This window comes from Arachis ipaensis, chromosome B6 (genome assembly GCF_059453495.1).
Source record: "Arachis ipaensis isolate K30076 ecotype BB chromosome B6, ASM5945349v1, whole genome shotgun sequence".
NCBI classification, from domain to species: domain Eukaryota; kingdom Viridiplantae; phylum Streptophyta; class Magnoliopsida; order Fabales; family Fabaceae; genus Arachis; species Arachis ipaensis.
Window position 1 is genome coordinate 5,326,603 of NC_142441.1, and position 143,050 is coordinate 5,469,652.

The 143,050-nt window shown below is 33.9% G+C and overlaps 15 protein-coding genes and 1 pseudogene across 20 annotated transcripts; 9 read left to right on the forward strand and 7 right to left on the reverse strand.

The window, feature by feature from the left end:
• Nucleotides 1-937: 937 nt before the first annotated feature.
• Nucleotides 938-1,660, reverse strand: LOC107646293 (uncharacterized). Its single transcript, XM_016350484.1, has one exon. It carries the CDS (start codon nt 1,658-1,660, stop codon nt 938-940), a length of 723 nt encoding a protein of 240 aa, XP_016205970.1.
• A 2,572-nt stretch (nt 1,661-4,232) lies between these two features.
• Nucleotides 4,233-7,497, reverse strand: LOC107646294 (protein FAR1-RELATED SEQUENCE 5-like; annotated as a pseudogene).
• A 4,455-nt stretch (nt 7,498-11,952) lies between these two features.
• On the forward strand, nt 11,953-16,284 carry TFIIB (transcription factor IIB). Its single transcript, XM_088489507.1, has 7 exons — nt 11,953-12,712; nt 13,459-13,483; nt 14,127-14,256; nt 14,349-14,479; nt 14,660-14,748; nt 15,584-15,660; nt 15,889-16,284. Exons 1-7 carry the CDS (start codon nt 12,360-12,362, stop codon nt 16,020-16,022), a joined length of 939 nt encoding a protein of 312 aa, XP_088345633.1. The 5' UTR covers nt 11,953-12,359; the 3' UTR covers nt 16,023-16,284.
• Nucleotides 16,285-27,473: 11,189 nt separating this feature from the next.
• LOC148554460 (uncharacterized) lies at nt 27,474-29,186 on the forward strand. Its single transcript, XM_088491918.1, has one exon. It carries the CDS (start codon nt 27,474-27,476, stop codon nt 29,184-29,186), a length of 1,713 nt encoding a protein of 570 aa, XP_088348044.1.
• Nucleotides 29,187-45,270: 16,084 nt separating this feature from the next.
• On the forward strand, nt 45,271-47,051 carry LOC107645502 (zeatin O-glucosyltransferase). The gene has a single exon (XM_021103788.2). The coding sequence runs from the start codon at nt 45,427-45,429 to the stop codon at nt 46,903-46,905; it is 1,479 nt and encodes a 492-aa protein (XP_020959447.2). The 5' UTR covers nt 45,271-45,426; the 3' UTR covers nt 46,906-47,051.
• A 1,730-nt stretch (nt 47,052-48,781) lies between these two features.
• On the reverse strand, nt 48,782-54,877 carry LOC107645503 (tRNA-splicing endonuclease subunit). Of its 2 annotated transcripts, none has more exons than XM_016349547.3 (5): nt 54,738-54,877; nt 50,491-50,625; nt 50,273-50,404; nt 49,688-50,086; nt 48,782-49,207 (listed from the first exon to the last, which is right to left on the reverse strand). In XM_016349547.3, exons 2-5 carry the CDS (start codon nt 50,613-50,615, stop codon nt 49,069-49,071), a joined length of 795 nt encoding a protein of 264 aa, XP_016205033.1. In that variant the 5' UTR covers nt 50,616-50,625; nt 54,738-54,877; the 3' UTR covers nt 48,782-49,068. The 2 variants fall into 2 exon arrangements, with proteins under 2 accessions (XP_016205033.1, XP_016205032.1); XM_016349546.3 differs by lacking the exon at nt 54,738-54,877 and adding an exon at nt 52,593-52,732.
• Nucleotides 54,878-55,283: 406 nt separating this feature from the next.
• Nucleotides 55,284-57,653, forward strand: LOC107645504 (Mitochondrial glycoprotein family protein). The gene is made up of 3 exons (XM_016349548.3): nt 55,284-55,553; nt 55,638-55,969; nt 57,220-57,653. Exons 1-3 carry the CDS (start codon nt 55,284-55,286, stop codon nt 57,380-57,382), a joined length of 765 nt encoding a protein of 254 aa, XP_016205034.2. The 3' UTR covers nt 57,383-57,653.
• Nucleotides 57,654-61,018: 3,365 nt separating this feature from the next.
• On the forward strand, nt 61,019-72,143 carry ACA4 (autoinhibited Ca(2+)-ATPase). Its single transcript, XM_088489247.1, has 8 exons — nt 61,019-61,329; nt 67,239-67,293; nt 67,381-69,320; nt 69,403-69,561; nt 69,685-69,856; nt 69,944-70,242; nt 70,377-70,702; nt 71,562-72,143. Exons 1-7 carry the CDS (start codon nt 61,153-61,155, stop codon nt 70,683-70,685), a joined length of 3,111 nt encoding a protein of 1,036 aa, XP_088345373.1. The 5' UTR covers nt 61,019-61,152; the 3' UTR covers nt 70,686-70,702; nt 71,562-72,143.
• On the reverse strand, nt 71,251-74,646 carry LOC107645507 (UDP-URONIC ACID TRANSPORTER 1). The gene is made up of 5 exons (XM_088489249.1): nt 74,212-74,646; nt 73,551-74,027; nt 72,701-72,804; nt 72,237-72,465; nt 71,251-71,673 (listed from the first exon to the last, which is right to left on the reverse strand). The coding sequence occupies exons 1-5, from the start codon at nt 74,290-74,292 to the stop codon at nt 71,527-71,529; spliced, it is 1,038 nt and encodes a 345-aa protein (XP_088345375.1). The 5' UTR covers nt 74,293-74,646; the 3' UTR covers nt 71,251-71,526.
• Nucleotides 74,647-81,664: 7,018 nt separating this feature from the next.
• On the forward strand, nt 81,665-85,068 carry LOC148554461 (uncharacterized). Its single transcript, XM_088490329.1, has 6 exons — nt 81,665-83,610; nt 83,776-83,852; nt 83,933-84,084; nt 84,185-84,658; nt 84,713-84,768; nt 84,880-85,068. Exons 1-6 carry the CDS (start codon nt 82,135-82,137, stop codon nt 85,066-85,068), a joined length of 2,424 nt encoding a protein of 807 aa, XP_088346455.1. The 5' UTR covers nt 81,665-82,134.
• A 4,197-nt stretch (nt 85,069-89,265) lies between these two features.
• Nucleotides 89,266-93,752, forward strand: LOC107646295 (Rho termination factor). 3 transcript variants are annotated; one of them, XM_021103795.2, is made up of 7 exons: nt 89,266-89,529; nt 90,242-90,294; nt 90,457-90,525; nt 90,626-90,960; nt 91,422-91,673; nt 91,988-92,182; nt 92,311-93,752. In XM_021103795.2, the coding sequence occupies exons 2-7, from the start codon at nt 90,258-90,260 to the stop codon at nt 93,364-93,366; spliced, it is 1,944 nt and encodes a 647-aa protein (XP_020959454.2). In that variant the 5' UTR covers nt 89,266-89,529; nt 90,242-90,257; the 3' UTR covers nt 93,367-93,752. The 3 variants fall into 3 exon arrangements, with proteins under 3 accessions (XP_020959454.2, XP_088346429.1, XP_088346430.1); XM_088490303.1 differs by lacking the exon at nt 89,266-89,529 and adding an exon at nt 89,751-89,851; XM_088490304.1 differs by lacking the exon at nt 89,266-89,529 and adding an exon at nt 89,881-89,939.
• Nucleotides 93,753-94,490: 738 nt separating this feature from the next.
• Nucleotides 94,491-97,359, reverse strand: GPDHC1 (6-phosphogluconate dehydrogenase family protein). The gene is made up of 5 exons (XM_016349551.3): nt 96,068-97,359; nt 95,768-95,989; nt 95,293-95,540; nt 95,053-95,192; nt 94,491-94,810 (listed from the first exon to the last, which is right to left on the reverse strand). The coding sequence occupies exons 1-5, from the start codon at nt 96,741-96,743 to the stop codon at nt 94,687-94,689; spliced, it is 1,410 nt and encodes a 469-aa protein (XP_016205037.1). The 5' UTR covers nt 96,744-97,359; the 3' UTR covers nt 94,491-94,686.
• Nucleotides 97,360-98,272: 913 nt separating this feature from the next.
• On the forward strand, nt 98,273-98,810 carry LOC148554462 (uncharacterized). Its single transcript, XM_088489975.1, has 2 exons — nt 98,273-98,462; nt 98,536-98,810. Exons 1-2 carry the CDS (start codon nt 98,273-98,275, stop codon nt 98,808-98,810), a joined length of 465 nt encoding a protein of 154 aa, XP_088346101.1.
• A 4,345-nt stretch (nt 98,811-103,155) lies between these two features.
• Nucleotides 103,156-106,322, forward strand: SFGH (S-formylglutathione hydrolase). The gene is made up of 7 exons (XM_016349555.3): nt 103,156-103,387; nt 103,485-103,602; nt 103,988-104,035; nt 104,451-104,647; nt 105,506-105,604; nt 105,692-105,757; nt 105,883-106,322. Exons 1-7 carry the CDS (start codon nt 103,238-103,240, stop codon nt 106,063-106,065), a joined length of 861 nt encoding a protein of 286 aa, XP_016205041.1. The 5' UTR covers nt 103,156-103,237; the 3' UTR covers nt 106,066-106,322.
• A 95-nt stretch (nt 106,323-106,417) lies between these two features.
• Nucleotides 106,418-117,316, reverse strand: LOC107645509 (chromatin-remodeling ATPase INO80). Of its 3 annotated transcripts, none has more exons than XM_021103797.2 (23): nt 116,925-117,316; nt 116,562-116,649; nt 115,954-116,347; nt 115,427-115,853; nt 115,139-115,339; nt 114,913-115,023; nt 113,918-114,336; nt 113,639-113,747; nt 113,468-113,548; nt 113,216-113,388; nt 112,771-112,896; nt 112,381-112,542; nt 112,233-112,290; nt 111,361-111,591; nt 111,043-111,189; nt 110,011-110,559; nt 109,671-109,925; nt 109,458-109,565; nt 108,809-108,903; nt 108,543-108,699; nt 107,744-107,941; nt 107,425-107,583; nt 106,418-106,985 (listed from the first exon to the last, which is right to left on the reverse strand). In XM_021103797.2, exons 1-23 carry the CDS (start codon nt 116,982-116,984, stop codon nt 106,707-106,709), a joined length of 4,587 nt encoding a protein of 1,528 aa, XP_020959456.2. In that variant the 5' UTR covers nt 116,985-117,316; the 3' UTR covers nt 106,418-106,706. The 3 variants fall into 3 exon arrangements, with proteins under 3 accessions (XP_020959456.2, XP_088347890.1, XP_016205038.3); XM_088491764.1 differs by having other exon boundaries at nt 115,954-116,350; nt 116,562-116,624; nt 116,925-117,309; XM_016349552.3 differs by having other exon boundaries at nt 115,954-116,350; nt 116,925-117,298.
• Nucleotides 117,317-123,410: 6,094 nt separating this feature from the next.
• TPR15 (Heat shock protein DnaJ with tetratricopeptide repeat-containing protein) lies at nt 123,411-130,572 on the reverse strand. Its single transcript, XM_016327098.3, has 12 exons — nt 127,947-130,572; nt 127,603-127,839; nt 127,376-127,505; nt 127,080-127,232; nt 126,697-126,932; nt 126,522-126,591; nt 125,783-125,989; nt 125,384-125,616; nt 124,815-124,893; nt 124,548-124,688; nt 123,952-124,266; nt 123,411-123,866 (listed from the first exon to the last, which is right to left on the reverse strand). Exons 1-11 carry the CDS (start codon nt 130,343-130,345, stop codon nt 124,066-124,068), a joined length of 4,086 nt encoding a protein of 1,361 aa, XP_016182584.1. The 5' UTR covers nt 130,346-130,572; the 3' UTR covers nt 123,411-123,866; nt 123,952-124,065.
• Nucleotides 130,573-143,050: the final 12,478 nt, after the last annotated feature.

Sequence of the window (143,050 nt, forward strand, 5' to 3'; positions counted from 1 at the left end):
GCTGATGTTATGCGTGAAGTGAACATTAGACTAATTAATACAATAGAATATACGTTAAAAAGTAAACAACGGAAGACAGTGAAAAGTAAGACTGCTACAAAGCAGGTAACACATGGTGGTAGGTGCTGTTATAACTAAGGTTAAGAGGAGCCTACTTCCTAACCAGAGTTAAGTATAGGACGAAGATGGTAACGAAGATAAATAGGATACACGGGTAGGGATTTTGTTGCCGGCGCCTCTGGTTGGATCGGTTGGTTTGACGGACAGTTGAGTGGTTGTCCCCTCGTTCAATTTGACGTTGCTCCTGTATGCCTTCGTCGAAAGGGAGTAGTTGGTCAGGAATCGGTGATGGGTTGTGCCGAATGGATGTTGCATGAATATGATGCACTATAGGACCATTGTTGGTGAGCTGAGTCTGTAATCGTCTGGCAGATAAGAATTGTTCGAACGCCATACGAGCTTCATCGAAGGTTTTGTAAGACTTATGGAGGTTGCCGCTAAATTCGTTAACTTGGCTATGACAGGCCGGCCAGGAACTATAGATACCAGGGACCCTCCCTAGGAAAACAACATAGTATTTCTAGAGTTGTGTTGAGTATGTTTAAAATGGGATGTTGGTTTTGGTGGTTTTTAAAGGCAACGAGGGTGGCTCCTGTGATTTGAACAGGAAATTGAAATTGTGCAACTGTAATATTTCCAACGGTTGGAAATTTATCGAATGTGGGGCTCACATGTGTCGTTTTGCAAGGAGCATAAACTAGCCTAACTTTTGGTTTGATGAAGGACAGGGTTCCGGTTGAAATAAAATATTATTAAATAAAATATAAATTTCAATACTTAATTCTAACAAATGAAATATAAAACAAGTATGTAATTCAATTGTATCGACTCATTTATTTAACGTTTAATATACAGGTTGTAATTAAATTGTATTACCTCATGGGAGGTTGACGAAGACTTGCAGGTCGTAGTCTGCGCGACACTGGATGCAGGGGATATGAGCGGCCCCTCCGAAAGCATGGATGGAGTTTCGCTCTGCTGCACGTCTGCGATTGTCATACAGAAGAGGCATGTGGCCCCTGGTGGAGCACCTAGGTGAGGCACAGACGGTGTGTTGTTCTTCTATACGGGGCATTTGGACCTCACTTGGCCACGAGATTGTCAGAATTGAAAAGCACCTTGCCTTATAATCAGCGAGTGAACTTGCCGCATCAAGCTCGCGATACAGTTCCAGCCCTTTTTGTTTTTCGTCGTTGTCGTCCGTGCGAATCAGCAACGTCATGGTCAGTGCGTATTTGGCTGCTGCATGGCCTGTACTGTTTGCACTATTCAGCATCTGGAGGCCAACGTTTTCGTTACGTCTGATGAAGAGTTCCCGAAGTGCCTCCCGAAACAGAAGCTCTGGATGGCCAGCTACCATGCATCGATCAAAGAATCTCTTTGCCTCCGGGCTGAGGCACCACCACCACGACGTGGCATGCGGTGGTGGGATGGAAACACTCCGATGAACAATATCGGCCTCTCCCGCATCGCGTGCAGCCTTACAGGTCATTCTGAGACTGCACAGGTCGCGAATGGAGTCTGATGCAACTTTAATGGTTATTGCTACCCAGATGTCGTTGGGAATGAAAGCGATATTTGAAAAACAGTCGATTGTCATTTTCAGTTTGTTCCTGTTGGTTCCTATTTTGATGGGGATGGGGATACGTGTTTAAATTATAGGGTTTGGAGTGTGGCATAGGAGTGTAGCCTCCATATTTATAAGTCCACCGACCCTGTTGGAAACCTGAACTTGAGTGTAGCAGATACGTTCTCAGTAATGCATGCGTAATATTAAACGTTAGAGTAAGCTTAACTATATTATGGTGATGAAAATTGAAAACTGTATGGGGAATGGTATTAATTATTGGAAACGAATAGATGACCAAGAAGATTTTTCAACAATGTTCCCCTAGCACTCTCCTAATTAAATTTACTCTATTAATATTATTATAATACATTGTTTAGACGTTGTTAAACAAAAGTTGTTACTTAGCTATACTTTTCTAGACCTGTAGTAGTATACATTATTCCACGTGCAGTCAGAAGAATGTTAAAGGTTCGGGCAGATACTTAGCCGTTTAATATATGAATAGTTAATAGTTAATTTTTTATGTAATCTGCATAGTTTAGGGTAGTTTAATATCATGGATGTGAATTTTGTGTTTTTTAAATTTGTTTCGTGTATCACATAGAGGAAAGATAATGTGACGCGTTTAATGTGAAAATGAAAAAGCGTTGAACATATGGTGGAGGGTGGGAAAAATGGATAGGTGAGGTTAATGCATTTATTATCGAATTCAAAGCCCTGGGGAAGCGGTGTGACTGTCCAATGAGATAACTGTGTATACATAATTGGATTGGAGAATGTGATGAGGCATGTCGTATATAAATATAAATAAGTTTGATGTTTGAGATTACTTCGCTGAGGAATTTGTTAATAGTATTGAAGGTTGTTACATCCTTTTGTGACTGAATCGCTGTTCATTGGGTTGGAACAATGTCGAGCCCCAGCGTTGGTGATGGAAGTGGTTCTTCCGGAGGAACTCGCCCTGGCGCCCCTCTCCACGACGACGGTAGGCGGTTTCATATTATCTTTTTTCCCGGTTATCCTTTATGTTTACTCATTGTTATTGTTTTTTCTGGTTTGAAAGTCTAGAGGTTGTCCCCACGGTGAATCCTGACCAGTTTGTCATCATGGAGGACCTTGAGCAGATGTTGTGCAGGGCATGTGACGCCCTTAAGATAGAGCCTCCAGTGTTTGAGCCCCGCGATTGCGTATACGTCCAGGGCGACCGCTACTATGGGTTTGTGATGCATGTGGGGGGCCCACCGGACGGAGTCAACTTTGTGGCCTACGGCAGGTTCTCAGCCGACGAACGCCTGGCCAGGCAAGATGCCGCTTTATCATCCCTGCAAGTGGTTATTGGAGAGTCTGGGAAGGAGATCCTCGACTACAATTACTACGTGGCTCAGAGTTGCAGGAAACGTCTTCTGGAGTTGGAGCGGATATCTAGTCTGTCCGTCGACTCCCGTGTCGCTGAACTGGAGGCTGAGAACGCTCGGCTTAGGGAGCGGCTGGCTTCTTGGGACACCTTGCACGGCCGTGGATAATGTTTCTTTGGTCTTGGGCTGACGGTTTACTATTTCTGGGGTTGGGGGTTTGTTGGTTAGGGATCATGGTTGACGGTTTTAGGGTTTGTGGTGAAGGGTTTATTATGCATCTTTTTGGGTCGTGACTCTAACATTTATCTTCTTGTTACGTTATTATGTAATACTTACAATCTATTTCTTTATGCGTGGTTTACAAGGGTTGGCACAAAAAAAAATTTGAAAAATATCGTTACACACAACTTCGAATATGATATATTATTTTCATTGCATAAATAGTCATGAAGCTAGGCATTATTTTGTTCTAAATTACAGTGCATTGCATGCAATTGAAGTTAAATTTAAAGTCTTTCCACGTGTGGTTGAAAGTTTTTTGGAGATAGAAGTGTAACATTTAATACGGAGTAAATCGAAGAGCACACAAGTTTCTATCGTAACTGTGGTAGCCGAAAGGGTAGAAAGTGTTTGCTGGAAGGTTGTGAAAACGGATTATGGACATTAATGTATTGATTATGGAATTTAATTAAGCTCCTCGGGAACTGGTGTCATTAAGCAGTTCCAATTGGAATGGAGAGGGTGAGGACATGGTCGATGGGTCATGGTTCATGCGGTTTGGTGTTTGGTGTTTGGTGTTTGGCGTTTATGTAGTCAAAAGACAATAATTTTTCTATTAGTACTTTTCTAAAGTTAGTAATAGGGTTGCTAATAACAAGAAAATTGGTTTAAAAAACTTCTCCACCTGACAGTATTGTAAGAAAATTGGTTTAAGAAAAGCCCAGAAGGAAGTTTTGACTTTAATTTTATTACGACGAGGACTGCTTCTTCCTCATCGTCGTGACCATATCATATGCCTGCAAAACTAGTTACTTGTTAACATACAGCTCAATGGTAAACAAAAAAATAACACATCAAGAATGCCCTACGTGCATTAATTACTATGTTTATTTTCTTTACCCACAGCCTTATTTTCTGAATATTGGAGATAAAAAACATTGAGACACATAATAATGAAATAACTACTGCTGTTCCAGAACAGAATTAATTTAGTTAAAGGAATTAAATTGCATTAGTATTGAACCTTTTTATAGAGTTGATTTTATTGGTAACGTGTCATAGTAAATAGTCCATGCAGGAATAAGTAAGGTGGTAACCTTTGATCGCTTGCGTTTATTTATCCCAGCAGGTGATTTATCATTCCTCGCTGAAGGTTGTGCGCCTCCGTTGGGGCATCTAGTCCTCCAGTGCCCTAGCTTCCCGCATGTGCTACACTTTCTTTTGGTTTTCGGGGTAGACCCACATGCTTGACTCATCCGACCCGTGCCTTTTGTTCTAACACGAATCGGGTCCTTCACCCCGCAATCTTGTGCTGCTGTGATATCATCCGTTGATGGTCTTAGGCCGTACTTTATTTTAAGGAAGAGAGCATCACTCAGAAGCTTCTTTGAGTAAAGCTTGAAGTCTTCATCACTCATGCAAGCAACGCGCCCTAAACGCTTACATAGCTGGGAGAAAGCACCCAATCGTGTCCTATAGGTCACACTTCGGTCAGCAGTGTGTTGCTCAACACATTGGTTATGGACCTCCATTTTGGCTGCCTTAAACCACCTGCGCAGCACTAGGCTTTCAGGGATTTCCACTAAGTCAAGCCTAACACACACGGAAAGGATATGCACACAAGGAATACCAAACGACTCCATACGCATGCAGGTGCAAGTAAATCTGTTCGCGACAGGGTCCCTATAAACCTTCCAATTCATCTCAGGCCTTCGATACTTCTGGAGAGTGTATGCATGAGGGTTCTCAGTGTCGTTAAATTCACATATTCTAACACGAACACACCGTTTCAGGCTATCCCGGAATCTGAGAAACATTTCGCGGGTGAACATCGTCCACCCGGACTTTTCCAGCTCAACAAACTCTGTTTATAGCACAGGTGTTCCGTACCATGAATGAAAGTCTAGCTCGTCCTCGGTGTCACGCAGAAAATCCACACACCTTTGAAAATTTCTGACAAATTCTAACACCCCGTACCTGCTCTCGACAAACCTCCCTAGTTTGGCATGTAGTGACTCGCACCTAGAGGTAGTCCGTACTCCAGCAAAAAATCTACCGCGGATGTATGCGGTGGCCCAAGCGTGCTTTTTGGTGTACAAGTCCTTAACCCACTCAACCTCCCTAACACCGCACTCGTTGAGCATTGCCTCCCAATGCGCTTCGAACTCATCGATTTCCATATCTGCCAACATGCAGTGTCTAAACATTTGTGTGAATCTCGAGTCGCTTATGTTAGCAGTCGCGTTCCTCAGCAGATGCCAGGCACACAACCGATGATGTGCATCAGGAAATACAGACTGGATTGCTATCCGCATGGCTGGGTCGCCATCCGTGATGACCGATTGTGGTGCCTTACCTTGCATGCATTCCAGAAACTGGCGAAGAACCCAAATATATGACTCCTGTGATTCGCAGGAGACCATTGCTGTTCCAAATACGCATGTCTGGTTGTGGTGGTTTACTCCAGAAAAGACTACAACGGGTAGGTTGTACTTGTTGCGGCCATACGTAGCGTCGAATGCTAGCACATCGCCGAAAATCCCATAATCTTCCTGGCAACGACCGTCGCTCCAAAACAAGTTGCATAGGTGTTGCCCTGTCCCCAACTTGTAACGCCAAAACATTTTCCCATCCATGCGTGCCAGACCTTCCAAGTACCTAATAGCCGCACTTACATCTCCGCCTTGCAGACCTCTTTGTTTCCGTATCTCATTATACATATCTTGCTTTGTGAATGTTACCAGATTAAAACCCCCTAGTTGTGCTGCGAAAGACTCATAAATCTTAGGTATGCTAATCCCAATCTCCCTCATGCTTGTTAGCTGAGCAACTTCTACCTCAGATATCTTCCTGTGTGACAGCAGATAATCAATAAGCTTCCCATACGCAAGTTCGTGGTTATGCTCCTCGACAAAACGCGAGACATACCACCTCCCACTACCGTCTTTCCTCTTTATCCTCATCTCCGCCATGCATCCGCATCGGGTAACTACCTTATGCTCCCTTTTGCGATCAACCTTTTCCAACCATTTCTTCTCTCGAAATCCTTGCCTATTACAAACAAAAGTGTACCGCACGATCTCTCCGGCAGTGTTTCTAACAGTCTTGCCTCGCCGTGATGCAAAGCCCTTCAGTCGGCTGTAATTGTTATAGAAGCCGCCTGCCTCCTGAGGTGAAGAGAACTCCATTTCAAGAACATCTTCTGCTCGCAACCCATCCAAACCCAAGAAGCCGGGCAACATTGAAGCCCCCCTTCCTTCCCAATCGGATAACTCAGCATCTTCCTCCACTCTCGTATCAAACATTGTGTCCTGAAAAATTAAGACAAACATTTCGCTACCAACTTCATTATGTGGAATGAATTCTGTTTAAATATTGCATATCCATGCATATTAACGCTCTTGTCCATCAAAGCCTTTCATTTTAAATTAGTTTCAAAGTAAATTTTGCAAATGCAATGTTCATAGGTACTAACATGGTTATTAATTCAACCCTGAAAACTTGACCTGAAAAACTCCTTTTAGGATTATAAAATTAATATAATTATAACATTATCATGTTATAATTTAACATACAGTTTACCCAACCATCATAATGGTTGGCCACTACAACATCTTCATGCCAATCTATTTAATAAAGGATTTGTTTGTCGACGTTCATTGTCACAGATGCAAGTAGTGCATATTTCTTTCAATTTTGCAAACTTAACAAATACTACAGTCACGGCTAACTTAACAAAAAAACACCAATCTAGCATTTCTTCTACGCATCAGACTCATCACATCATAGTCACCACATAGAATATTAGTTCTCACAACATAACCCTCACACCTGCTAAGAGTACAACCAACTGCATGAACCATACCACCAATATGGTGTATCAGACCATTCCCATCCAATTAGATCCCACTAACACACTATATAAACAGAATGGCACGTATACCCATCGTACCTGTGGATTCGACATACCAGCATTGCCCTCCATCCAGTAATCCGCAAGAGGCTCATTCCACATATACGCATCCTTCCAAAACTTGCTACTTGATGCCATTATTACCTGAAAGACAAACATGTCAAACTGTAACAAACAATAAACTAGGGATTGTACAAACTTCTTTAGCACTTACGTAGATAAAAAAAACCCTTACTTTACCACCTCATCTACTATCCAACATGATTCCAACATCCTCACAGCCTCCACTTGCCAACTACAAACACAGACTTCCAAAAACACCACATGCATTACAACTACGACACAGAGAAGCAAACACATTCACCACTACCTCCTAACATTGCTACCAATACAGCTACAAACCAAGTTGTCACAAAATAAATACCGAAGGATTTTACACAAAAAAACGAATTGTATAAAGCATTTTTTGCAGCAGCGAATTCAGGGGTTTGTCACGAGATTAAGTAACAAACTCGGTTACCTCAACTTTTTTCACAACACAATTTATGCTCAATCACCTAATGAGGTCGACAATGCGGTTAAACCAACATTAACACATCGCAGAAATTTTCAACAAGATCATAAAATATTTATCAGAATTTTCAAGAACAACAACACCAGATTTCAGTAGTAAAAATTCCATTATTTCAGTGACAGGTTAAACTTTCAACAACAAAGTCACGATGGAGAAATTAAATTGAAAACAAAATGAAAATTGCCAGAATGAGTCTCAAAGGTGGACGGACTTACACATGGCGATGGGAACACCACGTGTACTCATATGCTTACCTAGAACTTCAACTCAAACCAACAAATTAAGGCCACTATCATTTTGGCCAACACATTTAATTATAATAACTTTCAACCACAAAAACATCATCCATTTCAGCTAACACATAACATTACTTCAACAACGATAAAAACATTCGGCAACAGATTCAATATAGGTAAATGAAATCAAAAAATAATTAAAAATAAATTAAAATGGCTAAGGGACGCTTACTTGCCCGGATGACTACCGACGGCGATGGTAGATGAGAAACTAAACTGATGGGATAAGCAAAGTGACAACAATGACCACCACCCCACGGACCGGTTGCTGGTTTTGTCTGCTGGAGCTTCCGGGAAAGCAATAGCAGGAAGGCAGCGACTGACCTTCAGAGCCTCACGCCCTACCACGACGAGCTGCACCCACCACCGGTGACGAACGACCTCCACTCCAAATAACTTTGTCCCCAGGTAAGACCTAACCAATCCGTAGACGCCGACACGAGTTGCATGCGAAATTGGAATCCACGGTGATTGAGGTTACGTAGCCTCACGTTGACAGTGTAAGCAAAAGCACAAAGCGAAGAAAGCAGATGAGGGGTAAGGCCAACCTCCAAAACACCACGGCTGGGTTCTCACCTACAGATTAGGGCACTGGTTGAGATTTGAAAACGACAACGTTTTCCATTAACAAGCAAAATTTTTTTGCCGTTTCCCCACCAGCCCTCCCTGCATCATTTCTTTGTTTTTTTTTTTTTTTTTTAGGTTCATATCCCTGCATCACTTCTAGAAGAGCCTTCATTGTTGTACCCTAACACCATCACCTAAACTAGCATTTTTTCAACAATGCGGCCACCGAATACCAAACCCAACTAAAATTTCAAACCTCCACACATTACTTGCATTTTCCTGTAATTAGGCCCAATGTCCACTGACCAAAAACAATAATATAAAGCCCAATGGCTACACATGTTACACCGGCTGGCTCACCTGATGTTTGGCTTAACTTTTACTCTCAAGCTTAACAGCTATCACTGTCCTTGTGGTCAGTTTTCATTTTATTGCAGGGACATTAAAGACATTACACAACCTACTACAAGACAAATTTTTTACTGATTACCTAACCGTACATGAATCACCAAAGATCCAAAAAAGTGGACTGGACCATTGAAAAAGTTTCCTAACTTATATCACTTTAGTGGAATAGGCCGGTTCGACCCGCTTTGTGATAGAATTTGACGGTGAAGAGTAAAATAGATTAACCTATTTTATCATTAAAGAACATAAGAATAAGAAAGAGGGAGAAATCTCACATAAAAGGAGAAATTTTATAGAAAAAAAGAAAAGCAAAAAGAGAAACTCTTATTAAACCTTCAACCATTAGACTTGAATATCATGAACAATTTAACTTTGCATTATTCAATAATTCCAATACATACCCACTTGAATAATATTACCAAGTTTGTATTCTTTGCTCGCGCAAGCATAAGTTATTAATTGCTATTTTGTTCGTTATTTAGGGCCCGTTTGGGAAACTTTAGAAGTAACTTTTTTTAATTTTTGACTTATGAAAAGTAGTAGTATTAATGTCGGGTGCAATTTTCAAAATCAAATTGCAACTTTTTAAGAAACTATTTTGGAGCTTATAGAGAAGTTAAAAAAAATGACTTCTCTCATAATACTTCTACTTTTTATTACATTTCTTTAAAATAAGCACTTTTAGAGTTAAAAATCCAAACATAAAATAACTTATTTATAAGTTACTTTTAACAGAATCATTTATTGTTTAAGTTATTTTATCAAAATGAGCTTAATTAAGTTAGTTAGCCAAATTATGCTTTAATTGTCAAATTGAAAGTTGGTCTTAATATGCCCATCAAAGCATCAACTTACTAAATTACTTACTAAATTATCATCCACTTTTTAGCACACTATTAATTTTCTTTGAACAAAATTGGCGTTTTTCGCTCTCGCACACACTTTATTTTTATTTTTTAGATTATGTCTCCTTTCTTGTACATATTTGCTTCATGATTCCTTGCATCCTCCACATATTGGTGCATTGACCTTGATGGATTCTATCATCTTGGAGTATTAATGTTGAATCTTATATATTTTCTCTAATAAAATCAAATTACCGTATATATTCTATAACTCAAAGTTTATTAGCTCGCGCGTGCGCACACATATTTTCAAAATTTTAAAATTATATGTTTACTTAAAATTTTATTTAAAGATTGGTATGATAAAAGAATTTAATTTTAATATATTGACAATAAAAATACTCAATTATTTAATTATATTTAATTTTTTTAAATAATTATTCATAAATAATATAGTCTCTACATACTTACCTAAAAGGTCGTAAATTCGAATCTTCTTATCTTTGATAAAAAAAAAATTTAATTTTATTAATATGACATTACATACAAAATGCATATTAAAATTATTTTATATTAATTGTGTATAAAATTATACTCAAATAAGCAAGAAAATAAATAATATCTAGCCGACATAACATTTTGAGAATATTTGAAGCTTATAGTATACTATTAAATTTTACCGTTCAATTACACAGTTTGGTAATTAAGTCCAATTAAATTGGTTCAAATTAAATAAAAACCACTTTCATCACACCAATGTATATCACATGTGTGTTTTAATAACACAACTTCTTCGTCTTCGTCTTCTTCTTTTTCTATTTCTCCGTTTTTTCCTCCTTCTCCTCTCCTCCTCCTTCTTCTTCTCATTCTCTTTTGTTATCGTAATCACCAACAACACCAACATTTTGCTAACAAAAACCAACATTTTGAATTGAATTTGAATTTATATAATGGACAATGTTCGGTTCATGTAGTATTATACAATGGTTTCGCTTTGATAATATTTTCGGTTTATTCTAGACGCAGGTGTTTCTGAATTCAAATTTATATAATGGACAAATGTTCGGTTCATTTGGTATTATAAAATGGTTTCGCTTTAATAATATTTTCGATTCATTTGCAGTCCAGGTGTGTTGTCGATAAATAATTTGTCCCAATGGTTGGAATAACTTTTAAGACAAATTGAAGGAATGGAATGAAATATAATAAAATTGAATAAAGTGATAATAAATAATTTCATTATTTTTTGCTAAAAAAGACTCAATCATTAACAAAAACACATCGAATTCATTTCTGGATCCAAATGAATCTCAATTAAACTAAGAAATAAACGAAATTACTTAAGGAATAAAAAATTTGGTCAATATTTATCAACATCATCAAGTGAACTTCAATTAACACACAAATGAACCAAAATAAATTAAGAAATGAACCGAAATTATTTAACGATGGCAGTAGAAAAAATCAAAACTAATAAAAATGTTCGTAAAATGTTGATATTATTGGTGATGACGATAACGAATCTGCATGTGCGAATTTGGAAGGAGGAGAAGGAGGAGAAGGAGAAAAAAATGAAAAAAGAGAAGGAGAAAGAAAAGTGTAATTTAAAAAATTGTTATAACAACTTGGTTAAAATTGATTAAGTATTTTGTTTCGACGTAGAATTTTTATTGTAAATTTTTCTATTAGTATTTGTTTGGAACAAATTTAATAATTTAATTAAAGTGAATAAATAATAAAGGAAAAGTATAGAGTACCAATAGATTATTTGTCAATTTATTATCAATAATAATTAATTATTATATTTTAAATATATGTATAAAAGGACACATCTAAAAAATACTTTTATAAAGATACTTCTATTAGACTCAATCATAAAAAAAATATTTTTATTAGACACATTTATAAAAATATTTTTATTAAACACAGTTATAAATAAAAATTGGTAAAAATTGACAGAAATGTAACGTAGCGGGATTGAATAATAAAAGTGTTGATTCCGAAACCTTCCATCCAAGCTAAGCTATCTCATCTCAGACCCATGTAAACCACATGACAATCCTAAACCAGCCAGTCATACGCATATACACACACGCAAAACATTTCAAATCCAAATATAAAAATTAAATTCTAAATAAGATAAATGATAAAATATTATTTTATTTATTTATCTCAATTCTCACCCCTTTTTTTCCCCAACCCGAACAAGACACTCATTCACCTTTTCTTCTATAAATACCAAACGCGCCCCCCTTTACTTCTATTGTTGCAAAACAATCTCCTCTTTGCTTTCTCTTCCTTTCGTTCTTCTTTTCCTTCCTCGAAACCAGAACTGCAAAATCCATAATCTTAAACACGAAAAATTGTAATAAAAAGAAGGAATAATCTCTCTCATCTCGAATCGAAACTCCAAATCAAAATCATACCGGAAAAACATTAAAGAGAATCATTAAAACCACCACCAACACCGAAAACCCTAGATCACAAAAAAGAGGGAGAAAGATATAAACGGTTTGTGAGAGAGAGAGAGAAAGAGAACCCTAAAGGACAACATGTCTGATGCGTTTTGCTCCGACTGCAAGCGGCAGACGGAGGTGGTTTTCGACCACTCCGCCGGCGACACCGTCTGCTCCGAGTGCGGTCTCGTTCTCGAGTCCCACTCCATTGACGAGACCTCGGAGTGGAGGACCTTTGCTAACGAGTCCGGGGATAACGATCCGGTTCGTGTCGGCGGGCCCACTAACCCGCTCCTTGCCGACGGTGGCCTTAGCACTGTCATCGCCAAGCCCAACGGCGCCAGCGGCGAGTTGTTCTCGTCTTCCCTTGGCCGCTGGCAGAACCGTGGCTCTAATCCTGATCGCGGTCTCATCCTCGCTTTCAAGACAATCGCCACTATGTCCGATAGGTATCGGTTTTGCGCGCTTGTTGTGTTTCCAATTGCGAATTTTGTTTTTATTCGTTGAAGAAATTATGTGAATTCGGAATTCTGCTTGATGATGATTCGCTTTGTTAGATCGGCATGTCCTTTTGTTAATTTGATTGTTTATTCGTTTGTTTTGAATTAGCGTTTCTTTTTATTTTTTTATTAAGTTGAAGGAAGAAAAATAATGTTTGATTGTGATTTATTTGCTTTGGGGTTTTCTTATGCGACTGTGTGTCTTGGTTGTGGTTGTAGTGATGGAACGGTTCTACGTGATTGGAAAGTTAGAATAAGAATAGAAAACTAAAGAAGGGGTTATGTGGATGGATTGATTTCTGGGTATTATGTAATGTCTGAGATGATCATGGTTGAGTGACTGAAAACATTCTGCTAGAACGTAGCACTGTCAATGCAATAATACAAGTGCTTGCAACTCTAGATGTTAACTCCAATCGTCCAAATCTAAAAGATAACCTTAGTGGTGTTTTAGTTTGGTTTGTTCTAAATTGACCAATCTTTTTTCAGTCGGAACTACTTCATTTAATTTTGTTTTCAGAATATCCCTTCCTTATTTGTCGAATCTAGGTGATATCAACTGAAACCGTTGCAGTTAAAATCTTAGAATTTTATTATTTGCATTATTTTGGTATATATGATGGATCAGTTACAAGCTTTCTCTTAAATGAGACAAGACAGTTGAGAAATTAACTGTTGTTGCTGATTGTGTTCAGGTTGGGACTCGTCGCAACCATCAAGGTATCTGATGCTCTCATACAGGATTAGCTTTCTTGTTCCTGCATTTTTTAATGAATGCCATACAAGTTGTGTGAAACTGGGTATTTAACACTTGTGGTTCACATCGAAGCTCTAATTCTACTATCTTCAACAAATCAATAATTATTTTTCATGTGTTGTAGCATTTGATAAATTCTGTTCTTGGCTAGTTGGGCTTCATTATTGTTTGGGTATGTTCCAAGACAGTAATTATAATGCTATGTTTGAATCATTTGACCTTAGAACTTGCTTCTTGAGGTTTGAGTAATTCATTATGTATGGCTCAGAAGTGCTTGGATCCCTGAAACTTCAATTTTTTGGAAATGGATAAATGCCTTTAAAACATTCCATGAGGTTCATATTGCTAGGAGATGACTATACTCGTTGTGCATGCTGTTTAAAACCATCCTTTGGCAATGAGTGGTAGCTAGGTGTATTGGTGGAAAAATTATGCCAAATTTGTCAGAAGAATACTGTGTTATTTGACGTGTCATTCCTTTTTACCATGATAGTCCTATTTAAATATTTATCTTTTGTTTGTCATGAACCTCAGGTTTCAAACTCTTCGTGTTAAGTTAATAAATATTTTAATCCTCTTATGTTGCATTTGGTTTTTTATTTTAAGGATCGAGCTAATGAGATATACAAGCGGGTTGAAGATCAGAAGTCTAGTAGAGGAAGAAATCAGGATGCATTATTGGCTGCTTGCCTCTACATTGCTTGTAGACAGGAGGACAAGCCACGCACTGTAAAGGGTACCACCTATGATTTTTTTAACATCTGGATGCTTCCTGATTTATCTTTCCCTATGTAAATGAGCTTCCCTGAACCTATGGATTTCAAATAGAAATTTGCTCTGTTGCCAATGGAGCGTCAAAGAAGGAAATTGGCCGAGCAAAAGAATACATAGTGAAACAACTGGGTTTGGAGAAAGGTCAATCTGTGGAGATGGGAACAATACATGCTGGTGACTTTATGGTGAGTTTTTTTTTTTTTTTTTTTGGTGGATGGGTGTGTGTGTGTGTGTGTGGTGTTTTTTTTTTTTTGTGGGGGGGGGGGGGGTATAGACATGAAACATGCTATTTTGATTGAGATATTAGCTTATTCACATAACTTTAATTGTTGTATAACTTATGTTATTTTCATCTAACTCTTCAGAGGCGATTTTGTTCTAATCTTGGTATGAATAATCAAGCTGTCAAAGCTGCTCAAGAAGCTGTTCAGAGATCAGAAGAGTTTGATATACGGTGAGTTCTTGTGTTTATCTGCTCACTGCTAAGGGTTGATTTTTCATCATTTCAGGTTTTTGTTTACTCTTCCATACTACTCTATGATTATGTTTTCATTGATAAGCATATGTGGAATAAATGTATATGGTGCTTATCCATGAAGTTTTATCCCTGAAACAAACACACCCTTGTTGTGAAATTTAGGTGGTAAAAGCAAAAACTGAACAGAACAAAATGAAGAATATCGGCTTAAAATTAGTTATTTATGAATATTTTAGACTGCAGTTTTGCTTTAGATTTAACCATGTCTTTTTAGAACAGAGTGAAAGGTGTGAATATGGGTCTGAAACATGCCATTTAACTTTGTGTGTGCTGTTTCTTTGTGAGAAGTGGATTGCATGGTGTGTTATGACAAGGGCCATGATATGAGGCATGTATAAGAGTGGAAACTGAGGAGGGGTGTGTGTGTGTGTGTGTGTACTACTAAGTGAAGACTCGATGTTGTACACAAGGATCTTCTTGAGGGTTGTATAGAATTAGCTTTCTATTTGAAGTCTCCTTATCAAAAAACAAGAGGTCTGAGTTCTGAGCATGTGAATGGACATTATTATGTGTGTCTTTGTTACATATGCATAACTAGTTCACTCATATTTCCGATGAACACTTTTAAATGACAAATGATTGCATTGTTGCTTGTATAAATCCATTCCTTATTTGTTAGGTTTCATTAACGTTCATGTGGAGTCTATTCCACTTCACCTTAATTGTTTCCAAAATTTCTTTTTGGCTATTCATAATCTTCAATTAGTTGCTAACTGTACTGTTACTATTAATCCTAATTACAATCTTCCAGGCGGAGTCCCATATCAATTGCTGCAGCAGTGATATACATCATAACTCAGCTGTCAGATGATAAAAAAGCTCTCAAAGGTTGGTGCACTACTTATATGATTAGATGAGAGATTTGAAGGCATAAATTGCAAACATATTGGCCTATTTGTTTGTATAAATTGTCTGTTGATCTGTTGATCTATATGGGGTTGGAACTTGGAACTAATTCGGATTTTTGAATTGGTTTCTTAAAAAAATATTCATATATATCATAGTTGCAGCTATTCCTTATTTCCTTTATTACACTTGTTATTTGTGTTGGTGCAGAAATATCATTAGCCACAGGAGTTGCAGAAGGAACCATTAGGAACTCGTACAAGGATCTTTACCCTCATGTTTCAAAAATAATACCAAACTGGTATGCAAAGGAGGAAGATTTGAAGAACCTTTGCAGCCCTTGAAATGTAGAACAGAAGAGAGCATAGCGGCCATATTTACAATTACATCTTAGATGCCATGGAGGAGCATTCTGTTTTGGATGTACTGGACTCTTTTATTTTATACTTTACTTTGCAAAGAAAGCGCCTTATCTTATTTTTTAACCACTCTACTTGCTATTAACTCTACCGTTCATTTTGGTTCACCCTCCCTATTTGATGATTAATTCCTGGGGAAGGAGGGGCCATAGATATAAAAAGTTGCTTGACCTTGAAAGAGTTCAAATTTCACGACTTTCTTCTTCTTAGCCCTTTTATTGAATTGGCTATTTGTATTTGTAGCTTTGTAGATTACTATGTAGGCAAAGTATTTGATGACTCTCTCAGAGTTCCATTCGATGGAGCTGCTTCAAGTATTTATAATATAGTCCAGTTCATTATGGTGTATTTGCTACCCAAATACTTCTAATACCAATTTAATAATCACACTCCAAAAACACCTAAAACAGCACTGCGCAAACAGCAACTCTGCACTTGCTTCTTCGGAGGATGCTACTGCTCTGTTCTAGGTTGAATGCTTCAATGGTATTGCTGCTTACTTGTTTATCTACTGAAAGAGAAGGAACCAGAAGCCTCCTATTGTCTCCTAACTCTGCTGCTGTGCTTATCCCAAGCGGGTATCCCATGCTACCGTCGTACTGGAGTTCGAGGTGGTAGCAGTGTTACAGTCCAGTTGAGGGAGAGCCAATTTTGGTGGCCGAGCCCCGCGATTATGTGAGAGCCCAGATTGTTCCCTTCGCGCGGTGCCCAGGAGAAGCCGCAACTAGGTTGGTTACAATGAGTGGAAGCATTATGTTTAACACCAAGGTTTATACCCAAAAGCCAAAATCAAGTCCTAATCGCATGTTATTGGCATAAAGAGTTCTAATTGCTTGATTTCATTAATTGTTATTAGTCTGAGTTACTCTGAGCTCTCCGTTTTGGATGTTGAGTTTGGGGTTAGTTAGAGAGTGGTTAAATTAGTTTTGAAGTGCTTGAGGTTGTTTCCCTACTCGTTACTCATAAGCAAATACAATAAAATGAGTTGGGGCTATATTGTAAATATTTTAGAGAATTCCATCAAATACTTTGCCAATTATGTAAGATTTCTTTGCGATTCTGTAAAAGTGGGTATCTGAGGGGATATTAAAAAATGTGACAAAACTGCAAAAGTTTTCTTGTGGGAATGGAGTGGGCTGGGAATGAGGATAAAGATCTTTCTACAGAGAACTGGTGGGGATTACATTCTTATTCAGTGGGACTTCTGTTTCGAAAATAATTTTATGTATATTAATTAAATTAATTTAACAGGAGATTTTATTTTTGTTGAATTATTATGTCTGTGAAATGAAGTCATGATAGTAGCAATAATTTGTCCGACAAGTCAAGGACTAATATATTGCGGATCTGAGCTTCATTTAAAAGTCTATCGCTGACCAATGAGTTGCTGCATATACAAAGCAGAAATTGCATTTCACATTTGTCGTTTTGTGAAAAGTTTAAAATTCTTACAAATTCAAATAAAACACTCTACAAGAAAGTCAAAATAATAAAGTTTGGACAGAAGATTAACTAGTAATAAATACGATTGATGTTACAAAATTTAAAAGATTAATTTAAAATAACAGATGAAAGTTGAGGGACAGTTTTAACAATTCACCCTATCAATTAATTTGCAATTTTTACAAAAAATATCATTTATTTAATAAAAAAAAAAAAAAAAAAGAGAAGAGTTGAGCAAGCATGGGCAATATTCATATTTTTGTTGCTCTCACAGAGTTGTTCAACAATTTGAATTTGTACACATCACATATAGTTTGTTACACGTGCCTGAAACAAAGTTGAGATTCCAGTGATGTTTCAAAGTTCAAACTTTGAACACTTGACAGACAAAGAAGTCGCTATGAAAAGTGCAAACCCCCAAAAGATGTGAGTGTGTTTTACTTTTGGTAAATAGATCAGAGGTAGCTGAAGCTAATAATATCACAAGATTCACGTGCTTAATGGAGTGTTTGGATGGATGGTTACTAACAAAATGACATGAAAACGAAAGCCAATTCTTTTATTTAATGTGCGTTTGTCTCTTTGATAGATAGAGTTCAGTTAGTAATGGAATGAAGGGTGTGAAAAAAAAGTAGTAGTGGGTGTTGGTTAAGTAATAATTAGACATACGTAGGTAAATGACACAGCCAAAAGAGAAGACCAAATGTAATTATCACTCAAAAGGCAGTAATAATAATAATATGAACATTAAGAATAGGTTTAATTACTTTGTTGGTCCGAGTCACAAAAAAAATTACTTTGTTGGTCCTTATAGTTTTGTGAAATTTTTAATTAGATTTGTATACTTTTTTTTCTTTTTAATTGGATCATTGCACTATTTTTTTTTTCAATTAGGTCATTTTTAGCAGTAATTACCTTAATTTTATAGGGATCTAACTAAAAAAAAATTGGTGTAAAAACCCAAATAAAAGAAAAAAAAAATGTAGGGACTCAATTAAAAAAAATTTGATACAAAGACTCAATTAAAAAAAAAATATAGAGACCTAATTAAAAATTTCGTGAAACTATAGAAACCAACAGAATAATTAAACCTTAAGAATAACATCAATGAATCATAAAACATCGCTTACTTATATTTCAGGAATTTGGTCTAAATAGTTTTACAATTATGTAATCAATTTTTTTTAGTTAATATCAACTAATTTATTTTGTTTATTTTAAATTATAAATATTCAACCTTAAATTCTAACTTATAAATCTGAATACTAAAATTGACTAATATTAATTAACTAAAAGTTAATTTTATATATATATATATATATATATTACAATATTTGTTAGTTTTGCAGGCTAACAACAAAATTCAATTTAAAAGTTTGTCATTAATTAATGAGTTATTGCAGTCTGCATGCAATAGGTGGGTTCGAATTCGATAGTTATTTAAGCAGACTAATGAGTTAACCATTATACCAACGCAACTTAATTTTGTTATATTCTTATTCCTTTTTTTTTTTTTGGTCAAGGTTATATTCTTATTCCTTAAATTTTAATTTCAGCTCCATTGGGCTGCCTTGATCCTTGTCCTCATAATCATGACCACAACTAAAGGGGAAAAAAAAAATCAAAAGCAAGTAATATTCACATAACTTTTTTCAGGAAGAAAACTAAGAACAACTATTACAAAAGAAGTCATTATTATCTAAAACTGAAAAAAGAAAAGAATCAAACAATCATCTTAAAAACACACTTCAATATGTCCATATTAATTATGCAACAAAAAAATAATCATATATAGGGGAGGAAGATATGTATGACATATATATGAAAATGATGTGGACGGATACCCTCAACGAAACAATCAACAAATTAAATTAAATTAAATTAAACTGAGATTAATATTATTTATATATATGATCTGTTTTGAAAGGTACCCTAAAATAAAAGCAAATTAATTATGCTTAAATAGTTGTGATTCCATATAGTATAATTTTTCTGACCAAAATTAGTTGCATCCGTCCATTTGAACATATAAATTTTCTGCACATTAGAACAACAAAGCAACAAACAAAAAGCCTGGAAGGATTTAAAATTTTTTTAAAGCAGTTTCTGATAAGATATAAACCACCATTTCATTTATATTAGATGATTTTGTCATAAAATATTCAATATAGCTGGAAGAAATTAAAGGGCACAGCTTAAAATGTATATTTAAAAGAACTGCAGAAATTTCAGTATCAAGTGAATAGGAATAAACTCACATTAGAAAAAATTGGCTTTTCAATTTGTTTCTTATCCTGCATAAATCACCATACCAATAATTACTTCTTTTTTTTCTTTTAATTTTTATTTTTCTAAAACCCTAATCTGTATGTATAAGTTGGGGTCACCAGTAGAACAATTAAAAAATTGTTTATAAGTCTTATTATTTGCTTGAATGTTAATATATGGTATAATTCTTTTTTTTATCGATTAATTACATTTATTATTTTATGAAAATGAAAATTTTGTAAGAATATTTTATTGAATGGTAATGCAATATATATATAAAAGACTTAATTATTATGATAGTTCTTATAATTTTATTAAATTTATAATTAGATTTTTATATTTTTTAATTAAATTTTTACACATTTTTATAATTTTGTAATTAAGCTCTTAATAGTGTAAGAAATATTAAAATTAATAAAATATTTTTTTAAAAATTAAAAGTATTCACAATTAAGAATCATATTAGATCTTTAATCACATATTTTTTATAAAAAATATTCAGTTAATTTTAATAAAAATCGAGTATAGATGTCTAATTAAAAAAAATTATAAAAATTTAATTATAAATTTAATAAAATTATAAAACGAACCGAATAATAAAATCTAAATATAAAGAGAGCTGAAAAACAAGTGGTTGATGAGGAGTATTATATATAGATACATAGCTCTAGCTAGCATTCCAAAACATAAAATCTACCTACAACATCACATAGGTGACTCTTGAGTCTTGATCTTTGGCACAGCACATCCATCTGTATCAAAATTATTAATTATTAAAATTAAAATAATAAATTATTTATTAGTAAAATAATAATAAATTATCAAGAAATACGGAAGATAGCGACGACAAATTGTTTGCGGTTTTTCTATCTATTATAATTTATTAAAATAGTTGCGATTAGCATTCAATCTATTCATTGTGACACAAAATACTTAGTTTACGACAATTCTGCTAGCGGTTGCTGAAAATCGGCGCAAAATGTCATCCTCGCACCCTTATGCGTTGTAGTTACTGTTTCGCTGGCAAGCTATTTAGCGATAGTTTAAAATCGCTGCAAATTGGCAATTAAACTGCCGCTATCTTTCGAATGTCCTGTAGTGTAGGTACAGGTTCATTTCTTATATCTTAGTCTATTTACCTAAGGTTTAGTTTGATAAAATACTTTTTAAAAATTATAATATTTATATTTGATAAATTAAATTAAAAATAATTTTTAATAAGTATAAATAATAAATTAATAAATATATATAATAAAATAATTTTTAAAATTTAAAAATATAATAATAGACATTAATATTATAATTAAATTTAAATATTAATTAACGTATGAAATGATATTAGATTTTTTAATTTTGATAAGTACAAATTATTTTTTAAAAAAAATTTATAGATACTTTTAAAAACTCTCCTAATTTTTAAAAATTATAAATATAAATACATAAATTTTTTAATTTACCAAATATAAAAAGAGGTATTTATATTTTTGAAAAGTACAAATAATTTTTCAAAAAGCTTTATTAAACGAAGACTAAATCTAACTCTCTGTGTTATTGTTCATTATGCTAGTTCACTATACTATATAATATTATAGATTATTAGATTAGGCCATTCAATTAGTTACTCCACTTTAATTAGTGGTTTAGATTCAGCTATCTTTACTGAAGGATCCAAAGTCAATAAGAAGAAATAATGGACATATAATTGAGAGAAAAGTATATATTTAATATTTCCAACATTTGTTTAAATTTTTTTAATTTCTGCACTAAAAAATTTAAAATGTTCAAATTTTGCTTCCAATTTGTTTTAATTTATCATTTAACTTAAATTATCAAAAGCTAACAGTTGATCAAAATAACAAAATTTTTCCAAATATCTATTTTTTTATATATTTATTCATTGTTGACTAGTTCATAGTCGTAAGTTCACATTAGTATTGATTATTGACAATTTTAATGAAAATATAATTTAAATTAAAATTAAACAATTTAAAAATACAAAAAAAACTAAAATATTTTGAATTTGAAAAACAAAATGAAAATTTTGAGTAAAATAGAAAATACAAAAATATTATGTACAAATATTGTTTCCCATAATTAAAAAAATAAAATGATCACATACAACAATTCAAGTCATTATGGATTAGTACATATTTATAATATAATTTTTTCCACCAGTCAAGAGGATTATTATATATCCATCCTTATGCTACTTGATGAAAAAAATATAAAGTCTATAGATCTGATGATCTGAGCAACCAAGGGATAAGAACATTTTCTATCATATCCATTATTCCACACCATAAACTGAAAATTGCAAGTGGAAATTAATTATATATATTATATCTTTCAAGTGATCAAAGTAAGTTTGTTACATGCATTCATAACTGTATATATAACTTGATGAAAAATTAATTAAAGGAAAAAAGAAGTGAAAAGAACAAAAATATTTGATAACAAAAAATATTAACCATAATAATTAGAACTTATTTTTTTAATATTTATTAATTATTATATTAATTAATAAATATTAAATACGATACATTTTAATTTTTTTTAATAATCTAATAATATATTTTAGGTTACATTTTTAAATATTTATAATAAAAAATAATAAATTCTAATTATATTGCTCAGCGCCATTAACATATGGGTCTTTAATTTTTTATAGTAGATAGTATCTACCTCCTTTTTAGCCCCACTACGTGCTGCCTTTAATTGGTTTATTTTATCACAGTTGCGTCGTGATTGTGCCATTATTGTTACAATATGCCAGCCATGGAATATATTAACCGTGAGGGGGAAAAAAAATTATTCTAAAAGACCGTTAAGAGGATTTAATTATTAAAAATAATTTTAATATTAAAATTATTAAAAAAGATTAAATTTTTTTATAATATTTAAAAAAAGAAATATATTTTTTTATAAAAAGATAAATATATTTTTAATTATTATTTATTTATTTTTTATAATTTTTATATTGATAAATTTTATTTTTCTTAAAATTTTAATAATTTTTATTAATTATTTATTTATTTTTATTTATATTTTTTTATTTTTGTGATCTTTACCCAACAGAAAAAGGATAAAAGATTAGAAAAGTAAAAATAAATAAATAAATAAATAAAATTTACTAAAATTTTAGAAAAAAATTGTTAATATAAAAATTATTAAAAAATTAAAAAATAATTAAAGATATATTTGTCTCTTTATAAAAAGATTTGGTCTTTTTTTTTAAATATTATAAATATTATAAAAAAATTTGATTTTTGTTAATAATTTTAATATTAAAGATCTTTTTTAATAATTAAATCTCCCTAATAGTCTTTTAAAGTAATTTTTTCTAAATTTAATTAACTAATTAATTCCAAATAAATATTCATACATATCTATATAGCGTTGAGAATCAAACAGCATATATTAAAGATTATAAAAAATAATTAAATATATATTTATCTCTTTATAAAAAAAATTTATTCTTCTTTTTAAATATTATAAAAAATTTAATCTTTTTTAATAATTTTGATATTAAAAATCTTTTTTAATAATTAAATCTTTCTAAGTTCTTTAGAATAATTTTCCCAAAAAAAAAAGGTATACATGTAAGAATTACAAATGATAATCTTTATCATTGTTGTTGTTTGCCCTTCTTTCTAACAAAGAATATTCCATCTAAGTTGATTTTTAAATGCTAAAGTAAGGTATTAAACTTTTTTTAATTAAACAAATTTTAATTTTTTAATTATTATATTTAATATTTAGAGTATTTTATATGTTATTCTTTTAACTTTAATAAAAACCTAATTTTTAAAAAGCGATTGTATTTTTTATTTTATCTAAAACACATTAATATTCATCTTTCATCTGTCACTCTCATTATTGTTATTATTGTCATCTGCATATATGAATATTAGAGTAATAATTTTTGTTAGTTTAATTTTAATATATTGACAATGTAAAAATATTTGCACAATCTCTAACTACATTTGTTCTTTTTTATTATTATTTACATAATTAATATAAAATATAAGAGTGAATACTACATTCGGCCTCTCTGACAATTATCTCGAAAGAACAACGAGGCTCAAAAAAAAAAACACACACACAACCTGACCCTTGATCTTTTTTTTTTAGGACTGATTAGCCCCTATCCCAAAAAAAACAACATTGACTTTTTTTGGCACAGGAGCTAATCAGTCCTATAAAAATAAATCTCAGGGGCCGAATTGGTATTTTTTTTTTGTCAAGGGTCTCATTGTCTTTTGAGGTAATTATTAGGGACTATTTTAGATTTTTCTCAAAATATAATTATTTTTATTGATATAACATTACGTAATTAAATATATATATATATATATATAACTATTTCCATATATATATATAACTATTTTATACTCATAGTTATCAAAATTAATTCTAATATTCATATATAATATATAATTAAGAGAATCAATTAAAATTTTCAATAATGATGTGCATATAAAATATATATATATATATATATGGGAATGTGTGATTCATTAGAGTGGGAGATATTTAAATCTATTCACTAAATAAAAAACTCAAGTTATAATATTAGAAAATGAAGATTTGTTTTGTGTGACCCATATATATATATATATATGTGTGTGTGTGTGTGTTGTGGACCTTAAGCTAAATGCCTATATGTATGCCCCCAATAATAATAAATGACATTTATGCAAGGACAAGAACTTGCCGACACAGTACATTATATTATTCATGTCCTTGACCAAAACTTTACTTTTAAGATAGTCCAAGGTCTAGAAAAATATACATACTTGTATACCAAAAATAATATACCCTACTTATATCAATTATGATTATCATTTATTTTTTATTTATTTTATCCCTTTTATTATTGAGAATTAGTGTTTAAACTTTAAACTAGTCACCAATTGTTAATATCATCAGAAACTATTTATTCTAATATTTACAATTTTGTTTTAAATATTCTAATATTTAGTTGTATTTAATTTTGTCTTTAATATTTTTTATTTGTGTTAAAATTACTCCGATACATTAAATTTATATAAAATGTTAGAAACAAAATAAAAAATGTTTAGAAATAGTTTTAGCTAGCACAAATAAAAAACGTTAAGAATAAAATTAAATAAAAAAAACATTAAAAATAAAATTAATTAAACATTAAAAATATTTTTAAAAAATCATAAATATTAAAAACAAAAAATATACTTCCCCCTATTTTATATATAACGTGTTTCTCACTCTTCCCCTGTTAATTAGGTGTGGCTGGAATCTAAATTATAAAATGTGATTCAACTCTTTAATTAGTGTACTATTAGTTTCTCATTTCAAAACTCTTAATTAGTTTATTTGTACGAACCTGGACCTCTCTAATTAAGCATGGCTCCTATCCTATATATGTTATAGGTTGAATTAACCCATGTGTGATAAAGAAAAAAATTTATAAGGATCTTATATTCTTATGTGGTTTTATGTGTTATACTTGAGTAATTAGCATGTGCTTTATTTTAAATTTTATACAATAAATAATAAATCTTTAATTTTAAATTATAAATTATAAATTATAAACCATAATTTAAGAAAAAAATTTAGAATTAAAAAATAAAAAATAACTAATATTGACTACCTAAAAATTAATTCTCTATATTTTTTTAATTTTAAATTATAAATTTTAAATTATAATTTTAAATATTAAATATTAAATTCTCAAAAAAGTGAGGATTAAACAAATAATTTTATAATAAAAAAATGTTAGTAAATATTGAATACTCAGTGATGAGTTTGGAAAACTCTAAATTAATATGTGTGATGACTAAACATTATTAAAATTAATTAATTGCAAAATTATTTAATCTGAATTTTTATTCAATACATTGATGATTATAATTTTGCTGCAGGTTTAATCATGGGCCGGAAACAAATGTATTGTGCTAAGCCCAATTTACACTCAGCCTTGGTTTTAATAACAAAAATAAATGTGGCTGTTTTAATGTTACTTGGGCCCAAATAATTTTCTGATCTAAGCCCAAGTGGGTTACATGCTTTCCACTTGCTTTATGCATGTTCCAAATTTTATCAGGAAAGCAAATGTTATTAATGGGCCAAGATCAAATATTGTTGCTACCAAGCCCAATGTTGATTCGAATCCATGAAGCAAATGAAATGCCTAAATGCTTCCAACGGATTCCACTTCATTATTTTGAAGGATTTCAAATTTAATTAATACATTGGAAACATAAAAAAAAGAGAGAAGATTGATTTGATGGCTATTATGACACTACACGCTACTCAACAAAGGGAAGTGGGAAACTTGAATTAACTTTTACATTCTCTCTCTTTGTTCATTGATTATTATTCAAACCCATTGAATATTTTCTCTTTCTTCTCTCTCACAACTCTTTCTCTCTTCAGTCTTTACTCAGAAAATATTGGCAGCCATGGAAGCAAAAGTAAGCTACCGAGATGAAGAGAAAGCAAGCCTAAAGACCATCACAATGATGGCAAGAAAACATACTAAAATAAAAATGAGCTGTGGCTAAGATATTCACCAAATGTGGTTAGATTTGGTGAGGTTATCTTGAGTCTTTCATGCTCAAAATAGAAGAAGAAGATTCGGCCAGCTGGAGGAGATTCTTGAAGCATGGCTTGTCTTCGATTCTGCTCAACCACCACAGGAAGTAGCTAGAGTGGCGAAGTGATGGTTGGAGGCAGAGATTGAAGCAGATGAAGTCATCATCATCATGAAGCATCAAGGGCCAGAATTCCATCTTGGAGAGCAAGCCAAGGATGGAGAGCTCGGATTGATGAAGGGTGATGATCAAGAAAGGACTAGAGGTAATTGCATGTTGGTTAATGCATGGTTATCTCTTCTCTCTCTATGTGGCCGAACCGGTTTTGTTGAAGGAAGAAGAAGTTGGTTCAGTTTTGGCTTCAATAAGTGGAGGCTCCCCTCTTCTATATTAAGGGTGGACAGCCACTGTTTGAAGCAAGGAGAAAAATTGAGAGTGCAAGGCACAGAGTTCTCAGAGCTACCTGAGCTAACAGTTTTCTCTTCTCCTTCAATGTATTCTGTTTAATATTTTTCTGTTTAATTTTGTCATGTCTTGAGTCTCATGGTAAAAGGCAAACAGTGAGGTTTGTAATGAAAAAGCCATAGAGCGGAAAAAGGCAGAGAGTGCAAAATTAAAAGAAAAAGCCATAGATGTCTTAGAGTTCCTTTGTACATCTGTGTTGTGTTTCATGATTCTGTGGGAATCCCCTTGTAAGTTGGGTTAGCACTTTACAAGTTGTAATCTGTTTGATTATAGTGAAATTCCATCATTGTTGTGATGGAGACTGGATGTAGGCTGCACTGCACTTAGCAGCCGAACCAGGATATATCTTGGTGTAATTTTCTTCCTCTCCTACTCCATTTCTGTTTTCTATTGCACAGGAGCAAAAACCGAAAATGTCTCGTGCCAAGTGACGAGACAAAATGAAAATGTCTCGTGGCTAGGGACGAGCTAAAAACAGAAAAGTCTCCTCTGAATCCAGCAAGTGTTAGCAAGCGAAAAAGTGGCTAAGATTCAACCCCCCCCCTTCTCTTAGCCACTGAAACCATCAATTGGTATCAGAGCTTGGTCTCAAAGAGATCAAGCTTTGCAGCTTGGAGTAAAGATCCTCATGGCAGAAAACAGTGGCGCAAATGTGGTGTCTTATAATCTAACTGAAGGACAATCAAGCAACAGACCCCCTCTTTTCAATGGGAAAAACTATACCTATTGGAAGGAGAGGATGAAGATATTCGTACAAGCAGTGGATTACAGACTTTGGAAGATTATCCTCGAAGGGCCTAAATTTCCAACTACCACAAGTGCAGAAGGAGTTGTTTCTATCAAACCAGAAGCAAGATGGACCGAGGAAGATAGGAAGAAGGTGGAGTTAAATGCCAAGGCAATAAATCTGCTCAATTGTGCTATCAGCTTTGAGGAGTACCGACGGGTATCAAGATGCACAACGGCAAAGGAAATCTGGGACAAATTGCAAATCACCCATGAAGGAACCACCATTGTCAAGAAGACTCGGGCAGATATGCTAAACAGAGAATATGAAACGTTTGCAATGAAGGAAGGAGAGTCCATTGATGAACTCTTTGAACGTTTCAATGCTATCATTGTTGGCTTAGATGCTCTGGGAATTACACATTCTGATTCTGTGCTAGTGAGAAGAGTGTTGAGATGTCTCACAAAAGAGTGGGAGACTAAAGCTTTAATTATTTCTGAGAGTAGTAGCCTAGACTCCATAACACTTGATGATTTGAGAGGAAATCTTCTTGCTTTTGAAAATACCTATTTGAAAAAAGATACAAAAAAGAAAGGAATTGCATTTTCTTCTGTGACTAACCCCCTGGATGATGAATCCAGTGATAACTCTTCTGAAAATGAGTTTGTTTTATTTGCAAAAAAATTCAGGAAAATGGCTAAGCTCAGAGGCAAAGGCAGCAGCACAAGGAAAGTGAAGAAAGACCTCAGCAAGGTAACTTGCTACAATTGCAAGGAAATGGGGCATTTCAAATCTGATTGTCCCAAGCTGAAGAAGGAGGAAAAGCCAAAAAGAGGAAAGAAGAAAGGACTGATGGCCACATGGGAAGACTTGGAGAATGATTCTGATGATGATGATGAAGAAACCGAGACCAAGTCACAAACATGTCTCATGGCAGACCACATAGATCAGGTAGTCTTTCATAACCCTAACACTGAAGATCTCCATCTTATGATAGACCACCTTTCTGAAAAAATAAGATGTTTTCTGCTGGAAAATCAAGAACTTGAACAGCAAATTACCATTCTTAAGGCCGAAAACAGTTTTCTAAAAGAAAAAGTGAGAGAGGCCGAAACTGCTTGTGATCTTGTTGAAGAAAATAAGCAGTTAAGAGCCCAAGTTAGGAGCTGTGAAAGTAACCATTGTGTTCTTGCATATGTGGACTGTTTTAAACAAAATGAAGAGTTGCTTAAAAAGGTTAAAAGACTTGAGGAAGACTTAGCCAAATTTACACAAAGTTCTGAAAGTTTAAATCACATCTTGGCTAGTCAAAAACCTCTTTATGATAAGGCTGGGTTGGGGTTTCATAAATCTGAAAATTCACATTTTGAAAATATTGCTTCATCTTCTAATGACATAAGATTTCAAGATCCCACCTACTTTAACAAAAAGGCAACTCCAAGATTTTGTAGACTATGCAATCGGAATGGACACTTTCCCATTCAATGCTTTTTCGGTGAAAGAATGGTTGGTAACAAGGTTTATAAAATTGTTTTTGATTACAATGGCTTAGGACATAGAAGATGGTTTAACGTAAAAGGATCCAAAAAGATTTGGATACCTAAGGTTACTTAAGCATTGTTTTGTAGGTGTGCCTAGCATCCCAAAGGAAAGAAAATGTGTGGTATATGGACAGCGGATGCTCTAGGCATATGACCGGAAAGGCAACCTTCTTCATAAAGCTTGATGACTATGATGGAGGACTTGTCACTTTCGGTGATGATGCAAAAGGAAAAATTGTGGCTGTTGGGAAAGTTGGTAAAAACTTTTCTTCTTGTATAAATGATGTTCTCCTTGTACATGGCTTGAAACATAATTTGCTTAGTGTTAGTCAACTTTGTGATTTGGGTTTTGAAGTTATCTTTAAGAAATCTGTTTGTTTAGTTGTGTGTGAAAAAACTGGGAATGTTCTTCTTGAAGCTAAAAGATGTAACAATGTGTATGGATTAACTCTTGAGGATTTAAAGGAACAAAATGTAACATGCTTCACATCTTTTGAATCTGAAAAATGGCTTTGGCATAGAAAGTTGGGACATGCTAGCATGTATCAAATTTCTAAGTTAGTCAAAAGAAATTTGGTTAGAGGAATCCCAAACATCAAGTTTGATAAGGATCTTACTTGTGACGCTTGTCAATTAGGCAAACAAGTAAAATCCTCTTTTAAATCAAAAGATGGAATCTCAACCAAAAGGCCATTGGAAATGTTACATATTGATCTTTTTGGTCCTACTAGAACTCAAAGCTTAGGAGGTAAACATTATGGTCTTGTGGTGGTAGATGATTATTCTAGATTTGGTTGGGTACTTTTCCTTGCTCATAAGAATGATGCTTTTCATGCTTTTTCCACCCTTTGTAAGAAAATTCAAAATGAAAAGGATTTGAAAATTGCCCATTTAAGAAGTGATCATGGAAGAGAATTTGAAAATCAAGATTTTGAAAAATTCTGTGATGACTTAGGGATTTCTCATAACTTTTCATGTCCTAGAACCCCCCAACAAAATGGGGTAGTTGAAAGAAGGAATAGAAGCCTTCAAGAAATGACTAGGGCTATGTTATGTGAGAGTGAAATTCCTAAATTCCTATGGGCTGAGGCTGTGAACACAGCATGTTATATTTTGAATAGAACAATCATTAGAAAAGGGTTAAAGAAAACACCTTATGAGTTATGGAAAGGAACCCCTCCAAATCTTAAGTACTTTCATATTTTTGGATGCAAATGCTTTGTGCTTAATAATAAAGAAAACCTTGGAAAATTTGATCCAAAATCATATGAAGGAATGTTTGTTGGATATTCCACCACAAGCAAGGCCTATAGAGTTTATCTCAAGGAGCATAGGACAATAGAGGAATCCATACATGTTACTTTTTGTGATTCTAACTTAGTTCCCAGTATTGTGAAGGATATTGATTCAGATTGTGAAGAGGCTGCAACAAGTAAAGAAAATCCCAAATCTGTACAAAATGAAGAATCTGTCAGCCCGGTTTTATCTCGTCAGATTGTAGGAGAAACTTCCAATTTATCTCCTGAGCAGACACGAGAAACTGAAACAGTGAGACCACCAGAAGTTCATCAAAGTTCAACACCTGGCCGAAAACCTAGAGAATGGAAGTCTATGAGGGGTTATCCTCATGACTTCATCATTGGTGATCCCTCTCATGGTGTAACAACAAGATCCTCCACCAAAAGGCAAACCGAACCTAGCAACTTAGCTCTCTTGTCACAAATGGAGCCCAACAATGTCAAACAAGCTCTTGAAGATCCATCATGGGTCAAAGCCATGCAAGAGGAGCTAGCTCAATTTGACAAGAATGAGGTTTGGACATTAGTACCTTATTCGGATGGTATGAAGGTAACGGGTACTAAGTGGGTCTTTAAAAATAAACTTGGTGAGGATGGACAAGTTGTTCGTAACAAGGCTAGATTAGTGGCCCAAGGTTACGATCAAGAAGAGGGTATAGATTTTGATGAGTCTTTTGCTCCGGTAGCTAGAATGGAAGCAATTCGGTTGCTTCTTGCCTATGCCGCCCATAAAGGTTTCAAAATGTTTCAAATGGATGTTAAGTGTGCTTTCCTTAATGGCTTTATTGATAGAGAAGTGTATGTGGCACAACCCCCCGGTTTTGAACATAAAGAGTTTCCAAATCATGTTCTTAAATTATCTAAGGCTCTTTATGGGCTTAGACAAGCTCCAAGAGCTTGGTATGAAAGGCTTAGTGCCTTCTTGTTGGAAAATCAATTTCAAAGGGGTACCACCGACACTACTTTATTTATTAAAGCATCTAATGATGACATACTTCTTGTTCAAGTTTATGTTGATGACATTGTATTTGGATCGGCCAACATTTCCTTGTGTGAAGAGTTTGGAAAACTCATGACTAGTGAGTTTGAAATGAGTTTAATGGGAGAGCTTACCTTCTTTCTTGGCCTCCAAATTAAACAAACTCCTAGTGGTACTTTTATTTACCAAGGAAAGTATGCAAAAGAACTTATCAAAAAGTTTGGCCTAGAAAATTCCAAAGCAATGAGTACACCAATGCATCCCAACACAAAACTTGAAAAGGATGATGATGGTCAAGATGTGGATGAAACAAGGTATAGAGGAATGATAGGTTCACTCATGTACCTTACCTCCTCTAGACCAGATATTGTTCAAAGTGTGGGTGTATGTTCAAGATTTCAATCTCACCCAAAAGAATCCCATCTTACGGCTGTTAAACGCATCATTAGATACATTAAGGGAACTTGTGATTATGGCTTGTGGTATCCTAAATCTGATGAATTTTGTGCAGTAGGGTTTTGTGATGCAGATTATGCGGGAGATAGAGTGGATAGAAGAAGCACGTCAGGCATGTGTTGCTTCCTTGGAAGCTCTCTCAACATGTGGTCAAGCAAGAAACAAGCCACAGTGGCTTTATCCACCGCTGAAGCAGAATATATTTCCGCATCTGCATGTTGCACTCAATTAATTTGGTTAAAAACACAATTGGAAGATTACAAATTAAAAATCAATAGTATACCCCTATTTTGTGATAATATGAGTGCAATAAATATTTCAAAAAATCCTGTTTTGCACTCAAGAACTAAGCACATTGAGATAAAATATCATTTTATTAGGGAGCATGTGCAAAAGGGTACTATTGATATTCAATTTGTAAAATCAGAAGACCAAATTGCTGATATTTTTACAAAACCCCTCTGTGAAGACAGATTCTGCACCTTGAGAAAAAGATTGGGAATGTTTGATTTAAGTTTTATTGAAAATTTGTGAATATTTGATTCTGTTCAGTTTTGTCTCGTAGGTTTGGACGAGATAAAAAAACGCAAGCTTGATGGAGGAGCTCTGTTCAGGGGGAGGCAACACAAATTTAAATTCTTCTGGGCCCCACCTAATAAATTCTGACCCCACCATGGCAGTTTAGTTAGTTATTCCTTCCTTGAAAAAATAAAATCACAAAATTTTTTAGATTGTCTTTTCAAATCTAGTTGGAAGATACATGTTGTCAAATCATATCTTCTCCTTCCAACTAAATCCCTTGATTCAAGGAAAAACTCCCTCTTTATCACTTTTTGAAACTCCCATTTGGATAATAACCGTGCCATTATGGTCATTAACCTCCCATCATCTCTCTCCAATCCTCATTTATTGCACCTCTAACCTCCTTCCATCCTCCTCTCATTCGGCCATCACCCCTCATTCATCCACCATGAAAAAGAAAACCGCTGTTAGGCGAAGTAGCCGAACCCCCATTCCAAAAAACCCACCTTTCTCATCACCTCCAACCCATACACATATCCATCTCCATTCTACCTCATCCTCTTCTCAGTCACCACCCTCCAAGAAAACCGAAACCATGCGCCGAAAGGTTATTGCTCAGAAAACCTCAGGGAGAGGCAAGACAGGGAAGAACAAGCAACCAAGTGTTGAAGAAGATGAAGAAACATCACATACTACTCCACCTCCATCACCACCAAAAAGAACTACCCCTCATACAAAAAGCTCCCAAAAGAAACAGAAAACCTTTGCTCTGCATGACACAAGCGAACCCCCCAATCTGGAATCTCTAGAGTTCAAAAACAAATTCCACAAAACTCATTCACATTTTGATCCTTCTCGCTTCCACTCATGTGCATTCTATGAATTTCACAAAGATGTTCTTCTGCAGCGCAATCTCTGCCCCTCTTACTTGGTGAACCTTCCAAATCTTGCCACCAAAGGAATGAACTTTTCGTCTCTGTTTGATGCTCTGAAATGGACTCCTCTGACTCACATTCAGAAATTGGTATACCCGGGGCTGGTCCGGGAATTTTATGCAAACATGCGCCTGATTGGTGGGTCAATCCACTCTTATGTCAAGCGTGTTTACATAACCCTCACTCCTCAAACCATTGGTGCTGCCCTTGGGTATGAAGATGAGGGACCAAAGGTTTATATGGTTGATAAATGGGATGATCAAGTGGGAGTTACTCAACAAACTGTAATGCAACACATCTGTGCCAACCTGTCCGGGCTTGATGGATTAATCCCAACTCACAAATCCCTCGGCCCAGAGAACTCTCTGTTACACCGTATCATCACTCATATCATCACTCCTCAAAGTGGTTCTCATCATAGAGTAACAGTTTCTGACTCTATCATCCTCTTTGCTCTTATTACTTCCACTCCAATTTCATTTGCTTATATTATGACACGTCATATGTGGGAAGCAGTAAGAAGCACAAAAAAGGCTAATCTTCCTTACGGCATGTTTCTTACATGTATATTTGAATATTTTAAGGTTGATTTGTCTAATGAATCTGTTGAGAACAAAGTGTCACAGATTAAAGGAGGAGGAGTTTCGAACAAGAAAAGCAAGAAATCTGTTGCCTCCGAACCCTCTCTAAGCGATTTGGAAAGCCACCCTGAACCCTCAAAGGTGTCGGCATCCATCAGGGAGACTCTCAGTGAATTCCGCAATATGTCCAAATTAATGCTTAAGTCAAGCAAGGCTGCCCGGAAACTGGCGTATGCAAATGAGAAAGCCTGGAGGAAGTGCTATGAAAGGGTCGGTTTCATGATTCAAACCTTTGATGATGAAATGGGAACAGGAGATTCTGAAGATGATTCTGGTTCTGAGTTCAATGTTTCTGATGATTAGTGACTATTCCTCTACTTTTATTTGATATTGGCAACAATAGGCTCAATCCTTCTTTTGTTTTTTGTAAAGGCATGACTTGATACTCCCTGCCGTATGATACTCTGAACAATTACTGCTTTGTTATAAATATTATGTATTGCTCATGTCTCTTGTTGCAGGTTTTTATGCCCCTTGATGCCAAAAGGGGGAGGAAATTTAGATTCCAAAATTGAAATTGGAATAAAACAGGGGCTGAAAAACAGGGGATAACAGGGGCTGAAAAACAGGGGATAAGGGTTGAAATTTTCAAATTGAAAATTCATGATTACCCTTATTCAAAGAAAGCATGTTTCTATTATATTTCCTGCTGTATGTACTGCATTTGGCATTTGGTTTACTATGATGTTTGATATATTGATGCCTGGCTGATGGTTCATCTTTGATAAACCTGTTGGTTTGAAAATTTACATTTGGCAGTTCCTTTAAGCTGTGTTATTTAACAACTGCCATGTTTTGATGTGCTAATATGTGTTTCAAAAATATTTTCCTTATTTTGAATGACATTGCTCTGATATCTGGACTGGAAAATATTTGGAAATTTTCTGAACAACACTGGTTTGTGTTCTGTTGATATGTGTATGTTTGAGCAGTAAATCAGTTTATGATATCAAAAGAGATTTGATTATCAATTAAAACTGCTCATAAATCAAGCATTTAGCATCTTAAAATGTGCTAAATAACATTGTCATTAGAAGCTTGATTAAAGTGTTACAGGTTAGTGCTTCCCTTGGTAACATAAGCATACATTAAGGGGGAGCAATGTGACATTTTGAAAGGGGGAGAAATTCAAATTCAAAGGGAGTACTCTTACTCAATTTTAAATTTCTTTCCATTTCAATTTTAATATTGTTTGTCATCAAGGGGGAGATTGATGAGTTTGGAAAACTCTAAATTAATATGTGTGATGACTAAACATTATTAAAATTAATTAATTGCAAAATTATTTAATCTGAATTTTTATTCAATACATTGATGATTATAATTTTGCTGCAGGTTTAATCATGGGCCGGAAACAAATGTATTGTGCTAAGCCCAATTTACACTCAGCCTTGGTTTTAATAACAAAAATAAATGTGGCTGTTTTAATGTTACTTGGGCCCAAATAATTTTCTGATCTAAGCCCAAGTGGGTTACATGCTTTCCACTTGCTTTATGCATGTTCCAAATTTTATCAGGAAAGCAAATGTTATTAATGGGCCAAGATCAAATATTGTTGCTACCAAGCCCAATGTTGATTCGAATCCATGAAGCAAATGAAATGCCTAAATGCTTCCAACGGATTCCACTTCATTATTTTGAAGGATTTCAAATTTAATTAATACATTGGAAACATAAGAAAAAGAGAGAAGATTGATTTGATGGCTATTATGACACTACACGCTACTCAACAAAGGGAAGTGGGAAACTTGAATTAACTTTTACATTCTCTCTCTTTGTTCATTGATTATTATTCAAACCCATTGAATATTTTCTCTTTCTTCTCTCTCACAACTCTTTCTCTCTTCGGTCTTTACTCAGAAAATATTGGCAGCCATGGAAGCAAAAGTAAGCTACCGAGATGAAGAGAAAGCAAGCCTAAAGACCATCACAATGATGGCAAGAAAACATACTAAAATAAAAATGAGCTGTGGCTAAGATATTCACCAAATGTGGTTAGATTTGGTGAGGTTATCTTGAGTCTTTCATGCTCAAAATAGAAGAAGAAGATTCGGCCAGCTGGAGGAGATTCTTGAAGCATGGCTTGTCTTCGATTCTGCTCAACCACCACAGGAAGTAGCTAGAGTGGCGAAGTGATGGTTGGAGGCAGAGATTGAAGCAGATGAAGTCATCATCATCATGAAGCATCAAGGGCCAGAATTCCATCTTGGAGAGCAAGCCAAGGATGGAGAGCTCGGATTGATGAAGGGTGATGATCAAGAAAGGACTAGAGGTAATTGCATGTTGGTTAATGCATGGTTATCTCTTCTCTCTCTATGTGGCCGAACCGGTTTTGTTGAAGGAAGAAGAAGTTGGTTCAGTTTTGGCTTCAATAAGTGGAGGCTCCCCTCTTCTATATTAAGGGTGGACAGCCACTGTTTGAAGCAAGGAGAAAAATTGAGAGTGCAAGGCACAGAGTTCTCAGAGCTACCTGAGCTAACAGTTTTCTCTTCTCCTTCAATGTATTCTGTTTAATATTTTTCTGTTTAATTTTGTCATGTCTTGAGTCTCATGGTAAAAGGCAAACAGTGAGGTTTGTAATGAAAAAGCCATAGAGCGGAAAAAGGCAGAGAGTGCAAAATTAAAAGAAAAAGCCATAGATGTCTTAGAGTTCCTTTGTACATCTGTGTTGTGTTTCATGATTCTGTGGGAATCCCCTTGTAAGTTGGGTTAGCACTTTACAAGTTGTAATCTGTTTGATTATAGTGAAATTCCATCATTGTTGTGATGGAGACTGGATGTAGGCTGCACTGCACTTAGCAGCCGAACCAGGATATATCTTGGTGTAATTTTCTTCCTCTCCTACTCCATTTCTGTTTTCTATTGCACAGGAGCAAAAACCGAAAATGTCTCGTGCCAAGTGACGAGACAAAATGAAAATGTCTCGTGGCTAGGGACGAGCTAAAAACAGAAAAGTCTCCTCTGAATCCAGCAAGTGTTAGCAAGCGAAAAAGTGGCTAAGATTCAACCCCCCCCCCTTCTCTTAGCCACTGAAACCACCACTCAGAAGTTAATTTTCCATAAGAATTGACATTAATCCCAAATTAAAGTTGAATTAAGTTATAATTGTTTAATTAGTGGGTGAGGCTGAAGGTTGCCAAAGTTTTGAAGGTCTTTCTAGAATTCTTAGCCATTAATTTGAATTTAAAGGAACTACTTGACATATTGACCAAAAAAAAAAAAAAAAAAGGAACTACTTGACATTGTTTCATCATGTGAATTTAGGAAATAGATTGTGTCCAGTTTTTTCAATATTTGAGAAAATATAGTGTGATCTCTCACTATTAATTTTATAAATGGGACCAAAATTAAATATAAAAAAGATAATAATAAAGAGTGAAAGATCACAATTAACACCATCTAATTTTTTTTCACTGAAAAAGATCCACTTCCGTAAATTTATTGTTTTTATTGACTAACAAGAACATTGGAAGTGTATTGTGCCAAAAACGAAAGTCAACTCAAAGTCCTTTTATTGTCGCCCACGTGACCTGCACGTGATACTCAAGTGGGCAAGTGTTGTCGAGCTTGTATATTTAGCAAATAAAAACAAAAATAAAACTGTGTATAAATAGTGATGGATTTTGAAAAGTTTGATATGGTGCAACAATAATAAAATGAAAACAGTTGAGCTAATAATTTAGTAGTTAAATTTTTTACGATAATCATCATAAAGAAGCAAAAAATAATTTGTCTAAATAGTCTAAATTTATTTTATTTAATATATATTTATTATAAGATACATAAAAAAAATAAAAAATAAAAAACTTTGACAATTTTTAATTAATATATTTTTTTGTTATCAAATATTTCTAAATTTTTTATATTTTATGTTATTTGAACCCACGGAGTTGTATATATGTTATAGTTGACATACATAAAAGAAAGTAAATTAAATTAGAAAACAGCTAATAATTATTTATCATATAATTAATTTAATTAATGTTGAGACAGACTAATATTATACATATCAATAATGAGTCAAATGATTGTAAATTTGTAACTAAGAAGTGCATGTTAATTTCTTCATATATAGATAATAGATTATTGTAAAATAAGCAATATTTGAAGATAATTATATATATGATGAGGATTATATTAATTAAAAATAAATAAAATATCGATGACTTGAATTAATTTAAAGTATATTCCTTTTCATCAGCCGTTATTCTGTAACCCCCTATCCATACATATCGACTTGAATCAATTTCTTTTCATTGCCGAATCTAGCTTTAGAAAACAATCAATTATTATTCAAAGCAAAATCGGATTAAAACTCTGACAAATATAATGAGAAATGACACTAATAATATAATATATATAAACCCACGACCACAGTGTCACATGAGAGCCACGTGGGCATGCCTTCATACACATTTGGCTCCAAATGCAATACCATCATATAACTTTTTGTGTCCCCTCTCTTAATCAATCAATTAACTAACTCTATCTGCTTTCAGAGATAAGGGTGGTATGCAAGAAATATTCTAATTTTTTTTATTTTGCTCAGTATATATTTTAAAATTTAATTTTAATATATAGTGAATATAAAAAAAAATTATATACATATATTTAATTGGTATAATTATTATACCAATAAAAATATTTACAATATCAATATAGTTCATAAAAATTAAGATTATATTTTAATATATCTAAATTTTTTTCTACTCCTAACTCTAATTTTAGTCATATGTATATTTTAAAGTTTAATTTTAATATATTATTAATATAAAAATTTATATACATATATTTAATTATATATTATTACACAAATAAAAATACTTATTCTTTGAATCCATTACGGAAATAATTATTTATAAAATTAATTTAATTGGATAATTTGTAAAAAAAAAATGTAATATCAATAGTACATAAAAATCAATATTATATTTTAATATATCAATTTATTTTTGAGATTTAGATTCCTTCACCTTAACATCATTTATGTAAAATCATTAAAAAAATTTATGAGTATAATTAAAAGATCGACTTCGGTTCTTAATTTTAACATACTTGTTGATAATCATTTTGATTTGTTGTTCATTATCCAAATGCATGTGATGATTTTTTATATTAGAGACTAAAATCACTATTGGTTTCTAATTATTAAACTCTATATGCTCAAAGAGAATAGAATAATAATTTGATTTTGTTCTCATTATTAAGACATAAACTAATAATAAGCAATCTAAAATCAGTCTTTTTATTATTTAAAGTTGTAACAAAACCACCATATATATATATAAATTAAATATAAAACAACTAATATAATTTTAGTTATATATATAATCAATAAAAATAGACTAATTTTTTTTCTAACATATACATCTACATTTAAATGTTCAAAAATACTATTTGATACGTATATATAGTTGATTGGCTATAGTCTTAGCTTGTTAAAAAGATCCTATATGAGAGTGGAATTTGGTGTGCATTTATCTATAAGCATGAAGTACTCAAATATGGATATAGAGATATAAAATTATGTTAATAGAGGAGATATGAATATAAATATTATATTAAACAATATTAATAAAAAATACAACTTATTTTTTTATTATTTTTATCAATTTTTTATTAGTATATTTTTTTCTTAAAATTTTTACATGAAAAAAATTATAGTAAATTAGACTTTTTCTTCATTAGTGAAAAAAAAAAAAACTTTACAGCACAAAGATAGTAGCATAAAATTTAGTCATGATTCAAGTCAATTAGAGCCTGAAAAGAAACCATATGATAAGCTATGCAAGCAATTTTATAGCATTGTTAAAGTAGTTGCTGTATTCGAAGAATTTATCGAGATCGTACATTGTATATTTGACTAAGTTTGAGTTATGTTCTTGGAACCAAAGGCTTTTACAATGAACAATATAGATAATGGACATTTAAATGAGATAGATGAAAATGCAAATAGTTTAAAGAGAGATCCACAATCCTCAACAAGTATCACAAAAAAATCGAACTAATAAGAAAAGACTTTAATTTTCCGTAAAAAAAAAAATTGTTAAACAAGGTAAGAAAAAGAAATTTTAAATTACTAATACCAAAAAATATACCAATAATATATATATATATATATATATATATATATATATATATATATATATATATATATATATATATAAATAAAGGGAATAGAAAAATTAGGTGTCTAATTCCTGTTTTTTCATCTTAATCCTATTAATAAAGAGTAACTGATATAATTTTTTATTTTAAAAAAGGTCAAAAAAAAATAAATTACCAATTAATTTTTTTTCATTCCTGTTGCAGTTATTTTTTTATTTTACGCATAACTTTCTATCATTTTGTCTTCTTTTTTATTTCATTCTCGATCTTCTTTCATGTCTTTATTTATTTTTATTAATTTTTTTATCTTTCTGTTTTCCATTTATTAGATTAATTAGGTATTACTTTAATCCTACAAAAAATTCCTTCATTTTTATGATAACTATAAAAAAAAAGTGGTTATAACCTCTTAACAATTTGTGGTAATACGAAAGATGTTTATTTACACTGAAGTAAGATACAATAAAAAAAATTGAAAGTAAATGGAGAATATATTTTTTGTATTCATATGATTTACATAAAAAATTAAGAATGAAGCATTTTTAAGAAGAAAAAAAAAGGTATACTTTAAAAGGGATGAAGACAAAGAAAAAAAAAAAAATCTTAATTTATATGATTTAGTACTCACTATGTACTCTCTGATATACTATACTCTAACTTAGAATTTGATCTCAACTTTTTGTAACTGATATGGTTGAATAATTTTTTAATAATATTCATTTTTGTAGGAGTGGATACATCATAGTTTGCAGGTACTGTGACTCGAAAATCCCTGTAACGAAGCTTGCCATTGTTCGGCTAACATATGCCAGAACAAAAACAGATTAAAAGCATCTTCTGCTACAATAATTTTACCCGTCAGAATAAGACATGGAAATGCAAAACACATCATTGCGGCAACAAATTATGTAGTTGCCGGAAGAATATTATATGGTGCAGTAATCGTTGTTCTTGCGGGGTAAACTGAACTGTGTGAACAGAGAGCAGAAGATGCTCTGAAATTCTTGTAGCCGCAAATCTTGATGTTGTTGACCATGCTCTTGAAGACAATATAGCTGAATGATAGAGAAGTTTGTTTTGATTAGAGGTTAAAGTTAGTAATAATACTTACCTTATAACCATAGTTAATTTATTTATCATATTGAATTAGGTTTTAGTAAGGTTAATTTTCTAATAGCTATAAATAATGGATAACAATATGTACTCTCAGTTACTCTGTGATTTTTTTTCAATTTTAGGTTTTGTATTTGTTTATACGACAAATTCACTTTGTCTGAATCTTCTTCTTTCACTTAATCTTATTTTCTTCAATAAAATTCAACCCAGATCACGATTTTATCACACACAATGCAAAAACATAAATCAAAATCAGAAAATGAAAGCGCGCCAAGAACTCAGAAAATGAATTTTTAATTTCATAACGAAGGCGTCGTGTACTATTTATACCTAATGTGTTTAATGAAATGCTCATATTTCTAAATATTTTGATGTGAATACGATAATTAATATAAATATGTATTATGTTAAGTAATTTAACAAAGTATGTTTTTTGTATTAAAATTTTTAAGTTTTATTTTGATTTAGTTTTGTTCTGTAAATTTTAAATTTGCATAAAAAGTATATTTAGCAGTTGATTTTTAAAAAGTTTAGAACTAATTTAATAATTTTATAAAGGATAATTTTTAATATAAACAATTGATTTTTAGTTGTCAATTATTATTATTAGATTGATTCTTAATTTTTTAAAAATTCAACTCCAAAGAGTATATTTAATGTAAATAAAAAAAAATTTAAGAATATTTTTAAAATTTTTTATAAATTTTAAAAATAAAAAAATATATTTTACCTTTTAATAAAAAGTATTAAATCATTTAACAATTTTATTTACGAAGATATTTTTATATGAGTAATTATCTTAAAAGTAATAATTTTAAAAAAATTTACAGTAAAAAAGCTAAGATTGAATAGAAAATATAAATAAACTATTTTAAATTTTTTATATATTAATTACGAAAAATAAAAAAGATATATTTTTAGTCTTTTATTTAAAAGAACGATTCAAGTAAGGCTAATTTGTAATTTCCCATTTGTTTATAGTCACAAAAAATTGAAAAAATACTTTAATCATTTGTGGAAGATAGGAAGACGATGATGCAAAATGATAAAGTAATTGAGAAAAAATATTTTATAGATGTTCTTCTCGGATTAGAGGATGTGATGAATGATCGAAAACTGAAGGATGAAGACATTGTTAATTTGTTGCTGGTGTTGTTAATAGCTGGTCAATCATACATCTTACAAAAAATCCACTTGCCTTCAACAAAGCCAAGGTAATTAGATAATCCAGCAAGCAATGTATAGAGATTAGAATAATTCTTAGAAGAATCAAATTGGATTAGCGGAGTATATATAAAACAAGTAGAGTTTGTTTAATATTATTATTAGAAAAATATATAGAATCAATTACAAATCAGTTAAGAATGGAATAACTTAATTAATTATAAATATAGTAATTAATTTTATTTATTTATGATTTAAAATATTGGTTATTAAATGTTTTACCACATTCAAATTAGGAGGAGATACGTTCAGTATCATTGCAACGTGAATCATGGAAACTAATTCAATTAGCTTCCGTCTCTTCACTCTCCTTCCCTCTCCAAATACCTAAAACATGATAAATCAGAAAACAGATTTAGAATCATCCAATTTACAAAAAAAAAAAAACATCCTAATACCTAGTATAAATACCATCCACATAGAAGTTTTGGATTCATCCAAAGGTATTTGACTGATCTTTTGCTGGAACCATCTTGGTTCTTAACATTATTATTGTTATTATTATTATTATTAAAATATTTTATTATCACATAATTGATTGTTATGTTTTTTTAGCCACTTTTAAAATTATCTTTCGAATTGAGCATTACCTCTAACCAACCAAACACAACCAATTTTAAATATAATATATTTTTATGGAATATAATGTGTTATATATGGGTGGTATGGGATGATGATATTGATTATGTATCATTATTCTTAAAAGTTGTAGGGATACATGATATATGTAGATACAGTGGGCAATGCCGACTAATAAAGGTGAGAAAGAAAATTGGGTAAGAGGAATTGAAGGAGATGGAGTTAGCACAATGACAATAGAATAGGGTATGATGGGTATCTAATTAATTAATATAGCGTTGGGAATGCACATGGGAGGTAGATCATGAACATGTGTAAAGGCAGCTTTCCATGTGGAGATCCATTGATCAATTTGTAATATTCCTACGTCAATGTGGGGTTAATTGCCACTTGAGGCATTATATTAACTTCACCATGACTCGGATACCATCCATATCTTACAACTTTTCACATAAAAGCTCTTCTACCTTAGACACACACAACAACAACGTTAACAACTCAAGATACACATGCTTTCCATCCTTGTTTTTTTTCTAATTTTAGAGCCACATTTTTTTCATTCGGGGTAAGTGTATCAATGTATTTGAGATACTATAGGTACGATTCTCCTCTTTTCTTTTTCTTTCTTCATTTTCCCTCTCGGAAGAAGCAACATACCCAACTCAAAGCAAAAAAAAAAAAAAAGATATTATAGTCATAAAGCAGAAATTCACACCTCATACCACATTAGTAGGGTGTTATATGTAATAACGATTCTTATTTTCATTTCATATATTTTTTTTTTCATTTTAATGTGTATACTACTTAAGAAACTCAAAATTAATAACTAATTACAATTTTTAATATCAAAATAACATTATTTAATATCTAATTTACAGTGTGAATATAGTTCATTATTTATTATATATGCTTAATATCATATCATATATATGAAAAAAATGATCTAACAGAAACTATACTAAATTGTCAAAAACTCAAAATAATAAATATGTTGATAAAAGAATATAAAATAGATCTATCATGCGATTATATACCATAGATAGTGAATTATCATTTAGTTTCCAAAGATTACCGAAGTAAATCCCATATTTCAAATACTGATAAGATAAAAAAAATAAAAATATTTGATCACAAAAAAAATAATTAGAACGTATTTTATTTAATATTTATTAATTTTAATAATAATTTATAAATAAATGTTAAATAAAATAAATTCGGACTATTTTTTTGTTTTCTTAGTATTATCAGGAACAAAAAAAAGAAAGAAAAAATTGTGTGCCTCATGTCATGTATGCTATTTTTTCCATTAATGGTAATAACTGCTATTTATACCGATTATCTTTGAGGGGTTGGCTACTAGACATGCAAGTTGGAGATTGATGGCCATGGCGGGTCTCTTTCTTAAATATTCACAAGATTTTCATCGCATTCCCATGCATGAATGTTTCTTCTATTCTATCAAATAATGCTAAATGTGAAACCTATGCAATACTTGGCCAATTTGCTTAAACTACTACTTACCAATATTTTGTTATCATAGAGAGAAAAAAAAGGTTTTGAGTAGTACATATTCCATGCATGGATTTTATGTGCGTTCTTCAAATCCTATTCACATTCATGAACCCAGGGATTCCATCATTTTCACGCACACACGTAAAGAAAATTGCGTTCACTTATTTATATTTCAAACTTTTTTATTTAGTTATTCTTTTATTTTTTTTTTATTTTACCTTACATTATTTAAAAGTTTTGGCACCTGAATAATACTATAACGAAAAGTAAAGTTTTGATAAAAAAAAATAAAAAATATTTTTTATTTTAATAAAAATTAAAGCTCACATTTTTTTAATATATATATAATTCTACTCTTAAAAAAAGTCTTACCCAAAATATTAGAAATCATATATCATTTCCAAAATAAAAAAAGAGATTAAAAATTTAGGTGTAATTAATTTTAAATAAATTTATAAATAAAAATCGTTAAATAATTTGATAAATTTAATTAAATTATTATTTAATTATTTTTAATTATCAATTTTACATATAATTAACTGTACTTACTTGAATTTTGAAAAAAAAAATAAAAAACACCGAGTGTTTTATTTTTCTCCCTACGAGACAAACCTAAGTTGCTTGCTTACGTGGAACACCATCTGAAACAACATTGGTAATTGACTTATTGTCACGTGTGACAACAGAGAACTGCACTTATTCATAAAGGTAAAAATATTCTTAGTATCTATCCCAACAAAAGTAGTAGTTATCCGGGTTTTTTTTTAATAAGAAATATATATTAAATCTTAAAACAAAAAAAAGTTATTATGGAAACTTGTGCACTTATTAAGATTCTTTGTTTTCATCTATAAATACCCAGAGAAATAGCACCCCAAATGTGACATAATATAATCAAACAAACACAATTACCTAACTTTCTTTTTCTCTCTCTCCCCCTCAAATGGCATCATCCAGCTGCCAAACATCACCAACTGCCACTAACTACAACTCCACCACAAAAGCCCACCACCAGGCCCAAAAGGCCCACCACCAACACGATGTCGTCGTGGTGGTGGTTCCATTCCCGGCCCAAGGGCACCTCAACCAACTCCTCCACCTCTCACGCATCATCCTCTCCTACAACATCCCGGTCCACTTCGTCGGAACTCCAATCCACAACCGCCAAGCCCTCACGCGCCTCCATGGATGGGAGTGGGACCCACGCTCCGTGCTCAACTTCCATGACTTCAAGGTCCCTCCTTTTCCCTCTCCTCCGCCTGATCCCAATGCACTCCGTCAAACCCATTCAAACTTCCCCTCCCACCTCCTCCCTTCATTCCAAACCGCCGCCATGCACCTCCGCGAACCAGTTCGATCTTTGTTGTCTTCCATCTCCTCCGTCGCCAGAAGAGTCGTCGTGATCCACGACTCCCTTATGGCCTCCGTCGTCCAAGACGCCGTACACTTATCGAACTGTGAAAGCTACACTTTCCACAGCGTCTCCGCCTTCACCATGTTCTTCTACTTCTGGAACGTTATGGGAACACCCATGCTTCAATCTTCCATAGCCTCTCACATACCTCAAGTTCCTTCTCTTGAAGGTTGCTTCACTACCCAGTTCGTTGATTTCATAAGTTCCCAATACGAGTTCCATAAGTTCAGCAGTGGAACCATTTACAACACTACCAGAGCCATTGAAGGTCCTTACATGGACCTCATAGAGCGTATGGTTAGTTACAAGACTCACTGGGCTCTGGGACCCTTCAACCCTTTGATACCTTCGTCTACAAGTAACAACAACAAGCACCCTTGCATGGATTGGCTTGATGAACAAGAAGATAATTCAGTGCTGTATGTTTCGTTTGGAACAACAACAGCATTCAAAGAGGAACAAATCATGGAGCTGGCAATTGGGTTGGAAGGAAGCAAGCAGAAGTTTCTTTGGGTTCTAAGAGATGCAGACAAAGGAGACGTGTTCAAAGAAGATGGAAAGAGAGAGGTGAAGGTTCCAAAGGGGTTCGAAGAACGAGTGAAAGGGATGGGAATGGTGGTTAGGGATTGGGCGCCACAGTTGGAAATATTAGGGCACCGTGCAACGGGTGGGTTTATGAGTCATTGTGGTTGGAATTCGTGCATGGAGAGCATAACAATGGGGGTGCCAATTGCCACGTGGCCTATGCATTCGGATCAACCGAGGAACAGGGTGCTGGTGACGGAGGTGCTTAGGATTGGGCTGGTGGTGAAGGATTGGAGCCACAGGGATGAGGTGGTGGCGGCTTCGGCGGTGGAAGATGCGGTGAGGAGGTTGATGGCGACGGAAGAGGGAGAAGCAATGAGAGAAAGAGCCATGAAGTTGATGAATGCGATCCACAAGTCCAAAGATGAAGGTGGTGTTTCTCGTGTCGAAATTGACTCTTTCATTGCTCATATAACTAGATGATCCACATACTTTTATTTTCTTCTTTTTTTTCTTTCTTTTTTTCCTTTTTCTTTTATATATATATAGGTTTGATTGGATTAATCTAGGGTTCCAGATAAGTCCCTATAAAAAAATGTATGTAAAGAAATTGGAGTACGTCATCCAACTAATTAACCAAATCTTATATATCTAGCAATCACCTTGTATGTAAAAAAAATTAATAGTAATAAGTTATTAAATATGATTTAATTTTTTAAAAATTTATTTAATATTTAATCTAATATAAATAAAATCTAGTTTAACTTAAATATTAATGATTTCTAATATTTTTCTAATATTTAAAAAGTAAGTAACAATATTAAAAAAAATAAAAAGATATTATTACTAATATTTTTTAATTAAATAAAATTTTTTAAATTCCATAAAGTTAATTTTTTTTCTTTTTATGAGGGTCCTTTTTGATTTATTTGGTATTAATTTTTTCTGTTTCAACTACTACAATTGAGAGTTCTTTTTCAGCTATGAATATTGTGAAGAATAATTCAGAAACAAAATAAAAGATAAATTTCTTACTAATTGTCTTTTAATTATATTGAAAAGAAAATTGTTGAAAAATTTGACACAAATTCTATTATCGATGAATTTTATGAAACGAAAAATCGACCATTTCGTTAATAAAAAGTACATATATATTTTTTGTACTTTAAAATATATTCTCTATCATTATATTTTTATAATGTATTTTATATTATATAATTTTTTGTATAATTTTTTTAATATTATATATGTTATTGGCCCCCATGATACTATTTTTGGATTCGTCCCTGTATCTAGCAACATTCATTTTTTTTTTCATTTTAAATTTTTATATTAAGAGCAACAAAAATATTATTTGTATACTAAATAATTAAACATCAATTATTAAATTAGTTGTTATATATATAAATATATAATTTTTAATTTATTTTTAATGTATGTTTTATATTTTAATAATTTTTTATATGAATGGTTGATTTGTAGTGTTCATATATAATGGTTGAGAAATCAAATACAATTGGGATCTTCTTCCTGTTTACAATGAAATAATATTGTCATAGTTTATAATTTTAGCATTAACTTAATTACTTAAAAAACATAAAAGTTAAAGAAACAAACATTGATAAAGACAAAAATGAGAATAACAACATTTTGAACATGAACATGCATGAAAGACTTCAAATTCGAAAATTTAGAGACATGACACAACTCAAGATAATATGTGTTGGATATTCGAATTTTATCTTATATATAAAGCAATTATTTACCAACAAAAATCTTTTAAATAAAACTAAAATCTACAACGAATTAATCTGTCATGTTAAAAAATACTGTAAAAACCAAAAATAAATCAGATTGCTTAGATGACGTATGTATAGGTTACGGTGCAATATGTGGATAATGGATTTTTTTTTTCAATTAATATTGTCACATGTAATTTTTTTTTAATTAAATAAAAAATTTGAAAATATCTATTTACGTTTTGTGGAATGGAGGACCGAAGAATAGTAGATTGACGGCAACATTATTGAGTGCTTAAAGTCAATAGAAACGTAGAGATTTGTCTTCTTTTTGTACACGTAAAACCTATATTTCTTTAAATCAATAATTTTATTGGATAATTATTTTAATCCAAATGTGATGCGCGTACAACAAATTAATTAACGGGTAAATCGTGCCTGTATCATGTGATACTGACTTTCAATAAATTGACCCATTAGTCATTAGTTTAGTTTTCCACTTGGAGCAGAAAAGTATTCCACTTGGAGCAGAAAAGTATAAGTATATGGAACTGGTTCCCATTTTTTTTCATGATAATTGAAAGGAGAATAAGATATTGGCCATGTTTTTATTCATTTAATTTTTAATTTCAATAGCAATATTTTTCATTGATTAAAAAATGCTCCACATTTTGCAATATTTTTCATTATTTAACAAGGACCTTTTTCTTTTTGGACAAGAATAGGGATCTAAAACTATTCAAACATCTGGTACAAAAAAGGCCAAACACAATCACTCCAATAAACATAACCTACAACTACATATTTACAATATTAGTGTACCACTTGATACATGTTAGAAACTTTAATAAATAGCTACAAGCAAAAAGTGTGATTCTCTTGTAGCAATCCTTGTTTCTCAACTTTTTCAGGGTAGAAGAGGAAGTTCCACCTTCTCAAAGGAAAAGAAACTGACCCGTCCCTCCGTGACTAAGCCAATCTTCAAAGGAAGGCCACCACATTGTTTTTCAAGAGCTTCTGTTTCTGCTTTAGATGGTGGATCACCCCTAACAGATATGCACACATTAATATTACAAATTCCAAATCAGATAAAAGAAAAAGTTTATTAATAGTCCATAAGGATCAAACAAATTAATATAGATAGGTAACTTCATGAGCTAGTCCTATGTTCTTATTCTCCTAGGACAACACAATCATCAATTGCTATCAAGCAAATTTACAAACAACAACCATATATATAGAGTTAGAGACAATTTTCAATCAGAGAAGCTACAAACATATCAGCTCTTTATTCAGTCCCATAATTACATGCATTATGCAATACAACTTGTTTGTGGCAATATATAAGTGTATCTGTTTGAGTGAATGCGAAAATACATGTCATGGTATGCTTGAATACTTGAAGTCATGTTCTGAATTACTCCACTACCTAAATACCCTAGAGTATAGCAGTTCATGATATCTAACAAATCAAGTTTCTTAACTCTGAAGTAGAAACATACTGCAATATGAGAAATAGTAATTACCGAGATAAGTATAGCAGAAAACTAGGATCACCCGGGGAAGACTTCCTAAACCTACTGTTTGGAAGATAAACATCGAAATCTGGCCTTAAACCATTAATCTGCATCTCACTTAATAACTTATTGATGGAAAGCTCGGATTTGGAGCTCATCAAGTCTACTCCTTGTTCGGTTTCTTCGGCAACATCAACAGCCTTATGGGAACTTTTAATTCCCTTCAAACTCCAAGCAACGCCGTGCCGCCCAACTATGTAGCCAAGTGACTTGAGGTGCCTGTAAACCTCAAACATCTCCCAGCAACACTCACTCTTACCTCCAGCAATCTTTTCATACATATCCATTAGGGACATGCTTCTTTCACAATCATCTAAGAGATCTAAGGCTCCTATCTCCATCAAATACCTGCCAAAGTAAACATCGTTACGCACAATGAATGCACTATTGTAACAATTACCTTTCTAATACATTATAAAATCTGCATATAATCGATATATTTTTAATGCATGTAAATCATATTCTTAATTCAATGATGTAACAAAGTAATTAGTTTCTCTTCGGGTAACAACAAAGAGGGTGCATATCACCTACAAAGACTCCTCAATGGAAGAATAAACCTTGCCACTTCGAACTATCCCAGTTGTGACCCATGTTTTGCCACGATTTTCAATGACTTCAGCCATTCCCATCTCATCATTCCAAACAGCTTTGGATTTCACGTATCTGCTAATTTGTAAATTAAATTAAAAATCAAAGAATTCACTTGAGTATTCTCACAAGTATATACTACATATCAAGGAAGAAAAGACCTGAACTGTAACTTGGTGGTGGAACTGGAGGAAAAGGCACTCTCATTATCATCTTCATCACTTGCATTTTGCAAGTAGACCTCATCGTCGGTGGAAGAAGGTTCCTCAAATGACTTGGTTTCCATGTATCAAAAGCTGTAATTGTTACAAGAATAAGAATAACATGGTTTTGCCGCAAAAAATTTTCAGTTATTGGGTGAGACATTTATACAAACAGATAGAGGCAATGTTAGCGCCACAGTTGTGAATGTGATACCTACGCTAATTACTATTTCTCTACGGGCTAACACTTCACAGAACAAAATCATAAATATGGAGTTATAACTTAAAAGGTTCCAAAACCAGAAATAAGCAAGAGTTAACAGAACCAAGGTTCTGAAAACCGAACCGGTCATCGAACCGCTCTAGCTACTGGTTCACTAGTTCATAGGTTCAACCGGTTTGACTGTGGTTGAACGAGAAAAACCATTTTATAATAAAATAATAAATAAAATATAAATAAACACATTAAAACATAATTATAGTCTAATATAAACTTTAGAATATCATCCATACTTAAAAATTACCAGCAATCCAATAACAATATAATCCAGTTACAATATCACAGCAACCCACTCCAACCCGATAATCTCAACAAACAACAATTATTATTACAAAATTATGAGGGAATCAATTACAATAATTTAGATAAACTATATTTATCTTTCTAAATTCCCTAAGCTAGCTTTACTATATATATAGGGTTTACGGTTAATATATATAAAATTGCAAAGATATTTAGATTCGATATTATTAGTCATTTGGGATTTTCATGAGATCAGCTTGACTTATTCCGTTGGATAACTTTTAGTAAGGTATAAATCCAAGTCAATATATGGAAATGCAAACCAAAAACTGAATGTTTGCAAAACATTTCATTGATCAAATGCTGAAACGCGGTGAGATCAAATAACAACCAGCAAGCATCGCAAAGCAAACAATCATATTCATCTTGGAACAACACAACACAACCCTACCCTAATCATTTAATCAATCAATGCTTCAAAAATTAATCATGCTTCAAAATTTTTTACAATAAAAAATAAAACCATTAAAAGATGTACTATCTTCTACATTCCAATCAAAGAAAATACGTAATATGTTATTTTTCAAAGGAAAAAATAGAAAATAAATGAGAGAAAGAGCAAGAGACTATTCCATGCCACTGTTTCACAGTAACTTCACAACTGTTTTATTTGCAAAACAAAGTAATTTACAACATGAACTAATACTAGAAAGAAAATGAAAACTTTCATGGCCAACTAGATAGAATTGCTTGCATATTTAGAAAAGAGTAATCACCCAAATTTTGGTTCAAAAGAAACAATTTGGTTTTCAAAAGTATATACATTGTTCTATCCGACATATCTCTAATAGAAAAGAAAAGAATAAACTACTCTACTTACTAGTTACTACCATATGTCACAAAATTTGATACCTTCTATCTACCAATATGCAACAATACAAAGGCTATGGGATCAAAGGCATACAGATCACTACGACTTAGTGAGGAATATGAAGGAATATATTCACACATCAACAAACAAAATTACTAGGATCAACAAACAAAATTTCGATACCCAATTTAAAAAAGAAACTAAAAAGTTAATTCCTAAAGTGGGTCACAAGTTTTACATCCTTAATCATCACAGGACCAACCTCAGAGAGAAGGTCCAAGCATGGTGGTAGAATCTCTTTGGAAGCATGGATTGAGCCATACTAAACCAATAGGAGCAGTTTTAACATGGCAGGAGCAGTTTTACCATGGCAGGTTTTCATCTTCCACTCAATGAACAATTTATTAAATCAACAACAACAAAACACAATATAACAATCAAAAGGTAGAGAACAACACCAAAACAATAATTTATCAAATTAACAAGTTAATAAGATCAATTAAAACTGAAAATCAAAATAACAAGAACAATTAAAATTTTAAACTACAGCAAACCAACAACAAAATAAGAACTAGAAAACATACTAACCATGAAAACAACAATAAAAAAAAAACAATAACTAAATAATTAATACAAGAAAGAACAAGAAGAAGGAAAAAAAATCACCCTAGGATGGAGCAGTTCTGAAATTCAAACAGTACAGGGAGAGGGAGGAGCTTTAAATCGCGATAGAGATGGCTGAATGGAGGCTGAACAATGGCGGAACGGTGGCTGAAAGGCGGCAGAACAGAGGCTGAACAGAGGCTCGAACACGCGGCGTAGAGGACTGAACAGAGGGCTAAGCAGCTCGAACAAGGGTTGGCCAAAAAGGGCAGAACAAGGGTTGGCCAAAAAACAGAGGCAGAAGCTTGGCCAAAAAGGAGGCGGATGCGCGGCGAACAAGGGCGACGTTGCGCCGAAGCTGTAGCAATGTGGACGGCGGCGGTGGCTGGACGTTGAGGAACGGCGACGAGAGAGGGCTGCTTCGGTGCTTCCTCCAAGCTGCGTTCAAGTTCTCTTCTCTGCGTTCTTCAGTGTGTTCGTTCAGAGGCCAGAGAGAGGGAAGTGAGGGAGTGAGGAGGAGCTCGATGAGAGGAAGGAGGAGAGTGGCTGAGTGAGACTGTGAGAGAGGAGGGGCCAAGAAGGTGCTGCGCGTTTTGGTTACTGGTTAGGGTCAAGTTTCTGAGAACCGGATCGGTCATCAAACCACTTTAGTTACTGGTTTACTGGTCCAACCGGTCTAACCGGTGGTTCAACTGAAAAAACCGTTTTAGAATAGAATAATAAATAAATTATAAATATGCAAATATTAAGTTGAGGGTATAAGGTAGTATGAAGTTTTTCTAATGGAGTGGTGAATTACTCTTAGGATTTTCCTTTTTTTATATTAAATGCAAAAATGCCAGATGAAAGCATGATACCAAGCAAGTACAATTCCTCATCAGTACACAAAATGTTAAAAGAAATATCTGACAAAAATAGGAAGAATATCAAATGAATTATCATAAATCCAACTAAAAATAAACATAGTACTCGGATAAATAAATTTGATAACATTATTAATAACAAAGTTGGTAGTGGACTAGTGCTAGAAAGGATTCACCAAATGAAGGTGCATACAGGCTTTTAGAGACAATAGACTTGGATTTGTGCAGTAGCATTTTGGATGAGTTGCTTTGAAGACCATTTGGTAAAACTAAGCTTTGAATAGGTAAAATACAGGCTTCACCAAATGCTCATAACACACAGAAAGACAGTTTCTCAAGATACATAAATAAGTGCTCATAATAATCATCTGAATCGGTATAAGGCAGGAAAAAATGACCATAAGTCTCTTTACCCAAGTCAAAATAAATAACCATATCTGAACTCAACAATCAGCATTCAGCACCAAACATTACAAAATATTAACCAATAATCACACTAAACGCACCAAACATTACAAAATATTAACCAATAATCACACTAAACCTGCAACCAGCAATTACAAAACAGAAACAAACATTAGTACATTATAAAACATTCCAAAACAGTGATGACACTAAACCTGCATAGTAAATAATCTCAAAGACAATGATCACCAATATCCAGCAAATAAATAATAAATACACAACAACAATTTAGCAAATAAACAAGAACAAGACCTAAATAGAAAATCCAACAAATTAAGTCGCAGCAACCTAACAATTTGACAAATTAAAACAACAGCAGCCCAACAATTTAGCAAATTATCAACTTAACAAATTCAAGAACAGAAAATCACAACAAAACAAAAAAAATTAAAAGTAACATAAGAACACCAAGAACAATTAGCAAATTAACAAGTTCACAATAACAGTTAAAAAATTTACCAGAAGAACACTAATGCAAGTGGAATCATCATGCTAACATGTTTTCTGCAAAGATGCTATTTGTACAGCTAAAATTTCCTAATTACTATGATCCAATTATTCTAATTTCACATGCAATCAACTTACTAAGTTTCTAAAAGCCAGAAATTATAAAACCAACCAGAAATATGGTTAAAGCATTTCATCAAACATGTTGAGTGCGGTAAAATTAAAACGAAATAAGAGAATTCAAAGCTTAATTTCAATGTGATAGAGAAGAGAACATAGCTATTGTAACTTTAATTTAGTCTATGAAAAAAATCCAAACCACTACCAAATCAAATAATTACTTATTGTAATAGAAATCAGAAGTTGCAGAGTTTGAAGAAGAGTATTGGTGTTGTGTGAGTGTATTGTCTGGTGGCGGGTTTAGGGAACTCACGGCGGGGACAAAAGAGAGCAGTTCGACGGCTGAGTGGAGCGCGCGGGTTGGCCGCAGAGTTTGAAGCAGAGCAACGTGGCTTCCAGACGAACGCGAACTCGAACGGTGAACAGCGAGTGAACGCGAACGGAGAACGCCGAGCGAACGCGAACGGCGAAGAACGCGAACGAAGACGCGAACGGCGAAGAACGCGAACGAAGACGCGAACGTGAACGGCAAACAAACGGCGACGGAAGCGCGGCTGAGCAGACAAAGACGACGGACGCCGAGCTCGAGGAAGCAACCGCGATCGGTGACAGCGAACAGGGGTTGAAGACTTGGAGCACGAGGGAAGCTAGATGACGGATGGCGAACTTTGAGTGCGACGGACGGCGGCAGTATGCCACTCCTTGTGGCGGTGATGTAGGCTTACAGTGCTAGAGATTTCGAGAGCTAGAGTCAGAGACTCAGAGTGAAGAGTGCTATTAGGGTTAGGATTCCGGCGGAAACAGTGGTTCCGTTAGCCGGCGTTGTGGCAGGTGATGCCGGAATCGATGGGAAAATGAAATGGTGAGTCACGACTCACAAGTGGAATGTGGATTCTCTGGATTAGTTGGGCTTAAAATTAAGCTAAAAAATAAGGCAAGCCCAATAGGCCCAAAAAATTCGAGAGTTTCAGAAAGTACAATTGAGGAAACAGAAACACAGAAAAGGAAGTGGGAGATGGCGAAATCGGTGAGGAATCTCACCAAGGGACTCAAAGCTATTGAAGACTTGGAACTTCTCAAGCTCTTGAAATCCGAGATCAGTTTCGAACTTTCTTCTAATCCATTTCAGGTTCCCTCCCTTTTTTTCTTTTTCACTCTCAATTATTATGAATTAATCAATGAAACTGAAAAAAAATTACCTTCGTGTGTGCAGGGTGCCGAAACTGGTTCGTTAGGGGAATTCGTGGTGGACTATGATTCGCCACGGTCAAAAGACGTGGTTTTCCGGAGGAAACTCGATTCCGGTGAGGAAGTTGCAGTTTCTGCTCAATTGGGTCCTCCTAACTATGATAATGACCTCGTTTTTCAAAGGAATGCTTTTGCCAAAGTGTGTGTGAAGAAGCCTTCATTCAGCTCCATTTTGCAGTTTGATTGTCAGGTTTATCAAGTCGATGATAGGAGCTCTGAATTCAGCATTGATGGTGCTTATTATCTCAGATCATCCATGTCTTTGATTCCTTCCATTTACAAAGGCCCCTTCTTCAGGTAAAAGAAAATAAAATAAACCTATAACTGTTGCATTCACTCTTTACTTATTGGTTATTGATGTTTGCTATGTTTTAAGCTTTTGCAACAATGTTTATGCCTAGTTTTCCGAGTTTATGTCGGATGAAGTAGATGGTGTCTGTAGGTGTGTGTCACACGTGCTTGTTTATATTTTTCTTTCGGTAGTTGTAAAACAATTCCAAATGAGGAAAGGAAAAAGAAAAATCACCAACAAAATTTTATAGCAATAGGTGGGATTGGTTTTTTTATCAAATGACAGTTATTGTGTTGTATCATGTCTGCAGTGAGATTGTTAACATAATTGATTTAATCGAAGTATGACTAAATTTAGACTTAAGTTGTGAAGGTACTTTTTGTCATATATAAAACATGAAGACTCCAACATTTTGACCAATCTTCGTGAATCCCTAAGATGTACTTTGCCTTTTAGGTTGTGTTTGTTTCTGAGAACATGACAAGACAAGATAATGAGAACAAGACACAAAGGACAGAGATACAAAAATTAGTATTTTTGTATTTTATTTTATTTGGTGATAAAATAGAACAAATTATGAAAATCTAATTTATTCTCATTTTTTTCATAAAAAAAGAATTATGAAGAAAATATAATGCTAAAAAATATAATTATAAAAATAATGAAAAACAAAGTTATTTTTTTTGTTAGTGTCTCCGTGTCCTTCCTATCAGGATACAAAATACACTAATTTAATGTCTCTGGACGACAGGACATAATGTCTCTATTCATGTCTTATCTGCCAAACATAATTTTGTGTCTGTTTTGTCTCAGTATCCTGTACCTGTAAACAAACCTGGCCTTATTTCTCATTGTCTTGAATAATATAATCAAAATACTTAAATCTCTTTATACTTTTTCCAATGAAATCATGGTATTAAATCCTGAGCTCTCTGCCTAGCTATCTACACAATCATCAGTCTTTTATATACATTGGCTTCTTATATCAAGATCTCTCTGCCTAGCTATCTATATAGGCTTCTACCTTTTTATACTTAGACTATCAATATACTAGTGTTTATTGTTTTTAGACTGTATTGCATGTTGTAAACAATTCTTGTTGGCCTAGGTGTAATTTAGAGAGTTGAATTGGTTAGATCAGCTATTGGTTACAGTAGTAATTAGTAATTAGGCATTAGGTAATAGGTAATAGAAGCAACTTGATTTTGTTTACCAATAACACTTGCTCATTGTTCCTCTCTACATCCATGTGAAGCGAATTGGATAGCAAGTTGCAGGATGCACTCAAGGAATACCTCATATCTAAAGGTATTGGAACAAGCCTCACCAATTTCATCCTCCACTATCTACACAATAAAGAGCAGCAGCAATATGTGAATTGGCTGAAAAAAGGTGAAGATTTTCTGACCAAAAACTGAGCCATCTAGTCCATTTTCTAGGAAAATTCTACATAGTTCTGCAGAGTTCCAATACTGTTAGTATTGTCACTTGTCATAGTAAAGGGAATTGTGTATCAAATGCTCAATTTGTTCTAATTATGTTGTCAATTCTTATAGCATTCACATAATGACACTGATGAATTTAGGTGGAGAATCATTTCTTACTTTTTAATTGTAATTTACTTTCAATCACTTTCTCACTGCAAACATAGAAGTGACCTGGTTTTAATTATCACTGCATAATCCACATGTTTTTTTTTTTTTTTTTTTTTTTTTTTTTTTTTTTTTTGGTAAAATCCACATGGTTTTGAATCACTTCACTATATCAACTTTTATGATAATGGGTACATGTTGTGACAAAGCAAATGTTAAGAGAGGTCCATGGTTTTCTAATGAAGATGCACAAGAAATTAAATTGAAGAAAAGAACACAAACCCAAAATTGAAACAAGTAGTTGTATGGAGCTGAATATATTAAACTAAAATCCGGCTTGGACTTTAATTGATTAAAACTATGGGGGCTAAAAGATAATTAATAATTTTAAAGAAGCTGATTACCAAATTCAAGCTTTATTGATGCAGGGATCAAAACGTAATTTTCTTTTTCCTATTTTGAATTCATACTGTGCTTATGGATTTCTAGATAAAGCTGTATCTTTCTTTTTTTTTTTTTAATGGGCCGGCATAGACTTGTTAAAAGGCAGCGTTATGTGAGGGCTAATAAAATTCTTAAGACATCTTCTATGACTACATATTTTTCTTTTTTTTTTTTTTTGGTCAAAATTCTTTCTTTGAGGAAACATTGCTCCACTTTATGACCAGATTCATTCTTGTTTTTTTTTTTTTTTTTTTGGGGGGGGGGGGGTGTTTTGGTACACACATATATAATTTTAATGTAATAGGACTAGTCTATTGACTATTATTAAAATATAGGGCCCAAATGAATAAAATGCATCTATTATTAAATTAAAAAAAAAATCACGTTGACCACCTTTAAATAAAAGAGATCAATTTAGTTTGAGTTTTGTAACTGTGAATCAAATTAATAGTGTCGATACAAAATTTATGATCAAATTGAGGTTTGAAAACAAAGGATCAAAATTGAATACAGGATAAAAATTTATTGTTATCTCAACAGCAAAACATGTCTTTTTTTTTCATATAAAATATCATGTTTTTAAATTTGAGTCTTACTAAGTGTCATTGTTAGGAATATCATAAATAAAAAACATATAGTGTTAAATTTTTGTAGCAAACCTTCTCATTTTGTGCTTTATTTCTTGCCAACATTATTTTTTTATATTAAGACGTGCAAGAATGAATCTTGTAATTAAACTCCAGTAACGCATGTATCTTGCATCATAAATCAATAAATTAATGTCCAACGCATGTATCTTGCATCATAAATCAATAAATTAATGTGAAACCTCTTATGGAACAACTTCAAAGGATGTCCACTTGCTCTTCTTCAATAACACAAAATGTCTTGGTAGGTTGACAATTTTGGAAGGTTTCAGACATTCCCAGATTTTATTGTTTTATTTTAATATATATTTTAAAACAGTACTGTTAGGAAGACAAAAAAAAAATTCAAAATTTATCTTATTTAGCGACAATTAATAAATATAAAATAAGACAAGCTATGACTGTTTTGGCTAATTTTCTTTGGTTATCAAATATTTTCGATTTCCAAAATGTTATTTGTACATCAAAAGTAGTCACCATGTATTTGTATATAAATACATATATTATTTAGTTTTTTTTCAATATGTATTTTGTATTCAAATATGTATTTTATATTAATTATTAATTTTAGTGGCTGACTTTAGTGTACACATAGCATAGTTATATTTATTTTGATCTTTATTATTTGAATGAGTGGTTGAGGGTGGCTTAATTGAAGTTACTGAGGAGTTGTTAATTAAAGAGTGAATACCCCATCCGGCCCCTGACAATTATCTCGAAAGGACAACAAGGCCCTCAAGAAAAAAAAACACCCAAATCCGGCCCCTGATAATTTTTTTTTTGGCACAGGGACCTCGTTGTTCTTTCGAAGTAATTGTCAGGGGTCGAGTTGGAGTTTTTTTTTTGTCAGGGGCCGGATTGGAGTTTTTTTTTGTCAGGAACCTCGTTGTTTTTCGAGGTAATTGTCAGGGCTGATTTGGGTTTTATTCTTAATTTAAATGATCTCAGGGGAATATAGGATTAAGGGTGTTTTTTAAAATTTGAGTAATTGACTATAACCCCCCTCAAAACATTGAATTGTTGGTTCTATTTGATTATTTTAACACTATAAGTTGTGGGAAACACTAAACAGGAGGTTGTTATTAATTATTATGTTATCATCTAACTACATATTTAAATTCACTAGAGATGCATGTAATTCAAAAAAAAAATATCGACTAGATATTTTAAATAGATAATTATTTGTAAGAACTATTACATTTAAAAAATAGACAATGAATTTCTATAATTAATAAGTATTTGCATAAGTTTGTCATTGCTGTATATTTTTTTTATAATATATTAATATATAATTAATAACTCCATTTTTAAATTCACTCCTTCAAGAAAATACTCAATCATTTTTTTTTTGTTTATATTAACTATAAAATTGTTATCCACGAAATATTGTTGATTATGTGTTCACTAGTTTTTTAATATAGACAAACAAACATTTAAGGTTTGGTTTTTATATATATATATATATATATATATATATATAAGAGTTACATTTTCAAAATGCAAGTACCACACTATTCATTTTAAAGAATATTAGAGTGCTCTGCCTCTGTCAATGAGCTGGTGTTTCAAAAGTTATGCTATAGTTAATAAAATTCATTTTTCTCTATTAGTGTTTTATTAATTATACTTACAGGACACATATTGAAAATATCAAAATATTTAAAGCAATTTTTTTAATAAAATGATTTAGTAAATAGTATTTAAAAAATCACTTGTTATTAAAAAAAACTTTTTATTTTATATTTAATAAATTAAAAAATTATGTTATTTATGTTTATAATTTTTAAAAAATAAAAATATTTTTAAAAAATCTAACGTCAAATTTTTTAAAACTTATTACAATTATAAATTTTAATATAATTTTATATATTAATTAATATTTAAATTTAATTTTTATATTAAAATTTATTATAATATTTTTAAATTTTAAAAATTATTTTACTAATTATATTATTATTGTTTATATTTATTAAAAATAATTTTAATTTAATTTAACAAATATAAATATTATAACTTTTAAAAAATTGTCCTTTGAAAATTAATTTTTTTTCATTTATTTAAAAAAAAATGATGAATAGGTCTTTGATTTTTTTGGCTCATAGACATTAAATCTTTGAAAATACATCTAAATCTCTAACATTTTCAATATCTAGATACATCGACGTTTATTTAAATCTTAAAGTCAACAACTGCTATACTATACTGATCTGAGCGATATTCAGATGATCAAATAGTCAGATATATATCTGAAAGAGTTTTTAAAATAAGACAAATTAAATATAAAGATCCAGATGTTTAAATTAAAAAAAATAAATATATTTTTAAATATTCATAATGCTCAAGGACGTTTTTGTCCAACTCTCTACTTTTTATAAATGGAAAGTTTTAGCAATCAAAGGGAGAGAAAAACATGTGTTGGGCTTTGTTTTATTTTGTAGTATAAAAGGACAAAAATACGTAGAGAGTCCCTGAAAAACCCTCTCTGAATCTATCTGAGCCACCACCATGGATAGCCTCCTCAGCATGAAGGACTTTGAATTAGAGCCCAAGAATCCCTCCCCCGAAGCCCTCCGCCGCTGGAGATCCGCCGTCAGCTTAGTCAAGAACCGCCGCCGCCGATTCCGCATGGTCGCCGACCTCGACAAACGCGACCAAGCTCAACAGATTAAGCACGGTATCAAGGTTCCACTCTTCATTCCTTCTACCTTTTTTTTCATTTCATTTTATCATGTGCTTGTTCTGAAAAATTTCTGAGATCTCACAACGCGTTCACGTGGAGAATCAAACTAAAAAGGTACTAATTATGATTATGAAGTTCTAACATAAATAGTAGTCCGCAATTAAAAGTAAGTATAATCCTCTTTTGAGATTCGAACTTTTAGTTATAGAATAATTTCTCGTCTTCTGTATAATTAGGAGAGAAATTAATTAAGCTTATTATCTGCAACTGCAAGTGGATGTAGTTGTTTATGAAATGGAATCGGAAAATGACGTATAACTAACTGGTTTGCCTCTCGGACTCCAAGGTGCAGAGAGCCAGAGACATTACACAAAAATAAAATAAGGATTTAGCGAAATCTATATTAATCTTATCAATTAATTTTTTTTATAAAAATATAAAATATGATTTTTCAATATAAAAACATCTTTTAATAATAACCTTAAATATTAAATATTAAATATACGTACTAAACTCATAAAATATCGATGGTAGCAGGGTTTTATTGGGAATGTCTCCAGTCTCCACCTTGAAATTTCCAATTGAACGGGTTTGTCCCTTTTTAGAGTGAACTGTACCATAGCTTAGAGCAGTGCAGTGCTATAATAAAAAAAGAAAAAGTAAAATAGATGTTATACTTTTTCATAAGAAGGGTGTTGATATTATTAAATGCAAATGTCAAATAGTCAAGTCCACTTACCTTTTGATGAATTTGAATTTGGCTCGTATGTCACGTTGAATGGTGATATGGTATCATCCTTTATTCCCATGTTTTTTTTTTGTTTGGCACGGTATCTTTTGTTTTGGTAGGGTAAAGACTAATCTATTATATATTAGAATTCTATTCATAAGTTTGTTATTGACCAATAAATTATTATATACACAAAATTAAATTCAAATTTCGACACTTATTTAAGTAGACTAGTGAGGTAATCAATGACTTGATTTCATTGTTCCCATTTCTGTGTCAGAGATGTGACCTCTCTTTAATTTGAGTGCCTAAGAAATGAAGAAAAAACGATTGGATGGACGGTTGGTTATCCTTCAATTTCAATGTCACGCTTACGCCCAGGAACGGATCCAGAAATATTATTCTAAAAGGGCCAATAATATATATAATATTAAAAAATTATACAAAAAATTATATAATTTAAAATATATTATAAAAATATATCGATAGAGAATATATTTTAAAGTACAAAAAAATATGTATGTACTTTTTGTTAATGAAGTGGTCGATTCTTCGTATCATAAAATTTATCGATAATAAAATTTGTGTCAAATTTTTTTTTTCAATATAATGAAAAGGCAATTAGCAATAAATTAACCTTTTATTTTGTTTATGAGTTATTCTTCACAATATTTATCACTGAAAAAGATCTTTCAGTTGTAATAGTTGAAACAAAGATAATTAATACCAAATGAATCAAGAAGGATGCTCACAAGAAGAAAAAAAATTCACTTTATGAGATTTAAAAAATTTTATTTAATTAAAAAATATTAATAATAATATCTTTTCAAATTTTTTTAATATTGTTACTTATTTTTTTAGATATTAAAAAAATTAAATATACTTAATAACTTATTACTATTAATATTTCTTTAAAAAAATTGCTAGTTGAACGTGATGTAGTTTTGGATGAGGGCAAAGCAACTAGAAACTTGTTTTTGCGTTCTCACATTCACTTTGAGATATTAAAATTAGAATAATGTTAATATATTAATAATTATCTATTTTCACCTTTAAAATATTGTTTTCTATGTTTAAAATAATTATTATTTAATTTAAACAAGCATCTTATATTTGTGGGGTTTTTTTTTTTATATTTTCTATTCTTAAATTTACCAAGTGCCTAAATAGACTTTAATCTTTTGTTTATTTTCAAATAGAATTAATTATTAAAACAACATATATTTAGCAATCATATTGATAAAATTTAAATTTAAATACACTTCTCTAGTAGATTTTACATTTTATTGTAATTATTTTACAATATGAGTGCTAAGACTTATTCCTGTATTCCTTTTAGTTAAAAATATATTTTTTGAAGGAAATTATATAATTTTTAAATGATATAAATATTGTTTTAAATAAATTGATTAAATAGTATAATTTTATTTAAAATAAATATTATTATTAATTTATACATTCTAAAACTTGCACACACATAAATTTTTTATATTTTAAACCATAAAATAATGTTTATTTTTAAAATATATTTCATTTTACTATAAAAATAAATCACAAAAATATTATAAAAAATAATATACATTATGTTATTTCGAGTCATTTTGTATTCTAATATAATTTTCACTAACATCATATAAATAATACTTGTTTTTTTAAAATCATGTTTGACAAAATATTGAAATACAATTGCATTGGCATCAATCCAATTTTAGTGAAAATTAATTTTATAAAAGTAAATTCATATTAATATTCGTTTGTAAATGTTGATTCAATCGCACACTAAGTTTTAACTGTGTTTTCTCCGGCAATAATCTTTCATCGTTTCGGTAATAATGTCTTGAAAAGTTGACGGTTACATTATTCGTTATGAATCTGATAGAGTTAAGCTTACCCCCCCCCCCCCCCCTTCTTTTTTTTTTCTCTTTCCCACACAAAAAAGAGTTAAGCTTTTAGTAGTTGTTCCATTGTCTTTTTCTTTTTTTAATACTTGTCCCATTGTCTTTAGAATATTCGGTAATTGACTATTGTTACCTTTTTTAAATATTCTCCTAACTTAATTTTTTACAAAAGTATTTAATAATTAGAGAAAAAAATAATGTCTTTGATTTTTTATCTCAAAGACAAATAAACTTTTTAGATCTATTGATTGTTTTTTTATTTGTCTTTGAGTTAAAAAATTAGGAATCTATTGATTGTTTTTTTTATTAATATAACATATTTAAGTAATTAAATTAATGTAAAGCATTAGTCAAAGAAAATAAAGAAATATATAAAAGTAAATTAATGTGAATGATAAGGAAATTTACTATGCTTATGATATAATGACGCAATTGATGTCTATATTTAAAATTTTATAATTAAAGTTCGACTAATGTGTGTTATAATTTAATTTTAATAATATATTAAAAATAAATTTATATTTTTTTTACAAAATTTTTTCGATTAATTTATTAACATAATTAAATTATGGTAGCGACTAGCGACAGTGTCAAGCTTTAGAAACTTCCTGGAAATTTCCCCATGAAAGTGAGATGATGACGTCATAGGCAACTGCAACAAATTTAATAGATATAGCAATAATGAATGATTTTATTGTGGTGTAGTATTGTTAGGGTTTTTTATATATTTTTGTTTATTTTGATAGAACATTAACATCTAGACTTTATCATCAGAAATTTCACATGTTCAACTAAACTTTTAGATTATTTTATTAACCAATAATTCAGAATAGGGTGTTGTACGTTTTGTTATTTTGTATGGGCTTAGGCCGGGTGTTCAAATCCAAACCGATCTAAATTAAACCGCTCATGTAATCTGATCTAAATTGAAAACCGATTAAAATTGTACTAATTTGGATTTGATTGGATTCTATTTTTTGTAAACCGCTGGATTGGATCGAATTTTGGATTTACTTTTCATAACCGATCCAATCCAATCTAAACCGCACAATGTGTTATAATATTATTATTTTATTATTATATTTACAATTATACTTTTAATATGTTTAATTTGTTATACATTTTTCTATTATTCATATGTTATTATTTAATAAATATTTTATGTTCAAAATATTATTTATTTATTTATTTTAACTAACCTATAATTTTATTTCTATCGCTATGTTATCGTTAGTTTTTTAAGATATTGTTAAAACTTGTTATATCATTGTTGATTATTTTTTTTTTGTGACTTATCATTGTTGATTATTTAAAATTTGATGTTGAGACTTGTTATATATATTTAATTTTTTTATTTAAAAAATCGCAAATCTAAACCGATTCAAACCGCTTGTAATCGGTCTGATCGAATTTCCAAAAAAATTTCATCTAATCCAAACCGCACCACACATAAATTAAGCGTTCGGGTTGGATGACTTTTTCCCTTAAAACCGAATTAAACTGCACCGCAAACACCCCTATTAGGCCCTCCTCTACTTTAACCCAAAAAAAAAAAGAGTATCACTTAAGAAAATGTCAATTTAAAATATCATTTATAATAAAAATAGAAGTGTACTTTTGTTTTCTTATGCACTTGAAAAAAAATCTAAAAATTTCTCAGGTATCAAGAGCCATACCTATAAGAGAATGAGACAAAATACGATAAGATACGAAGCATTAGTAATTTCGAGTAACCTTTGAAAATTCAGACGCGGTTTGGCTCAGAATCATGGCCAGTGGCCCTTATTTTCTTGATAATGATATATATAACAAGAACACTTTGTACTAAATCGTACAAAAATCAATCATGTACTACTTTATATCTTTTGTTTTTTTGTTTTGTTTTTTGTTTTCACTCTTATTCTTATCTTTATAAAAACGTGTTGTGTTGCATGATTGACTTTATTTCTTTAAACATTTGAACAAACAATATTTATTTAAACCAACATTATTAGCCTTTTCCATAGCAGTCATTCACGGAACGCTATTGCAACTAACATTGACTTGTCTTTATGCTCTTGAATTGACAAAAGATTTCAAAGTTCAAACATACAGATTCTTACGTTGGGGCGATAAATTGCACATGAAAATTTCCTTGTTCTACTTTATTTGTTCGTAGTTAGCTAAAGAGTTGGTTAAACCAAGTTGGGTTGGTCTAATGGTTAACTCATTAGTACGCTTAAGTTAGAGTTGGGGGGTTCGAATTCTGCCTTGTGCATGCAGCAACCTATTGGCCAGTGATAAATCCTTAAATAGAGTTCAGTATCGTAACAGATTAGTCCTTAGCCTGTCATTCTGAAAAATTCGGTGGGAAACCAAAAAGCTAAAGAGTTGGTTCCATGTGCAAAGAATAAATGAGCATAGTCAACATACATAACGCCATTCATTTTCAAATTAAACCTTAGTTGACTAAGCCTATAAAGTGGCGCCAACAGTTCTAATCCTGTTGATGATTTCTTCAACAATGGGTTATGTTAGTTGAAGAAGTCTGCAATTTCTGGTCTTAAGAAAATGGATTCAGACAAGACTACCCGCAATCCTTGTCCACACTTTTTTTTATACATAAAACCAGAGACTTACCTACAGTAGCAGCCACAAACACTTTAATGCATTTTTAATTTTTAATTCAATTATATGTTGACACGGTATTAGAAAATGGTAATTTTCTAGAAAGTAAATATTTTCTATTAATGTATTGCCTTTTCATATCTTTAGTTGATACAACGTGTTTGATCCATGTCGTGAGGATTCGACAAAGTTTTTATGCTACCTGTCGAAGGCCTAACACGACGCTCCTCTTTTATCCAGGCTTAGGACCGACTATGTAGCATCGGCGGAATTATATCTTTATCTGCCACTCTCACATATAATCATTTAGGCCTCCCTTATGGGAAAACTATAAAGTAAAAACAAATGGACATTTGATACTGCTAGAAAGGAAATTTGATGACTTCAAATATTTAGCTTAACTAGCACTTACCAGAATTAGATATGATAAATGAAAACAGGATGAAGAGAGTAACTTGATATAAGATTTTAACCGAGAACTTCATGAAAGCATTTCCTTAATGATATCAAAATTCAGTTTTAGCATTTGATTTAATGAAATGAAATAAGTGTCAATTTGACATGATTTACGATAATGTATTCTATAGTGATAAGAGATATGGCTTCCCATCTTTGAGTATACTGTGAATCTATTATTAGCAGTTTGGCTATATTATATCTGTATATTCTCCATCAGGAAAAAATTCGGATTGCTCTCTATGTTCAAAAGGCAGCATTGCAATTCATTGATGGTATGGTGCTCAAATTTCAAAAGTTGTTGCTTTAGAACTATTTGTTTCTTTACAGGCTTAGTTAGTTCATCTGGTTTTCTTGTGCAGCGGGTAGTCGAGTTGAATATAAGCTACCAGAAGAGGCAAGACAAGCTGGTTTTGGCATTCATCCCGATGAAATCGCAGCTATTGTTCGTGGACATGATTATAAGAACTTGATGAATATTGGTGGAGTTGAAGCTATTACAAGGAAACTTGCAGTCTCAGTGGATGAAGGTATCAGTGAAGAGAGTATAGATCCCAGACAAAAGGTTTATGGAGTCAACCGTTATACAGAGAAACCTTCTAGAAGCTTCCTGATGTTTGTGTGGGATGCACTGCAGGACTTAACTCTAATCATTCTTATAGTTTGTGCTGTAGTTTCTATTGGTGTAGGGATCGCTACTGAAGGGTTTCCAAAAGGAACATATGACGGTGTAGGAATCATACTTAGTATTTTTTTGGTTGTCATTGTTACTGCTGTCAGTGACTACCAGCAATCCCTACAGTTCAGAGATTTAGATAAAGAGAAGAAGAAGATCTTTGTTCATGTCACCAGGGGTGGAAAAAGGCAGAAGATCTCAATATATGATATAGTAGTTGGTGATATCGTTCATTTGTCGACCGGAGATCAAGTTCCAGCTGATGGGCTGTATATATCAGGATACTTTTTACTTATAGACGAATCGAGTTTGTCAGGTGAGAGTGAACCTGTAAATGTGAATGAAGAAAAGCCTTTTCTTCTCTCAGGAACCAAAGTGCAGGATGGTCAGGGAAAGATGTTAGTTACGACAGTTGGCATGAAGACTGAATGGGGAAAATTGATGGAAACTCTAAATGAGGGTGGAGAGGATGAGACACCATTGCAGGTGAAATTGAATGGAGTTGCTACAATTATTGGTAAAATTGGTTTATCTTTTGCTTGCCTGACATTCGTGGTGTTGACAATCAGATTTCTTGCTGAGAAAGCAATTAATGGTGACATATCAAGTTGGTCTTCAAATGATGCATTGAAGCTACTGGACTTCTTTGCTATTGCTGTAACCATAATAGTGGTTGCGGTTCCTGAAGGATTACCATTGGCTGTGACACTCAGTCTTGCTTTCGCTATGAAAAAATTAATGAATGACAAGGCACTTGTGAGACACCTTTCTGCCTGTGAGACTATGGGTTCAAGTAGTTGCATTTGCACAGATAAGACAGGGACATTAACCACTAACCATATGGTAGTCAATAAAATATGGATATGCGAAAAAGCGACGCATATAAAAAGTAAAGAGAGTGCAGATGAACTGAAAACAACTATACCTGATGGAGTACAAAGCATCCTTTCTCAGGCTATATGTCAAAATACATCTGCTGAAGTAGTTAAGGATAAAGATGGAAATAACACAATATTGGGAACTCCAACAGAATCAGCATTGATGGAATTTGGCTTGCTTTTAGGTGCTGATTTTGATGAACAGCGTAGAGTGTATAAGATACTCAAGATTGAGCCTTTCAATTCAGTGAGGAAGAAGATGTCTGTGCTTGTGGCTCTTCCGGATGGAGGAGTCAGAGCTTTCTGCAAGGGTGCATCAGAGATAATATTAAAAATGTGCAACAAAATCATTGACCACAATGGAGAAGTTGTTGACCTTCCTGAAGACCAAGCAGATAATGTAACTGCTGTTATAAATGGCTTTGCCTCTGAAGCTTTGAGAACTCTTTGTTTGGCTGTCAAAGATATAAATGAAACCGAAGGGGATATCAATATCCCTGACAGTGGCTATACTCTGATAGCCGTAGTAGGAATCAAGGATCCTGTACGCCCTGGGGTAAGGGAAGCAGTTCAAACTTGTTTAGCCGCCGGAGTAACTGTCCGGATGGTCACTGGTGATAACATTCATACAGCCAGAGCTATAGCTCAAGAATGTGGTATACTTACTGAGGGTGGTGTAGCAATTGAAGGACCAGAATTTCGTAACTTGTCTCCAGAGCAAATGAAGGATATTATACCAAGAATTCAGGTTCTGATCTCATTGCAGACTCTGTTGCTTTTAATTATCTTTTCGGATGATTGACATTCTTTGGTACTTTACATTGTTTCAGGTGATGGCACGATCCTTACCACTTGACAAGCATAAGTTAGTAACCAATTTGAGGAGTATGTTTGGTGAGGTTGTTGCTGTTACCGGCGATGGAACCAACGATGCTCCTGCATTGCATGAATCAGACATTGGACTTGCTATGGGCATAGCTGGAACAGAGGTATGTGCCACTTCCTTGTGTATTTTATTGCATTCTAAATTTCTGGTTATATTTTCTTGCACTTCCTGGTTGATGTTATCAGTATCTAATACCTTCTTTTTTTGGTTGGAACACATTTTACAGGTTGCAAAAGAAAATGCTGATGTGATTATAATGGATGACAATTTCACCACCATTGTCAATGTTGCCAAATGGGGAAGAGCAGTGTACATAAACATTCAAAAATTTGTGCAGTTCCAGTTAACGGTTAACATTGTTGCTCTGGTTATCAACTTTGTTTCAGCATGCATCACAGGTTCGTTGGTTTACAGGATTTGTTTGCCTCAATTCTGTTAAATTCGTTTCAAACAACATTAATAATAGTATTCTTTTCAACTTTCAGGATCTGCACCACTCACAGCTGTGCAGTTGCTTTGGGTTAACTTGATTATGGACACATTGGGTGCATTAGCCCTTGCTACTGAACCTCCTAATGAAGGACTTATGAAAAGGGCCCCAGTTACAAGGGGAGCAAGCTTTATAACCAAAACCATGTGGAGGAATATCATTGGTCAAAGTATATATCAGTTAATTGTCCTTGGAATTCTAACCTTTGATGGGCTGAAGCTACTCAATATTAGTGGTCCAGATGCAACTAAAGTGCTCAACACCTTGATATTTAACTCCTTTGTATTTTGCCAGGTATACTTTGCATGCATCATGCTTGCTTTTAAATACTGATTATGGAGATTAATTATCAAACATGTCTTGATTGATTCCATACTGATAAGCTCGTTTTGATTCTTTTGATACATTTGTGTCTCCTTTTTCCCCAGGTGTTCAATGAGATAAACAGCAGAGACATGGAAAAGATAAATGTATTCAGAGGCATGTTTGGGAGCTGGATATTCTTGGGGATAATTTTCGCGACGGCGGTGTTTCAAGTGATAATAGTTGAGTTCTTGGGAACTTTTGCCAGCACTGTCCCTCTAAACTGGCAAATGTGGTTACTCAGTATTGCAATTGGTGTAGTTAGCATGCCGCTTGCTGCTATAATCAAGTGCATTCCAATTGAAAGAGCTTCTGCTATTAAGCATCACCATGATGGATATGAGGCACTGCCTTCTGGTCCTGAACTAGCTTAAAATGTCATCAGAATTCGGTTGTCTTCCATCCTTTTCACTTTCACAACTTTGGTGTACTAATTTTATTTGTTTTCTTTCTCTTTTCCCCTCTTTTTGGGGAAACTAATCTCACTAAAAGAAATTGGTTGAACATTGACAAGGTCTAACTATACCCTACAGTGTCATTGATGCAGTTATTTACTATTTGGAGAAATTTTCAGTTGCTCTTGGTCACTGAATGCGCATCACCTTGTGAAATATTTGACAAATTTAATTATTTTATTTTATTTTATTTGTAATGTGATAGTTGAGGTGATACAGGCCCAGTGATACTTAGCATGGAAATTCTATCTCTAAAGGGTTTTGAGAAATTGTCTGATACACTTGATACATGACATTATAACTATTTTTATTTATATGATTAAAAAAAAGGCTTGAAAACATGCAAGTAGCTTATCAGCTCCTTTATGAAAGAATCATGTGATGCAAATGTTGCAAAATGTTGAAGTGATTCCAACTTCCAAATCTTCTAATTCATGAGCAGTGTTTACTTCTGGTTTAATTTTTAAAAGTCGTCCCTAAGATCTTTCTAAACATAATTTCTTATGCTTCAAGTTACTTCAAGCCAAAAAATATTGGCACGTTTACATAGGACAAAATGTACTAGGAACAAATACATGTCCATGTCCATGTTCATCAGTTCATGTGCTAGAATAGATACAACGAAATAACATATAAAAATCACTCTCCTCGCACCTACTACTAGTCACGCTACAAAAGAATCATGTTTCAGAATATAGAATAAATATTAGACTACAGTAGAATACAGGAATTAAGAGAATGTGTGAATGTGTGAGATTGTTCATCTAAACCTCCTCTTTGTTTCTCCATATGCAGCTACTCCCATGACTGTTACTGTGTAGCCAGCCATGCCAAGAACGGTCACCGGGTTTCTGAATAGCAGTATTGAGATAACAACAGCTACAGCACCTTTTGCATTGCCTAACACCTGTTTAGTGTGCATTGCACAAAATAAAACAAAACCAACAGTGTGCATTAAGCAACCTTTGTTAACATGATTTTGTGTCTGTTCCCTGGTGTTTGATACAAATTGAAATGCGAGTACACCAATTATTACTTGTATTGTATGTTACTAATATCATTGGAAGTATCAAGAGGAGAACTAAAAGAGAAGCTGTGTAAGTTCATAAACTAAAAAAGTTTCAAGTACATGTTTTAGCATCAAGATCTATTTGTTGTGCTTTCAAGAATGTGAAGCATATAAAACATGTGCATTGCACGGAGTATCAGTCAAATCATGTATAATTTGGAATTATTTGAATGATGGTTCAACAAAATATTGTATAGCTAGTAATAGTTTGTATTATCTTTCCATGTCAAGACCCCTCATTTCGAATTTTTAGACATTTAATATGCTATATAAAGTAGAATAAAGGTGAATTTCGGTTTGCAATTGATGTTCTAATACACAAATACGAGAAAACGGATTGCCGCTTATTGTCATGATTTCTAGTAGTTGGCAATAAAGGAGCAAAGGAAAGAAAGGCTAACCTGGAGTGTAAGAGCACTTGTATGTTTAGTGACCAAGAAGTTTGTTAAGTTAGCGGAATATGCTGTGACTGAATTCAGCAAAAGAAGTAGCCACATAGTTTTGTTTTCGCTTCCAAGTGATATTGTGACATCTACAACATTAGGCTCCATGATAAGCGCCGCCGGCAACAAAATTATGACAGCAATCGGCGACATATACAAGAGCAAGTTCATTGAGTTCAGCTTTTCCCTGTTACGTCAAGGGGAATGCAAAGTTATAAGAAGTTTCATACCAGTAAAAAGAATTGCATATTCCATATGCTAATCAAAAGGGCCTAGTCATGTAGTTACTCTATAACTTGTGCTACTGATAAAACAATCAATAGCAGATTCCGGTAATTTCAGATTGCAGCTGACCTGTTTTTGAAGTGTAGTGATGAAAGAAGAACTTGGAAATCATATATATAGTGCGAAAAATAGTTTACCCTTCAGAAGAAAGTAAAATGCCCTGAAGAACAGACTTGAAAGCTCTCGCAGCAGTAGCACTTAGGCACATGATGAATCCAAATAAGTGAAAGCCCGGCTCGCCCTGCCGTCACCAACAAAATCTTTTTAGCTTCATAGAACCAAAATGAATAACAAATAATGAAATTGTTAATATAACTTCATGTGCCTCCTCCTAATATCATGACAGAAATATGCAGAGCATTAAGGTCCAAAGGAACTATTTTTCTTTCCATGTCATATGACAAACATATTAACTTATAGTGCAACGCATACTTATACAAGAGATAACTGAGAAGAGCGTAATTCATAACAAGTTTTGGGATGTTATAATCATATGATTGAATGACACATAGCATGATAATTAGTAAAGTAGCTTGAGAGTTTTTCCCGTTCACTTCCTCATTTCCAGGTTCAGAAGAAAAAATTTAAAAAAAATCAATAAATAAAAAGGACTCCAATTGTCACATATTGGCATAGCTCTTTCAACATTGAGATCTCATCAAATTAGAAGCACGTTGCACTTCACTTTCTGCATCCTAAGAAATTAAATGCTTATAAGAATTCCAATAAAATCACAGATCAGCCAAATCCCACAAACAACCCATCATCTAATCAAATCCAATCCAATCTGTTCATCAGCATGACTCCAGATCTGGAGTGGCATCACAAGATCAACATCCACACACCAATATGAATGAATCAACAAAAACATACATGACCATAAGAAGATTAAATCACCAAAGAAAAAAAGAATAGGCTGAGATCATCACACATAGAAGATTCCAATTTCATTGAAACATAACAACAAACACAAAAAGAGCAACATACCCCACTTGCAATGACAACCCCAGCAACAACAGGAACAAGAGCAGCATATGTAACCCAAGCCTCTCTCTTGAGCGTTGCAAGGTACGCAAAAACAGCCGTGAAGAAAGGCGTGGTCGCCCCAACAGCTTGATTGAAAGAAACAGCCAAATACCTAAGAGAGATGTTTCCTCCAACAACAGACCCACAAAAAACAATGCTCAAAGTTGCAATCTTCATGAACTGGGACCTGGATTTGATCATCTGCTGAGGCACAACTTTGAAGAACACAATGGAAATGTAGCTGAGAACCGCGCACGCTGACATGTGGCACATTGTGAGGAAAATTGGGAACTTGAATCCATAGTTTGAGAGAAGATACTTGTTGAGAAGGATCACACCAATGTTTGACGAATACCAAAGGCTCACAAGGGAGAAGATGAAGAAATTCTCCTTGCTGCCCGTTGCTGTTGTTGTTCCGGAAGACACCATCTTCCCACCCTGGAAATTTTGCACCAAATTTTTTTCATTTCATTCAACTTTGCCATTGTTTATAAACGAGAATAATAATTAAAAGAAAAAGATGTTGTCTTTTTCTGTTTTTGAATTTTGGGTTGTCTTTGTTTTTTCAATTTACATTTTTTTTTCCCCTTTCTTTTATTTGGTGTGAAGTGAAGTTACTTACCCCAATATCTTTCATTGTTCCTTTGATATCATTTTCATAGTATGATTTGGATCTCATGTTGTAAGAAGCATGTGTACTCATTGATGAAACCTCTGTTGATGTTGTTGTTGGTGTGATTTTTTTATGATGGAGAGAAGAAGAAAAAGAAAAGGAAAAAGAAAGGGCTCACTTTTTTTTGTTCTTGTTTTTGTTTTATCACCCTCAATGAGATTTAACTGAACTTGTTGGTTTTTCTAATAATAAATAATTGTTCTAACTAGTGATTCAATTCAATTATCAGAGAAGAATATAGTTTGAAAGCCTGTGGAACATAATTAAGTGGAAATTAGGGGATGCTATTACTAATGGAGTAGGCTATTTATGGAAATTTTGTGTTTGACATCTTCAAGGAAGCACCCAAAAAAGTGCAATAGTTTTAGATTTCATTTTGCAATGTTAATGCTAGTGTTTATGCTTATTATTAGTAATGTGCTCCAAAGGACAATTTGGAGTATAATATTGTTAATGAAAAAAGAAAATAGAGGCTTAGATGGCAAATGCATTATTGTTATATTCATTTTGTTATATTAAATTTGTCAAAAATATTATTTATATACTAAAATTAGCTATTAAAATCAGTCACTAATGTATTTGTGTATAAATATATGTGTGATTTAATTTATTTTTAACATATATTTGTGTTCTAATATGTATTATATATTAGTCTGATTTTGATGACTAATCTTAGTGTATACATAAAAATGAAAAAATCGCTTTAGCCATTTTTTTTTATCATTGGACAAATTATAATTTTTGGCAAAAAGTTTTGTTTTATTTTTCTAATGACATTATATAGCTCTCTTTCTTTGTGGGATATTGCTCTATTCTTTTTTAAGAAAAAGAAAAAGAACAAATGACCAAACAAGAGAGATGATTGTTATTAATTGTTTTTTAACAATTTTTTTTCTTTTCGTTCACATAAGATTACCGATTACGTATGTTAACATTGAATTTTAAATCACTAATAAAAGGACCGAAAAATGAATAACCCTAATGTCAATTTGAGGGCCCCCACAATATTTATATGGCCATACCACCAACCAAACAATTTCTGAATTTTCGGGATGTTTACATGTTTACTCCTTGCCTTTTTTAGTTTGATAACGAAAAATATTTTAAGTATAATTAATTAAGTTAAGAGTGTGTGCTTATATAAAAATATATCTTTATTTAAAGATAATACTTAAAAATTATTAAATAATTTAATATATTTAATTAAATTATTTAATATCATATATATTAATGTCAATAAATTATAATTCAAATGATATAATATTTCTATATTTATCTAAAAAATTACGAATTTAAATCTTTTTATAATATATATATATATATATATATATATATATATATATATATATATATATATTAAGTTTTTAACTATTATTTTTGCATTATATCTTTACGTGAAAAACCATGAAATGGTTAATACTTAATACAAAAGGTGTAAGACGATGATTAGTGGAGAAAATAAGATTTGGTTTTGCATTGTTAACGTGGAATTGTGAAAGTTGAGGAGTGATACAAATGCGACACGTTATGAAGAAAACGACAAAAGATTTTGTGTCTGTGTCGTTTTGACCTCATCCTTGTCTGAATTTGTGCATTGTGCACCAAACGGCAACACCGATGGGATATAGAGGCACCGAGACCGACTCACCGACACTTCCCCAAATTATTTTCTTTTGTCTACAACTCAATGAATCAATAAATTAATATTTTATTATGAAATAAAATCAAGCTTTAATATAGTTATATAAACTCTTTTCTAAATATAAATTTTTGGTTTTCTACTATTGTGTATATCCAATAAGTGTCTAAATTTTAAAAATACACTACCAATTTTTTAATTGAAAAAGTATAGGGAGAAATTATAATATAAGTTAATTAAGTCAATTATTTTTATTTTTAAATTTAAAATAAAAAATTTAAAGTAGTAGAAATTTTTTTTTTGTAATAAATCTATTTTTTAATTAGATGGTTGAAATTAATTTACTCCTAATTAATTTCTGAACGAAATTATTTTTAATTTTATTAATAATAATTCTATTTAATGAAACAAATGGAATAACTGAGAACAAAAATAAGTAAAAAAATAGAATTTAACGTTCAAGTACTATATAAAAATAATTTTATATGTATATTCAATTACGTTAAATTATATTTATAAAAATATATAATTATTTTTTATATTAAATACGTAAATAGTCATATAGAAGAACAAATATAATTATATAATTATGTAAAATATTTTATAATATTAATACTTTAAAATTAAATTAAAAAATAAAATTCATTTATATAATTAATATTATGTATTTAAAAACAATGTGTTTCTATAATTTTCTCTAGTGTTTATAAGTTGGACAGTTAAGATTAATGGCATTACCTAAACGTAGTTTATTTTAGTTAAGAATTTTGTTTTCCATACACACAAGATTTTAAAGGTAAAAATTAAGTAGGTGGATCAAACTATCATATTCATGAGCTTGTAAGTGTAAAGTTTAATTTACTTCTTGTTTAGTTAAGCCCACCCTCTCTTTTCTCTAAGTACAAGTTCAAGCTTTGCTTATAGTAGTAATGATTAGCATAACACGTTAGCTTAAACTTTTATGGGACTGGTGCCGGATACATAGAAAATGTAGATTTCATATTGGATCACTCATTATTAATGGAGAAAATTATAGTCCTTTTAGAATTCAATAAAATCAATTAAATGATATTAACCCATTCATTAATGACCATTGACCAGAGATAAGATTAGGTAAGCTCTTTTTTTTTTCTTATTTTAGTAAAAAAACATTTTTTTTCTTAGAAAGTTTTAATGGGCACACAAGCCCAACTAAGAGCCACAAAGTCACAAAATGCCTAACAAATTCTCCTTTCCACTTTCTTTTTTTTTTTAATACTATTCATTTTGTGTAGATTGTGGGCCCAACTTTTCCAATTTTTTGGTCCAAATCAGTCAAGTAAAAAATGGTTTGCCCAAAAACTGAAATGTCGAATAGCATCCTTTACAAACATCAGAAGGTGCACCTCCAAAAAAAAAAAAAGAAGGTGGAAACATCAAATATTCAAGTCCAAAAAAGAGAAAACTAAATAGTTGGTTATGGTGGAAAAAGATTTATTTCAGTTTCAGTTAAGTATCTAAATAGGTTAAGTACGATTTTAGTTTTTAAGGTATAGGTCAATTTTTTTTTTTTTTTTAACTTTTTTTATATATAAAATCGTTTCTAAAATTTAAAATCAAGTTTTAAAATTATTTTTTATTTAAATATTAAAATTTTAGACTAAATTACTCATAACAAAAATTATTAAATAAGAAAAAGAAAGTATTTCTACTCCTGCGAAAGAATAAGAGAAGAAGAAGAATAAGAATAAAAAAAAATTGTCTACAATCCACCTCTATTTCGCTTTCGCCGCCATTTTCGTACAATTTTAGTCTCTAAGGTAGCGTTTATTTTCGGGGCAGGACACGAAGACATGGACAACACTTGTTTAAAAAGTATTTGGAAGCAGAGACATGGACAGTGGACATATTGTCTCTGAGACAGTTTTTTATATATTTTTGTGTCCACTCTTTCACGAAGGACAATGATGGACACGAAATTTGGAAGAGTGGACACCCACAATTTTATAAATTTTGTTTTCTTTTTTTTTCTACTATTACCCCTTCTTATTTTTCCTATTGCGTTGTTTAGAGATACTTTTTTCTTCCTGTTCTTCCTCTATCAAAATTTTTTATTGGGGATAGATAATTCTTTTCTTTTTATCGTTTTACTTCAATACCATTTTAACTTTATATTATATTATTTGATTTGTAATAAAAATAATAATAAAAATAATTAATCTTAAAACTTTTGAAAGATAAATATTAGCAAAAGTAAAATTAATCTTTTAAAATGCTAAAAAATAATTTATAAATTGTAATTGATTTTATATAATTTAAAGAAAAATTAATTTTTTATAAAGAAAAATCAGTTTTTAGATAAAAAAAAATAATTTTTTTAAATAAAAATAGATTTTTATATGCAAAAACTAATTGTTTTTCATGTAAAAATGGATTTTTTAAAATTAATTTTTTATTTAAAATTAATTTGGCTTATTAACTTAAATAAAATTTTTTATTAATCAAACTCAAATTTATTTTTTTTGTTAATTTTAACCATATGTATTTCTACATATTAATAATAAATTTTAAAATAAAATAATTATATTTATACATTTTATTTTAATATAAATATTAATATATTTTTTTATTAAAATTTTTTGCCTCTTCAAATATTTTTTTCAAGTTCCGTCTGTACTCCTACGTACTCTCATTTTTTATTAAATTAATTTAAAATTAATTTAAACCTTTGAACGATTTTATACAGAAAAAAAAAAGTTAAAAACGAAAAAAAAATCAGCTTATATAACTAAAATCGTACTTAACCCTATCGAAAACTATACCTTTAGCCCTGATTTTTATTTATTGTTTCTAATTTTTCCAGAAAAGTTTCATAGAATTTTTCCTAGTTCAAATTTGAGACATGCAATTCATTTGTAAGTCGAAACACATCAAATCAAATTAATGCATTTCATCAACAAAATAGATGAAAGGTAGGGGGTTTTTGAGTTGGGAAATGGGAAGCCAATAGGAAGAAAAAGGGTCAGAATGAGAGATGCATGTGCTGCACAAAGAACTACTTGCAAATGACAAATTACAGTGTGGGTTATGGGGTTACTCTGTCCTCCAGTTATGTTTTTGCAGTTTGGAGACTGACACTGGTAATTCGTAAAGAATAAAATGTAAACTCATAGTGGTAAATTCAGTCCCAATAAAACAAAAACAAATAAATTCTTGAACCTAAAAAATATATATATGGCGTAGGTAAAAATATAAAATATGAATCACTCTAGTATGGTATATGATTAGAAGAATTTAATTTTAATACACTAATAATATAAAACGTTTATTAGAGTCGTACAATCATAATTATTATCTTTGATGATTATTCATGCAATTAATATAAAAAGTCGTTATTTTTGCTAATGTGGCATTATGTGATTGGATGCACGTGTAAAATAGTTTTACACTGACAGTACATTAAAATTAAATTCATAATTAGAATAATTATGATATTTTAAAAAATATTATCAATATTAAAGTAATATTTTTTTATTATTTAATAATATTTTTTAAAAATTAGTGTTAGAAAAAATATTAATAAATATAAAAAAATTGACTTTAATTTTAATAACACTCCAGTTATGTTTGTTTGAAAGAAAAAATGAAAAGAAAGAAAATAGAAAAAAGAAAATAAGAAGAAAATAATTATTTTTTATTGTTTGGTTGAGGAAAAAAATTAAAGAAGAAGGAAAAGAAATGAACTCTCCAATGTTAGAAAGAAAAGGAGAGAAAACTTATTTTTCCTCTATATTTCCGATATTATTCCTTCACTTTTTTTAATATATTTTATAATATAAGAATAAGATTATCTTTTTATAGCATTTTTTTCTTTTTATTTTTCTTCCATCTAAACACATCTAATAAAAATAAAAATTCACTCAATTTCTTTCCTTTCTATTTCTTTTCTCTATATTTCTTTCTTTCAAACGAAACATAGCCTTCATACTCACTATAACCATTATAAATATAGACATATTAGACAGTATGAGATTTACTTATTTACTTAATGTTTGGCTAACCTAAAAAAAATATTGTGTAAAGATAAAAAAAATATTCATATTTGTAGACATTTGTGAATTATTTATTTATTTGACGTTTGACTTCTTATGTTATTTGTCTAATTTAAAAAATTACAACATCATTTTTAATGCCCAACATAATTTGTAGGCTTTGTAAAACTTCTAAATCAAAAAGTTAATATAAAGAGTCAAATATTAATATAAAAGAATAAATTATCACATGACTATAGAAGTAAATGTTTTTTTTTAAGAAAAACTATAATTTTTATTCATGGATGTTCAAAAGTTGAAAACCTACATATGAATGAAATTATCCTTATACCCATCAAATATGGATTTTATTGAAAACTTCAATTTTGAGTTTATTCTATTAAAAATAACTCAAATTTTTTAATAATTTTTGCTATTTTCCCTATCATTATTGTCTCCATCAATCTCAAAATTTACTTTCTCACCACCATTAGAGTCACTCTCACTATCAAGTATCACTATCACCACTAACCAAAAAAAAAAAAAAGTAGAATTACGCACACACGTGCATGCGTACACACACATGCACAGAGACAGAAGAAAAAGGTAGAAAATGAAGGAAGAATAAATGAAGAAAATAGAGATCGGGGGCGCTAATGAGGCACAGAATCACGATCAACACGCACACACAAGAACGGCATCAACAGAGCAACTCAACGACAACAATGACGGTAGCAGAGAAACCCCTCCTCTCCTGTGCTCTTTGCCTCGCTACCTCTTTCTCTCTCTCGTCCCGTTAGACACAACGACAATAGTAGCGACCCATTTCTCTCTCTTCGGCAGCAAAAAAGAGCAGATCTAGGATCAATTTGGATTGATTTTAAAAAAAAAAGTACTTATTTTTTTATCTTTTTAAAAAGATATTTTTTTAACAAAAATAAATTATTTCACATTTGGATAGACTTTTTAAAAATAATTTTCAAGTATTAAAAACATCTTTTGCTGACTAAATCTCCATAATAGTCCACCAGATTCAGCCCGTGCACCGATTTAGCCCCTGAGATTCCAATTGCACTATTTATGTCCTCCAGATTGCGATCCGGGCACCATAATGGTCCTTTGATGAATTTTCGGCGTGACTCAGTGACGGCCATGCTTATGTGGCACAGCCACTGCCACGTTGGACATTCGAAACGACGTCGTTTCATGGGGCAAATGTTTGAAAGCCCAAACATCGCCGTTTTGATCACAGTGAGAATAGTTACTTGGGTAAAGGATTTGACATTCGTTACGTCTTCTCCATATTTTCTCATCTCCCTCAACGCTTGGTCCCCTCCTCCATAATCTGAACAGTGGCGACAGGCAAGGACACTGCTGCTTGCTCCCTGGTTTCTTAACATTGTTGTACTGAACTTGGGGGAAGGTTCGTGGTTCACCATTGAAGCGACGACTGAGGAACCGTTTAATCTAGCTTCAAGGTACAAATTTTATTTTATTTTTTTTTAATTTTTGGATCATTTTTCATTCCTAATATGGCCCATTGTTAAAGTTACTTGAACATGATGCATCTGGTTTGTGTTAGAATCTATATGTTGTTAGGGTTTTAGTATTTTCCTTCTTCAAACCAGTAATGGATGCTCTGTTTTTTTCAGTAGAATAGGGTGTGATCTCTGATGGTGTCTAATGTGCGTGTTATTTGTTGTTTTTGTGTTGCATGCGTGTTAAAAAAATTTTCTCCTCTGTTATGTTGTAGATGGACGCCGAAGTGTTGGACATAATGTTTCATCATGGGAGAAATTTTGAGAGGGGTAAGGATGGGAGATGGACATACACACCTGACAATAAGCACTGTTTGGGTGATCTGGATGTGGACAGGTTGGATGTATTCTACCTGAGAAATTACTTCAAAGAGCTAGGCTATGAAACGATGAAGGAGGTTTGGTGGCAGGTCCCAGGGATGAGCCTAGAAGTAGGTTTGAGGCGTTTAGACTCTGATAACGAGTTGAGAGAGATGTGTTGTCATGGTGGAAAGAACAATGGAGTAGTGGATGTCTACATTGAACATGATATTTTAGAACCTGAAATAGTAGAAGGACATGATGTTCTTGTGCATGTTGATGACCAGGTGAGGGATCTTGGAGAGCAAGCCAAATCAAATTCCAGGATAGTGAAAGACCCCCTGTCAAACCTACCACCGAGAAGGTCCCTCCTTTGAGTTTAAGCATGGTAACATACAAGCCCCAAGCTAAAGATGCATTACCAAAGAAGACAAATGTGAATTGTAACATGGAGTCCCAGCCTAAGCCTAAATCAAAGCTTAAGCCTAAGACAGTTTCCAAACCCAAACCCATGCCCAGACAGAATAATGTAACTAGGACTAGGAGATACTGTCTAAGGTCTTTAGGGAAAGGTTTTTCAAAAGCAAAGAAAAATGCAGCTGACCATGTTGTTTTATCCTCTGAGTCAGACTCTCATGACAGCTACGAGAGTGCTGAGGATGAGGCCTATAAGCCACAAGAGCCGGATGATAGCTCAGATGAATCGGGCATTGGATATACTATTCCTTCACATAAGAAGAAAGTCAACAAACCCAATCTAAGGAAGAAGGTCCAGGCAGAGAGTGGAAAGGAAAAAGGGAAGGCCAAGGTCTGTGTTGATGATGGTGGATTTGTGGAAGACGTTTCTGATGAAGATGTGGACATCGGATTTGCGGGGGGAAGGAGAAAGGGGGATAACCACGACGCTTATGATCCGGGCTCAGAATCGGATAGTGCCAATTCGTGGCACTCTTTGGAGATGAAAACACCACCTAATTCAGAGGATGAGCTGGTTGGAGAAGAAAGTTCGGAGGAGGTATTTATGGTGTTTAGACAGAGTGCTAGGTTCGGAGAACTGCATTTAGAAGTCGGGATGAAGTTCAATACTAAGTGGGAGTTCAAGGAGGTAGTAAGGGAGTTCACTATACAAGAAGGGAGACAGATGAGGTTCAGGAAGAATGACGGGAAAAGGGTAAGGGCAGTATGCAAGGTGAAGGATTGCAAGTGGGTTGTGTACGCATCAAGGGACCACGAAGACAGTTGCTGGCAAGTGAAGACATTCTTCAATGATCACACCTGTCCACGAGAGGATAGGAACAGGGCAGCAAATAGAAATTGGGTTGCAGGTAAGCTAGTCAAAAAACTAAGGAAATATCCCAATTTCAGGAACTGCGAGGCTACAACATATTTCAAGACGAAATATGACTTGTCGCTCAATAGGAACTCTATATCACGGACACTGTGTGATGCTAGGAATATAGTCTATGGGGATGCGAAGGAGCAATATGCCATGCTTAGGGATTATGGTGAAACATTGTTGAAAACGAACCCAGGATCCACTGTTCAGATTTGCACAAAGCCACAGCCTAATGGTGAGGTCATATTTGAGAGGATGTATGTCTGCTTGAGTGGTTGCAAGTCAGGTTTCAGGGCTGGCTGTCGTCCGTTAATTGGACTTGATGGGGCTTTTCTAAAAACTGTTTTCGGGGGGCAAATTCTATCGGCTGTTGGACAAGATGCTAATCATCATATATACGTTATTGCCTGGGCAGTTGTGGAGGTAGAGAACTTTAAGAATTGGAAGTGGTTTCTAGAGTTGCTGCATGAAGACCTTGGAGACTACAAGACTCATGGGTGGAACTTCATCTCTGATATGCAAAAGGTAATCTACTAGTATAACCTTAAACTCACATAAGTTGTAATGTATTAAACTGTGTTAACTTGGTTTAGTACATAAAGTGCAGTAAACTTCTGTGAGTTGTTATTGTTTGATTAGTTACTATAACTTAGATAGGTACTGAGTGGTATGCTGTTTGTTATAAGTTAGATAGGTACTGAATGGTTTGCTGTTTGTTATACTGAATGGTTGCCTATTGGTTTAGGACATAAAGTGCAGTTAACTTGGTATGCTATTTGTTATAACTTAGATAGGTACTGAATGGTGCAAATCAGGGATTATAATGACGAACGATTATAAATTATAGGCTAGAAAAGGTGAGGAAGGAGTCCAGACATTGGCATGCTATATGGTATGGAGATACTGGGTATGAGAAGTTTGAGGTCCATGGGCATCCTACAAACCATGTGGTGGACTTGGGGAAAAGATTATGTACCTGCCAGTTCTGGATGTTAACAGGTTGTTTTTTCCCATCCACTTACCTTTGCTCATTGACTTTTACACTTGTCTTATAAATGATTTTGTTTTAACCTAAGATGGTTGTAAATTGGACTTGTAGGGATTCCATTCGTTCATGCTTGTGCTGCACTAGCCAGAGTGAACAAGCACCCGGAGGATTTCTGCCACAAGTTCATAACCATGGAGTCTTACAAGAAAACATACAAGTACCACACCAATCCTATACCTGGCCAAGCCTTCTGGGAACAAAGTCAGTATAACATGCCATTGGCACCACCCATCAAGAGGAAGCCAAGGAACCTTCAAACAAAGAGGAGGAAGGACTCCGATGAAGGCACAAGTTCTAGCAAGAAATCTAAGCCAGGTACAACCATGAAAAGACAGCTTCGGCCTTTCACCTGCAAGTACTGCTTGCAAAAAGGTCACACCAAGAGAGGATGTGAAAAGAAAAGAGCAGCTGATGCTGCGGCTGCTGCAAAGGCTGCAAAAGACCCTAAAAATGCAACTGCCCAAGCAACTGCAATTACCCAGGCCAATGCAACTGCCACTGCCACTGCAACTGCAACTGCTACTAGTACAACTACGGCTACTGCTAATATTACAATCAATTCTGCTCCTATTGGTTAAGTTTCAGAGATTGATCTGTCACAGCCAATTTGTTCTGAACCAGAAGATTCACAAAAGGTACAATAGTAACTTTATAATAAACCTTTTTAATTCATGGACTAATAACTTTGAAAAAGGTTTAGTGGGTAACAAACTTTGGTTTTCATTTGTGGTTTGAAATTTGTGTAGTTCACTGAAGTAAGAAGGGAACCAGCCACAAGACCTGCCAAACTGCCTGCTAGAAGAAGGTCATCATTGACTATCCCTTCTACAGCACTGGACCCAATGAAGGGTGCGAATTCTGCCACTGCCTCACGATTCACAAATTTTCTGAAGTTTGTGCCGACCCCTGGATTTAAGCACCTCCGGAAGAAGTGAACTTTTATATTAGGACATTAGACTTGTCAAGTGTTTGTTTTTTGTTAAAAGAAATAGTGACTGTGCTCACTCTAAACAATGGTTCATTTTGTTGATTACTAATCAAGTATGTCATGCTACTTGTTCAATTACTCATAGCTGTAATGTGTTAAAACTATGTATGGTTTGGCATATTTTTGTATAGATCAATTAATACTATCCATGGTTTGAATCAACAACTACTAAGAACCCAAATCCAAGAACATGAGTGATGAATTTCAGATTCCTAATGTCTGCCTCCATCTTCCCCATCTGCCATGCAAAGTTCATCTTCCTGTCACCATCATCATCTCCTAAAATACCTCTTTCAGACAACTCCTCTTGCACACAATCAGTCCAGACGAATAACCCACACCATGTTTTTCCACTTGTCTGCAAAAAATAAAAAAAATAAACCAAAAAAAAATTCAATAAGCTACAAATCATTTACCTTTACTCACATTATAGTTGGGGCAACCAAAGAAGGGCTTGTTAGGATGCTTCTCCGTCTCTGACCACCTTAGCACCGGGCGACAACCACAGCCGCACCATTTCGGAACCCGCCCCTACTTGCTTCACGTTGTGCTTCTCCCTCTCCAGTTCTCCATCGATGATGACCGGTTCAAACTTTCTGCAACATGGTTCCCAATTTCTCTCATGGGGGACAGCTATTGGTGTACACAACAGATGCAGAAGGAGACGTTGATGGAGAGAACCACATTCAGGGGAGGCCAACGAAGTTTTAGGGTTTAAAAATGCAGACAGGGACTACATTGGAAAATTTTACAACACAATACACGTCATCTGTACACTCTGACGTCCAACGTGGCAGTGGCTGTGCCACATAAGCATCACCGTCGCTGAGTCACGCCGGAAATTCACCTAAGAATCATTATGGTGCCTAGATCGCAATTCGGAGGACATAAATAGTGCAATTGAAATCTCAGGAGCTAAATCGGTGCACGGACTGAATATGGAAGACCACTATGGGGATTTAGTAATCTTTTGCTTATACTTATTTTAAAAATAAATTTTTAAAAGATGTATCCAAATAGATTTTAAATTAAATAAAAGTAGTTTATTTCTTAAGAAAAGTATGAGTATTCATGGATCGGATCCGATCTAAAAATTGTGGTTATGGATCCGATCCGCAAGGCTATCGGATCAGATCGGATCTACATACTAATAGGATCGGATCGCAAATTTTGTATAGGTATCCGCATATCCACGTATTTGCAAAAATAAAGAAATAAATAAATAAATATTTTTTATGTTTTATTTTAACAAATAATTATCATATATATTGTATTATTTTAATTTAGGGTAAAGTACTAAATTGATCCCCTACATGGCTACATTTAGGCATAATACTATTTTGATGCTTAAAGTTTAAAGTGTCCTATTTGAATCCAAAAAAGTTTCATTTAACTTTAATGTAGTCTCACCATGAACTCAAAGTTAAATAATTAAAGGAATATCCTACTTGGCGGCAGTACAAAAACAAGGTCGATAATTTAGGTTGTGTTTGGTTCTGAGAACAAGACAAGACAAAATATTGAAAACAAAACACAAAGGACAGAGACAACAAAAATTAGTATTCTTATATTTTGTTTGGTGATAAACTAAAACAAATGATGAAAGTTCTATTTATTCTCATTTTTTTTCCATTCAAAAATTTGAAAAGAAAAATATAATAATAAAAATTATAATTATAAAAAATTAACAAAAATAATAAATAAAATAAAAAAATAAATTCTGTCTCTCGTTAGTATCTCAATGTCTTTCTTATCAGGATAGACACAAAATACGCTAATTCAGTGTCTCTGAACATAATATCTCTGCCCATATCTCATCTGTCAAACACAATTCTGTGTCCGTGTCTCTGTCTCAGTGTCTCGTACTTGTAAACAAACGCAGTCTTAGAGAACAAGTACAAGTTTCAAAAGCATAAAATCAACAATAGATGTATTAGTACATTTATTTATTATTTTCCTTATAATTTAAATGAAATATTTTCTATAGAATTAAGGAGAATGATAAATAAATGTATTGATGCATCCATTGTTACTTTTGTACCTCTGGAGCTTGTACTTGTTCTGTAGATTATCAACCTTATTCTTGCACTGCTGTCACGTAGCACATTCCGTTAATTATTTAACTTTGACCTCAGGGTGGGACTACATTGAAGTTAAAGGAATTTTTTTTGAATTCAAATAAGACACTTTAAACCTTAAGGATCAAAACATGATTACATCTAAACGTAGGAATCAATTTAGTACTTTACTTTTTTAATTTATTTTTTAAAAAAAGCATATTTAATATCATTTTAAGAGGAAACATATTTAAAAGAATAGAAAAAAATAATTTTATTAATATTTTTTAATAAAAATAACCTTTTAAAATTTGTGTGTGTGTGTTTTTTGTGGATATATACATCGAATCCAATTTTAAAAAATGCGGATATTAAATCCGACGATTTTAGTAAAGATCGAAATTTTAGACGTATCCAATTCGATCCGCATTAACCCTTAAAAAAAATATTTTTTTTTAACCGAAAAAAAATCAATCTAAACTAACACTTAATTGTGCTCTTCAAGTGATATGAAACCATGACTCCCAATGAAGCTTTGCTGCAATTTGCCAGATTTAAGGCTCCGCCACAGCTTGCTGCTCTTGTGTCCCTCCGTTGTTTGCTCGCTCTTTCTCTCTCTCTTTATTATTATTTATTTTTTGTTTTTTGAAGTTTTGTTGTTGTTTAAGATTAATTGTCACTGTGATTTTGTGATGGAGATGAAAATAACAAGGGTAGTTTCAAAATTGAGTTATCTTTAACGAAGTTAACTCAAAATTTAATATTTGAATATTTTTGTCAAACAAAAATGATCTTTAATAAATATAAAATTAATTTTATTCTTCTATAAATAATTTTATTATTATTCTACATATTCATAAATAAAAAATAATATTTTTTTTTATTTTTTAAATCTGCACCATAAAAATAATCATCAAGAATCAATCCTTAACTCTCACTTGTATGTAAGCTAATAGATTTAAGAGAGATCTAGTTAAAACTGAGAAAAAAAATTCTCCATAAATCAATGAAAAAATCGATTTTCAACTTTAAATTTCTTTATTTTTTTTCAACGAGCTCATAGAAAACTTTTAATTGAATTATATAAAAATTTGTTGTTCTTAATGTAAGCTTAAAGTAAACCTATCATTCTATAAAAATTTCATTGAATTTTTTGGATTTTGTCATTCTAATAAGTTGTGTTTAGTGGATGTCAACGTCTATCAAAAGCATTGATACAGTCACACACGTTTATTATTTATTTTGATTGGACATAAATTTTTTATAAACGTGGGATGACATAAAGGCACTTAAAAACACAAAATTTATGTCCTACCCAAAAAATTGGTACACAAATTTTAGGACATAGACAATAATTATAACAATTTTTTCCCTAAAATTATCCTGAATTTAATTTTATAGTCCCCACCACCACTACTTCCCTATAATCCTAGTCTTCCTCCCTTTCTTTCCCCTCCCTCTAAACTATCGTCTATGAAATGTTGATATTTCTTAACTTGACAGATCAAGAATTTATTTATTATAGATCTAAATTTCATTTAAAAATTTACAGTTAATCAATAAATTACTACATATAAAACAAAATTCAAACATTCAATACTAATTTAAACAAACCACTAAATTGAACAGCCCACCGACCCAAATTAATTCTTCATGCATGTGTATTAGACTATTAGTCAAACAAAATATAGCTGGCAAATATGTATACAAAAGAGACACAAAATGTATTCGCAAAATTTATTCATTTTACAATCTCAAGGTAGTAATAATTAGTCACTGCAATCCATGCATTGAAAACGTAAACATTTCTGTATATCAATGCAATGGCATGTTTATTTATTTTCTCTTTGAAAAATATTAATAGAAAAAATATAAATATAAACATTATTAGTCTGGACTCTGGACTATATTATGGTCATGGAATAGTGGGCCCCATCTTACATCATCCACCGATTCGCCGATAAAACAAGAAAGAAGCACCTGAATCACAATCCGACGGCTAACAACTCATTGAAAAGCGGGTCCCACTTCCCCACGTCACATCATACGAATTTACGATAGTACCCCTAGAGAATCAACGGAATATCGGAACCGGCCACCGCCTATTCATTTTCTCACACTCTCGTTCGTTTCTGATATCTCACTGCGACGAAGCTCGTCGCTTTCAATGGCAGCCTTTTTTGCTGCACAAGCAAAAAATCACACTCAGAAAAATCGCACCATCTCTTCTCTCTTCACTCTCCTTTTCCTCCTACTTCTCCTTCTTCTTCGGCTCTGAATCCCAAAACCCATACTCCCCCGAAACCCTAGACACTAACATTCCCCCCTTTTTTCAGCTACATCAGTTCTAAGTAAGTGACCACTATAATAATCACTGTTTTCTTCGCTTCCTTCCCGGGAATGAAAATGTACTTCATTTCTCGCATTAATTCGAAAAGAAACGGATCATTTTTTACTGTGTTACTATTGTCCTACTCATTTTCCCCCTTTCTGAGTGTGTGAGTGAGCTTGTGAAGTTGCTGCGTGGGTTTCTTTTCTGTTTTTGTTCATTTTTGTTTTCTTTCGGGGATGCATTTATTGATAGCGTTGGGTTAATAGGGTTACGGGTTGACATGATTGTTTGATGTGACGATCGTTCTTGATGCCACATTTAATTAGCTGTCGATATCCAAGGTGGTGCGCAGTAATTCCTCTTCTCAATCGAAATTGAAGTTTATTGCTGCTGTTGTTGTTGGAAGTGATCTTCTTATTGTAACTTGCTGTAGGGTTTTTGCTGTTCTCCATTTTTGATGATATTTTCTTCTTCCTCTTACTTCAGTCATCACTTTTTAGTTTGTAATTCCTCTTTCCACTTCCTTTGACCTTTTTATTCATCTTTTTGAAAGAAGCCGACATTCTTTTGTTTTGCAACCTTTTTCCCTCTTTCAGCATTCGGCATTTATGTCGGTTTTGAAAGAAATGAATGCATTGCTTGTTTATGTTAACAGTACTAGGACTACCATTTTTGTCATTTGTTGAGCCACCTTTGATGTTTTTTGTCACCATTTTGTGCTTTCGTTTCAGGATATAGCTTCAATTCATGGCTTGGGATCTCTGGGGTTCTTCATACGACCAAGGTTTCTTGTTTTCTCTCATTATCATCTCTCTGTAATTAATTTCTGTATGCTCAATGTTGCTATGTACAGTTAAATTTACTGGGTTGCATGAAATTTGCCCCTTTTCTCTTTGCTTCCTTTTGAATGATGTTTTTGCTTTTGTACATAATTTATTTGTTTCAGTTTCCTGCAAAGATAATTACTCTGATCATCCTGAGTGGCCATATGGCTTCTTCTTTGGCTGTGACCCTGGTATTCTTTCAATCTTACTCTATCCTGCATTTATCCAGTCTTCTTTGTTTGCATCACTGTTACTGTATTGATTTACTTTATATCTTTATTCAATTTGTAGATGTGATAGAGGAAGATGCCTTGAATGAGGAGTACTGTGTTCAGGTTTTAAGGATTTTGATCACCAAGGCAGATACCGAAATCAAGGAACTTGAAAAGGATCTATCGTCCCTTCAAAATGAATTGGCCTGCGCTGAGCATGAGAAATGGCCTGAAATATGTTGCAGTGCTTTGACCGAAAGAATCAATTGGCTGGATGTTGCAATTAGTGCTTTGAAGAAAGATCATGCTGATGAAATAGAGACAGGGCTGCTATTACACAGTAAGCCTGCTGAGACACTTAATGAGATAGTGAAGGCTTTACAAAGGGATCATTGTCAAGATGAAAACAGCCAGGTTTGACATTTGAAATCCCTTCCTCTTTCCAAGTTTACAAAATGTGATATTTTTCTGTTCCCTTTGAAATCATTGCAATATTGATTTATTAGTATGGAAATGTAGCTTATCGAAGTATATGACCATAGCTATTAAGAATTATGAATCACCTACTATGTCCTAAAAAGATTAAGATTTATTAGTCTATTATACTATAGCACATAATATTACTTTAAATTTTTATCTTCTATTTTAAGGGTGCATTACTGTGTTGCAAGTGCTGGTGATTATGGTCAAAATTCAAATATCTCTGTTTATCCCTTACTTTCTGTTTGTTTAGCACATAGATTTGTCTCTCTCCGTGGTCACACTAAAGCATCCTATCATAGTATAGTTCGACATAAACATGGTCTCTAACTGTTGACTCTTTTTGGTATCACACTTACCTGATATGAGTTTTATATGTCTTTAATTTGAAGCAGCTAGTAGGTGCAAACAGCTTGAATCCAGTTATGAATGCTACTAAGTGTGCACTAGATAAAGAGTCTAGCCAAATTAATTCGAATATAGTGATAAAGGAGGAAAAGAAAGAGCAAGAGGAATCTAAAGAACATGAGGAAAGTAAACAACTCTGTGGAACTTCAGAAAAGTCTAGAAACTCATCAGAACTGTCAGAGATGCAACAAAAGAGACGGGATGGTGCTGAAATTGTTGACATTGCTGATATGGTTGAGGTTGAAAAAGTTCAATTGCTATATTTTTGAAAAAAGAACGTACTGTTTTTATATTAGCATGCAAATCAATCTGTCTTGTTTTGTTTCCATTTTGCACTTTCATGAAAATCAAAGCTCATAAACCTGTTTTATGCTTGATTTATTTGAGGCAAACTCCATTGTTAAACCTGTTATGGAGAGGATTATTTATATCCACTTAGATTAATCATTCTTAAATGATGTTCCTTAAACTCCTAGAATTGGGTTTCTTTGTTGTACTTGCCCCAGCCACTGGACCTGTATAAATCCTGATTAAGTTTTTTGTCCCCCTAAAGGAATTGCTTGCAGGGACAAGTCTTGATTTGGAAGGTATGAACTGTTCTTCTGGACTTTCTGATGGGATGAAATTATCAGGGACATCAGATGATAACGAGGAAGTCGGACGAAGCCAACTCATTGGTACAGATACAGGTCAAATCTCCAATCAGCTTTCCCCCGTGGGAAATGGAAATACTTCCAGTGAATGCAAGGTACAAGAAGCCCGTTTGTCCAATTTTCCAGTCTATATATCCTTTTGGATTAGCAGCAGTTGTTTTTTAAGTTTAATTTTCAACAAAGTATTTATTCTTGATTTTGTTTCTCCCCTTTAATTGTTTAGAGAGAAGTTGCAATTGTCAAATCTATGGATGTCAGCTCAGATGCTCTTATATCTTCCACCAGCATCAAAGGGAGGAAAAAGTGTAACGATTCCAAATTTGGTGCTTCAAATAAATGGAAAGGTAGAAATTCTGATTTAGAGAAAAAACTCTGTGATTTTGCTCCAAAAACTCGAAAAGCCGTCAAGAAAGAACCTGAGGTTGCTACAGCTGAAGATTTGGACTCTATAAATCATCCTCTACAAATTGTGTTTCCTCGAGACTTGTTTCCTGTTGATACTGAATTGAGCCCCTTTAAAGGAGCTAATGGTAAAAATTCCCAAGTGATTAACATTGAAAAGTCCAGTCTTACTCATGCTCAAAGTTCTGCATTGATTGCACTGCTTGAGTCACAAACCAGAAATGCCCCGTACACTGGCTTACAGCTGACAGATAAAGAGAAACCACTAGCAGAAGGTCTTAAAACGACGAAAATTTTTGAGAACTTGGCACAGTCTGATATAAGCTTCCCTTCAAAGCTTAAAACTGAGGGAAAGAGGAGATTTGAATCTGAGACGACTTCTGCTGGCGAACCAGATGACATCCCTGCAGAAGTATCCACAAGTACATCCTTAATTGTGTCAACCAAGAGGCAGCGGAAATCAACACGCATCAGCATCACTGATGATACCAGTTCAAATGTCTCCTTGAATAGCAAGATGACAAGAAGTGCAGTACTGGCTGACCAATATGAAACTGAAGTTGGTGCTATTGTTCCTTACGACAGTGAATTTTCGGAGTCACAGAAGAAAAAAAAAGGTTCAAATGTTAAGATGGACAAGCCAAATCCAGATGGGGTTACCACAGACAACAGAGGTGAGGTTGATCTTCAGATTTTGTACTCAATGGTTGGTTCCACCCATGAGACCCCAGAATCTCTTCTTGAGACTTTGAAGAAATTCACAATGGATAAATTGAGGGCCATGGCAAAGGATAAAAACGTGAAAAAGTACTATAAGCTTAACAAAGGAGAGTTGGTCGCACAGCTAGTTGAGCGGCTCAGTAGCAGTAACTGCTGAACTTAATCTTGTAGTATTGGGCTTATTGGGGTAACCATTTTCTGCCTTGCTTTTTTTTTAGGAGGGTTTTGGTACAGGAACTGAAAATAGGGTTCTGACATAGTGATGAAATAACAAATAGGCAAACCAAAATGGATATTGTGAATTGTACAGCCTATAGATAGAATACTAGGAGTATTTTGTAAATGAAAGGAAGTATAGGTTTTCTTCCTTGCAGCTTTGTTTAGTCTTTGTGACCTTAGAGGAGGCCTGGGACTCTGGTGAGATATATCACGTTCATGTCCTGCTAAGATCTATTATGATGATATAATATATATCTGAATACGGGAAACTATGACGTTTGTCTTATCTCTTAAGTCACTAGCTAGGCAAAGATTGTGTTTGCTTCATAAAGCAGCCATAACCACAAGACTTGTTCAACCTGGAGAAGGTAATAGCATCCTCTCAGAAAATATTTATTGATGTTCATGAAGAATGTGTTTGGTATTTAATTATTTATGACTATTAGATAGATATTAAAGAGTAAAATCAGTGGTTGTAAATATTTTTTAAGCACACATTAAATGTGTTTAAGGAGAATATAAGTATACATTAGGTAATCAAAAGTTGATTTATTGAAATAATTTTAGGGTTTTGTTAAAGGACACTTGTTAAGGTGATAAATGATAAATCTTATAATCAAAATCCAAAAGCATTGAAAATTTTCTAAGTTTTGGCTTTTCAATAAAAGCTTTTCGCATTAAGCCTCTTAAGAATTGCCATGATAAGTCTCATAATGTTAATATCGTTTCTCTTGTAAGTTAAACAAACTATTACTTAACCTTCTCTTAAACAAGTTCCAAGAATTATGTTCCATTGCATTGTTGCCTCTATTTGTATTTATATCCATTTGAAGTTTAATTGTGTATTAACTCGTACAAAGTAGGATCAAGTATCTCCCAATTGTAATGGGACACCTATTTTTAACATGTTGGGTCAAAGAAGATGGTACTTTGACATGTTTCTTCTTTATCTCTTTGGGTCAGATTAAAGGACAATGTTAGTTGCCAAAATATCAATTTCACATTTCTCGAGTCTCAATTCCATAATAAAGACTATGTACTACCTCTTTAACTCTGACTCAGTTAAGAAATCATCAGTACAATTACTTAAAATGGCAGATGTGTTTACACATATATTGATAACTGATATATACACACAATAATGCAATACAAAACCCATCAGAAAATAGTAATAATACATTTATGTATGCTCATCAAAGTGTCCCACTTTGAAAATGACTCCTATTTATATATGATTACATTCACATGGATAACATGATCATGGCTGTCCAAGAAGTGAAGGCCTGTAGAAAACATGGCTCTGTGCAATCTCAATGCGTTCCCTGGGATCATTCAGATTTTCATCCCTCAGAGCTTTCAGAATTGCTTGTGATGATAGTTCTCTGATAAATTCATCAACCACCAGAAGCATTTGGAACAAAAAAAAAAAAAAAATGGAATAAGACTTGGTGTATTGTCAAGATGCATAGAAATTTTCAAATACTCCATCCATTCTATAATATTTGGACACGGATCGTATCCAAATACATTGATCTAAAAGTATACGTAATTTTTAAAGCGACAGATATTTCAGAACAGAAGATATATCCGAGACTCCAGATAATTATTACAGTAGAAAAATTACCTCGATATCAATATTTTGTAGAGTGTCTTCAAGATAGGGCAAAGCTCTACAGGAGCAACAGGCTTGTTTTCTTCAGGATGCAACACATTCAAGCTTGATTGGCTCAGAAGCTCAAAGAATGCTTCCACTGCAGACACTCCCTACAAATACATAGAAATGAATATAATTCTTATCACTGTTTTAATGCATACAAGAAGAAGAAGAAGAAGATAAGAGAAAAAGAAAAAAAACTATATATACCTGTATCATTCCTTTGCCACTAATGCTGTCACCCATGTCAGGGCTTAGTTGACCTTTTGCTAACATTTGACCATACCATGCATTACGCCCTTTTAAGAGAGTCACATAAGTATCAGCCAACAATGGTCCTGCAAGCTTTTCAGGCTCTTCAGCCAACAAGTGAGTAATGAAGATCATCTCTGATGTGCAGTGTGCAAAGTATACAGATTTGCTTGTTGCACTCTCATTGGTTAGTGCTGCTACCATACCTGAAAACAAGATGATATAGATTACAAAATCAGAGTTAATGGTTATCATGTTAGAGATGAAATTATCCATGTACTTTTACTCAACAGCTTGAATATTGTTCTGCTCTCAAAACCACACACAGTCTAATATCTAGCATGATATGCTCCTTTCTGTATTTTCCTTAAAATTGTGGAATCTTTTGAAGTAACCAAACTAAACATGTGAAATAGATAAAATTGAAGTTTACCAGCTCCAATTGCATAGACATTTTTCAAGCCTCCCATGACTTCATGAGTGACAAGGTCACTGTTGTCCCACACAATAAAATGGGGTTGTCTTAGAAACTTTGCAAGAGGCTTCCTCCATTTCTCAGCACCACAAATTCTTGCATTGGCATACTCCTTGTTGTAGATTTCTGATGCAATATTTGGACCCCCAAGATAGAGTATGTTCTCCATAGGCACTCCAGCTGGCAAAAAGTTACATTCCAATGAAGAGGGAACAAGAGAATTCTAAGCAAAGTTAATAATAGAAATGAAATGCTTACTTGCTTGGTGAATCATCTTAGTAGGAGTAATAATATGAGGAACAGGGTCCAATGCAGCTTGAATACCCTTAGCCAAAGAGATTATAATAGGAACTGTGATCCTCTCCTTCCAATACTCACTAATCTCTTCAAAAATCTCCCTTGTCTCAGTTGAAGGCAATCCATTAACAACAATATCAGCATCCCAAACAGCTTCCTGCAAATTAGTAACAACTTTCAAGGGACAAAGGGGTGTGTCAACCATGTTCAAGCAAAAACCATCCTTCAGAATCTCATCAGCAAACAGTGTCCTATCCCCTAGCCTCCCCTCCACATATTTAAGGTAAGCGCATCGCCGGATCAGCCGGCGCAGGACGTCTTCCCTCGAGTTAATCACCTCGAAGAGGTGCTCGGCCGTCGCCCTGTCCACTGCCCTGCCTGCCCTCCTCCATATCCTAATCTGTATCTTGTCCCTGAATTGCCCATAACTGTCTTGAAGCAATGCTGCAAACACACTCCCCCATGCACCTGCTCCTACACTAACAATTCTCAGAGGATCACCCTCTGATTTTCCAATCAACTTCCTAAGTTCATCAAGCTTCTCCTCTGATAAACATCCACCATTCTGAACACATCCATTTTCATACGCTAATGTACCATTGCTATTTCTAAACCTCCCCATTATACTCCCAACCATGCTCTAATTATGCCTTCTATCTCTGCTTTTATATGCCTCAAATCTTTTTCTGCCTCTCAACTAACTAGTACCAAATTTTATTCTTTTCACCTTAACAATAAGATTACGTTAACTAAATTATTATATCTAGAGTTGGTTGATATTGCTTGACCAAAAGCTCCAACATTAATAACTAGGGGTCTTTTTCCAGAATTTTCCGACCAACAATTGAAGCCTATCAATCATATCACCACCCTCAAAAATTTAATTGCATGAATGCATCACTCACTCTACACACACATGTATTATATTTAATTAATTAATTAATTAATTAATTTAAACAGTGCACATGAGGGGGCATTATTAGATAAAAAACATGAAGAGAAAAAAACAAAATAGAACTTTGTTTTCTCCGTCTATAAAGTTTGTTGATCTACCAAATAGAGAACCAAACTTTCGTGCTGGGAACTACAAAGTTATTAAGTTACTGTAGCCTTTCATTGAACTAATTAATTAAGTCATGAACACAGCTTTTTTAATGGTAGAAACTAGAAACCGACATAAATTAAAAGGTGTATTAACGTACAAATATCGTATTATTAAAAATAATTATAATTATGAATAAGATACTAGTTGTGAGGCATGGGTGTCCACAATGAAAGGGTATCTATCCTAATCCAAATGGCATTAAAGGCTATTGTGGGTGTTGCCAACTTCCCCATCGGCCATTAATATCGAATCGAAGGACTTGGCCTATTTTTCTCATTTCTCATTGTGAAATCATGTGACTCAGAACTCACAACCTTAGTTGTTATTACCCTATTGGCCCCATTCTGCCTCCATCTTAAATACTCCTCCTTCTTCCATCTGCTTTTAAAGGACACTTATTAATTCACAAACTATTATCACTATTATTGTACTGAAATTTAATTTTGATGCACTCACACAATTTAAAGAATTTTAGAGAATTATTTATTCGGTCAAATATAAAAAATAATTATTTTTATTAATGTGATGTTATATAATTAAATGCACGTATGAAAGTACTTTATACTGATATTACATCAAAATTAAATTCTTATTTTCAGATTTACCTTAGTGTGTTAAGGTTTCCTTTAGTCCACTAAAAAAATTTTAAAACTTTTAAATTCATTGAAAATTTTAATAAAAATATTTTATACATCTAAAAACTAGTCATCAAATCGAGATAAGCCTCAATATAGTCCCTGAAGTTGCACTCGAGCCTCAAAGTAGTCCCTGAACTTTAAAGTTCCTCAGAGTCATCCCCGAACTTACACTCCGGGACTCAAAGTTGTCCTTCCGGCAATTTCAGTACACGTGGCGCAACCGTAAAGGTTAGCTGGCAGCGTTGGTGACACGTGGGACTCACAACGGCTAGCTGATGTGGCAGAGTAAACTCTTCCGACTCAATTTGGTCCCTCAGGGTTAGTTAAAACCCTAATCCCCAATTTGAAGGCCACATTGTTCACTCTGCTCTCTTCTCGTTGGTGCTGTGTTCTTCTCTTCTCCCTCTCTGAAACCCGCTGGTTATGGCTACCACGAGCAATGCAGCTGGGAGCTCGAACAACCCACGATCATTTGGAAGCATCATGAGGAGAATGAACAGAAACAGAGAAACTCGTTTGCCAGAATGGTGTGCCTGCGGGTCGAGACCGGTGCTCCGGTGGTCAGGGACGGATTCTAATCCAGGGAGACCGTTCCTGGGTTGCCCAAACTACAATGTAAGTGTTGTTGTTGTTGAATGCTGTATTGGAGGATATAAATTTTGCTGATTGAATTTTCTTTGATGTGCATACCGTTGGGAAGAAATGGTGTGGATTGTTTTTGTGGGTTGATAAAGTTTTGGAAGATGCCATACCATGTGATGATAGAACAAGACATTCAGTTGATGATGAAGAATGGAAGATGAAGATGGCTTGGAAATTTGGTAAATTAGAAGCTGAAATTAGGGTTCTAAAAATGGGAGAAATTTTGATGTTTGTCTTCATGCTGCTGATTGTAATTGGTGTTCTTGTATTAAAGCTGGATAGACAGCAGGGTCAATTGTATCTAGCAAAAAACAAATGACATGCATGTTATATGCATTCCTTGTTCATGTAGTTGTTCCTATCCTTTTGTTTGAAAGAAATAAAAATTAAGGTGTTTGATTATATGCATACTTCTGTTTCTGGACTTCTTTTCAATGAAATAGAAATGGACAGCACTTGAACTAGTCTTAGATTTGTAACAGAGGATAATATATAAAGAAAAGGCTGAGAAAACTCAATTGAATAAAATCATAATTCATAATTCATAATTCATATTCATATTGGTAATGTTTGATTCAAAAAAGGCATTATAGAGCCAAAATACCAGCAAAATAGATACAAAAAAACAGCCTGCTTTTCCTAAAATCTCCAACACTGGGACAATGTTTTAGGCATTGTAAACAACATCAGCAAAATAGATACAAAAAAATAGCCTGCTTTCCCTAAAATCCCCAACACTGGGACAATATTTTAGGCATTGTAAACAACATCAGCAAAATAGATACAAAAAAACAGTCTGCTTTCCCTAAACATAATCATCCTAATCTTCATTTTTTGTGTCTGGGTGTCTTGAATCCAGGATTGGGCACAAACTTCATGAAATTTGCAAGCCTTGTAGCAGTTTCCTGTGTTGCACCTTTGCATGTTGCTTGATCTGCAGCTGAAATTCTATGGAAATTAGGTTAACTTACTAAATTGCTAAATATGCCTTATTTAGAACCTTTAGCTGATACTTTGAATTGTACTTTGGCTAGGTAATATATTGGTGTATAAAGCGGCATGCTTCCAGAAATGGAAATCGAAAAGAAAAATTCATACACTAATTTTATGATTACTTTTGCATATTTTTAGTGGTTTCTATGTTGTAACTATATACTTAAACTCACCATTTTTAGCTAAAAAACCACAATAAGAGGGATGACTTAGGAATGATGCAATGCCCAACCTGATATGGAGGTTACAAAATTCTAAACCGGATAGGTACAAGTGTAGAATTGATATAAATTAACAGGGCAATTCAAACCCTGCTACATCAAAGTTCAAAAAGTTAACCTTAGTCATTAAAGACAATCAACTACTATTATTGACCTAATTTCTAATTATTGTGGAATAAATTTTTTGGTTTAAAAAATCCGACTAAAAATTGTAAGGTGAAAATTATGAGTATTGAAAGTGTCAATCGCCACAGATTCTAGTGTTATTGATAAATGTTTACTTAGTTTTACATAGTTAAAATGGATTCTCATGCTTTCACCAGGTTCTTTCCTAATAGACGTGCTAGCTTTAAGTCATGCGATCATATGAGGCTAACTCATAGCTTATTATCAATTTATCAGAGTATTTTTGACATTTTTAATAGAACTCTAGAGATATTTGATAATGGAGCTGATATTATATAAGTGCTGACTATATTTGTATCACAGGAACCATTTTCAAACACTAACTAGGTGTGCTTAACTATGAGTGAAGCTATTTATTTTTGGATAAACATGGACATTCGGAACCAAAATGATTGATGAGGAAAATAGAATCAGAAGACAAAAGGATACAATTGTGCCTACATGCCATAAATAAAATGTTTGAAAAGAAGATCATTGACAAAAACCAATGTACCTGAACCTGCAATTCTTGAGCAGAAAACTCCAGCAAGGCACCTAAGAGTCTCCTCTTAAATATAGGCAATGCTTCCTCACGCCTTCAAGACATTCAAGAATAGTAATAATATACATTAGGACCTTTTTTTTCTATTCGAAAAAGTGTAGTCATTGGAAACTTTTTGGCAAAAAAAAAAAAGTTTCCAAAAGTCTTCTATGAAAAGCTAACTAGTATCATAATTGTGTATTCCAAGAGAAAAAAAGTTAAATGAAGCACATAAAGCACAGAAGCACATTTCAGCTAAACTTCAGATAATGGCTTATCATCATTTAAAATCATTCATGAATTTTCTCTTCTACAATTTTCATCATCACTCTCACTAATCAGTCAAGTTCAGAATCCATTATCAGAGTTACAAAAAATTTCAACTCCCTAAAAATCTTTACTTCTGTGATCATGCAAACTCCGTTAAACAAAATACATTGATCAGAGTCATTCTCCTCAAACACATTAACAGTTTGAAAACTCCTCCACTAAGAGCAGTAAACCCTAACACATAGAGAACACGTTTTCATATCATCAAAATACAAGAAACACTCCTACTCTACAATTTTGCTTGGCCAAACCACTACGAAAGCCAGTTGTGATCAAACCCTAACATAGAGAACAAAACAGAGGCGTTCATACCCACCAATTACAATCGAAAAAAGGCCTGAACTTTGTGAATATTAGATGAACAACAACATCAAAAAATAGAGGAACCACATATTTTTTTCATTTTTGGCTTACCTCTTTCAGAGAAACAAGGCTGCCCAACTTTGTGTATGAAGGAGAGGAAAGCAGCGATGCTCCAGAGCCAACGTCTTCCACTGAAATCGGTCCGATCAATGGAGGAGCACATGCGCCATTGGAGATTGACGGAGGGAGAAGAAGAAGCCACACTCTGTGTTGTGTTTGTTTTGTGTGTAGAGAGGAGGGAGACAAAACGTTATGGAAACATTGAGGGAGGGACGTAGTGAGTGTGAAACGACGTCGTTTCATGTCATTTTGGCGTCACAGCCAAAACGACGTCGTTTCTGTGAGTCCCAGGTGTCAACGACGCTGCCAGCTAAGCTTTTCGGTTGCGCCACGTGTGCTGAAATGGCCGGAAGGACCACTTTGAGTCCCGGAGTGCAAGTTCGGGGATGACTCTGAGGAATTTTTAAGTTCAGGGACTACTTTGAGGCTCGAATGCAACTTCAGGGACTACATTGAGGCTTATCTCCATCAAATCATCAAATTAGTCATATAATTATATATTTATACATATTAATTGTATAACTTTTTTATCAATTATTAAAATAATTAAATTTGAGTAAAAACTTAAGTGCAGTTAACTTCACGTGAAATTGATAGTTGAGAGACATTAAATAATTTGACTAATTTAACTAAATTTTTATCTAACGGTTATCGATTATCAACTTCACGTGAAGTTGCCTGCATTTGAGTTTCCACTTCAAATTTGTTATCGCATAATAATCAAACATGTTATGATAAAATAATGTAACATTTTTGTAGTTGGATACTAGAAAAAAAATTACGAAACATTAAACACATATTTTTATATATAGAGATTGATAAGTGGTTAATTTTTTATATTCATCTAGTATCATTGAAATTTTAGTTATTTAATTTTTCCATAATTTTTTATTAAACATCTTAATTACTACGTTTAGAACATTTGTTAATGAGACCTGTTAAATTTTATGATACTTTTTAAAATTCATAATCTGATTTGTCTTTATTTTACTATTATTGTTGTTGCAGGCGTCTCCTTTGAAGTTATGCTAAATTACTTGCTACTTGCTGAATGGAAATACTTTTGCCAACGTGACAGTATTAGTATGAAGGTATGAAGGTTATTAATAGCTTTAATTTTAGGTTAACTTCGGTGGCTTCTAAAGTTTTGAACTCTTATTTGCTTGAATTAATTGATATTTGTTGCACTCGTGATTCATTCATCAATATTCTGTCCTTTTCCATATGTAAATATCTCACGTCCATGGTAAATGGTAATTTTAAATTTTTGCAGAGACCGTACATATAATAATATTATATATAAAATGTAAAGAATTTTTTAAATAAACTATAATAGTATTATTTTGATAGAAAAATGTAGGGCCATCAATTTTAGTGATGTGTAGCTATCAAATAATTATTAATAATGATTTTAATGGTGTGAGATTGGTGTGAGATTTTATCTAAACTCACTTTTTTTTTGTTGGCCAAAAATTGAAAAAGTTGCTGACCCCTAATTTTTTTTTTATTATTGAATACTCTAGAGTCTTTACAATAATAGTACAGAATTTTAGGGAGAAAAAAAGAAAAACGAGACAAAAGTTGTTGTTACGCCGAATTTGGAAAAGTCAAACTTATAGACTCCGAGTGAGATATTCAACTCATGATATTCATTTTTTCACTTGTTTAAAATATTCATGCCAATCACAGACGTTAAGGTTGGATAACCAAAATATGAACTACTTACTCATCAATGTAACATGCATTCAAACACGATTTCAATCACTATAAATGCAATTATTATAAAATTGACTTTTAACACCATATTTTTTTAGTTTTTTTTTTTTTTACTTCCTTTCTATTGGGCTTCCCAAACCGAAGATCTTTTTATATATATAAATTGTAAGATACTGGATTTATATTCCTTTGGGCCTGTTTTGTAGGCCCAATGTGGCCCAAAAAATAGAAGGTACGGAAAACGACAACGTTTTGCAGATATTTGAGGAGAGAAGAAAGCAAGTTCAATTATTAACGCTTACAGAGAGTAGAGAGTAGAGAGTAGCGAGTGAGGTGAAGAGAAAGAGTGAATCGGAAATGGAAACGGCACCAAGCGAAATCAGCAGCTCGAAGATGTTCGGCGGTTACAACAAGAGGTACAAGCACTTCAGTCCAACACTTGGATGCTCCATGACCTTCCACGTGTACTTCCCTCCTTCTTCTTCTTCTTCCTCCGCCAAATTCCCTGTAAGTTTTACTATTCTTCTTTCGATTTCACTTCGGAATTGGAATAGCGATTGCGATTGCGATTGCATGATTTATTGATCGTTATGGTTTCGAGAAGGTTCTGTACTGGCTGTCGGGGCTGACGTGCACTGACGAGAACTTCATCGCTAAATCGGGTGCTCAGCGTGCTGCTTCCGCTCACGGCCTCGCTCTCGTTGCTCCAGATACTTCTCCTAGTAATGCTTCTTTTTTATCAACTCTCAAATGCACTTCTGTGTGTCTCCTTCGATCAATATTGTTGACTTACATTCACTGCATTTGCGGAATCCATCCTTGCGTTTATGTATTTATTTTTTGTATAAGTGTTCTTAAAAATTGTAGTAGATCGTTTGAGTAAGATTGTTAAGAAAAAGAAAAAAGAAAGTTGAATCTGAAAACTGTTTGTTATTTTTTATTATTATTATTTTTGTAACATCAGCTGAGTATTGTCTTTGAAGTTCTTTCTGAAAACTTATTTAAATGCAACACTAGCTTAGGGTTCTTTTCTGCGCATTTTTTGAGAGCTGTGTTCTGTGTTCCGAGTTATTTAAGTTGTTGTTGTTGTTGATGATGATGATGCAGGAGGCTTAAATGTAGAAGGAGAAGCAGATAGCTGGGACTTTGGTGTAGGTATGTTCATATGTTTCCCCTAGAGACTATTTATTTTCGGTTATTCAGCATAAGCTTCAAGCCGAGCCTATTTAAAAAAGTTGCAGCTGTGTCTGCCTTAAGATTCTTCTTGGTATGAGGTTATTAAATTTCATAAAAACTATTATTTCTATCTTTTTTTAATGCCCCTGGAGGAGTACAATACCGGTGATTGTTCAGATTTACTGATTTACACGTTATATTTATTGTATTGTGCAATGTATATTCTTCTTATGTTTTTTAAGGAAAAATTGAAGGATAACTCATTTTTATTGTACGACTGTAGTGTTATGTGGAAAATTTCTGATATAGTCTATAGATAGGAACTACCTTTAGTTGTGCAGCCCCTATATTTCTTTATAGAAGTTCTCCTAGTTTGGTTTGCATTCCATACTAGGTGCTGGGTTTTATCTCAATGCTACACAAGAGAAGTGGAAGAATTGGCGGATGTATGACTATGTTGTCAAAGAATTGCCAAAGCTTCTGAGTGATCATTTTCCGCAGCTTGAAACATCAAATGCTTCTATATCTGGTCACTCTATGGGTGGACATGGTGCTTTAACAATCTACCTGAAGAATCTGGATAAATATAAGGTATTGCATCTATATGACAATAAACTTGTAATTATAATGTAGTAGTAGGAGATACTTCTAACTTTCTCAGAAATCTCCATGATAATTGTGGATCATCTTACTGTTGAAAGTTTTGATGTGCTCTGTAGATTGTTTGTGAGTTGCTTTAGAAACTGAGTTGCTATAAACTAATGTTCAGTATGTTTTCTTCTTCTTCTTCTTTTCTGGCCTGTCATTGTATTCAGTTGTAATTTAATTGCTAATTTAGAGGCTGAGCGTTATTCTCTTATGTATTGCACAATCAAGTTCTTATCATATTTCACAATTGAAGTAATCATTGTCATGTCGAATAAGTGCCAAGGAGCTTAAAACACCATAGTAGTGTAAAATATTATCACTCTATCGGTTGTGTGAGAATATGAATTTCCTCCAAGGCTACTACTGGACATGAACTTCTGTACCTTTTCATTAGGGTATTTATTTTGTTGGATTTATTTGGATATACATAATTTATGTTGCCTAGCTATTATTGTATTGTAAATTTGTAACTAGTGTATCACTTTCAAAGTCAATGCACTTTATGGTGCAATGCCATACTGATCAATTTGGATGATTGCTAATTATGCTTAGTGTAGGGGTTCATGTATAGTCGTATCAAATTGGTTCATATAGAGACAAGGATTCTACATTTGATAATACTAATTAAAAACGTTTAAATGTGTATATTTGCTAGGTTTTGGTACTTTTAAGTTTGTAGATCCCCGTAGTTCATCCATTTGGGCAAAGACAAGATTTATCTTGTCATTTCTAGAATCACATCAATTACTATGATTCTTAATTCCTTCTCTTCCGTGTTTATTTCTTTCATGCTTGTTCCAGTCAGTCTCCGCTTTTGCACCAATTGTAAATCCTATAAATTGCCCTTGGGGGCAGAAGGCATTCACAAATTATCTCGGCGACAATAAATCTGATTGGGAGGTATGTTAAGAGTGGAAATTGACTTTTGTTTAATTGACATATTGGTCTTGATTTTTCATTAGAATAACGCTGAGTGGAAAACTGCAGGAGTATGATGCCACCTGTCTGATAAAGAAATTTAATGCTGTACCCGGCCACATTTTGATTGATCAGGTAAAGAGACTTCCTTCCGGAATGATGTTTTGCTAAGGGGCGGTTTTTTCCTTGCATAAACTATCTGCATTATTTTGTTGAATTCATTTTGGTTTTTTCTCACTTCTAGTTGCTGCACTTTCCAGGGGGAAGATGACAAATTTTTGAAGGATCAACTGCTACCTGGCAAGTTTGAGGAGGCATGCAAGAATGCTAATGTTCAACTCAAGTTGCGGCTTCAAGCTGGCTATGATCACTCATATTTTTTCATTTCGACCTTCATAGATGATCACATCCAGCATCATGCCAAAGCTCTTAGTGCACTGTAATGATCAAGAACTATTTCTGCTGTACTGGATTTACTTTATTTGCTTGTGATACCTTTTATTAAAATGTGGATCGAGATTCATTTCTCTCGAGTTCAAAACTAGTTCTACGGTCATCAATGTAATATAGTCTTCGGCTTTGTTGTTCTACTGTTATCAAGATTTGATAGTATTGAGGATCTTCTATCCCACTATCCCGTAGAATTGCAACTTGCAAGAATAATAATCCAATGTGAAATTTATAAGCGGTGTTATTCAAAGCTGTAGTCAGTGTTACATTTGCATCTTCCTTGCAAAAAATTCTAGCGAATTTGACGTCTTTCCTTCCATCAAATACCCAAGCAAGCTGACTATATTACATGAAATGAACTACCGTATATATTCATTATAATTGGAGTAAATATTGGCCGTGGCTCAAAAATTTGGTTAATATTACAATCTGTACAAAGCCCTGTGAGTGATAAAATAGGGGCATATCTATTACCAACAAATATTTAACACTAGCGTATACAAACCTAGGTTATAAAACTTCCTCAACTTGGTTGCAACTGCTTGCAGTCGCATAAGAGCCAGTGTCCCCTGAATATATCAATCCACGAGGGCAATAGAATAGTTACTCCCAGCTTTTGGTCAAGACCACATACTTAGGGGTCTAGGCTCGTTTCCGCTCTAGGAACGATGGATGTGAAATCCTGTGGAGGTGGATATTGGGTCTGCTCTGTGACGGCAGTGGCCGTGCCAATAGAAGCCTCTTCGAACCTCTCATTAATACTCTTCTTTAACCTTTTTGGTCTCTTGGGCTTCTGGCCAACTGGATCAGTGTTCAGGTCATCCAATTCGTCGTCCATGGCTGACATACCGACATCACTTATCTTCTGAGAACTCTTCAGCCTTGAAGTTTGCTTATCCGAGGCAGCTTTTCTCTGCACATGGGCATTATTGTTAACTTAATTCAAACTAGAAAAGTTGCCATGTTGTTTAGTTTTATTAAATGATTTCCCTCAATTTTGTGGGGAAAGGAACCGAAATTCTCTTCAACGTGAAGTAAATATGAGTACAACCTAATTGAAATTTCACAAGATCTTTCTCCTCTTTACATTCTGGAAGCAACAGTGCAGATATACTTAATCGATGGAATTATCCAAAGAACAGAGTATCGCAGAGGACAATTGAATATCATTGTCTGGAGAAACAGTTAATTAAAATGTATGCAGATGTGTATTCAACCACATTCAGATACATTGTGCAACAGATTGCTCCATTGCCAAAAACACACTAGAAACATACACTAACATTTATGCAGCTTTTAATGATGCAACCAGTTGAAACGAGATTCATGCACTTGCAGAAGTATCACGATACCTTTTTATTAGCAGACTTCGAACCCTCTGTGTCCACAGTAAGATCATTATCCACAGTACCCTGGGGTACAGCGTTGGTTAAATCTTGAAGAGATGCATCACCTTCTTCATTTAAGAAAATGCCCCTTGCAGGTTGTTTTTTCTTTTGCTTATCCTTTGCCTGGAAGAGTTGAGGCCAAATATAATCAGGAAAAGGAAAAGGTTTATATGCTTTCGGGAACTAGTTTTTTTCCTTATTGTTTAACGCAGTTACCTAGAGGATATTCAGTATTCAAAATATCATAAATACATGAATTTCGTTTAGCAGATTCACAACCAACCTGGAGGGGAATTTCCTTTAATTTCTGCTCCAACTGGGGATCATCTAGAAGCAAAGAAACAACATCCTCAGGAGCTAAAAGATCACCACCAACAGAACCCCCAGTCATTACAAGGTTTTGTACAGTACTTTTCTGGCTTGCTCTATGAAGAATTTTTTCTTCAACTGTCTCTTTGCATATAAGTCGGTAAACAGTAACCTACAAATTTTAAAAGTACATCTGAAGTTATTTTTGAACTAAATAATTTAAATACTGAGAAAAGATGGGGCAATCTTGTCTGTCAAAGCAACAAATGTGCAGGATTTAGGCGCTAACTCTTAAATTCCAAAAGTTTAAGCTGTTACATGAGGGAATATTAATAACATTATATCTTGCCCCCTAATTCAAGAGTACTTTTGCTTGCAGCACGGATATTGCAAAAGCCCATCTTTATCCCATGCGGCGATAAAAAAAATTAGCTATTAAAACAGAGGTGAACGCTAATGTTGAAAGCAGGATCACTTGATCATAGACAACTCTGATATCATATCTAAACCATTCCTCCCAAAAAAATTAATCTGATAGATAAAAGCATATTGGCTTGTCTCCTCTAAAACAGAGCCTGCTAGGCTTGCAACATTTGCAATACATACTCCATACTATCACATGCTTATATTTAATTTTTAGTTGGATGGATGAAGACAAGTAGGATTAAACATGAGCACTGCTCAGAGGGGGAAAAAGCAGGGAGGAGGAACCAAAGTTCTTGATATGCAAGGAAGAATCAGAGGATATATAAAGGATAGGTGATGGAACTAACATCTCTTGTCTGACCCAAACGATGAGCTCTGTCCATTGCCTGTAGATCTAATGTTGGATTCCAATCACTCTCGTAAAATATGACTGTGTCAGCAGCTGTCAAGTTGATGCCAAGTCCACCAGCTCTTGTACTCAACAAGAACACAAAAATATCAGGCCTACAAAAAAAAATCAATTACAAATATCAATGAGATCTCATTAATGAAATATACCTAACATTCAGAAGTCAAACCGGATAGAGTTATAAGGCGACAACCATGGTATTACCTATTCTGGAAGTCTCTGACCATGTCTCTACGATCTTGTATAGTAGATGATCCATCAAGTCTGAAATACCTATATTTTCTGTAGTTCATATAGTCCTGCAAGACGGATATCCGTCAACAACTCAACATTAAAGAAAGAGTCCATACTAAGTTCAATTCCAGAAGCCAGGACAGGTATAACAATTACATGTTCACATTGCTTTGTAAATACATCCTCAATATGGTAGGAAAATTTCATCTTTCAAACATACCACAATAACCCAGTCCCTAGTGAAATGAAAAATCACATCATTATTCCCTCAATATGGTAGGAAAATTTCATCTTTCAAATATACCACAATAACCCAGTCCCTAGTGAAATGAAAAATCACATCATTATTCCCTCCCTCCCCCCACCCCTCCCTTTTTTTTTCCCAGAGAGAGAGAGAGAGAGAGAGAGAGAGAGAGAGAGAGAGAGAGAGAGAGAGAGAGAGAGCATCTTCCAACGCACTTTCCAAGATGGCATCATGTAAGCATTACATTGGAGGCAATCACAATCAAAGGGATATCACAACATCCACATTTATCCATGTATTCACATCTTCGAAGATGTCATAAAAATAAATCAACCCAATATCAACAGGTTTAAAATTGTAAAATGTTCTATATACCTCCAAAATATTCAGCATCTTAGTCATCTGGGCAAACAAAAGAACACGATGATTTTCAGCTCTTAAGCGTCTCAATAATATATCAAGCGTTTGAAGCTTCCCAGAGTCCTATATGAAAATAATAAAATTAGAATTTCTTTCCGATATGAACTTAAGGGTAATGGAGGCTACTTAATGAAAGGGAGGGAGGGGGAGGATAAAAATAACACTTACAGTCAACAACTTTGCTGGGTCAAAATTCCACATAGGTGGAGACGACCCAAAAATACTGTGTGTTAACTGTAGAGCAGGCTGAGAAACAGGTAGTTCAGAATCTATTTCTTCAATTAAATGATGACAATCTGGCATTCTCGGCCCGTTACATTCAGATGTACGTGCAAATCCCACAAACAACCTCTTAATCCAAGGATTGTGGAATTGTTCAATCATTTTATAGTAAAAGTTTCTATCAGAGCAGTGAACACCAACCTATGAACACGAAAAGCAATGATTTGGTGAAAATATATTGGATAAAAAATAACTTATGACTAAACAATAAACAAACACAACATACTGGGGGAGCTCTACTCCGTGGGATATATGTGTATGCCGAGTGAAGCAGCCTTGCATTTGACAAAAGTCTATCCTGATCTGAGACTACCAAGGCCTCAAAAGGAGCATGGCTGGGCCCGGTTGGAAATCTTCTTTGAAGAAACTGAGTTTCAGATTTTGATGGCACCAATAACATTCGAGTAACAGCTCTCACTTTCCCTTTCTCAAGATTACTACATTCTGGATCATCATCATCTATGGTCTCAACAAGAAAATCTACAACTTCATCGATGAATTTTTTATCCGATCTCATCATAGAAAATAACAATCGCTCCATAAAAGAACCATTAGCCAAAAATGCCACCTCTTGTGGAGACAAATCCGTCATATGGGTAAAACCAAAGCCTCCACTGCTAACACACATACCTTCCGGGAAAACAGATCGATAAACATTTTCTGGTCTAAAAATATTAAAATGTTTCAGAAAAGATTCTCTGCAGACACCATGACCAACAGCTGAACCAAGAGTCTCAGAACTCTGCATAATTTCTCGATACACAAGTTTTGGTATCTGAAAAATAACAAAAAATAAGTAAATAAATAAAGCAAAAAAGAAACTGAAGAAGGCATCATTAACATACTGATGTAGAGATACCTAATACCAAGTTTCCATATTGATTTACTTATTTAATCAAGGACTCAGGGATAGTAATCTTATTGCATATTTTAGTGTGGGATTGTACATCCTAGTAATACTACAACAATGACCTAGCCAGTAGTATTAATAAATATACAGGAAAATTTGGTATTTGAACATTATGTACGATATCAATTTAAGATAATATTTTCTAGTGTGTCCTTTCTCTCTTCTCTTTCTTTTTATCCTTTGCTACCTAAACCCTATAATTTCAACAAATCTCATCACTCTAAATAAAGTGCAATATAAAATTTTACTTTTGGTTCTAACTTGGGAGAACTTAGAACAAAATGACAGATTATCTAATATCATTGAATGATGTGAAACAGTACATAAGTCATGTGGAAGTAATAGTACCTCGTATGAAATGGGGTTGTGACCCCCAGAATAGTATACATCCTCCAACTCCCCAAATGGAGGAGGTAGAAGAGAATTTGGAATCTCTCCAAAATGAAGGTATGTGCTTCCCTCGCTCCTTTCAAATAATTCTGGATGGTTGCAAACCTACCATATCAAAGGACCAAAATTTATTATGGCCAATCTTGGTGGATGGAAGGAACATCACACAATTGAAACACAATATATTATATTTCAAAATTAACAAAATAATACAAACTTTAAGATACTTGAATTGAAAACAAAGAGAAGAAAGCTTGACTTGTTTGGATTGTCTACCTTCCTTAGTTGAATAACGATGTTCATTAAATTCAAAATTCTCTTCTCATTGAGCTGTCCACGATTACTATCAAACAGTTCAGCAAGAGATATCTTGTTTTTAATTGCTTGATAGAAAGCCTGTTGTCGAGAACTCAACTTGCAGTGAACTGTAACTTCAGTTTTAGTGGTCAGCTCAGAGATTACATCTTTTTTAACACGGCGCAGCATGAACGGCTTTAGGATTGAATGCTGTTAGAAGAAGAATAAATAAAATATAAGTAAAAAAGGATTTAGAAGATAAAACTCCAAGTTGAAAAAAAAAAATGCTAATTAGAATGGCAACATTTTGTTTCATTGTTTCTTTGTCATTTTTTTTTGGGGGTGATTAAACGGGGTTCATTTTTTCATTTTGCAGAGTGAACCCAAGATAATTAAACCCTGTGACTTTTTATAGTTCAATACTGTCCCTAATCTTCACCCTTACATAATGTGAAGCAATAATAAAAATAAGCATCACAATATATACATCCTATTTACTTTAATGGTCATATCTCTTTTAGAACCACAACTAATAAGCTTATGCATACATTGTGAATACAACAAAAGCGAGAAGATGATGAATGCTACAAACAGCTCCTCCAAATGTAAAACCAAAGCATACCGTCCTCATTTCAACGCACTAGCTATTGATATGATCATAAAATTTTATGATTAAGTAAACCCACATCACATATGTTATGCTATTTATATCATCACAGATATGCCTTGATATTCTATGATTTGTTGAAGATATTATACGAAATCTTCTTTATTTCTAACAATATTGTATACATTCAAGCCATCACCTTACAAGGTTACTACAAATATCAAATAGGAAAAACAAAACTCACCAATCTATTCAGTTGGTGCTCATTCAAAGTACCCCCATGTTCAGCATGGTTCTCAATTCTGGCACGGGATAGCCGGATAGGTCATACAATAAAGTTAGACTAGTTATATTGGCAAAAATGGAAAAGGAGTTTATTAAGGAATGCATACCCTTTTGAAAACCACTCATTAAACTGCTCATGGCTGTCAAATAATGTTGGCATAATGAAATGCAAAAGAGACCACAACTCCGCCATATTATTCTGAATAGGTGTACCAGTCAGCAGTAAGCGATTCCGACAATTAAAACTTAGGAGCGTCTTCCATCTTATACTGTCAGATGTATAATGTTTTCAAACAGTAGTGATCAAAGACAGATGTTAGTGCAAATGGAAATATTTCATTAGTACACAATAAACAATAATAAAACATACAATTGGATCCTAAAAAGGGCACTGTATAAAATAATTAACCAAGTTTCAAAAGGGGAAAAATGGCAGTAGTGATGAAAAGTTAAAATATGTAGTTCACCTATACACCCAGTGTTGGATTATAACATACCTGGCAGAACTTTTAATTGCCTGGGCTTCATCTAAAACCATGTACTGCCATTTTACACGACGAAAAAACTTCTCATCAGTAACTAATAACTGATAGCTTGTGATGAGGACATGAAATTTGGCTTCCCTGAAAAGAGAAGTTAAGGATGGTAACCACAGTAATTAGAGGGTTGAATATTTTCCACTTTTCCAGCACCCAAAAAAAAAAAAATCCAACAAAAGAGGCAACACAATAATTTTATATCTGCTGAGGCTAGCAAAAGTTAAGTTCATTTTCTTTAACAAGTAGCCCATATATTTAGATATTACTGCCATCTGCCCTTCTTAGGGCCTTCCTTTTGCTTTCTTCTTGTGAGGAAACATTATCCTCTCCCCTCTTACTCTTTCCGTTCTCATTAATAATTTTCTTTTCTCAATAAAAGAAAAGAATATGAAATTGACATTACCTGCGATAAAGATCCTTTGGGTTAATACTTTTCCTAAGCACTGACCGCTCTGCAACCCCACCCCAATAAGGAAGTCTTTTCAGTTCAGGGCAAAAGCGCTCAAGTTCCTCATTCCAATTGTTTAATACAGATGCAGGTGCAACAACCAGGAAAGGTCCCCATATGTTTTTCTCCTGCATAGGAGAAACAAGTCAAAATAAAGCTACAAAATATAAAAAATTAGCTTGTAGTTACAACAGGATGAATAGCTACCTCAGCTAGATGGGCTAAAAAAGCCATAGCCTGAATGGTCTTTCCAAGACCCATCTCATCAGCAAGAATACCATTTAAACCCTGAAAGACAAAAAAATTACCAATGCAAAAAAAAAACACTTGCCAAACAAAAAAGAAAAGAAGACACTTTATTTACAAATGCTCACCAACCTGCTCATAACAATTAACTAGCCATTGAAGACCTTTTAGCTGATACTCTTTGAGAACACCTTTAAACAATTCTGGTGTCCGAACTGTGGAGGCCACTGGCATGGTTGAGCTGCAATATTACAATACATAAAACTCTATTAGAACAAGAAAAAAAAGAATGCAGTGCATTTATGTGTAGTACACAAGAGTTACATGAATTCACATGAGAGAGAGAGAGAGAGAGAGAGAGAGAGAGAGAGAGAGAGAGAGAGAGAGAGAGAGAGAAGACGGGAGACTTACGGGGTTTGTAAATCAATATTACTTGCTCCAGCAACTTCTGGTTGGAGTAAATCAGCTTCATCAGCCTGGCGCAGCCTCAAGCACTCAGTGTCAAAAGCACTTGTCAATCTTCTCTGTTTGGAAACAGCTTCTTGAGCAGCCTTCAGAGCTTCCTTCTTCAACTCAGCCTCTTCATGATCTTCCTCCTCATTACGCCCAAAAGTTGAAGAGTCAATTAGATCTTGGTCATTTGTACTTTCATCACCCATGGGTAAAGCTTCTGATACTAAGCTTGACTTGTTCTGCATAAAGTGACTGTACAGCTCAGTTTGCTGTATAAGAAAATTCAGCCTTTGCTGCTGCCGCTTTGCTTCACGAAGCTCCTGTTCACGCCTCAAAGCTTCAGCAGCTTCTTTCTCCTCTCGTCTTCGTACTTCTGCCTGCAAGGAGTGAAATTTTAAAATCAGTAATTACACCACATTTGAGTCAAATGTACAACTTAGATTTACATTTGCGAGACCATATGCACATTCAATTCCAAGAGCATGTAGATTATCTGATCTGCATGTCTACCAAAACACCACCCCTTTCCAACCATAACCAAAATACTAGTGTGACATCTATTAAACAAATCTCAATTCTTCTCAATTGAATCTCAAAAACTAACGATTCAAAATGCCACCTAGATTAATTGATTACAAATACATGTACAAAAAAGTGCAATACCATTTCAACAATCCAGTTGATACAGGAGAATATAAAACAGCAGGTATGTGCACAATAAGCAAGCTAAGAAAAACTTCTACCAAATATCAACTACCATCATGCATGAAACTTGTTTTCAGTTTTCAAGAATAAAGATGGAGCCTAAGAGGAAGCCATTTGGTAACTGTCATATTATTCTAAACTTCACCATAATCACGTATGAAGATTGCTTCTTGAAATATAGCATCATTCAGAGTTCAATAACCAGCATAATAGCATCAACAAAATTTGGCAAGGAATTAAAAAAATACCATCTCCTTATCTATTCGCTTCCAGAATAGCAACATGTCTCTAGCAAGTTTTCGGGTGCGTATACCAGCAGTCCGCGTCCATTTAATTGATCTACTCACTTTCAGCCTAACCTGAAAATGAGAGGTGGGAAGTTTCAGATTAGATGGATAAACTAGATTAGACAACACAAAGCAATGCAGAATCTAACTGACACAAAAATCTATTAAGGGGAGGAACAGGGCATGCCTCTCTCTGACAGTTCTCAGCAAACCTCTTGGCATCAACAAGCTGCTTTCGATGCAAAGCAGTGAAGTTCCTCTGATGTTTGGGTATATCTCTTCTAATAATGTTCACCCAAATCTTACCAATTCTTTCCATTTCCTCCTTCTCTATCAAAGCAGGGTCTTTCTTTACCTTTTGCTTCTTGGGTAGGCTTCGTTCAATGATCTGAAGCAGTTAAAAAAGACAAGCTAAATGAAAAACATGTATAGAGAGAGCAACGAAAAAAATTCCATGATATCATTTGGTAGATACCTCATAAGTGTCCCCTTTCTCCAAAACCTTCACATAGTAAATCTGCAATACACCACCCTCGGACAGAATAGATCGCTTGATGTTTCCAGCAGCCCCCTCTGGAATGGAGGAGTTCAAGTCTGATACTTTCAGACTGAACTTATGAGGTGAATTAGAAGCTGACATGACCTTCAATCGTGCCTGAAGTGATTCATAGTGGGGTATGGTTTCCCCCATGCCTATCCGGTTTCTGTTCCCAAATCTTTTATCAGCAGCCATCATTTCAGCCAAGGATCCCAAATCCAAGGTACCCTTTAAGTAGAAATCCTGAACATGGATCTCTGAGAAGGTAGGAAGGTTGAGCAATGCAGCTAACTTATCATATCTTGGAGGAATCTTGTAAGTGATACCATCCCCAATATCCAAAAAAGCAGGTTCATATATTATCCTGAAGAAGTTTACAGAAGGTATGGTGGTTTGTATCATGAGTTAGATCAAAATATCAATACTCCAACATTATGAAAGCAATAAAGTAGAGAAGGCAAAACCTATTGGGGCAATATTGCTTCAAGAGATCAGAATCACGGTAATTTCCCATTTTCTGAGAATTGGAACCATTCATCCACTCAGATGTAGTCTCTGCAGCATGTAGTCCTCTCCTGAGTTCATTCCCTGACTTGTGAGCTTTTGAACCCACGCTACTTTTGAGAAGAGGAGCAGCAACCTGATTTTGAGCAGGGCTAGATGAGTTATCATTAAACCTCCTCTTGTATTTCTGAATATGCTCTCCAAGCATCGACCTATATCGCTCTTCCGTCACGTGTGTCCTGTAATAACTGCTCCTTTCCTCATTGTCCCCGTTCTGAGACCACTTCCTCTTCTTCGCCGAACTCACCTCCTTACCACGCATATTCCCATTACTGTAATTTGCAACAGCCCTACCTACTAACAGCAGCACCCCGATGACACAAATTACACTTTAATCCAAAGCTCTTAAACCAACAAATCAGTACCAAAAACAGTAATATCAAAATATAACCATAATTCACAATCATATAAATCCAACTAAATAAAGACCCCCTCAAGCTGAAAATAAGCACATATAATAAACAACGAAGTTAAAAGAGGGAAAAAAAGGAAATTGAATAACGCTTACCTTGGCTATCTCTGCTCTCATCCTGACTACTATTTTCGTAATAATTGAAATCATCATCTTGTTCTGGAAGTTGAAAGTTCATCAAAGACTACAAAACAATGCAATCAGAAATAGAAAAACAATAAAAAAAATTAACAAACAACCATAACAAGGCCTTGAATTTTTTTTTCTCTTTCTACCTAAAAACGTAATTAACAATTCAACCTAAATCACCCGGGGAGAAAAAGCCGGGTAGAATTTCCAGTTTGATAAACCCCATCCCAGACATCAAAGGTCCGAAGAAACACACTGCTTTTGAAGAACAAGCGGAATCAAACGAAAAATGAAGAAAGAAAAAGCTCGGGAGAGCGAAATGCAACGAACCTCGAGATTGAAGAGAGTGGAGTAGTTGAGCGAGTCCTTCGACTTTGTTCTGTGATCCATGTGCTGTGAAGCAACTATGAAGTCTGAAGTGAGAAAACCCTAACTCTCCGACGAAGCATGAAGAAAGAGGAAGAGAAAAAGAAGAAGAAGAAGAACCCTAAGGAGGGGTGCGTAGGATAAGGTGGGGGAGCGAGGAGAAAGAGAAAGGATGGTAGACGGAGGGCGGTGTAGGGAAGCATTGGTGTCGGCTAACGTGCGCTAGGTAGGTGACACTTATGTTAACGTGCGCTGCAGGGAATAATTCGTTAGTTTTGTTGATAGTCATCAGAAGGTATTTGCAGTGTAGGCGCGGGAAGAGATAGAAAGAGAATCACAAGTTAGTTACAAAAGATATAAGATTAATTAAATTATGATATTTTATAATTTAGTTGAACTATCAAACTTATATTTATTATTATTTTTAAGTAAAGCAGAATAGCAATAATAGCAACGAATGCTGGAAACTCAGATACAGTTAATTTCATGTGAAGTTGATAGTTGAGAGTCGTTAAATAATTTAATAAATTTTTTTTTTGTGATTGAACATAACACAAAGAAAAAAGACCTAAGAAAAAGAGTAGTACTCCTCTCTAATAATAATGTCTAAATTATTAGGAGGCAGTAACCACTCTAAATACACTTGCTTGTTTAAAACAGCAGTCTTAGCCATTAAATCAGCCGCTCTATTTGCTGTTCGCTGGATGAGCACTATAAAGTAGCTGTCCAATTGCGCCGGAGTATCTCTTTGATTTTGTCAAGCAGATTAGAGTCATTCCTAATCATGCTGGTTGTGCCACGCGAAACAAGAAGAAACGCATCAAGATTATCAGTTTCACATATGACCTCTTTGCACTCGCAATCCCAAGCCATAACAAGCCCTCTCCAAATAGCATGAAACTCACAACAGAGAACACTAGAAAGAGGTATACTGGCAGAACAACCTTTTATCCAAATTCCCATGCTGTCTCTAATAATACATTTAAAGCCAGCTAATTGCTCATTTTCAAAAACGCTTGCATCGCAGTTCACTTTACAGACATTCATTGGAGGTGGTTCCCAGTTATATTTCAAAGAAGAAGGAATAATATGTTTTTGGTTGATAACAACATTAGAGAAATCTCGAGCAGCATGTTTAACTAAGTGAACAATTTTCTCCTTACTCCATGGATCATCTTGGTGGAAGATGTCATTATTCCTATCCCTCCAAATCCATCAAAAGGCCGCTGCAAAGAGAAACTCATTTTTGTTGAGGTTAGAACGAATCCAAGACACAAAATCCAAACTAGAGTCCTCAGCAGTCATTCCCAAATTTAAGCTAATCCAAATCTGACGAGCTTTTTGGCAAGTCCTAAAGCAGTGGTTAATATCCTCTAGAGCAAGATAACATCTCTGACAAAAATCAGAAGTAGAAATACCTCTTTGAAACCGGTAACTAGCTGTGGGAACTCCGTTGTTGAAGCAAAGCCAGAGCAGACACTTTATCTTCTCTGGTATTCTCAAGCGCCAAAGCCAAAGCCAATTTTCATTATCATTCTAGCCAAATTTCTTCTTCAATAGCCATTCATACCCGCTTTTAGTCGAGTAGGTGAGAGTATTTGAGTTTGTCCAAAACCAACCTATTTTATCTCCTACGTGCTTGATAGGATCAAAGAGCATCAAATCAAGTTTAACTTCTTCCGGAATCATTGTGCAAAGAATATCCCACTGTCAATGTCCAAGGTGCCAGACATCTTCTAACTTCAAGTGAGAATCAGAAATGTGCACAAAAAGAACCAAAGGAGCTAGCGTTCCACATGGTCGCCAAGCATGATACCAAAAGGATTGAGACATCCTGCCTGTACACCAATCAAAACCATCACAAAGCTTTTCTATTGTCTTATAAATCGCTCGCCAAGTGCTTGAAACATTATTAGAAAATTTGGGTGAAAAGCAAGAACTCCCAGATAAATATTTTGCCAACATAATTCTTACCCAAAACTTATCTTTATTATGCAATAATTGCCAAACAAGCTTTCCGAGTAAAGCAAAATTTACGCATTGAGTATCTCTAATTCCCAAGCCTCCATATTTTCTTGGAGTGGCAACTTTGCTCCACTTGACCAAATTTAAACAACGCTCCCCCACCTTTCCCTTCCACAAGAATTGTCTAAACACAGAATCAATCTTTTCGTATAAAATTATCATCTAACAACTCTCATAGATTAATTTCGTATAAAATTAATTGTACCTAAATTTTCGCTGATTAATATATTTGATAAAGTGGCTGATTTTTTTGGTTATGGAAGAGTTGGGTGTGTTGTGCCGGGTTATGGGATGAGGAGGAGTTAGACCAATATGTGGGACAGGTTTTTTTATTAGAGTTGGTGATAAGAAATCGGACCCAATGATTTCCTTTTTTAGATTTCTTTGAGCAAATCGGAGGGTCCGTTTTGCATGGAGAGGAGGGACGAAAATAACATTAAGGAAATCCAACCCTGCGAGTTGTACATGAACAAAATTTTTTTTATATTACTTTAAGGTAATCGCATGGTCCATTTTCGTTGTTAACGAATTTTTGTATTTAGGTTGAGCAACTCACTGGGTCCGAGTTGTGGAGGAGTAAATTTTTTTTTTATTTTCACTAAAAAAAATCGAATGGTCCGTTTTTATTATTATATAATATATTTGAATTAGGTTAGAGAAGTCTCTTGGTCCAATTTGTGTGTATATATATACACTTGCGAAGGTCTGCAAATCTTAATCCGCCGACCAGATCTAACATTCTTCATCTTCTTCGACTTCTCTTCTTCTTTTTTCTCATGGTCAGTTGTTGAGCTGGTTGGCTTGGATAGAGAAAAATTCATAGTGAAGTATTTGTGTTTATTTAATTGAGTGAGAAGAATGGATGATAGAGTCCTTTTGAAAGTGTATTATTTTGGTCAGATTTTGTTGCAGACGTCTGAAGGGGTAAAATTTGTTTGTGAAGATCCGTTGGATGTTGTTATTCCATTCACAATTTTATTTGAAGAGCTTAAAGGTGTGATTTGTGAGAAGATTGATTCGGAGATGTCAAGAAAAATATCTAGTAGAAGTGTTAACGGACCATCGATTTCCTTACAGTCAAACCGTGATGCCCTGCATAAACTCCTGTACAGGTGTGCCAGGCATGCTGATCCCCAACTATACTGTCCAATACTAACAAAATCATTGAGAAGAGGCAGAAACTTCCAGTGGACAAATGCCCCAGTCTTGTCTCCAAACAAGATCGTACCGATCAACAACATTATGTGGCACTTAACGTACACCTGTATACTGTTTTCATCAGTCAACTGTAACCGTTCTTTTAAATCCCGTAGCCACGTAAGTTTTATGCTGCTTCCTCGACACTGCGACTTTAACGGTGCAACCCCAAATTGGTGCAGACACTCCGCCTCTAAGGCTTCGAAACTATTCAAAGTCATCCCTGTCACTGGAAGACCATCGGTCGGAAGACCGAAGATCATAGCCACGTCTTCCAGTGTCACGACACATTCACCAACTAGAAGGTAAAAGGTATATGTGTCCGGGTGCCACCTTTCCACTAAAGCGTTTACCAGTGCTTTCTGACATTAAACAACCTCAATCTGAACGACATGGTAAAAACCAGTAGATCGTAAATGCTCCTCCACCCTCTCATTGTACCGATCCGGAGGAACATGGTGATCACATGTCAACATTCTTTCACCCTGCACACGCATAGCAAAATCACTATTGTGATTACACAACTATCATACATAATATAAAAATATCTAATTAAAATATATAATTTTACTGATAATACTAAAACCTCCCCTAAAATAACATATTTCTGTCAACATTATTCCAAAAAAATTATTCCACAAAAATTAAAGAACGAAATTATAAAAGTTAACTAATTAATTATTATTACTAATATTATTACACAGAATTGGTAACAAGTCATTTTTATTACTAATCTATTATATTGAAAAAAAAATTCTCCACAAGACTCAATTAATTACATTTAAACACATATATTCCTAACTATTATTTAAACATATAATCCTAAATTGTTAAAATTAATTATAACAAGTAACTACTTAACTCTACTTTATAATATTATTACAAAAATTTATAAACAAGTAATTTTTAATACCGATCTATTATATTGGAACAAAATTATAAACAAAAATTAATTATACTTAAACACACTTATCTAAGTTTCATTTAAATATGTATTCCTAAATTTTTAAAATTAATTATAATAGTTAACTAATTAACTATAACTCTACTATTGTTAAAAAAATTATAAAAAATTATTTTTTTTATTACTAATCCATTATATTTAGCAAAAACTCAACCACAAGAATAACGCAAATTAAAAATATATATTTCTAACTACATATATTCCTAAATTTTTACAATTAACTATAACTACTTAATTATAACTTCTAATATTACTCCAAAAATTTTTAAAAACGCCTGTTTTATTTTATTTATAACCAAAAAAATCAGCCTATATTATAAACCATTTTAAACAAGAATCAACTACATTTACATTTTTTTTTAAACATTTATTTCTAAAATTTTATCAATAAAATTATAAACTCAATCATTTTCAGTTCAAGTTCTAACAACAATAAACTTAACTAAATTTCAAAAATAATAATCAGAATTATGAAATATATAAAAAAAATAACAAATAAACTTACATAATCAGAATAGTTGAGATATTTTACAATGTGAAGTTCCGGCCGATCAATCTTTCTTGGTTTTGATTTATGGGACATTTTCAAATTTTTTGGAGAAGCCCACGGATGAGAAGCAGCAAGCTTTCGGGTTTCAGGGAGGAAGAAGATGGCATGCAACTCGGTGGGTGGGGAAGTAAGGGAAAAGTGAGGATAGGAAGGGGACTTGTGGGGTTAAAAGGGGCATCGTCCTGGGGAGCTATGGGGGTGCGACGCGTGGAGGACTCTTCTACAAATCGGACGGTCTGCGTGCTTACCACTACTCGCACGGTCCGATTTGGCTAGGGCAAGTCCCTCGGTCCGATTTGTATGTGCACTGACACCATACCAATATAAAGCTTTCCTCCTCTCCATAACGCCGTCTAGCACAAACTGTGGCTCCATAATAAAATTAATTTGCGTGATAAAGTAAAGGTGTGAAATATTATTATTTTAATTTAAAAGTGATTAAACACTTATTTTTTTATTTTATCAACTATCTCATTTGAAGCCAAGGAACTATATCTCAAATGAGATAGTCTCTTCATCCTCATATAAAGATATAGGGTTCGAGTCTTACTCCTAATTTTAGAAAAAAAAAACTATCTCATTCGAAAGAAATTTAATTAAAAAAAATTAGATTAGTCCTTTTTTTTTAAATAAAACTCAAATCTGAGTAGTTCACTCAAAATCACAATCACCGGATAATGGCATTAAAAAAATTAAATAAATATAATATTATGAGACTATGACTTAAATATAATATTACACTTTATAAAGTGTCATATAATCGTTAAAAGAGTTATAGATTCTACCCCAAAAAAGAAAATTTTTGTGAATGGTTTGGATTTTTTTCAAAAAAATGAAGAACAATACTTTTCCCACATAAATCTGTTTGACCTTCAGCTTAGAGCAGATTATTAAAGCTAAGTAGCTATCCAAGTGTTTCTCTTCCTTGTAGAAGATGCAAATGGGTTTTCATTAATTTGATTAGAAACTAGTAAAACACTAGTACTTGATTTGTGGCGCAGAAAATTAAAGAATGCTAATTATAGCAACAAATAAAACAGGGATGCTATATAACCAAAAGTAATTTTAATAACTAAGTTTAACTAAGTTGATCCAATAGTTTATTGACACAATAAAAATCAGCCGAAGAAAATTGAGAAAATGCACAAAAAAATACTTCATTTATTCACAAGTCATTTTTTTTGTCTTCTTTTTATGTGACTTCTCTTTCTCTTCAGTTATTTTTTTATTATGCCAATAATCTATTGGATAAACTTAGTTGAAATTAATTATCAAAACGTCTTAATCGTGTAACATCACAGTTAATTTATGATGTCCGTATATAGTATGATTGATTGTAAAATGATTTTCAAACGTTATATTCCTTACTCTGCAAAAATGGTGAACATCAATAACAATTGTGTCATCCATAAATTCAAAATCGTTGATCTAGGGTTATAAAGGTGTAAACCTCACGCACTTCCATAACAAAACTTTAGATTCAACTTAACGGTTTTATGTGCCACTCTACTTGGTTTGGATTTCTTGTTAATTAAGACTTTTGATTTGTTGGGGAGTTCTTGCATTTTTGGACGGTAGAAGTTGCTCCCGTCTATATATCCAAAAATGAAAGCAGATTATTAAAATGCAATAATACTATGTAAACAATCTTATATACAAAAACAACCGCACAACAACAAAAGAGAGCGGTATGATTAGAATTTAGAAATATGAATACACATTATATATGCCTTTCCCTTTATTTTTTGATGTTTTGTATACTAGTCTATTCTAGAGGCTAATATAGCATTATTATAAAAAATAAAAAATAAATAATGGGTTATCTGCCAATTGGTATAGAGTTTTCAACTTTGCCAAGGGGAAGAAACATGTAATTGGGTAAAATAATTTTTTGAATTTCTTTTTCGAGATCAGTCCTTAGCTTCCTATTAACAATTTAACATCCTCAAACCTGACCAAATATTAGTACAAAGGTAAATCTGTCTATTACACTCCACACATGAAGCGAGCACAGCAGCATCGCATAACTTCTCTTCACTTTCTTGAACCTTTAGCTGTAGGCCGTAGCTCGGAGGGTATATAATTGCTATGCCTCAAGCTTGCAAATATCTACTATCTTATTTCATTTAATGGCCTGAGTAAGACCCAAAAAATATCATACTGTAATGACCTAAAACACACCACACAAGACCAAAAAGAAATCAGTAACGGCCAGGATAACTTTCAACTGGACCAAACGTAGGAGTAACAGTTACCTGCAAAAGTGGTTCTAAGCCACTATGATGCAGCTTAGGTCCATCAAAATGAAGTGGAACATCGCTATCGATTGTACCGTCAATGGAACGCCAATGTCTCTGTTGTGCGTCTTCTTACCACCGAGAATATGAGTGCCCGTATGTCCTCCAATGATCCCGTCCATTTCGTCTGTAATAAGATCTGTCAGAGGGAGACCTATAACCATCAGCGGCTCTTCCATACCCATTAGAATCCGTTGATCTCCTGCATGTGCCGCCTCTGTTACTCTGCTTAGAAAGTGTCCTTAGCTCCTCTTCCAGATCATACTCCGAACGCTATAATCAATGAAAACAGGAACTTATCAGTGTTTAATATTAATAACAAACATAAGAAGCTTAATGAACAATTATTGAACTAAACTAAGTCAAAAGCAGTGAGAGATTTTCCGAGAAAAATAATTTATTCTTGTAACAGATAATCCTAAACATCCTATCTGCTAAACAAAGGAAGAACTAATTGTTTTTGAAGATTTTAAGAATTGAAAATATCTCCTTCTCAAGCTGACGTTAACGATGCAAGCAAATGCATTAACTAGACAAAAGGTCATGGCTGTAACCTTCTGAGAGTCTGAAAGCACAGTGTATGCCTCTCCAATCATTTTAAAAAGCCTATCGGCATCCTTGTGCACCTCCTGTAAAATCTCCTTCCACGCCTGGCCTTCATCTCCAATTTCACTTCTTGCCAGCAACTGACCAGCCTGAATCACAAACCAAAAACATTCATATATTGAACTTTCCTAATATAATTTTAATAACTAAAAATGAAACGTTAAAAAAAGAAGTAATCAAAGAGGAAATAATAATGCAGAAACAAAGAGCCATACCTTGTCTGGATGATGTTTGAGAGCTGCCTTGTGGTATGCCTTCTTGATGTCATTTGCTGTATCAGCTGGTTTGGTTCCTCTGGTGTTGACATTGTAAAGAACATAATTTAGATTTGAAAGTTCTAAATAATCAATTATTATCAATAGATGAAAAATCAGCCAAGTTCCCCTGAGTTATTGTTTATAAGCTATTTATTAGATTAAAATTAGGGAAAAGTATATGTTATATCCTCGATGAAATATAGTATACTTAAGGGTGAAACTGAAACCATCCTCAAATGTTGAAGGTATAGAGCATACTTTTCCCTTAAAATTGTTAGCTTTTGATTCTAATATTTTTCTAAACTTTTGCCAAACATCATGATTATTTTAAAACAGCTTTTTTCCCATAAAAAACTAAGTTATTTTTTAATATTGCTAAACATGCTCTATGTCTAATCATACTACCATCCACTGAGATTCTCAAGTATGTGCACTTTACAGATGGATGACACAAATAGGGGGCAATGGGTCTCTGACACATTTTTGTAACTTTTGCCACCAAAATTGCAATTGAATAAAGAACTTACAGAATGAGGTAAAAGTCTAAAGGTAATCCCCTTTTGGCTTGATCTTCCACTGAACTCAGCCGTTGATGAGCTTGCCTTAATTCTTTGACGGCAGGTGATCCACTTGGTGAATCAGACTGGTTGGCCTTTTGATTAGATTGAGATTCAAGAACAGATATTAATTTCCTCAGGTCACAAGCTGCGTGCTCATAATCTCGTACCATCTCATGCAAGGTGGCCCTTCTTGAAATTGCCTACAAAAGGAGCAATCAGTACAGCACTCCCCTTCTTTTACAATTAGAGTCCAGCTAGAAGCTGTCATACTCCACAAAACTAATCCAGAGCGAAAATTCAAAATTCCAAATTCCAAATACATGTATTCATGAGTTCTCCTAATAGCAGGTATTCAGAAAAGCATACCTTCGCATAATTTGTATCAATGGCTATAGCCATGCTGCAGTCTGCAATGGCATCAGCAATTTGACCCAATGCCTGATAAGCAGCAGCACGGTTGCCAAAACATATAGCCACAAAAGGCCGTGAGTTGATATTGCTAGATATAGCAGAAGTGTAATGCTCCACAGCTTCTGTATACTTTCCCAATTTAAAGTTTTCATTTCCAGCTCTCTGTTATTAAAATTAATACAGGTCAACACACATACGCCGAGAATAACTTTAGTGTTTCAAAGAAATAATAGAAAACTATAAATATAAAATGGTTCAAATGAAGAGTAAGACGCTAACAACCTACTTATTCTCACACAGTCACATATGAACCTCAGTGAATCCAATCTTAAGTCATAGGTTTCAAAAGGAACTTTAAAGAGCTTGTTCCACTTTTCCAGTTATTCAAATACTTTTCCATCACATAATGGTACTTTATTAGGGTGTTTTTTCTCATGCAAGCCTTGTCGTAAATTAATGAAATACAACAACTAAGTCTTATCCCACTAGGCGGTTGTAAACTAAGGAATGATTGAATAAATGGAATATTTTATTAGCACATGTCATTGCCTTTCTAAAATACATAGAAAGGACATAAAATAGTTTGCAGTGTACATGCATGACACAAGACCAGACCAAGGACTACCAAGACATAATAGCAATACGATTCAAGCACTAATTAGAAAAGATGATTAGATGAATGCCTTGAAATTACCTTCTGATCTAGAAGTTCTCTTATAGTAGCAGCTAATGACAGTGAATCTTTGATTTCATGAATGACACATCTGCATGGTTGAGGCATAAAACATATCTAGCATTTGAAAAAAGATAATACATCTAGATTTAAATGGAAGAAGAACATTAGCATTGTTTGAAAAAAAATGAATTACTTGTCATTGACGGACCCAACTTGCTGCAATTTCTCAAGAACATTAAGTGATGTCTCGAGCCGTCCCAAGTGAAAGTAACACTTGGATATCAGTGATGACCTCCACAATTTTATAGATGCGTAACTATCAGATGTGGAAATATTTAAATTGTCTGTGCTATTTGCTATGTCAAAATTCTTTTCTGCAAGACACTGACTCTGTTCACAAAGCTGAATTGCTTCACCATATTTTTGCAGCTGCAAGATGTCACCATAAATAAACAGCCCTTATTATAGCAATAATATATAATATATAAAGCAAATTAATGGAACAACAAAGAGGAAGAAAAAGAATCCATAAAGATGAGTGTAAGTGTGAAAAAAAAGAATTAGAATAGAACATACCAAAAATAAAGCCTCTGCCTTCAGTGAAAGCAATCTTTCTGAATATGTACTTATTGACAATGCCTTTGTAAGTAGCTCTAAAGCAGTCCCAGCTGCATCAGAAGTCCTTTCCTTCAAAAGTTTGGCAGCATTGTTTGAACACTCAACCACTTTCTGCAAAAAACCAAATGACACTTGTCAGACATCTTACCGAACCATTTACAAATCAATAACATGCAAATTTAAATATCTCATACATTGCCTCAAGATAAAATGACAAAACTTTGCCACTCTTGTAAAAGAAATCATTGAAATACCTGAGCCTTTTGTAAACCTTCGGCTGCTTCTACTACAACCCTCCGATCTAAACAAATAGCATTTCCAGATTCCATACACGTACTAAAACAATGCATAGCTTTTTCTACTTCTCCTAACAAAAGGTGACAGCTGGAGAAGAAAATTACATTGTATTAGTTGAAGCGGGAAATACTAAAGCACAATATTTTGTAATCTAAAATAATGTCACTACAAACCAAACCCTTACTTAGCAGTTCTCATCTGTACTTTCAAAAAGGTGGGGTCCAGAGCAGAAGCCATCTTGCAATCCCCTAGAGCTTCCCTAATCCTTCCAAGACTCATGCGTGTTGCTGCCCGATTGCTATAACAAAGTAAAAGCGGTTTGATCTGGCATCCTGATTCACTTGTCGGAACAGAATTTATCCCGAGTGTGTAGAATTCCTCAGCTTTAGAAAGATCTCCATCCTTATACGATTTGTTCCCCCTAGATAAAAATCATGATGCCATGCTATAAATAAAGAATGCCAATTTTACAACTAACAAAACTATGCATAATCAAATATCAAAGGACAAATTTTTTACGATCAGCACCTGAGTCTCCACTTTTCACAGGCTTCATGAATTGTATCTGACGATGCAAAATCCCCTTCCTTTAACAGATGATTCACTTGAGATCTATCCATCCCATCAAAATGTGATGGCATGTTGGAAGTGGTTAGTGGTGAAAATTGCACAGAAGATCCAAACTTTCCATTTGGATTAGGAGAGATGACAAATGAATTGCAGCCGATTTTGCTCCTAAATTTTTTCTTCTGTTTACGCTTTAATGATGAAGAAGTACCCGCTACAGTAGATGATGCAGAAAATGCAAAATCTTTCTCCTTCGAATCACCCAGACCATGAACAGAGCAAAATAGATCATCTTTTTGCCTTTCATTGATTGAGCTATAGTCAACCCCAGAATCAAATGTATTATAACTTCTAAATTGCTGAGTTTTCAAAGTAGGCCAGACTGCTTCAGGACCAGAAGAATGAAAATCACCAACAGGAAAACTTCCAAAATGTGATGAGAACTGCTCATTATCAGAACCACCACATCTTTGATCAGTTCTATTTATATATGTTCCTCTCCCAACACCAGCCAAGTTTTCATCTTTCACATCTTGATCGTCTGCTGCCGTTTCCTGATAGGGAGAAAAATCCATAGGTGAGTGGCAACCAGAGGGATCAGGGGTTTCCAATGAACTATTTTCCTTGTACGAAGGATCCAGCCTTGTTTGTTTCTTATTCAACGAATGTGGCTTCAATTTTCTCCTCATATGTTTTGATCCCTTTTCTTTAGATGATCTGACCTTTTGTGTGGATTCTAATTTTTTATCCAACTTTGGAAATAAGTTATCTTTAAAAGCAGAAGGATCCCACGTTGGAGCTTTAAATCCCATAAAAGACTCCTTCAATACCTCTGGAATACTTGTAAAATAATTATTGCACTTATCATGATTGCCACTCAAGGGATGGTCTGCAGAAGTATAATTATTTGAAATGGAGTCGAGACCAACTGATGAGGAGGAAAATGATGAAGTAGCTCCATTCACTTGTGAATCTTTGGGTGGCTTAGGGGTGCAAGGTACTCTTGTAAAACCACCGGCAATACCACAACCAGTTCTATCTTGAACATCATCTGGTTTACATGCTTTAAAATATTGCCCACCAATATTCCCAGAAGCAGCATTAGAACAAGATTGGTGATCATTAGCATTAGTTCCTGAACCAGTACTAAAATAGTCATAAACATTCTCAAGTCCTCCAAACACAAAGCCAGTGCTATCATTTACATGTGAATTTGTAGAATCTCTAGTGACGTCAGTGTCCTTAGAGTGGTTGATGTTCAGTTTCTCCATCTCATCTGTTAATTTATATGCAGGAGCGGCACCATAAGCTGTAGAAATATCATTACTACTTCCATATCCATGCTTCTTATTATCATCAACATTACTATTACCATCTGGTGCAGCCTTGGTATAATTAAAATTACCCATTCCAGGATCAAAATTTCTTGTCCCATCAAGATTTCCCTGCTTTTCCACCTTAAAACTCGATGCTTCACCATTGCAGCTACCAAAAACGAAAGGAAAACTATCCTGCTTTATACACTCAGCTCCATCCCTACCTTCTCTATCCCCAGCATCACCAAACACTGAGTTTTCAACAGATTCGCCAGATTTCTCATTTTGTGCATTGGAATTATCGACAAAACCATTCTGATCAGCACAAAAAACAAACCCCTTAGCATTAACCGCCCAATCCCTCAGCTCAGAATTCAATCCCCTCTTTCTTTCATCACCAAAACCCACCCCTGCTGCACTTTCACCGGTTTTCCTACCCAAATTCGATTCCCTATCACTCCGCGTAGCACTAAACACAAATTCTACAGGATCACTCTTCCCAACCTCCGTTTCCCTGTCAGCTGCACCCTCCCTTCCATGAACAGAACCTACAGAACTTTCTCTACCCTGCTCGGAACCCAAATCCCTAGCAGAACCAGAGCTGACCGAAGTAGCACCAAATACAAAACTATCGCCCCCAAGCTTGCGATAACAGTTCGAAGAACCACCATCACAAGCTCTAACACCACTTTCCAGTCCGACAGAACCTACCGAAAAACCATTCAAGTCGCTAATATTACCGGTTACCTGGGGAACGGAATCGAAGCCAGGGGTAGCATCACGTGACTTCACGTGCTGAGAAGCCGATTGTTTCTTCCTCTGCTTGACGAGTCTTGCCCTTGTCCTCCCACGGGACATGGAAGCTCCTCCGGCGGGGGCAGCAGTTGCGGTGGCGGAGGAAGGGTTTAAGGCTTCGGCGTTGAAATGAGGAAAAGGAGTGTGATGATGGAACGAAGAATGCGAGGTGGAATCGGGAACGGAATCGGTGGTTTGGAAGGCGGAGGAGGTGATCGGAGATCGGAGATGCACCACCGCCGGGGACATTTGAGGCGGTGGAAATGGGGGAGTAGGGTTTTTTGAAATTGCGTTGTGTAATATTGTGCGAGGTCGAAAACTCGAACGTTCAAATTCCGACACTCCTTAATCCACCAACCAACGGAATAAAAATTTCGGATTAATATAAAGTATGATATTAATTAAGAGTAAGCAAACATTTCAATCCATAAAATTTCAGATTTTTTATTTAAATTAAATAAATTTATAAATTTCGGATGGTATCTATAAAAGTGCGTACTTTTAAACTTTTTAAATTTTGAGGGGTAAATTAAAAATTAAATATATCTCAGTGTATGAAATTTTGTGTTGTAATCAAGTAATGTTGAAACATATTCTGGATGTACTCATGATATGTGTTATTATAGAGATTGGAGGAGTTAATAGTCAATTTCGTCTTTGAAAGTGTTTTTGATCTCTATTTTCGTCTTCAAAAATCAAAATTAATCAAAAACGTCCTTGAAAAATACCTCAGTTCATCACGTTCGTCCTTTCGTCATCTCCGTAGCTGAGATGGCGAACGGCCGCTTACGTGGCCTGTTAACTGCCAAGGTGGCAGAGAAGCAGAACGACGTCGTTTTGGTTGAATGCGCTACTAGCGTTGAAACGTCGCCGTTTTGTCTTCTGAAGAGGGATTCAAACATTGCAATGCCTTATCCCTGTCTCATATCAACCATTGCTCTGTCTTTCGCTCCAAAACGTGTTGTCTCCCACAAGGTATGCTCTAACACTTTGTTTGGATGGAAGATGGAAAATGAAAGGAAAGAAAATGGGAGGAAAGAAAAGAGAAGGAAAGAAAATGAAAGGAAAAATTATTTTTTTTTATGTTGTTTGGATGAAGAAAAAATGGATGGAAAGAATATAGGAGGAAATTTTTTCTTTGTTTGGATGAAAGGAAAAGTAAGAAGAAAGAAAATCATAAACAAGTGAAATTACATTAATACCCTTTTTTATATTATATATGAATTACAATATATCGACGTATTTAAATTATTTCTAAAATAAAAAAAAATGATCCCAATTACATTTAAGAATTTTAAAGTGTTATCTTTATGAACAATAATATTTTTTTGAATTTATCCCTTTTTGTTGTCTTTTAATGTTGTAAATAAAAATATATATCATTCTTTTTAAATACATATAAATAAATAATTTCCTAAAAGAATCATAAAAACTACTCATACTCTACATCATTAATCTCCTTAATCATATTTAAGAAAAGATTCCACTAAATTGTATTCACAAAATAAAATATTATCAAAAGTGACTAGCATTTCTTTCTTACTACGTGTGACAAAAAATCATATACAATTCTTATAAACATATAATAAAACGCAAAAAACGTAACAACGACCAGGACTCCAAAAATAGTACCATTTTATCACCACACAACACTTTTCAAAAGGGTAATTCTTCATGGTCACGGTAATCAGCATAGGCCTACGTCCAAAAAATCAATTGTACATAGCTTGAGTCATCTGTACCCATCTACTTCAAAAAAATAAAATTTTTTCGAGTTAAAGATATTAACACATGATGAATTTCTAGTTGTCCTGTGTACTCATTGGTCCCAAACATTTTCAAGTATTAGAATTCCTGCACGAGCATATACAACAAAGACTAATTAACACAAAGATCAGAATTGATTATTCCATAGTAATAACTGTATCTATGTCCCATGCTTTATGTCTGTTTATTCTTTTTTATACTAAAAAAAATAAACAAAAAAGAAAAGGAATAAGTTGTCCCATTGATGATTGTAATAATTAGGTACATGCATCACAACACCTATAGATAAAATCTAACCAAGTGGATCTACTTAATAAGTGATGGACTTTTGAATAAACTATACCCATAACATTGCTTCAGTTCACCTAACCATTGGTTGTAGTTTAAGCATATAATAAACAAATCAAATCAATTAAAAAAAAAAAATTAAAAAAAAATTAAGAAATCAAATATGTAAAAATATTGTGATAATTGAGAAGCATGTGTACATTTTCTATAAACTTTGTAACTGCTTTCTCTATATTAAACATAGTATACATTCTTATGTCCTAAAGTTATTTGAATTATTAAGATAGAGATTCTTCTTATAGCATATATAACAAATAGATAAATTATAAAGAGTTAATTTGTATGATATCTCCAATTTAATATCTACAATCTAAAATAATTGTAATTGTTGTGGTTTACTCACCACCAATCTTTGATTAAACTAATTTAATTTTGATTCATGTTAATTTTCTAAAGATATGCAATGGGAGGTTTTTCAATTTTCTTTTAATTCTACAAAAAGAATCATCTACAAAGCAAGTACCTAGTAAACTAAGCAAATGATGCATGAACTAAAGAAGAGGTTTTGTGAAATTTCTCCCTTTATGAATGATATAGCTGATAGCTATTGTTGATGATATTTACATGAAAAGAAAGTAAAAAAGAGAAAGAAAAGTTGGCTTGTGTCTTCAAAAAATTGCTTCCTGCTAACCTACAAAGAATTGTGTTTAAAATGAATGCTTAAATTAATTGAATGATTTAATCGGTCGAAGCTCTAAGTTTAATTAGTAGATTGATTTAGAATTACATTATATGCATTAGGAGCTTAATCTTTTTTTATACTCTCTATTTTCTAATATGTTGTTTTCACAAATCACAATGTATAATTTTTTTTCATTTTTCAGTAAATTTTCCTAAGTACAAGTGCCTGATTATCTAATGTATAGTTGTACATTGATCAAGACTTAAGAGGTCAAATTTTTGGCCTTTTTTACTTGTTTCTCACACACACTTTTCATAGTTTCAATAATAATAGTGTAACTAAATTTTATGGTCACTTGCCTGAATTATTTTCTTCATATTTGGATCACCCTATGAAAAAAGGGCATAATATAATAAACTTTGAGAAAAAATCTGATGATATGAAAACCAGAGCAAACCATTTCAAATACCAGATGAGTTAAAAATTAGTCCTTTCTAGGATCAAACGTGAACTGGGTCATATATAATTGGATTTTTGGGTTAGAACGAATGAAGCATTTAAGAACAGACAACGAAGAATGGGTTCTTTTTTCACTACAATTGTAAACGGCATCCATGAAATGTAAAATCAGAACATTTCAGTTGAAAAATAAAAGACGAATACAATCTATATGCTATAATGATTTTTCCGTTTCGTTTTGAAAAAAACTACTAGAACTGAAAAAAGAACTCACCTTTCTGTTGAGGATGCCTGGTTGAAGATGTGCTTCACCTGTCACAACGATAACGAAACTGCTGTAGCAACGTGGACGCGGATGGGAAGTTACGGTGGCAGTGCTGAGGAAGAAGGCCAAACAGGTTAAGACAACGATAGGTGTTCTCTTCTTCGAGAAAGATTGAAATTAGGGATTCTAATTTCTGTAATTGAAAGGGTAATTGTGTCATTTTACTAATATTTTCCCTTCTATCTCAGTTTTCTGCCCAAGTTTGAGGTGAAAACTTTTAAATTGGTCTCATACGTACTTTTTCATTTTCCTTATTGATCCAAACGAAGAAAAATCAAATTTTCCATCCCTTTTCTTCTCTCCCATTTTCTTAAATCATCTCATCCAAACAAAGTGTAAGCGTTTGACCGAAGCTCGGCACCACCCCGACAAGGATCGTTAGTGCTGCTGGACGATTACAGTGGAAAGGCTTTGGCCGTTGAATGCAGAGTTGATGTTATACTGGAGCACCATTGCTAGTAAAAGAAGGCATTGAGACGTTGAGAGGTAAGGATTGAACTCATAATATGATTTCTGACTTATTATGTGATGTGGTGTATTGTTATTGTGGTGGTGTTAATGTTCGTCTGATTTAAGGTAGGGTTTGGGGTGACGAAGGTTTTATTAGTGTTGTTTTAGCATTTTCGTGTATGAGATTGTGTTACTTTGTATGGCTATGTGATGGTAGTCAGGGATGTTTGAATTTAGTGATGGTTCTGTTGCATATTTTTTTTTTTTTGGTTAATGGTTGATTGGTACCAACTGGGTGTACTAGGTGGTAATACATACAGAGTAGTTATTGCTGGTCATTGTTGTTTATGATATTTTCGTGTTTGTCATTGTAGATGGAGGGTCCTCCCATGACGTTTGTTTTTCACCATGGTGGGTTGTTTAAGACGGGTGAGGATGGAGACATGGTTTATGAACCTGATAATACGTAGGTATTGATGGGTGTTGAGGGAGACACACTTGATGTATTTTTTGTAAGGGGTTACTATAAGGAGTTGGGATACATTGAGGCTGGAAACTGTTGGTGGAAAGTTTCTGGAGTTCCGATTGCATCTGAGTTGAAGAAGTTAGTGACAGATGCTGACTTGATTGCACTGTGCAAGGATTGTAGGAGGAACCAACATTTTATCAACCTATACTTTGAGCACTACATCTCACAGCCCTGTGTAGTGGACAACATAGGGGAAGGTGTAGCTCTTTGGAAGCAGAAAGTAGTAAGAAGAAGAAGTTCAGTTCCCAAGCCAAGATGTACCACTTCTAACCTATGAAGACTCCCACAGTGAAGCACCCTCAGCCCAAGAAACCAACCTCTCAGCCCACTAAGGCAGCCTCATAGCCTAGTAAGCCCAAATCTCAGCCCAGTAAGCCAATTTTTCTCAACCCACTAAGCCAGCCTCACAGCCCAGTAACCCCAATAAGCCTTACTCTCAGCCCACCAAGCCAACACATCAGGCCTCAAAGACCACCTCTCAGCCCATAAAGACTCCTTTGCAGTCAACAAAACTCCACTCTCAACAAACCAAAATCAACATTCAGGGGAAGACAGCCCCACATCATTCCAAGACATCCTCTCAACCAGCTAAGAACCGAGAAAGTAATAACAAGAAAGGAAATACCAGTGCATGCAGAGTCACAAAATCTGGAAGATGTGTAAGAGAAGGTCCCATCCAGGAAGAAGATTCTGACTCTCATGATTCGTATGAGAGTACTGAAGATGAGTTGTACAAGTCTCCGAAAGTTCTAGGAGACAATTTATACAGCAGTGACAGTGAAAAAGGTTCATCGAGAAAGTAAAAGAAAGCTGAAGCCAGGGAGAAGCATAGGCCTCTTAAGTCTAGACTAGGGGATAAAGAAATTGACATTGATGACTCAAGTTATGAGGGTTTCGAAGATGAAGAAAGCTCTGAATCTGGTAAGTTCAGGGGGTTTTAGTTGTGCTACTGTTTTAATATTTCATTTGGCCAAATTTTAATGTCTTCCATGTTATGATTTGGTAGATGTAGATGAAGATAATGATCTTGGAAGTTTCTCAGATGCTGACTCATGGCATTCAGAGAATTCTGGCAAGGAGTTAGACTCTGATGAGGAGACACCAACTGTTTATCCCCAATATAATGAAAAAATCAAATTTGGAAACCTGAAGTTTGAGGTTAGTATGACATTCAAATCAAAAGCTGAATTTATACAAGCTACTAGGGATTACACTATCCAGTGGGACAGAAATATTTTATTTACAAAGAATGATAGAGTTAGGATTAGAGTTGTTTGTAAGTCAGACGATTGTCCATGGGTGGTTTATTGTGCATGTAACAGTAAAGACTTGTCTTGACAACTTAAAACGCTAGTTGATAATCACACCTGCCTTAGAAAGAGGAAAAATAGAGCTGCCACCCAAACCTAGACACTTAGCAAGCTAGTACCCAAGCTTAGAAAGCACCCAACTATGAAGCATCGAGAGGTGTATGATTAGTTTGTCCGAAAGTGTAATGTGTACCTCAATAGCACATGCATCACCAGGGCACTAAAAGCTGCTAGGAAAATTGTAGAGGGTGATGAAATAGCCCAGTATGGTTTGGTGTGAGATTATGCAAACGAGTTACTTACTAGCAATCCAGGATCCAGAGTGCAAGTTGGTGTGATCCCTATGCCTGAGAGTCCTCCGTTTTTTTATCGGTTCTATGTTTGTCTTGATGCTTGCAAGCGGGGATTTAAGGCGGGTTGTAGACCTCTAATTGGACTAGATGGAGCATTTTTGAAGACACTACATGGAGGACAAATACTTACTATTTGCGGACAAGATGCTAACAATCACATCTTTGTGATTGCCTATGCAATTGTTAGCGTGGAAAACAAGGATAATTGGCAATGGTTTCTTGAACTACTTTACAGTGATCTTGGAGACTACGGAGAGAACAAATGGTGCTTCATCTCAGATATGCAGAAGGTAATGAATTCTGTAAGGACTAATTTGATTTACTAAGTATTCTTTAAAGGACAAGTTTGATTTAATGATTACTTTGTTGGGGACTGAAATGATTTAATATCTTTTCGGGTTTGGCATTTTGGTGCAGGATTTAATCCCTGCTATGCAGGAAGTGTTTCCAAGAGTTCACCACCGCTTCTGCGTGTGGCATTTGTGGCGCAACTTCTCGAAATAGTGGGGTAGTTGTGAGTTAAAAGACCTTGTGTGTGAATGTGCAAGGTCAAGGACAACATCTGAATTTGATAGAAACATGAAGAGAGTTAAGTTGATCAACAAAAAAGCTTGGCAGTATCTTGATAAATGGCCAAAAGAGGCATGGACGAAGGCGCATTTCAGTGAGGTTCCGAAAGTGGATAATATATGCAACAATGCATGTGAGTCATTCAATGCAAAGATCAAACACGAAAGGAGTAAGCCTGTCCTTACCCTGGCTGAAGAAGTTAGAAGAATCATCATGAAGAGTTTGGTTAATAACAGGAAGAAGTTACAGAACTATCAAGGAATTCTCTCTCCTGTTCAGCAAAGTAGGTTGGAAGCTATGACAGTGATGTTCCGCCATTGGGCTCCTCAGTGGTCTGGTGATGAAAAAGAGGAGTTGTACGAAGTGCATGGCTAGCCGACCAATATGGTGGTTGACCTGGGCAAGCACACATGCACCTGCAGGTTTTGGCAACTTACAGGCAACAACTTTCTTCTCTTAATTAATTAACAATGTCTTCATTCATGATAGTATGTTTACTGTATCATTTTGTTTGGCTTGAAAGGAATACCGTGTATGCATGCAATATCGGCAATACAAGATAAGAATGACAAGAGACCTGAAGAATATTGCCATGAGTGGTTGAAGATAGAAGCGTATAAGCGTACTTACTGTTTTAATGTCAATCCAGTTAAGGGGCAGGATCTATGGGAAAAAACACCACATCCAGCACCAGTCCCACCCCCAGTGAAGCCTAAACCTGAAAGGCCTACAAAGAAGCGAAGAAGGGACAAAGAAGAACAACCAAGTGGGTCAAAGATAAAAATGAAAAGAAAATACAACCCAATCCGGTGCATGTACTGTGGTGAGGTTAGACACAACAAAAGAGGGTGCGCAAAGAAAAAGGCTGTGGATGCTGAGGAACATGCCAAGCAGATGCAGCTACAACTGGCAGTTGTTACCCCTGCTACAGAAGGTGCTGAACCCGAACTAAATACTGCCCCTACTGATACTGATATTGGTACAGAAGTTGAGACACCTTTGCCTTCACTTCCATCACCCATTCAGCCTGACTCAGAGATTGACAGCAGTGAGTTAGAATGCATCCCACCAACACAAGAAACCCTACAGGTAGTATCATCACTCCTCACTCCTAAAATTTTTTTATAGTAGCCTAATCATGTAACAAACTCATTTGGTACTGGATCATACAGGATCAATTGATAGGTAGGCCACCGAAGTTGCAAGTGATCAAAAGAAAAGCAAGGTTAACGTCCTCCCCTAAGCATATTGTAATTGGATCTGTGGTTGTTTCTGCTGAGACCATTAAGGGGACAAGTTCTGGAACTGCTAAGCGGCTGGCCAACTTCATGACCTTTGTGCCTACTCCAGGCTTCAAGGCTCCAAGGAAGACTGATGACAAAGTTTGATTTGTTAGGAATGTGTTATGGTTGACTCATTTTATGTATGATACAACATTCTGTTTGTTGCTTTTGTGTATGGTAATTTAGTCTGCAAACAATGTATTTGTCAGTTAAGAACCTTATGACTTTGTTGTGGTATTTTTCTATTAAGACAATGTGACAATTAGCCTTCAATTATAAGTTACTACTAAGATTACTTACTATCTTCATTTTGTTTATGCCTCAACATAATTCATACAAACAGAGACACATAATTAATTGTCAAATTTTATAAAATTATCCACATTTGACAGGGAATTGCTTCTAACTTCAAATAACTACTCCCATTCAAGTCAACAACTTCAATACACCATTACATGTTCATAGAGGATAACTGGGTTTATTTAGAAGTACATAACAAACAACAAAGTATCACAACTACTACAAACAGCAAAATCATTAGCAGTTTCAAAGCTCTAACTTCAGCTTCCAAAGTGCCCAACTTCCATGCCACTTTCACCCTCCATTCATCATACTCACCTTCAACCTCCATATCAGCTTCTGCATCTTTCTTTGTACCACATACACCCACTGCTACAAATTCATCATCATCAACCCACTTAAAATAATTGCAGTGACTGTCCTTCTGCAATTTTAGATGGGAGTAAACAAAAAAATCAGACAACACCCAACAGCATATAACAACATGAAAAAGCTTTAACTTCTTTTACCATCACTCACCCGGTACCTTGGACATGCATGGAACAATCTATTCGGATTCTCTGCTGTCCCAAATTTCTTAATCACAGTCTTCAGCCCACAGAAACATGATCCATCATGAGAATTCACCCTCCTCCTTCGCATCGAAACACTAGCTCCATGACTGTCGTGCGATGCATGTGACAAACCGCCACCACAACCACCATTTCCTATCTCCATCCACTCAGCCAGCCAGGGATTATGACTCCTACTTACCTCTACTGCCACCAAAAATGATCACGGCAATGTATTTATCGTTCAAATTGGGATTAGGGTTTATACACTCGAAGGACTAATTTGATGTCCTAAACAAAACTTATCTTGTCAGCAACAACATGCTACAGCCTGGCGTTGGCCACCTTGGCAGTTAACGGGCCATGTAAGCGGCCGTTTGCCATCTCAGCTACGGAGATGACGGAAGGACGAACGTGATGAACTGAGGTATCTTTCGAGGATGTTTTTTATTAATTTTGACTTTCGGGGACGAAAATGGAGATGGAGGACACTTTCAGGGACGAAATTGACTATTAACTCGAGATTGGAGACTAAGCATCCAAAATATGTGACAACTTAAAAAGCAGTACCTGAGATATTACAATTTGCCTAATTTAAGTCTTAGTATCTGAGATATGCTCGGATGCATATATAAGGTCATAGTAGCCGAAGTCGTTGTGCATTTGAATAATTTTTAACAATTTTGTTAGTTTCTAATCGCTTAAGTTCGAGTTACTTAAGTAGATATGGCCCTCCAAGAATATGTCTGTAATAAAGACATCAATAGACTGAATGTTATTTGGCATGTGGCTCAAACTTTAGATTTTGAGGTTAGTAGTTTTTTTATTTTCAGTAAATAATTACTTTAGATGTTTAGATTTTAGTAACTTAGTTAATGTAGTAGGACTTAGTGACTAGACAAAGTTAGGCAATCTATATATATTTAGTCAAGTATAATATGGTTTGATATTTTGTATAATTGATTGTAACTAATTGTAACTTAAGTTAAATAAATAAAATAGGTAACTATTAACTTAACGCACAACGTACTCACGAAGCTACTAACTTAACGCACAAGATATAGATATTATATAACCAAAAGATAATAGTATAATAGTATGAGAATCTAGCCACGGCTCGCGGAGTTTAAGCCGGCTAGTTATATACAGACAAAAGAGAAACTGACAGTTAAAACAGCTTATACAAGTTTTTCTCTCAAATATGCCTCTAGGCAAAAGTAAAATACAAAAGATGAGAGATAATACAAAATAAGAAAAAAGACTTCAAAAGGTATCCAAGATCCTCCGTTCTGTCATCATCAATACAACTCATCGAGGTGGGTTGCGACCTGCATCTAAAAAACACAACAGAAATATGGTATGAGAACCGAAGGTTCTCAGTATGGTAACAGTGCCCAGTGATATAAGATATAAGACTCTGGGACGCCAGAGGCAATCCTAGAACTTCATATCCATCACATGATTCATCTTAAAGCATGACTAAAACAGTAAAGCATAAATTTAAACCTTAACATAATAAAAAGGTAATCTAACTTAAAGGATTCTCTAACCAACAATTCTCCGCTGTCCCACAATTTTCACCAACCTATCCTCCATGTGATCCCATCGCCACCGCCTTCCGAACCTCCTTAATCCCAGTTGAAAGCATAATTAATATCAATGCAAGTAAAAACACAAGTATAGGCATATATAGCAAATAATTCAAGTAGGCAATTAGACATGTTATACAAATACACAAACAATTACAAGTCGACAGACCATACAAACAAATAGAAGATGCACATGATGAATGCCTGTCCTATTGACTGTGATATCACATTGTCGGTTCAACTACCAACCCGACACATCTTCATGGAGATGTCGCCCTTTGAAATCATCATTGGGAACCCCCGAGATATGGTGCTCAAAACACCGTCCAGGATTTTGTGCCTGCACACTCTATTGATCCGAAGGGATGCGAGCAAGATACTCTTGCCACAGACCTCACATCTCAACGCAAGCAGGACGAACCACCGTCCTTACGCCGCCGCCGCTACCTCGACAGGCGGGATCCAACCGCCGTCCCTGCCGGGCGCATAGCGTCTCAACAATCTCAGTATAAAACAATAGTTCGGTGGTTTTTAGAAAATATTTTTCAGTATAGCATGGATCTATTATTTTATTCCGAGTCCTCGACTCATCTCAACCACTGACAATTTAACATTTCCATTCCGAACTCATTAATTCGTCAATTTTTCAATTCATACATCTTTTTTCCTTCTCTCTCTACCAAACCCATCATCAGTACACCAGAAACCTAAGCATCCATTCTCTAATTTTTGATATAAATGTCAATTAATTCTGCCTAAAACTTTTTCCATGTTTTAATACCCAAAAACAAGCCCACGAGTCTTAAACAAAGTCTCACAGAAGTTTGCAATCTTGTTGAGAAGGTAAAATAGTTGAAAACAAAGTTTTAGTTGAAAAACAGGGTATGTGCGTACGCACAGGGGTATGCGTGGCACGCCCAGGGAGATTTTTAAAAAGTGTGCGTACGCATAGATGTGTGTGTATGCACAAGTGCAAATTTTTACAATTCTGTTCGCTCGCACAAGGTGTGCTAGCTCCCCCAACAGAACGCCCTTCCCAACGTGTGCGTGCGCACAGTTTGTAAAACTTCATTAGTTGTGTGCGCGCACAGGTTGTACTAGAGCTCCCAACAGAAGACCTTCCTCTGTGTGTGCATACGCACAAGACTGTGCGTGCGCACAGGTTCGAAAAATCACAGGGGTGTGTGTGCGCACAAAGCTGTGCGTGCGCACACAAACCAGAAATCACAAAATTCTGCAACATTGCAGAATTTCAGATTTTGACACCAAACTTTGAATGATCATAACTTCTTCTACAAAAATTCAAATTTTACAAACTTTATATCAATTTGAAGACTTTTCAATGAATTTTAATTCTAAATAAATTTCAACAAATTTTGAAAACTGTGGAAGAAGTTATGATCCGTTAAAGTTCACCAAAAGTTTTCTTTTTACCAAAATTTTACAAGTACTCAATTTTCCAAATTCTCAACCAACATCAAACCAAAACAATACCAAACTTCAATTTACATCACAATCTACCCTCTTAGGCCACAATTTACCATTTATATCAATTTTCTACCCACATTTCTATATCATCAACCTCAACATCACATATATCACACTAAACCATTTTTCAATCCACACAATCATCCATCATCATTATATCATTATAATTAACTCATTCAACCTCAATCTCACTCTTCAACATCAATTTATCAACATTAACAATTACAATTCATCATAATAGCCAAATCTCATCAATTCATCATGCATCATATCTCAACAATTCCAACAACCAATTTAATTCAATCCTATCCTATGGGTCACTAGTCTAAGTGTCTAGAAATATTATATATTATATAGAGAAAACCGAAACTATACCTTGGCCAATTCCTAATATGCCAAAAATAAAAAAATTGAGTGCAAGCAAGCTCTCAATCACCAATCTCACCTTCAAAGCTCCAAATCAACTCTAACAAGCATCAACTCAATTTCAAAGACTTACAAACTCACAATAATCAAGCTATACACACACAAATCATAACTAATCAATCTAGGACTCATCATAATTAAAATTTCACAAGAGTTCAAGACCTCTTATCTTACCCAACAGTTTTGGAAGCAAAAACCACTAGTAATCAAAGGCTAGAGTGTACCTAAACACCCAAAATTACAAAAATTCATTTAATCAAAAGCTTTAAAATTTCAAAATTTTGAAGAGAAGAACTGAGAAGGATTCGTAATTTTCTTACCAGTTTTTTGGTGGGTTTTGTAGATCTCTTCGCAAGGATCGCGTGGCCACAAATAGTGCGGCAATCGGAGCTCCGTAGCTTAAGATATGAGCTTGTGAAGTTGAAGGTGAATAGTGTTAATGGGGTTTCTCTTCTTCCCCTACTCAGCTGGTGTGTGTGTGTTGAGTTAAACCCCAAAGTAGTCCCTGAGATTCACAAAATGCACCGATTTGGTCCCTGACTTCCCAATTGCACTATTTATGTCCTCGAGATTGGAAAAAATGC

Coding starts and splice junctions, on each gene's coding strand:
- LOC107646293 (XM_016350484.1), bottom strand. CDS start 1,660: ATGACAATCGACTGTTTTTCAAATATCGCTTTCATTCCCAACGACATC.
- LOC148554461 (XM_088490329.1), top strand. CDS start 82,135: ATGGTAACATACAAGCCCCAAGCTAAAGATGCATTACCAAAGAAGACA. Junction 84,659..84,712: donor TGCAACTGCAACTGCTACTA/GTACAACTACGG, acceptor CTATTGGTTAAG/TTTCAGAGATTGATCTGTCA. Junction 84,769..84,879: donor AACCAGAAGATTCACAAAAG/GTACAATAGTAA, acceptor AAATTTGTGTAG/TTCACTGAAGTAAGAAGGGA.
- LOC107645502 (XM_021103788.2), top strand. CDS start 45,427: ATGGCATCATCCAGCTGCCAAACATCACCAACTGCCACTAACTACAAC.
- LOC148554460 (XM_088491918.1), top strand. CDS start 27,474: ATGGCAGAAAACAGTGGCGCAAATGTGGTGTCTTATAATCTAACTGAA.
- GPDHC1 (XM_016349551.3), bottom strand. CDS start 96,743: ATGGTTGGGAGTATAATGGGGAGGTTTAGAAATAGCAATGGTACATTA. Junction 95,990..96,067: donor TAAGATGATTCACCAAGCAA/GTAAGCATTTCA, acceptor ACTTTTTGCCAG/CTGGAGTGCCTATGGAGAAC. Junction 95,541..95,767: donor TGTCTATGCAATTGGAGCTG/GTAAACTTCAAT, acceptor TCTTGTTTTCAG/GTATGGTAGCAGCACTAACC.
- ACA4 (XM_088489247.1), top strand. CDS start 61,153: ATGGATAGCCTCCTCAGCATGAAGGACTTTGAATTAGAGCCCAAGAAT. Junction 61,330..67,238: donor AGATTAAGCACGGTATCAAG/GTTCCACTCTTC, acceptor ATTCTCCATCAG/GAAAAAATTCGGATTGCTCT. Junction 69,562..69,684: donor TGGGCATAGCTGGAACAGAG/GTATGTGCCACT, acceptor CACATTTTACAG/GTTGCAAAAGAAAATGCTGA.
- LOC107645503 (XM_016349547.3), bottom strand. CDS start 50,615: ATGGAAACCAAGTCATTTGAGGAACCTTCTTCCACCGACGATGAGGTC. Junction 50,405..50,490: donor ACCACCAAGTTACAGTTCAG/GTCTTTTCTTCC, acceptor ACAAATTAGCAG/ATACGTGAAATCCAAAGCTG. Junction 50,087..50,272: donor TCTTCCATTGAGGAGTCTTT/GTAGGTGATATG, acceptor TTACTTTGGCAG/GTATTTGATGGAGATAGGAG.
- LOC107645507 (XM_088489249.1), bottom strand. CDS start 74,292: ATGAGTACACATGCTTCTTACAACATGAGATCCAAATCATACTATGAA. Junction 72,805..73,550: donor GGGTTGTCATTGCAAGTGGG/GTATGTTGCTCT, acceptor TGGTGACGGCAG/GGCGAGCCGGGCTTTCACTT. Junction 71,674..72,236: donor CAAGTGCTCTTACACTCCAG/GTTAGCCTTTCT, acceptor CACACTAAACAG/GTGTTAGGCAATGCAAAAGG.
- TFIIB (XM_088489507.1), top strand. CDS start 12,360: ATGTCTGATGCGTTTTGCTCCGACTGCAAGCGGCAGACGGAGGTGGTT. Junction 14,749..15,583: donor TCAGAAGAGTTTGATATACG/GTGAGTTCTTGT, acceptor ACAATCTTCCAG/GCGGAGTCCCATATCAATTG. Junction 15,661..15,888: donor TGATAAAAAAGCTCTCAAAG/GTTGGTGCACTA, acceptor GTGTTGGTGCAG/AAATATCATTAGCCACAGGA.
- SFGH (XM_016349555.3), top strand. CDS start 103,238: ATGGAAACGGCACCAAGCGAAATCAGCAGCTCGAAGATGTTCGGCGGT. Junction 105,605..105,691: donor ACAATAAATCTGATTGGGAG/GTATGTTAAGAG, acceptor GGAAAACTGCAG/GAGTATGATGCCACCTGTCT. Junction 105,758..105,882: donor GCCACATTTTGATTGATCAG/GTAAAGAGACTT, acceptor TGCACTTTCCAG/GGGGAAGATGACAAATTTTT.
- TPR15 (XM_016327098.3), bottom strand. CDS start 130,345: ATGTCCCCGGCGGTGGTGCATCTCCGATCTCCGATCACCTCCTCCGCC. Junction 126,592..126,696: donor GTTGGGTCCGTCAATGACAA/GTAATTCATTTT, acceptor TCAACCATGCAG/ATGTGTCATTCATGAAATCA. Junction 125,990..126,521: donor GAGAACTTCTAGATCAGAAG/GTAATTTCAAGG, acceptor TTTTAATAACAG/AGAGCTGGAAATGAAAACTT.
- LOC107645509 (XM_016349552.3), bottom strand. CDS start 116,984: ATGGATCACAGAACAAAGTCGAAGGACTCGCTCAACTACTCCACTCTC. Junction 114,337..114,912: donor AGCGAATAGATAAGGAGATG/GTATTTTTTTAA, acceptor CACTCCTTGCAG/GCAGAAGTACGAAGACGAGA. Junction 111,190..111,360: donor TCGTTATTCAACTAAGGAAG/GTAGACAATCCA, acceptor TTGATATGGTAG/GTTTGCAACCATCCAGAATT.
- LOC107645504 (XM_016349548.3), top strand. CDS start 55,284: ATGGTGAGTCACGACTCACAAGTGGAATGTGGATTCTCTGGATTAGTT. Junction 55,554..55,637: donor TTTCTTCTAATCCATTTCAG/GTTCCCTCCCTT, acceptor TCGTGTGTGCAG/GGTGCCGAAACTGGTTCGTT. Junction 55,970..57,219: donor TACAAAGGCCCCTTCTTCAG/GTAAAAGAAAAT, acceptor ATCCATGTGAAG/CGAATTGGATAGCAAGTTGC.
- LOC148554462 (XM_088489975.1), top strand. CDS start 98,273: ATGGCTACCACGAGCAATGCAGCTGGGAGCTCGAACAACCCACGATCA. Junction 98,463..98,535: donor CCTGGGTTGCCCAAACTACA/ATGTAAGTGTTG, acceptor TCTTTGATGTGC/ATACCGTTGGGAAGAAATGG.
- LOC107646295 (XM_021103795.2), top strand. CDS start 90,258: ATGGCTTGGGATCTCTGGGGTTCTTCATACGACCAAG. Junction 90,961..91,421: donor GTCAAGATGAAAACAGCCAG/GTTTGACATTTG, acceptor AATTTGAAGCAG/CTAGTAGGTGCAAACAGCTT. Junction 92,183..92,310: donor ATACTTCCAGTGAATGCAAG/GTACAAGAAGCC, acceptor TTAATTGTTTAG/AGAGAAGTTGCAATTGTCAA.